This window comes from Rosa chinensis, chromosome 7 (genome assembly GCF_002994745.2).
Source record: "Rosa chinensis cultivar Old Blush chromosome 7, RchiOBHm-V2, whole genome shotgun sequence".
NCBI lineage: Eukaryota > Viridiplantae > Streptophyta > Magnoliopsida > Rosales > Rosaceae > Rosa > Rosa chinensis.
In genome coordinates, this window is record NC_037094.1 from 18,381,035 (window position 1) to 18,525,213 (window position 144,179).

General features: G+C 37.6%; 3 protein-coding genes, 5 long non-coding RNA genes and 3 pseudogenes across 21 annotated transcripts; 9 read left to right on the forward strand and 2 right to left on the reverse strand.

Annotated features, from left to right (window-relative positions):
- Positions 1–25,239: 25,239 nt before the first annotated feature.
- On the forward strand, positions 25,240–27,243 carry LOC112176727 (annotated as a pseudogene).
- Positions 27,244–27,751: 508 nt separating this feature from the next.
- Positions 27,752–32,885, forward strand: LOC112176731. Its single transcript, XR_002927075.2, has 6 exons — positions 27,752–28,320; positions 29,008–29,078; positions 30,982–31,107; positions 31,196–31,363; positions 31,599–31,737; positions 32,660–32,885. It is a non-coding gene; the product is annotated as an uncharacterized LOC112176731 (long non-coding RNA).
- A 3,920-nt stretch (positions 32,886–36,805) lies between these two features.
- On the forward strand, positions 36,806–39,868 carry LOC112177528. Its single transcript, XM_040510423.1, has 6 exons — positions 36,806–36,835; positions 38,015–38,103; positions 38,261–38,338; positions 38,428–38,468; positions 38,873–38,953; positions 39,383–39,868. The coding sequence occupies exons 3-6, from the start codon at positions 38,306–38,308 to the stop codon at positions 39,621–39,623; spliced, it is 396 nt and encodes a 131-aa protein (XP_040366357.1). The 5' UTR covers positions 36,806–36,835; positions 38,015–38,103; positions 38,261–38,305; the 3' UTR covers positions 39,624–39,868.
- On the reverse strand, positions 39,859–43,594 carry LOC112176728. Of its 14 annotated transcripts, none has more exons than XR_005803003.1 (6): positions 43,430–43,594; positions 43,193–43,261; positions 43,008–43,098; positions 41,971–42,038; positions 40,458–40,552; positions 39,859–40,183 (listed from the first exon to the last, which is right to left on the reverse strand). XR_005803003.1 is itself a non-coding variant. In XM_024314787.2 (6 exons), exons 1-5 carry the CDS (start codon positions 43,570–43,572, stop codon positions 40,544–40,546), a joined length of 432 nt encoding a protein of 143 aa, XP_024170555.1. In that variant the 5' UTR covers positions 43,573–43,594; the 3' UTR covers positions 39,859–40,183; positions 40,523–40,543. The 14 variants fall into 14 exon arrangements, 4 of the variants coding, with proteins under 4 accessions (XP_024170555.1, XP_024170556.1, XP_040366354.1 ...); XR_002927073.2 differs by having other exon boundaries at positions 40,458–40,604; XM_024314787.2 differs by having other exon boundaries at positions 40,523–40,604.
- A 344-nt stretch (positions 43,595–43,938) lies between these two features.
- On the forward strand, positions 43,939–45,565 carry LOC112176730. The gene is made up of 4 exons (XR_002927074.2): positions 43,939–44,284; positions 44,375–44,430; positions 44,518–44,553; positions 45,272–45,565. It is a non-coding gene; the product is annotated as an uncharacterized LOC112176730 (long non-coding RNA).
- Positions 45,566–49,878: 4,313 nt separating this feature from the next.
- LOC121050761 lies at positions 49,879–51,230 on the forward strand. The gene is made up of 4 exons (XR_005803799.1): positions 49,879–50,199; positions 50,711–50,847; positions 50,936–51,036; positions 51,132–51,230. It is a non-coding gene; the product is annotated as an uncharacterized LOC121050761 (long non-coding RNA).
- Positions 51,231–52,769: 1,539 nt separating this feature from the next.
- LOC112177529 (DNAJ protein JJJ1 homolog) lies at positions 52,770–73,339 on the forward strand. Its single transcript, XM_024315818.1, has 3 exons — positions 52,770–53,557; positions 53,669–54,372; positions 72,885–73,339. Exons 1-3 carry the CDS (start codon positions 52,770–52,772, stop codon positions 73,337–73,339), a joined length of 1,947 nt encoding a protein of 648 aa, XP_024171586.1.
- A 620-nt stretch (positions 73,340–73,959) lies between these two features.
- LOC112176726 lies at positions 73,960–76,015 on the forward strand (annotated as a pseudogene).
- Positions 76,016–88,015: 12,000 nt separating this feature from the next.
- LOC121050327 lies at positions 88,016–95,629 on the forward strand. Its single transcript, XR_005802679.1, has 2 exons — positions 88,016–88,150; positions 95,585–95,629. It is a non-coding gene; the product is annotated as an uncharacterized LOC121050327 (long non-coding RNA).
- A 29,250-nt stretch (positions 95,630–124,879) lies between these two features.
- Positions 124,880–127,625, forward strand: LOC121050782 (annotated as a pseudogene).
- A 6,196-nt stretch (positions 127,626–133,821) lies between these two features.
- LOC112176734 lies at positions 133,822–135,648 on the reverse strand. Its single transcript, XR_002927079.2, has 2 exons — positions 135,216–135,648; positions 133,822–135,131 (listed from the first exon to the last, which is right to left on the reverse strand). It is a non-coding gene; the product is annotated as an uncharacterized LOC112176734 (long non-coding RNA).
- Between the last annotated feature and the right edge of the window lie 8,531 nt (positions 135,649–144,179).

Consider the following 144,179-nt stretch of genomic DNA (forward strand, 5'->3'; position numbering starts at 1 on the left):
TTAAAGCATTCATGTGTATAAACACAAGTCATTTGGTCTGCCATCTCAAAGGGTGAGTGAAAATTTGGCTTCTCATTGATGTCAACATGGTCCTCCATTAATTCCAGATGTCGCTGACGTGTGATAGCCTGATTAAACTGAACCATAAAATCTAACAATGTATTTTCTTTAGAAACAAACCTCTTGTAAAAAGCATGCCCACTTTCTGCTCGCTGACTACTTGACATCCCAACTGAAAAGATATGATTTACATATGCAGGCACCCATGTTGACCGAATATCATACAGTCTTTAACCATCCATTATCACTTAAACCACTACTCACAACAATTGATGTCCACCTTGCATCAAACTCATCTCTATTTTCTGAATTCCATATGCAATCTTGAAATTCATCATAATAACGAGTATATTTTCCTGGGTCTATTTTTTCAGAGAATTTATTTAGAATATGCCAACTACAATATCTGTGAAAGGTCTATGGGAGTACTTCAGAGATAGCTTTTGTCATTGCTGGATCTTGATCAGTAATAATCATTCTTAGAGCATCACCTGGCATTGCATCTAAAAATTCTTTAAAGAACCAAACAAAAGAATCAGTTGTCTCATTGCTTAAGAATGCACAAGCCAAAATTATTGTCTGCCCATGATTATTTACTCCCACCAAAGGTGCAAAGATCAACGAATACATATTGGTATTGTAAGTTGTGTCAAATATTACAACATCACCATAAAACTTGTAAGATCGTCTAGAAATTGCATCAGCCCAAAAGATATGTGTGATCCTGTTCTAGTTATCAGCCTCTATTTTGAAAATTAATGAAGGATCTTTTTCTTTCTCCAACAGGAAGTACTCATGCAACATATCTCCATCATGCCCTTTCACCTCTTTGCGACAATCCCTTTTGTAGTTATAAATATCTTGTTGCAAGCACCCAATGTTTTCTACTCCTCCTGAATGCACTCCAAGAAAGTCAAATTGTGTACATGTTGGCACATTGACTGCAGTCAGTTGTTTTGTTAATGATTTATGAATCGATGAAATCTCACGATGGATCTTTGTCAGATGTTTTCTTCGTGGGGTAGTTAAAGGATGGCTGTGACCTTATCAAAAATAGTGACAACATATTTGCCGATCGTAGCACGTCTTACAACTACTATTTTTGACTTGCAATTTACTCTTGTTTGATTCCTATTTCTTTTCTTTCCTGTTACCTTTGATGTTCCTTGTTTAGAGCACACATACGCCTTTCTTACAATCACACCATTCTTCTTCTCGCTAGTAAAACTTTTGACATCAAACCCTGATTCTTTTGCATAGCTTTTGTAAAACATCTCAACGTCTTCTAGTGTATGAAATTCTTGGTTCTTTACAGGAATCAGATCAACCTTCATTTGAGGACAAAAGATAGCAGTGTCATCGAAACTTTGTTGTGACTCCATTCCTGCATTAAGGCATAGACAGAGGGGGAAAAAGAAGATAAATAAAATAAAAAACTAAACATAAGAGCAGACGATATGCTTATGCAAGAATGTGGGGCATAGAATATCTTTACAAGAAGAAATATGGGTCATAGAAGTCATAGAATATAGACTTTCATATCTGTTGGGATCATAAATTTACCAAAATATATTTAAAAAATCCCCCGACATTAGTTACTAATGCATTTAACTAACCTTTTCTCAGCTATGGAATGAATTACTCAAGTGGCAGGCAACTAAACAAATAACTTGCCAATATTTAATGGAACAATGTTAACATACAACGAGCTAGTTCTTAATTATATGATAAAGAAAACACAAATCAATTCCTTGAGCAGTAAAGAAACATACTCTCAAGAAATTTTATTCCAACGAATGTCGGACTTGGACTGAGAATTTTTCTAATACATTTTGCATCAAAACATCCATTGAATGTAATGATCATAAGTCCCTGATAGTTAAAAGGGGTTTAGAATATCTTCACAAAAAGAAATATGGGTCTCCCAGCCCTGGACCTATATCAACCCACCCTTCACCCTTTCATGAAGTCTAAGAACTGTATATCAATAATGGGTAAGTAGCGAGGGAAAAAAGAGAACACACATATACGTACCAGTTATTGAGACGTCTTGAATGAGAAGAGCACAGTAGTGGAGAAGATCGAGCACGATAGAGGAGAAGATGATGAGACGTCTTGAGCGTGGAAAACCTAGATTGTGCGTTTGTTTTTTTTTTTTTCTTTCTTTTTCTCATTTGTTAACCCATGGGTTTTAACCTTGGTTAAGAGAGATGAGTTATGGTCCTTTAGATTGAAGTAAATTGATCCAAGGATGCGTTTTTTTTTTCTTTTTCTTTTTCTTATTTGTTAACCCGTGGGTTTTAACCTTGGTTAAGATAGATGAGTTATGGTCCATTAGATTTAAGTAAATTGATCCAAGGGCTAAGAAAGGAGCCTCGCACTTTAATTTCATAGCGAGGCATCGTTCTGGATAGGATCTTTATATATTTATACCATATTAATTCTACATCAAATTTATATATATAATTTTTTTGTACGAATTATATATATACATATATATATATATATATATTTTTTTTTTTGACTAATTATATATATATAGAAATATACATATTTATATATAATTTTTTTTATAAATTATATATATACATATATATATATATATATATATGGCAAAAATGTTCCCATGGTCAGCTGCTGACCAGGGGAACGGGATTGATATTCATAAACACACACACACACACACCCACATATATATGTATATATACCAAGGTTCTAAAAAATGCTAGGCGCTAGTCCGGCGGTGGTCTGGGGCCTAGCAGCTAGCGCCTAGAGGCCTAGGCGGGGACTAGATGGTTTTTTTTTTTTTAAATTTTATTTCTATAATATATAATTATATAATAAAATATCATAGTTTATTAATTATTTATTAGCAATCAATTTTATTTCATTGATTAATATTGAGCTAATAAAAGAACAATATTGATTATTAATAAATAATAACCAATTCATTGATAATTCATTAACAATCAATTCTAAATCGTCATTCTGCTTCTCTCCTTCTTTTTCTCTCTCGTCTCTCTCTCTCTCATCTCTCTCTGGCTTCACTGCAGTTCAAAAGCTCACAAAGCTCAACCCCATTCAATCCCAATTCATTCTTGATTTCTAACCTCTAATTTAGCTTTACCGGATTCAATTCCTCCATAAAGCAAGAGCCTTTTGCTCTTTTGCCTCTTCGCCAAATTTGGCCCCCTTTGTGAAATTAGGGATCAGCTCATCTCAGATGGCTTCCATGGACGCCTCCTATTGGTGATACACATGCAGCAGAACAATTTGGGTCAGGTATCTGGCTAAGACACGATCTTTTTCTCCGATTGCAGCGCCGGATTCATCGAGGAGATTCAAACCCCGACCCGATCTCTTCTTAACCCATCCATTTTCTGGCCATGTTTCACGACAACATGTCGATATTGCAGAGCTTGTGGAGCAGCGCCTAGCGCCTAGCGCTCGTCCTAGACCGCCAAGAAGCCCCGCGCCTAACACAATTGCCTAGGCCAAAGTCGGAACTGTGACCCAATGCCTAGCCCTAGGCCGTTTTTTAGAACTATGATACACACGCACGCGCGCGCACACACACACACACACTCTTTTCTTAGACGAATTATATATATATATATATATATATATATAATTATATATACATAACGAAAAAAGACAAAGAAAAAAAACTAAAATTATATATTTGTTGTAGAGAAACGGAAATTGAGAGGAATTTGCTGTGTATTCTCATTGATAATAGGGGCATCTTTATATAGAGGATTACAATGCATAGAATCTCAATCATACAAGGAAAGTAATCGTACATTGAATAGGAATCTAGATCCTTCTAATTTAACCCTATTACCACTAGAGCAAGTAACCTAGAGTTTGGGCCAAACGCAAATTAGAGTTTACTTGAACACTCCCCCTTGTGTTGCCCAAACGCGGTGCTTCTCTCATTGCCTCGTTAAAAACCTTGCCGAATAACAAAAACCTAGTAGGACAAAAATATCCTCGGTCGAAGAGGAAAAAGAGCACAATACATCCTTCACGGTTCAAGACAAACATGTAGACATGTCCCCCTGATGTCTGCGCCTCCCCCTGATGATTACGATTATGAGAGTTCAGATAATTTCCGCAAGCCAATTCTTGCCACTATTGAAAAAAAATATAATAATAAAAATAGTATTTAAAAAAAATACAACAACCACAAGCCACGGCAATTATTTTCCAGTTGCAATATCAAGGTACAAGATAGCTTCAAATTCAAATAGTGGTCAAAACAAGAGGTTTGTCAAAGTTGGAGGCATTCACGTCCAAATTCAAATCACGCTATACAGATTTTTTTGGGGTTTGTTTCAAACTGAATGCAACGGAATCTATCTGCTTTACATGACCTGCCATAAGATAGGGTGATTTGAAATTCAAATTCAAGGCTCAATCCTATCTCCAAGACTCTCTATAAAAGCAAGCACAATGCCAGGGTTAAAGAGACAAAGAAAACACATCAAGAGGAAAGGCGAAGCCCTGCTGCAAAGGAGAGAAGAAGTTTTCAGCAACTTTGTTCGAAGGAGAAGGCCGAAAGCAGACGCTAAAAGGTTGATACCTCCTTGACCTACCAGTGCTACTTCTTGTTTTTTTTTTTTTGCAGTGTCTCTTTTACCTCTGTCGCCATGGAGCTGTGGAGATCCCCGAGCGGTCGCAATCTCGTATACAATACATGTATATCAACGAGTGTATGACCAATCAGTGGAGTATAATATCATCTACTCTGAAATTCAACGGCAGTTCCCACCAGCAGCTTCCTACCTCTTGCCTTCCTCTCCATCGCAGCATAACAAATGACCTCAAAATAAGCCACACAAAGAACACGCCAACCATAATATCAACCCCACAAAACATAAAATTGGTGTCTGGAGAAAAGAATTTACCCTTGAAGTTCTCTTGGAGTGCTTCCAACAACCTGCAGGCGAGAAGGAAATGAATCAGAAAACTGAGACCAAGCCATGAAGCAGAAGTCTCTTCACTTCTATGTGAATCCAGACTCACTTCCTCCACCAAATCCCAGCAAGGAAATGGCTTTCGTTGTCAAAGATCCTGCCTTCACTTGCACCTGCAGCATGTACATATACAATGCCTCTATCAAAAACTCAAAAAGACTAATGGAGAGAATAATTGATATGAACACTTGATTATTGTTCCCCGTCTAAAAGAAGAAGAAGAAGACATGCATTCATGAAAAAATGACAGAGACGAAGCTTTACACTCCTTGAAACAATAATTATCAGAGTGTGTTGCTGTAAACTTGCTCCCAGATGCTTGAAGGAACACAACATACATATAATGAAGCAGAGCAGCAAATGTTTGCCACATGCTTGCTTTGAATAAAATCCAGGCAACAAGGACCATGAAACAACGAGTTTAATGAAACTTTGATCATGGGGCAGTGGTTTAACAATACAAGAGGCCATGACAAAGTGATGAATTCGTGTTCTTTGGCGGTTAAAAGCTGATGAAGTGATTAATACACATCAAGATAAAATTTATTTGCAATTAAGTATGATATTTGCAAATAAGTATGATTGTCAAACCGTGATGTTACTGTACCTTTGGACTAAAGACAAAACTTTCAAAATATCCAATTAAGCAAATGTGCAGCAAGTTTCTTTTGAAATCAGAGGGTCAAAGTCCAGCTACGTGTCAATCAAAAGAAGAAAAGAAAACAATATTCAAAGGCTACAAGATTCCTTTAGTGCCCTTTGTGTGGCATGAAATGAACTCTGCATGTTGTAATAATCAAATCTTGGCAGAAAGTAAATGAAGACAAGCGGTGGTGTCTCAGACTTGCAACAACAAAGTGATTTCCTCTTGGTCTTATCTTTTGTTGACAGATTTTGGGGGTGGAAAATCATCAAGACATATGAAGACAAAATGCTATGTATAATTAAGGCATAATCTATAAACTATGGCATGCTGCAACTTCATTTTGAAAGGAGAGTTAAATGGCAAAATGACAAAAAATTTTGTCGAAGTCATTGAGAAAGAAACATAAAGCAGGCAATAACTCAATATGCCTCGAAGCGGTGGAGCTGCAGACAAGCATAATGAGTTGAATTTCGACTCACCTTTGGAGGAGCCACGTTTAACTAGATATACCTGCACACAAAGAACAAAAATTGTTAATTTAGCACTCGAGACTCATGTGGTAGCTACGAGACCATAAATCCCAATGAGGTAACAATTGCCTATTATAATGCTCACCAGGTGTTTGGGAGAGAAGCACAAACTGCAATCCCAACTTACCAAGTGTTCAGAAGCACGAAATACGCATGCCCCAGAAATGCCCAGAAATTTTAATGAAGAGTTCTAGCAATTGAAAGCAAATCAAGATACGTTGGAAGACTTTTTTTCGTCTCTTCAAATCAAAGAAGCACAAGAGCAAGAAGTCATTACCCAGTACACAATCCCAATTAAGTGGAGTGCAGATTCAAGAGGGGAATCGCTTTTATCCATACACGGCCATCTCCGAAACAAGCTGACCGAAGTAATCTCCATCTCCAACTCAATCTCTGTCAAAGCTGATGTCCACGCCAAAGAGATTTGATGCTTATCGAATGGAGATGACGTCTTGTTTTGGGGTTCATATTCTTGAAGACATGAGCTAGGTGCAGATATCAGATTTGTGGGTGTCTAGGTCTATGAGTTGCAAGCCTTTGGGCTCATATCTCTTACTAGCTAAATTTCGAGTAGTGCAAGACCTACTCTGGAATGTTGGGGGCACAGCTTGACAAAAGTTTGGGCTCGTTTAAATTTGCTCTTTAGGAAGTAAAGAGAAAGGAGGAGATGGTGGCATAAAGCCCACTGCAGAGTCCATGGCCCATTATGAAGCTCGGCACATTCGGGTGCCCATTTCAAATCAGTGGACACTCTACTAAAATGGGGTGTTCACCAAAATATGTTTGCTCGGCGAGTTCAAAATATATACCCGTTGAGTAAAAATTGGTACAAAACCGAAAAACCTAAATGTTGAACTATAGTGGTTTGATCCTTTCACGGGGTATGTAGGCAGTCTAGATTTAAATCTGGATGCAACCGCGACCTGAACCGAATCCTTGGTTTTCTCTAGACCAAATTTGCCAAATCCTTGTGACCACAAAAGTCATCCAAATTTCCTTATTCAAATGACCTTAAAGTCACCTAAACACTTAACCAAAATTCTTTAGTGGGTCATTTACCCATCGAAGCATCCAAACCTTCCTAAAAATCTAAAGTACGAGTGGCTTGATCCCTTCTGGGGTACGTAGGCAGCCTGATAAACACTCTGGGTGTAGCCGCAAAATCAAACAAATACACTCCTCTCCGTGGAATTTTTGTCTTCGTATTTGGAATCCAAGGGTCTTCCCTTGAAGCAAGGGATTGTAATTAAGGGATGTTCTTTATGTCGAATGGGTCCGAACTTAACATAATAAAACTCTATTTTCGTTAATGAAATAGAGTGAGATTGTGTTGAGTATAATTGTTTACTACTTTTGCTCAACAGCCACATGTTTCTCGAATGTGGATTTGGGCAATGATTTAGTAAACAAGTCTGCCACATTGTCCTCAGATCGAACCTGGTTCACTTTGATCTTGAGAAGCTTCTGTTGTTGCTGATTGTAGAAGAATTTAGGAGATATATGCTTGGTGTTGTCGTCGTTGGTGTAGCCTTGCTTCATTTGTTCAATGCAAGCAGCATTATCCTCATAAATGCTTGTTGGCTCATCTGTGGTAGACTTCAGACCACAATTACGTCGAACATGCGTAACTATGGACCTAAGCCATATACATTCACGAACTGCTTCGTGAAGAGCAATAATCTCTGCATGATTCGAAGAGGTAGCAACTAAGGTCTGCTTTGTAGACCTCCAAGATATCGCGGTCTTTCCCATGGTGAAAACATAACCAGTTTGGGAGCGACCTTTGTGTGGGTCAGAGAGATACCCAGTATCAGCAAACCTTCCAAAACACTTACATCGTTTTGGGATGGGGAGAGGGAACATAGTCCACCATATGTGGCGTCCTTGACACTAGATGGGTCCGAATCCATCTTCTCTCTGTAGGGATAGAACCAGCCCATATCGATCGTACCACTTAGGTATCGAAATATATCTTTAACACTAGTCCAATGGCGTCGTATTGGCGCAGAGCTATATCTAGCTAACAAGTTCACAGCGAATGAGATATCCAGTCTTGTGCATTGTGCTAAGTACAATAGTGCGCCTATTGCACTTAGGTAGGGCAGTTCTGCCTCTAGCACTTCTTCCTCATCATCTTTTAGACGGAATGGATCCTTCTTTGGATCAAGACTACGGACGATCATTCGGGTTCTTAAAGGCTTAATCTTGTCAGTGTTGAAACGCCTAAGCATCTTTTGGGTATAAGCTGATTGATGAATCAGGATACCATCTCTACGGTGCTCAAGTTCTAAACCAAGGCAAAACCGTGTTTTCCCAAGATCTTTCTTCTCAAACTCAGATTTCAAGTGTTTAGCGGTTTCCCTTAACTCTTTAAGGGTGCCAATTATGTTCATGTCATCGACATAAACCGCTACTATTGCAAATCTGGAACTTGTCCTTTTTATGAACACACATGGACATAGTTCATTGTTGACATATACCTTACCAATCAAGTAGTCACTTAGACGGTTATACCACATCCGTCCGAATTGTTTCTGTTTCTGGTGGCTTTCTCCGGGTACCTCACACAGAATGCTATACCGTCTGGGGCACCGATCCAACTCCTAAATCCTGTATCAAGGACACAACGTTAGAGGGATAAACCGTACCGGACGGTTTATACCTCTCCGATGCCTGAGTGAGAAACTAATAGAGGTGTATAAAGTAAATTGTGGATAAAGGAGTTATTACCTGTAAAAGGTGGTTGTGCTAATGTCTTTATACCCAAGCATGGGAAGGGAGTCTCCCCTATCTTCGATGTGGGACACAGGTTCTTCTGATGCCATACCAGCCCTCTTGTGGTGTAAATAGATGGGCCGTGCTGGCCTTGCCCCGGGCCTTGGGTGCCCAGGGTGGCATCCCATGTGAGGCCCGCCATGGTGGGTCGTGAACCCGGCCCATGGTGTAGTACCTGGGAGTACCGATGGGGCTTAAGGGCTAGTGCTAAACTTAGTTGAGACTCCCTAGTATGTACAGTGTCAATCCATATAGTGAGCGTTTCAATCTAATTGCAAACGCGCTCCGTGGTTTGGAGTCACTTGATTTGGGTATTTGAATTCCATATGGAACTTTCATGTATATTTCTGTATCTAGATCCCATATAGATACGCTGTAACCACATCCATAAGCTGCATGTTCAGTTTTTCGGAAACTAATAAACTGACAAGGTAGCGAAACGTTATGACGTCCATTACTGGAGAATAGGTCTCCTCGTAGTCGATTCCAGGGCGTTGTGAGAAGCCTTGCTCCACAATGCGAGCTTTGTACCTTACAATCTCATTTTTCTCATTACGCTTTCTAACGAATACCCATTGGGACCAACTGGTTTGGTGTTGGGCGGTATTGGTACAACATTGCCAAATACCGTTCTTTTCGCTAGAGAATAAAGTTCTGCCTGGATCGCATCTTTCCATTTTGCCCAGTCATCTCTACGTTGGCATTCATCAATGGAGCGTGGTTTGATGTCATCGGTCTCAATAATCTCACGCGCCACTGAATATGCGAATACATCATCAATGATGATGGAGTTTCTTTCCCACGTCCCATGTACACTAGTGTAATTGACAGAGATCTCTACGTTCTCAGGGATAGGTTCTGACATTGAGGCATCCCCCAGTGATGTCTCTTGGACATAACCATAATCCTGAACATTCTCATGGGACGGATTTTGAGTATCGATGATCAAAGGATTTATTTGTGCCACATTCTCTCTCTTTCGAGGGCGAGTATGCTTCGAACCAATCGGTCTACCGTGCTTCTTTGCGGGACCTGCGACCATAGACTCCACATCATTGCTATTCTGGGCAATGGTTCCATCTCCTGGCATCACAGAAGTGGCGTTATGTCCATTATTTGGGACATCAATCCTTGCAGGCACGTTTGCAGCGGGTATGTGTGATCTCGTCACTTTGGCAACATCAGAAAACGCATCAGGCAGAGTGTCTGCTACGTTCTGGAGCTCGATTATTCTTCGCACTTCAAGTTCGAACTGTGCGGTACGGGGATCGAGATAAGACATAGTGGGGACAGACCACGAAAATTCCTGTTGTTCCTGTTGAACATGTTCTTATCTCTCCCTAACGACGGGAAAATTGTCTCATCAAAGTAACAATCCGCAAATCTAGAGATAAAAAGGTCGCCTGTCAAGGGTTCAAGATAGCGGAGGATGGTTGGAGATTCATATCCAACGTAAATGCCCATTCATCGTTGTGGACCCATCTTAGTACGTTGTGGCGGCATAATAGGTACATAAATGGCACACCCAAAAATGCCTAAGTGCAAGATATCAGGCTCGTACCCAGTCACTAGCTGTAACGCAGAGTTAGATTGGGTTACAGTGGGTCGTAGATGAATTAGCGTCGTTGCATGCAGTATTTCATATCCCCAAGCAGAAACAGGGAGATTGGTGCGCATAACCAATGTCCGTACTATCATATGTAGTCGTTTGATAGCAGCTTCTGCGAGACCATTTTGGGTATGAACATGGGGAACTGGATGCTCTACATCTATCCCTAGTGACATGCAATAGTCATCGAACGTTTTCTATGTAAACTCCCCAGCATTATCAAGTCGAATCAACTTAATAGGATAATCAGGGTAGTGAGCCCGTAGACGGATAATCTGGGTGAGGAGTTTAGCATAAGCAGTATTTCTAGTGGACAACAGCGCGACATGTGACCAGCGTGTCAACGCATCGACCAATACCATAAAGTATTTAAAAGGTCCGCATGATGGTTGAATTGGTCCACAGATATCCCCTTGGATTCTCTATCAGAACGGAATGAGTATTTTGGGATCCTTTGCGTAAGACTGTCTCGGTCCTAATTTCCTAAATGAACAGGCTTTGCAAAATGAGCGAGGGCCCTTAGAGGCAACCAATGAGTATTTTGGTTGGGCCTGAGCGTCTGTAGCGCTATTAGAAGCAAAATGTGTGACTACATCTCCCATCATGGCATTAGAGCCATGGAAATTGGTGTGTGTGGCGTCGTGGCCACTAGGAGAGGTAACCATGGCGTCATGCTCATGGTTGGTGCCATTGATGGCGTCATTACATAGGACTTGGGCAGCCGTATGGCGCCCCAAGATGGCTGCAGCGCCAGAAGCTGCAATTGTTGCGGTCTTGCTAAGTCCAGGAATCAATTTTATTCTTGCTTCTTCTCACTCTGAAGAATGGATGTCCGTGTGAAGTCTTTAGTATACAGAGCATCATATCACGACCAGGATGCCCTAGTCGGTCATACCAAAGCCAATATGTGTCTGAATCCAATAGATCTTCTCTTATGACATTATTATATTCAATTGGTCGAATTGTAGTGACATAAAGTCCACTAGATTGACACATAAGCTTCTCTAAGATGCGCTTTCATCCGTAATCATTAAAGGTAATGCAAAGGAACTCTTTTCCGTTCTCATTATGCATTTCAGCATGGAATCTGTTGCCTCTTATATCTTTAAAACTCAATAAGGTTCGATTTGCCTTAGGAGCGTAGAGAGCTTCAGTGACTTTAATCAAGGTGCCATTTGGCAATAGGAATTGGGCCATTCCATATCCTTGAACTAAACCTGATGGCCCAACCATCGTAGTCACTGAGGAATATGTAGGCAACATCTCTAAGAATAATTGCCTATGTCGTAGAATGGTGTGCATAGTCGCACTATCCGCAAGACATTGTAGTTCATCCATTCCTAAAAGAAAAGCTCATAATTAAAAAGGAGTCATAAAGAAAAGCACTCAACTATTATTAATAAGCCAAACAGAACTACATCATCATTTCTTTAACTAAAAAGAATCTAATCCAATAAACTAGCTAATGCAAAACAATGGTAGTCGTCTAACTCCTTTTGGTAATTTCAATGCAAATATGACCAGGTGAGTAGAGAGATGTCGGTGGAGCAAAACTCACTTAAGTACCACTTATCTCAAAACCTTCCTAGACATCACACTTACATTGAGTACGCCTCTATGAAGAAAGACTAGTACCATTGGCATTTATTATAATAATATGGCAATTGCCTACATCTCTTGGAAAATAAAAAGACTTAATCAAAATCGCCAGTTTCTGGGTCTTGATTCTTGTAGTCTTCCACCCTTATATCGAGATCGCCATCTTGATCTTCTTGTTCCATGTAATTTGCCTCCCTTGCTTCACGATACGTCTTGTATGTGTTTGCAACTTGCTGGGGTGCTCTACATCTGAGACAAGCATCATTATGGTCAGGTTCCCTTGATCGAGGCGCTCTGGGAGCGTTTTGAAGACAGTTATTGCCTTTGGTGGCGTTACCACCACAACCGGAGGCTTGGCCTCTCTCTTTCCTCACACGTTTGCCTCCACGGTTTCGTGCATGCCTATCTTGGCGGTTTCCTTCCTCTTTAGAGCGAGAATATGGACCAGGAAGTCCATAAATATCCCTACTCTTAGGGTTTCGCTCCTTGCGTCCTCCCTTGGAGGCGCGACTATAATTAGACTCCAGATTTGACTTGGTTCCAACGGGTCTAGAGTTATAGTTCTTCAGAAGTATGTTGTCATGCTTTTCAGCTATGTTCATGGCACTAATTAGCTCATGAAATCTTGTGATGCATCTAACATTGACATCAATCCGATAATTCTTGGCTATCATCAATGTAGAGACGGGGAAGGTGGAGAGAGTCTTCTCGATCAACATCATATCAGTGATTTTCTATCCACAGAATTCCATCATAGACTTGATACGAAGTGCTTCAGAATTGTAGTTAAGTACAGACTTGAAATCACAGAAGCGGAGACTATGCCATTTCACTTTTAAGTCTGGAAGTAGGGAATCACAGACGTTGCGAAAATGCTGCTCGAGTTCTACCCATAATTTTCTTGGGTCTTCCTCATTGAGGTACTCATTTTGGAGAGCGTCATTCATGTGCCTTGTCATGAGAATGATGGCTTTAGCTTCATTCGCCTATCTCTTAGCTCTATCTGCTTCAAAAGCAGCAGCTTGTTGAGGAGTAAGCACGTCCTGACTTGGCTCTTGGATCATACTCAGGATCCCATCAGCCTTAAGATGCTAGCGCATATCACGGACCCACTTGTGGTATCCTGCGCCTGTTGTCTCTAGTGGAGCGAAGCTTAACTTGTTCAAGTTACTCATCCTGAAAAACAACAAGAATATAGGGTTAGTTTAGGAGCGAAGAGGGCTACAACAAAAAACTATAAAAAAATTTAGCGTAGTTGCTTCCAAGAAATTAGGGATTTTCTTAGTGTAGTCGCTTAAAAAAAAAATCCGATTCTAAGAGGGGTTTTGGATTAGATCGAAACAACGATGTATGTGGTCGATCGTTTTCTTCTCAACAAACTTTAAGTTTGGAGGACTCTACAAGCTCCAAGCTTGGATTGAGCACGAACCCCCACAGTTCAATTTTTTGATCTCCCCTATGAAGAAGAAAGGGGGGTAGAAGAAGGGATGTTGGAAGTCCCCGATAAAAAGAAGAGAAAAGTAATAAAAACTTCAAAAACCGGAACTTTTAGAAAAGTTTACCTTGAAAATTTGGTAGGAATCTTGACTGGAAAAGTTGGCCGGAAAAGTCGTCGAAAAAAGGTTGACTTGTCGTTGACCAGAGTGTTGACCGGCCTTGACCGCAGGTGCAGACGTGGCGCTCTGATGCTGGCGTGGCAAGCTGACGTGGCTGATGACGCAAGGCTGACGTCAGTGGGCTTCAGGCTGCTGGGCTTCTGACTTTTGGCCGAGTCGCTTCTGTGCTTCTGGGCTTAGGGCTTCGTCTGACTCTGGGCTGGGCTTCACAGGGCTTAAGGTAGTGGCTGGAGAGGCAAACGGCCGTTCAGAGGTGCGGAGGATTCAGGCGGGCGATTCAGCTGTTTCCAGGCCAGTTCCTGTGATGATTTTTCCGGTTCCCGGAGTCTGGGGACGAGGTTCAGCTACTGACAAAAGATGGCAGTGCAAGGTGGACTGGAAGATGGCAAACCAGGCAAGAGATCTCGGATTCCTCTTGGGAGGCCAGTTTGGTCTCTTTCGGTGGCCGGTTCAGAGCTTGTGGAGCAGTGCCTAGCGCCTAGCGCTCGTCCTAGACCTCCTAGGCGACCGCCAAGAAGCCCCGCGCCTAACACAATTGCCTAGGCCAAAGTCGGAACTGTGACCCAATGCCTAGCCCTAGGCCGTTTTTTAGAACCATGATACACACGCGTGCGCGCGCACACACACACACACACTCTTTTCTTAGACGAATTATATATATATATATATAATTATATATACATAACGAAAAAAGACAAAGAAAAAAAACTAAAATTATATATTTGTTGTAGAGAAACGGAAATTGAGAGGAATTTGCTGTGTATTCTCATTGATAATAGGGGCATCTTTATATAGAGGATTACAATGCATAGAATCTTAATCATACAAGGAAAGTAATCGTACATTGAATAGGAATCTAGATCCTTCTAATTTAACCCTATTACCACTAGAGCAAGTAATCTAGAGTTTGGGCCAAACACAAATTAGGGTTTACTTGAACAATACTTTATTTTTAGATGAAAACCAAAATAATTTAGAGCAATTAGATTTTAGAAGGATAATATAGTCTTTTTATTCAAGACTTACATGGCATGATTTGGCAAATAGATGTTGTGTGTAAGAGATATGGCATGATACCTAGAATTGAGGCCACAGATCATTTTCCTATTGATAATAATGCAATAGACTTGGCTTTGTAACCAGAGCAGGTGCGATGTTTGATATTTGTTATTAAGAAATATCACTTTTCTCCTGTGGAAAAAGTGAACGATCGATTTGCAAGTGTGGTAACACCTCGGATATAAATTTGTACTAGGATCACTCATCTTTTTTTTTTTTTTCTAGATCTTAGACCAGCTAAGGTCCTTCCATGTTTTGTTTAATGTATATTGTGCACGGATGCAAATTGTTTGGTTTGAATGCCCCAATGTCCATTACGTACATTTGCAAACTCTAAATAAATGTCTTTCACTACTTGGATGCCTATGTGCTGAAATTAATTTGTTGATCGAGTTAGGCATATGCTAGATTTGCCACACATGCATATGTATATATGTTGAAGAAAGAAAATCAAAAAGCTTGAAATATTTTGCAATCCCACATTACCTGGGGTGCGGGTACTGCTGATATAGGTTGTAGAAATAACCTCCATGTCAATTGCTTTTAATTAACATTGATCTAATTCGTCTCGATGAGTATTTATGTTTAGTTTGGTTTTAATCTTCTACGTGCATGAATGAATTAAAAGTTTCATTCTTTTTAGTAAATAATACTGCTGAGCATGTAAATCTAAGACATTACAATACGTGTTGCATAAAAGTTATATATGTTCGAACCAGAAAAGTGAAAATACAATTTGCTCAATATGAGTGGCTATGGAATTTGATAATGATATGTATAATCTTCAATCATATTTACGTTGTACAGAAATTCGATGAGTTTATCATTAAAATTTGGCTAGTCAATATATAAGAACTATTCTAATAGAAGAAATTATCTGTTTTTATCTATACTATTATTAAGAGAAGAGAGTTTGTCAGCTAAAATAAATTTTTTTTTTACCAAAATATCCCTCAAATATTAAAAAATTTTAAACTGAAATATTTGAGAAAGATAAAATGGTCAATTCACAAATAAAAGAAAAATAAAAGAAATTTAACAAAAAAAATCAAAAATAAAAAACAAAATATGTTCAGTAATTTTCTCCACATTTTGTGGAATAACTTCCTAAGTAGGGTGTGTTTGGAGTAATTATCCACACCCATAGGGTGCATTTGGAGTCTAGTACTATTATTAAGAGAACCCCTTTGTTAGCCAAAGTGGGTGTGGATTTACGTGAATATCCTTAGACTACAGGTTAATTTAAAATACTTTTTAATATATAGGAGGTGTTATGGTAAATAGCAAAATATAAATATAAATAAAAATTCAGAAAAAAAATAAAAATTCATCCCACTTTCTATAGATATAACTTCTCGCATCTTACAGTTGTAACTTCTTTTTTTTTTCCTCCAAAAAGTAAAAATAAAATTAAAAATAAAAACAAAATTAAAAATAAAACTATTTAGCACATGCATCGATCGCATGTGTCAATAAAGACTAGTTTTATTTTATGAAATCTCAACCAAGCAAGAGAAAATATTAAAAAAAAAGAAGAAAGAAAGTTACAAAATGAATAAATGTAGGGATCGAAGGGATAAAGAGTAACGTAACCATACTCCCAACAATAAACACCCAAATTAACAAAACTAAAAATTAAGAAGACCCAACATATTCCGATTATAATGACTCATAATAAAACCTAGAGCTGAGTTGAAGAGTTTTGTATCACCCAAATTTCTCAGAGCTCCTATGGTTTTCTCATATACCTTGAGTTTTCTCGTATTTGGCTATGCGGTCTGGTCTGGCGGCACCCTAGTGCTGGTGTGGGCCTCTGGCTTCATTGGTACTTGGTGGTTGTTGTTGGACGGGTATTTGGATTCTTTGTGGGGATGGAGGCGAAGTCGCTGATAACAACTCTTCTTTGCCTTGGATGATGTCGCGCGGCTCATCTTATGGCTGTTTCGATCTGGTCAAGGGTGCACGACAAGGGCAACGATTCCAATGTCAGGTTATGCAAATTTTTGTCCAGAACATGAGTGTTCGATGTCAGGTGGGAAGGCAGGGTTGGTCTTCATCACATTTGATTCTGTCTTTCTGTGATAGAGTCGGCGGGAGGCGGCTGGGCATATGGGTTTTTGGAGGAGGATTTTCAGGATCGGTCGGGTCTGTTAACATGAAGGATGGATATGGCAGCTGTTGGGTTTTGTTGGTTGGGGCTCATCACAAAATAGAATTGCAGCGGGGTGGAGCGATGGTGCCTGTACCAATCCAGCGACGACGACAGTCATTGGCGATCCTGTGACTGTTGTTTGGCAGCGGATTGTTCGTAGCAATGATTTCATTTTAGTTTTTGTTAAGGTTTTGTTTTTTCAATTAGTTTGTTGGTTAGGGTTAACAAGTCCCTACTCCTTTGAGTCAGGGTTGTGTTCCTACTCTTTTGAGCTAGAATTAGGTTTAGATGTTATGCCATGTAAATGGTGTACTCGAGGACGATTTGTTTCAACTTCAGTTTATTATTATGGGCGATTTGCTAACGAGCGATCCTTTACACGGGGTCTGGTACTTTTTGGCTACGGTGTTGAAGAGGACGCAGTCTTTTTGCTATCGACTACTAGGTATGACTGGGTCATTCGGGATACTATGATCAAAGCAGCCTAGCTTGGAAAGGGGTGTATTGTGGTTAGAGTTTATACCCATTGATCTAATAGTACCTGTAACCGCGGTTTATTGAGGTTCTGGTTTATGTCCCCCAATGTATGCTTTCCGATTGATTGAATGAATTTTCTATCTTTCTCTCAAAAAAAACAAAAAAAAAAAACTGGTGCTGGATTTCTCTGAGTAAAGCTATTTGAAGAAGCAATATAGTTAGATTAGTGTATTAAACATGATCCCGGTTGCAAAGAAAAAACCCTAAAATCCTAAGCGCCACCTGTCTTCCTGTGTGCTCCACCAACCCTACCAATATGTGGCAGGGCAATATTCTTGTCTGGAACTGTCATGGTATCACAAACAAAGAAACTCAAAGAGTGTTGATTGACATGGTTCAAGCAAAACGACCTCATCTTATCTTCCTGTCAGAAAATCTAGCACAGCAAAAACTGATTGCTACTATCACAGCTCGGATTGGTTTTGCTGGAAACAGTTATATTGATAAGCAGCCTGACTGTCAGGGGCTTGCAGTACTATGGAGTTCTGATCTCCATGTTGATGTATCATGTATGTATGTTGTCATTCCATCATATCAATGTCAAGGTCTCTGAAATAGGGGAAATTGTCTCTTGGAGTTTTACGGGAATCTATGGCTTTGCAGCTAGGGGTGTTTGAAACCAAACTTGGTCCATAATTGAATAGCTCGTGAAGTTTGCTCATTGCTGTGGCTCATGGCTGGGGACTTCAATGAGGTTTGGTGTAGGGAAGATAAATCGGGTGGTTTACCACACTCTACTGCTGCAATGAACCTGTTCCAGGGAACGATGATGAATGCACGCATAATAGAGATGGGTTTTACTGGCTGTTGCTATACCTGGTCGAGTAAATTTACTAAAGAAAGATTGGATAGAGGGTTCCAGTCGTTGCAATGGAGGGATCGTCACCCTTTTAGTCAGGTAGTTACACTGCCTCCGTCGAATTCTGATCATAACCCTATACTTATGGAAGCCAAAACTAACCGGTATCCACCAAAGCGAAACTACAACACACATTTTTTGTAAGTGCCCAATTGTCTTTCAGTTACTTTCAGATCAACCTTTTTCTTTGAAACACACTATTCTGCCAAACTTAGACTTTGGAGAGTGGATGCTAGAGCAATCTCTTAATCTAAAAGCTGACATTTTGGCAAAACTACTTATGATTATCTAGGGTGTGTGGAAGAGTACGTTGAAATACCAAATTGTTTGGAAGACAAGATGTAGTCATCAAATAACATTCTGCTGGGATGCTTTACATGGCTTGAAGAATCTCACAAGGCTAGAATGAGTACTACTCTACCAGTCCAAAAAAACTACAAAGAAATGGTAAGCTGCTACAGTTCCTAAGATAAATGTTGATGGAGCGTTTATCTCGTAAGAGTCATATGGGGGAATTGGAGGAGTTTTTAGAGGCCCAAGTTGAGCCTTTCAAGCTGCTATCTCGGAGTCAGTTTTTCATGTAAACTCGACACAACAAGTTGAACTGTTGGCGATCAAGGAAGGCCTGCAGTTCATCAAGAATCTGTAGATACAGAATGTCATAGTGGAAACAGACTGCCTAGTGGCAGTTCAAGAGTTCACAAGTACTGCTTTAAATCTCTGAGTTACGAGCAGCGTTGTGCTTGACATTCAACCTGAATTATGTGCCATGCCGGATATATTGATCAAATTTGTACCCCGGTCTTGTAATAGGGTTGCACATAAACTTGCTAATCTTGCTTTTGAAACTTTATGACAAGCAACATGGCTACTCCACCTTGTATTGTTGACCTTGTCTCACAAGATTGTAATCCTACTTCATAATCTCTTAATAAAATTTTCAGTACTTTACTTCAAAAAAGAAGCACTATAGTTAGCAACAACACATCAAAAGTTTGATTAGAATAAAGGGCCGTGACCACTTATCCAATTTCAACTACACAATTGTCCGCGTACTCCACTAAGAGTTTTTTAACCCTACTTACCCAATCTAACATCTATTGACATTATTACCCTCATTTTAATTAATAAATTACACATCTCTCTCTCTCTCTCTCTCTCTCTCTCTCTCTCTCTCTCTCTCTCTCTCTCTCTCTCTCTCTCTCTCTCCCCCCATCCCTCTCACCGATTTCTCTCTCCAAACTGGGGTCTCTCTTCCATCCCCCTCACCGATTTCTCTCTCCTCATCCACTCGGGTCTCTCCTCCATCCCCCTCACTGATTACCCGACCCGACGCCTAACCAATCCCCACCATCGACCTCTCCGATCGCCGCTCTGCCATCGTCGAACATCTTTATCCACCCACTTGAAGGCTGTCGACGAAGTTCCCATAGCAATTTCATCTTCGATAGATCTGATCTGGTGCCTAGAGAAAATTCTGGGGCTGCAGCGAAGGAGGAGGAGTCTGCTGCGCCTCGAATCCTCCCCAATCGAAGCCCAACCCCATTTCCACCTCAAAGTCCTCATCAACTTCCAAGCCTTCACCTCAAAGAACCCAGAGCCTCGATCAGAAGAGACCCGAATTGCAGGCCTCACACTCCGGTGGGTGCCCAGAGCAATTTCTGGGTACCCATAGAAATTTTTTTTTGTTTTGGTATATTGTTATTTGTGTTTTTACTTCTTTTTTTTGGGTATATTGTGAGCTCCGAGAATGGGGAAGGAAAAAAAAGAAAAAAAAAAGTAACGTGTGCAATTGAACATATAAATTGATCAAATGCGTTTGTAGCGTGTTCATTTTGGTTCATTACTGGGAGGCAATAATAATATTAGTGGGAGGCAATAAAATGTTTATTAGGGCAATAATAAGATTATTAGGGGGCAATAATAAGATTATTTATTTGGATAAACCTACTAAAACATTCAAAATTAAAAACATCTTCATTTTTCAGTAATTATTGATCCCCAATGAACTTGTTACTGGGGGGCAATAATATGATTATTGGGGGGTAATAAAATCAGACGTCGAAATCCGGTCACCAGTTCGGCAGTCAGATTAGAGATTCCGGTGACCGGTCGCCGGATTCCAGTCATCGGTTGCCAGAATCCGGTCACCGGTCGCCGGATTCCTGTCACCGGTCGCCTGAGACCGCGGCCGGCCACTAGTCACCAGAGCACAGCAAGGTGGAGGATGACTTCTCTCTCTATGTGAGAAAGAAGGAGAGGACAAAAAAGTCCCAAAAAAAAAGAAAAAAAAAAGAATTAATTGGGTATTAGGGAAATAATCCCTTAGAGTGTTTTGGGGAAATAGGGTTAAAACACTGTTGGTGGAGCAAGTGGACAATTTTGTTGTTGAAATTGGGTAAATGATCATTTCCCCTAGAATAAATTCTCTACTTTTTTGGTAACGGTTCTCTTGCCATGACTAGAAATGTAAAGGGTTATTTTGCGCTAGAGTACGTTCAATTTTGGTGCTAGATCTTTGGGTTTAATTGGATTTTTGATTTTTTTGATTTTTTGATTATTAATTTTTTATGATGTACTTTAGCTAGTTGTCAAAATAATTCATTTGTTATTGTCAGCTAACATGGTTCCACGTAAACCTCTATTTAGTGTGGTGGAATAAGCCTCTACCTTTTATAGTATCGTACTGTACGTAATAACGACATTATAAACCTTCCTCAATTTTATTTTAATTAGCGGTCTGTTGTTTATTTTATGATGTATTGGTTTTAGTTCTAGACTACAAGAGAAAACTCTTTAAGTGACAAAACCGTTTTGTCGCCAATTAGTACACTTTTGTCACTAACTGGCATGAGAGACGAAATGATTTTGTCACTAATTTTCTCTGAAACAGCGTGACAGATTCTCATGAGAGACAAAGGGTAAATTTTGTCACCCGATCACAAGGGTGACACATGGTGCATGGGAGACGAAATGATTTTGTCACTAATTTTCTTTGAAACAGCGTGACAGATTCTCGTTAGAGACAAATGGTAAATTTTGTCACCCGATCATAAGGGTGACAAATAGTGGTAATCGAGCATGTAAATCTGAGATATTACGGTTGCACAAAAATTATATATGTTTGACCAAAATAGTGAAAATACAATCCGAACAGTATGAGCGGCTTTGGAATAAAATTCCAGACATGTATTGTAATACCCCGAAAAATCCAAATTATTTTCCGAGGACATTTTAGAATGATTTCGTGGTCATGGGAGAAAGTACGAAGCTTGGAGGAGTGGTGAAATTAGTTCGAACGATTTTATTCGAAAACGTACGTTATTTAGGAGCGTGCGAGAGTTGACTTTTTATACGTATGGAATTTGGGAAAACTTCCTTCATGAAAGTTGTAGAGCTCGTCGATACGATCTCGTGCATATGCGGAACACAAAAATTGGAGTTCGTATGAATTAATTATGATTTTTTGAAAAAGTTTCCAGTTTAATATAAAAGCTTCCATTTTTGGCAATTTTCCAAAAATACCATTCAGTTTCCAATTTTGGAAACTGACATTTCTCTCTCCCTCTCACGCATCCGAGCCGACCGGAAAATCGCCTCATTTTCTTCTGGCGATTTCTCCCTCCTCAGGCGAGCTTTTGACGTGAAACAAAGCCCAGATCAGCTCGCCTCCTTCCCGTGAGTGGAGCTCGAAACCGATTTTAGCTCGATTTTAGTCAACGCCGGTTTTCTCCTAGCTCCGGCCATCAAAACTTCTGATCCTTAGCTCTATGAACTCGCCTCAACCTGCTGATCATCATACCAGAAGGATCGCACCTGGAGTGACCGGTTTCACGTTCGTCGGAGCTCGGCCGGTTTTCGATCGAAAACCAAAACCTTTCGATCGTGATATCTCGAGCTGTAGTGCATCGTTTTGATTGATTCTCGAACCTCTGAGTTCGCCTTGATTTTCTTAACAACTCTCCAGAAGGAATCGAGGCCTGAAATTGAAGTTTTTACTTCGAAATCAAGCTCGTCGGTTTCTGCGTTTTTCGCCGGACTCTGGAAAATTTCCGGCCACCCCGACTGTTTTAGGTAATTTCGACCCCTTCTGGTCATTTTCAGACTTCATGCTAGTTAGGAAAATTGTTGGGCTTGATGAGATGAAGAGGAGCAGCCTGGCCCCGACACCATTGGCGGTGGTCGGCGGCGGCTCTGACCCTAACTCCGGCGGCCCTTTCCGGCTACCTCCGGGGATCAAAAATGTGATTTCTTTACATTTTTAGATTCTACATTTCAATACGATCGTTTGCATATATAATTCATAATTTTTGGATATCGTATGATTTAGTTATGAATTTTACGGTTTTGATTAATTTCGATTGTTCTATTAATGATCTGTGAAGATCGGACCGTCCGATGGACTTGTAGTTTTGATATGTTGATCGTATGACTGTCCCAGTGACTATGTGTGGTCATGGGCGAAGATCCGACCGTTGGATCTTCGTATAATTGTGAAATAGTGATTCGGAGTGCGATTCGTGAGAATCCGACAGTCCGATTTTCATAAAATTTTATGGAGATGTTTATAAGGACGATTCAGGAAGATCCGACCGTTGGATCTTCGTGATAATTTTGGAGGATGATCCTAAGGTGATTCGTGAGGATCCGACCGTTGGATCATCATATAATTTCGATCTGACCGTTGGATCGTCGTTTAATTTTGTTTATGAGTTGTTGGCTAAGTTAAGATCATATTGGATTAGGTGATCGCGGGATGATTTGGCGAACGATTCGTATAATCGTGGTTGTGCTGCTAAGAAGACACAGCTGGATTATAGGTGAGTAAACCTCACGTGGTTCATATTACGAACCGAGTACCTTTAATTATTTTATTTTCTGTGGCAATTGTGTGAAAATATTTATGGAATAAATATTTGTTTTAAAGCATATGGACTTGATCAACTACGGTCCATAGGTAAGTAAAATGATTTTAATTATACAAATGAATTTCACGATTTTTATGCTTGAACTATAGTTGGTATTAGTGATTAGTGATTTATTAGTGATTATCCCTGAGTGGATAATTACGTATATATATATATATATATATATATATATGTATATATTTACGTGATTTTATATGGAATGGTGTGTAATTGAGGAGTGTGGAATTGTGATGATTTTATATATAATATGGACTGAAATGTATTGTGCCATATTTATATATGATGATTTTGGATGGATTAATTCATGTTCGAAAAATCATAGTTGACTTGATGGGTTGTATAGAAGTCAAGGATGTGGGGTCCTGAAGACCAAATGGTCTAAGGTCCTTCGGTTTAACAATAAACCAAAGTGCATGTGTTTGAGGTTGTAGGAAAGATCATATGCGATGGGAACAACTGTAGGTTGTGGGAATGACCACATGCAGTGGGGATAACTGTAGGTTGTGGGAATGACCACATGCAGTGAGGATAATTGCAGGTTGTGGGAAAGACCACATGCAAGGAGAATAATTGTAGAAAAGACCACATAGTGATGATGAGATTAGGGGATTGTGGGGATGTATTCCTCGTTGTTTTCTGTAAGTTGGTTTGACGTTTTCTTGTGAATGTTGAGATTGTAGGTTGTTGCTTGAGTTAAAAGTATTGTGATATAATAAATCAACCGTTCATTCGTGTTTACTCATACGAGCTTTGCAAAAAGCTTACCGGGTTTTGTGTTGTTGTAATCCCGGTACACTATTCAAATTGTGTAGCGGGTAATCCTACAGGTCAGGAGAATCAGGGCGGTGATCGTGCGGGTTAGAGTATTTGTTACAGATTTACATAAATTGTAATAGTGAGGTGAGTTTAGCTCATTGAGCCTTACAATTTGATTGGTGAGAGTGTGTTGTAATAAATAACTTGAGGATTTGGCTTATTGTATTTTGAGAGGTGTGTTGTGCGGTTGTTTGTGAGAAAAAAATTCAGGACGAAATTTATAATTGTTATTATTCACTTTTCGGATTTGAATTGTTTATTCAAAATCCGGGGCATGACATGTACATTCTTCAGTCATGTTTAAGTTTTACAGAAGGCTTCAGCTATCTAGGTACTAATCTCTAAGAAACATTTTAACAGATGAATTTTTTTTTTAATTATATTTTATGAAATCTCAGGCGAGAGGAGTTTATATATAAAAAAAATAGTTAAAAAGTGAATGGAGGGTAGGGAAGGCATGTAAAGAGTAACGCACCCATCTTTCTAACAAAAAGAACTCAAATTAACAAAATCAAAAATTAGAAAGACCCAACATATCCCTATTACAATGACTAACAATAAAATCAGGAGTTGAATCCGGCCTATCAAGTAAGCCTATCTGAAGAAGCACCATAATTAACAAGAGCATCAGTAGCTTTATTAAACAAAATTCTCTGATTGTTTTGTAAGTGTTCTCAAAAGGCTAGGGTTATTTTGCGGTAGAGTTCCTTCAATTTTGGTGCGGTGTTTGGATTTAATCTTGTTATGGATGTACTTTAACTAGTTGTGGAAGCAACTAGATAGTTTGTTATTGTCAGCTGCAATGGTTCCATGACTCAAATAATTGTTTGTACGTTGACCAATGACATTAGGATTCCTAATGTCAATTAGAATAGTTTATTTCAGTTAAAAAAAAAAAGGAATAGATTTGCTTCTATCCCAAACGTTTTAGGATTACATGCTTAAATCATACACACTGCATCCATCACTCAAATCTCTATATATAGACATCCATCGCACACAATAACACACACGTTTTCTCTTTTTTAAGCTTTCTTCATATATTCAAGAAGAAATCATATACGTGCAATGGCTATGGCTACAAAATGTGAGGGTCCAACGATTGGCATCGACCTCGGAACAACTTACTCGTGTGTGGGAGTTTGGCAACACGGTCGTGTTGAGATTATAGCTAATGATCAGGGCAATAGAACAACACCGTCTTACGTTGCTTTTACGAACAGTGGGCGTTTAATTGGTGACGCAGCCAAGAATCAAGTATCCAAGAACCCCACCAACACTGTATTTGGTGAGTTTATTCTTAGTCTCCATGAAAACTTTATTTTATTTTATTTTTATTTTTAAAGCTTTTGCAGCCATGCATGTTAAATTACTTATGTTTTTATCTAAATTATAATTTAGATGCAAAGCGCTTGATCGGTAGGAAATTCAGCGATGCCTCTGTTAGGAGTGACATGAAGTTGTGGCCTTTCAAGGTTCGTGGTGTCGGGGATAAACCCATGATTGTAGTTAACTACAAGAATGTTGAGAAAAAATTTGCTGCTGAAGAGATATCTTCCATGATTCTCGTTAAGATGCGTGAAATAGCAGAAGCCTACATCGGATCGACAGTAAATAATGTTGTTGTAACTGTTCCAGCATACTTCAATGATTTTCAACGTCAGGCCACAAAGGATGCCGGTGTAATTGCAGGGATGAATATTATCCGTATCATCAATGAGCCAACCGCTGCCGCCATTGCCTATGGTCTTGACAGAAAGGGAAATACTGTTGGTGGAAAGAACGTTCTTATATTTGATCTTGGTGGTGGTACATTCGACGTTTCCCTTCTCAAGATTGAAGAGGGAATTTTTGAGGTGAAAGCTACAGCTGGAGATACTCATCTTGGAGGTGAAGATTTTGACAATAGAATGGTGAATCATTTCGTACAAGAGTTCAAGAGAAAACATGAAAAAGATATCAGTAAGAACCCCAAAGCACTAAGGAGATTGAAAACATCTTGTGAAAGAGCAAAGAGAACTCTTTCTTCTACCGCTCAAACTACCATTGAGATTGATTCTTTATTTGAAGATATTGACTTTTACACGACAATAACAAGAGCAAAATTTGAGGATATCAACATGGATCTCTTTGTAAAATGTATGGAGCCTGTGGACAAGTGTTTGAGAGATGCTAAAATGGACAAAAGCATTGTTCATGATGTTGTTCTCGTTGGGGATCTACTAGAATCCCAAAAATACGACAACTATTACAAGATCTTTTTAATGGTAAGGAGCTTTGCAAGAGCATCAATCCTGATGAAGCGGTTGCATATGGTGCGACCGTACAAGCTGCAATTTTGAGCATTGAGGGATATAATGAGAAAGTTCAAGACTTGCTATTGTTGGATGTCACTCCACTTACTCTTGGTTGCGAGGATTATAAAGGACATATGACTATTGTTGTCCCAAGAAACACTACCATCCCTACCAAGAAACAACGATCTGTCACAACCGTCGTAACTGCACAATCATGTATCCAGTTTGATGTGTATGAGGGGGAAAGCCCAATAGCCAAACAGAACAGATTGTTGGGTACATTTGAGCTTTCACACATCCGTCCTGCTTCAAAGCGTGTTCCTGATATCAGCATTTGCTTTGAGATTGATGCCAATGGAATCTTGATTGTCTCCGCCGAGGAAAAATCGACAAATAATAAGAGCAAGATCACAATCACCAATAACATCAAAGGCAGTTTATGCAAGGAGGAAATTGAGAAGATGGTCGATAAGGCAAAGAAGTACATGTCCGATGACGATGATTATAAGAAGAAAACGGAGGCTATGGTTGCATTAGAAAACTATGCAACCAACAAGATGGACACAGTTCATAATCGCTCAAACCTCAACCAAGAAGACAAGAAAAGAATCGTGGATGCGGTTGAAAAAGTCATTGAGTGGCTTGATGAGAATGAGAATCATCTTGCTGAATGTGAAGAATATGAGGATAAGCTGAGAAAGCTCGATAACTTGTGCAGTCCCATACTGAATGACAAGAATGAATAAGAAGTCGCGACGGTCTATTAGTATTTGTTTAATTAGTTGCCGAAGAAGATGGAAATCTGGTCATAATTAGTCTTGTTTGAGAGATGCTAAAATGGACAAAGGGACACCTTGGAATTTATGTAGCTAATATTGATTACGATTGACTACACGATGATTGCAACATTTGCTACGTTAATGAATGATTACGTTTCTTTTTTTATATTGTAATACCCTGAAAAATCTAAATTATTTTCCGAGGACATTGTAGAATGATTTCGTGGTCATGGGAGATTGTACGAAGTTTGGAGGAGTGGTGAAATTAGTTCGATCGATTTTATTTCGAAATCGTACGTATTTAGAGGCGTCTCAAAAACCGACTTTTTATACGTACCGAATTTGGGAAAACTTCCTTCACGAAAGTTGTAGAGCTCGTCGATACGATCGCGTGCATATGCAGAACAAAAAAATCGGAGTTCGTATGAATTAGTTATGATTTTTCGAAATAATTTCCAGTTTAATATAAAAGCTTCTATTTAGGGAAATTTCCAAAAATATCAGCCGGCTTCCACTTTTGGAAACCGGGTTCTCTCTCTTCCGCTCGAGGCCGAGGACGACACGAAAACAGAGCAGGAAAGCTCCGGCCGAGTTCTCCTAGCTCCGGCCACCGTTTGACTCCAAACCACCTCCTTTGCCTTCGCCTCGACGCCTCCTCTCCACCGGACTCGATTGTTTCCACCGGGAAAGCCTCAAACTCCGGCACACTGGAGTTGCTAACTTTGAAGCAAAAACGGTCAACGCCGGTTTTCTCCTAGCTCCGGCCACCAAAACTTCCGATCCTTGGTTCCATGAACTCCCCTCAACCTGCTGATCATCATACTAGGAGGATTGCACCTAGAGTGACCGGTTTCACGTTCGTCGGAGCTCGGTCGGTTTTCGATCCGAAACGAAAATCTTTCGATCGGTATATCTCGATCTGTAGTGCATCGTTTTGATTGATTCTTTTTCCAGTGGGTTCACCTTTATGTTCTTAACAACTCTCTCGAAGGAATCGAGGCCTTAAATTGAAGTTTTTACGTCGAAAATCGAGCTCGCCGGTTTCTGGAAATTTTCCGGCCACCTTCATACTGTTCAAGGTAATTTTCGACCCCTTCCGGTCATTTTCAGACTTCGTGCTAGTTATGAAAATTATTGGGGTTGATGAGAGGAAGAGGAGCAGCCAGGCCCCGACACCATTGGCGGTGGTCGGCGGAGGCTCTGCCTCTTTTCCGGCGACCTTTTTCCGGCGACCTTTTTCCGGCCACCTCCGGGGGTCAAAAATGTGATTTCTTTACAGTTTTAGATTCTACGTTTCGATACGATCGTTTGCATATATAATTCATAATTTTTGGATATCGTATGATTTAGTTATGAATTTTTACGTTTTCGATCGATTTCGATAATCCAATTATTGTTTTTCGAAGATCGGACCGTCCGATGGACTTGTAGTTTTGATATGTTGATCGTATGACTGTCCCGGTGACCTTGTGAGGTCACGGGCGAAGATCCGACCGTGGATCTTCGTATAATTATGAATTAGGGTTTTGGAAGGCGATTCGTGAGAATCCGACCGTCGGATTTTCGTGAAAATTTGTAGAGATGTTTATAAGGACGATTCAGGAAGATCCAACCGCTGGATCTTCGTGATAATTTTGGGAGATGATCCTATGGGTGATCCGTGAGGATCCGACCGTTGGATCATCATATAATTTCGATCCGACCGTTGGATCGTCTTTATTTTTATTTATGAGTTGTTGGCTAAGTTATGATCATATTGGATTTAGGTGATTGACGGTCTTCCTTGGTGAGCGGTTTTGGCGTGTTGTGTGAGATTGAAGACGCAGCGGGATTAGTGGTGAGTAAATCTCACGCGGTTGATATTACGAACCGAGTAACTTTAATTAATTAATTTTCGTAATTGTGTGAAAAATATTTATGGAATAAATATTTGTTTTTAATCACATGGACTTGATCAACTACGGTCCATAGGTAAGTAAAATGATTTTAAATTATACAAAATGAATTTCCTGTTTTTCTTGCGTGAACTATAGTTGGTATTAGTAATTATCCCTGAGCGGATGATTATGTATATATATACTTACGTGGATATATATATGGATTGGTGTGACATTGAAGAGTGTGGAATTGTGATGATTTATTTATTATGGTTTGAGATGTGACTTACCATATTTATATGTGCTTTATACGTGACTTATCATATTTATACGTGAATTTTCATATTTATACGTGATGATTATGATCACTGAGTCATGTAGATTTTATGATGGACATTGGGGGATGTATAGAGGGTAGAATTGTAGTGCTCTGAAGACTGGGAGTCCGAAGACCGCCGGTTAGATAAGAACCGAGAGGGTAGAATTGTAGTGCTCTGAGGACTGGGAGTCCGAAGACCGCCGGTTAGATAAGAACCGAGATGTAGTTGTAGTTGGATCCAAACAGTTGGGATGGACCAAAGTAGTGATATTGTGGATTTGAGGATTGTGGAAATGTATTCGTTGTGGATGTTCCGTGTTTTGGTTTGATGTTTCCTTACAGATGATGTGATTGTTGATTTTTACTTGAGTTAAAATAAATGTGTTATAAAATCAACATTCCCTTCTTATTTACTCACGAGCTGTCAAAAGCTTACGGGGTTTGGTGTTGTTGCAATCCCGGTACACTATTCAAATTGTGTAGCGGGAAATCTTGCAGGTTAGGAGATTCAGGGCGGTGATCGTACGGGTTAGAGTAATAGTTATAGCTAGTTTTACAGTGATTGTAATAGCGAGGTGAGTGATGCTCAATTTGAGCTTTACATATTTACTTTGTTTAAGTGAGTTGTAATAATTAATTTGAGATTCGAAATTTGAGTGATTTGTGTTTTTAGTTGATTTTTCATGTTTCGGATTTTGAATTAGTTATTCAAAATTCGGGGTGTGACATATATATATTAAAAATAGATAAATAAATTCGAGAGTAGCTCTTTATGATTCATTCTGAATTCTTTAAATATATACTGGTCGCTTCGTTGAACGTAAGGTTTAAGGCTTTTTCGAGTTTGGATTCGATTTTTTGAAATTTCCGTTTTTGTTTTGGTGGCTGAGAAAAAATGAAGAAATGAGCAGGAAATTGAGTGGCTTTTTTATTTTGGTTTTGATTTTTTGGAGCCTAAATAACTAGGCAAGTTTAGCTCGACTGTGTTGAATAAATGTGATTGATTGGGATTTAGGTGGAGAAATTGAAGCTTGGAGAAGGAACGAGGAGTTTTGTTCATCAATTGGATTTTAGTTTCGTTTGCAGCTTTTGTGTATGGTGTTGGGGTTGCTGGAAAGAGTTTAGGCCGGAAAATCATGGTTTTTGAGCTGGGAATTTGAACTGTGGAATGCAATGCTTTTCATATGTGATTTGCTTGAATTGAGATTTCACTTTTGTGTTGAGAATGTAAGACTGTGATGGGAATCTGAAGGGTAAGGCAATGCTTGAAATGCAGGCTACTGAAGGAGAACCATCACTGCCCTGGGATGTATGATGTATCTAGTCATGTTTTTGATCTTGGATTGAATACCTTGCTGAAATTCATTTTAATCAACCTGTACAGATGTGGGTGAATATGAGATGTGGTAATTTTAATTACATGCTTCATGGAGTTATAGACATGTGGGTTAATCACCTTGATACTTATGCTGAATCGATTATTTCTCTTCCATGTTGGATTAGTGTATTGGTCATTGATTATTTTATGGTGGTTGACATATCAGATTAATCAGTTGGAGAAGGACAAAGATGTTGTTGCTCAGGCACAAGCAATTGCAATGCTTGAGTCCTTACCTCAGCTTCCATTTTGTGTTGTTAATGCTCTGCATAACTTTCTTACTGACTCCAAGGTATTATCAATTTCATAGTTATATTAGCTTGTGGAATCATGTATCATGAGGAGTGTAGTTTTATGAAGTTTTGTTCTTTGATCCCAAGGCCTTCTCAAGAGTTCGAATTGAGGCAGCCTTTGGATTGGCTAATACATCATCTGAGGTACCACAATTCGGTTATTGGAGCTTTGCAGAGCGTCAATGCTGTGTTTAGGGCATCTGTGGCACTGCTTCAGAACCTGGCTGATGTGTTTTTGATCCCAGATTGGTCATGGTTAGTCAATTTTAGCTTTTGGGGTTTCTTCTGATCCTTTTTTTTTTTTGGTCATTGTTGCTGATTTTTGTTTTGGTAAAAAAAATTTAGAATAATTATGGTAGGAAAGTAGGTTTATTTGAGTGTTGATTTTGAAGCATAGTGCTTCTTAAATGTGTTTTTTGTCTTCGGGTTTTGTTATGCTGTTGTGGACGCTGTTTGATGACTCGATTTGTATACGTTATTTTGTTTTCAGGAAGCGGATAAGGAGAATCAGAAGAGGGCCGGGAGTCTGAAAAAATGGGAGACGCCATGTAATCTTTGGAGAGCAGAACCTTGGATTTGAAAGGGAGATTGATATCCTTGTTGCTTTGGATGAGATGAAGTCCATGAAGGTAGATGCCTCAGTAGTTGTTAACAAGTGTCGAGGTCATGAACTTTGATGCTTTATGACTTGAATAATTGTGTAGTTTCATAGTGAATTTGTTTGTGTTTCACATGAGTTTCTGGCTTGTAGTTGAAATTTCTTATCTTCTATGGATTGTGAATTGATTAATCAGGTTGAGCGAGACCTATCATATTTATACTTCTCGTTCTTACTGTTATTTATCTGTTTAAATGAGAAAAGTGGGTAAATCAATTGGTAGATCTGTTTTGAATGCCGCCGGTTCGCTTTGCAATGATTTTTGATTTTCAATGATCAATCCATATGGATTTGCAGAATTCTGGGAAGAAAAACTGCAGTAGAAAAAATAATCAACTTGGTGCTTTATATATGTATGTACATGCATATCAGTGAAAAAGGTATAAACAGTTCAAATTAAAAGAAGGTAAACAGGTTACCTGGTAGGTTGGGTACAGGTACTACCCGCAACACCTTCTGTGGATAATACTTGCTACACCTTCCGCTAATATGGAAAAGTTGTCACTGGGAGGGTGTGGGTATTGTTGATACTCGCTCACATGAATTTCTTCTGTTGGTGGCTCTAAAGATGTTCCTGCAGCCTTTATCTATTGCATGCGGGGAAGTAACATATCATCATGCATTTTATCCGGGCCAAAAGTTAAATGCTATGGACAATTGGTGATTGGAATACGTTGTGTGTCTTGTGAAGATTGCTTGCTGCTTCTTTTTTGTCATTTTAAGCACAAAGTTATTTTGGTTTCCAGCTGCCTTTCACATTAAGTTTTTCCCACCGATCAAGTAGTGGTCCCTTGATCTATATTTTCTTATTACCTACCAATTCGGTTTTTTAGCTCTTGTTTTCTGTTATATGTTGTGTTGAGGAGTATTCCTAACAAGTTTATTATACATAGATTTGCAGGTAGCATGTTGAGGAAATTGATAACTTAAGAAAGTTGCTCCAGGGAGAGACAAGTCTTAGGAAGGCTGCTGAAGAGGAAGCCAGTAATCTTTAGAGTCAACTGACTCTATTGAAGAGGTTAGAGGTGCATTTTATCACCAGTTTAATAATTCTGATATCATATCATTGAACCTATCTTTGAAATCTTGCGGATGTTACATAGAGAAATTCTTTTGATGCGGTAGGCAGCTGGAAATTCAAAGATATTAAAAGTTCGTAAGATGCTGAAAGATGCGGCACATCAGAAGGAGAAACTTGAAGGAGAAATGGCAACACTTCACTGTCAGTTGTTGCAATGAAGCTTTGATGCTGATGAGGTATGCTATATGTAAAGTTTAAAACTCTTGTTGGAAATCATCTATTTCCTTGTTCTAACTTTCATTGAAATTTTTTCTCTGCTATAGGAGTTGTAAATTTTTATGGATGAAATTAGGACTAAAAACACCAATAATTGACTTAAATATCACCAGTTGGTATTTAAAAATGAAATTTATTACCTCTTCAAAAAGTAATGGTCCAACTCCCCTTTTCTTCCAAGGAAGTTTTTAATTAGAGTATCATCCCCTGGTCAGAAATAAAGATTATAGTTATTAGTATCCTTGTTTCTTGTTGGTGCTGGTGAGAAAAATATGGTCTTGTTTGGTGACTGGTGTGGTCTGGCTAAGATGCTTCAAGTCAAAACCTAGTATCATTTATCACTTTCTAACCATGAGGGATGCTTGCCATCAGCAAGCACACTAGCTCAAAATGGGGTGACATCTTTTAGAGAGACATGCCTTAGTGTAACTAGTGCAACAAGCCTTGCCTTGAATTTCGGCAGTGCTGACCAGGCAGGCTTAAGGGATGTAATATCTTTGTAAGGAAATTAGAAAGGTAATGAGGCCATATCTGTGGACAATCTGACTAGTGTTGCAATGGTTTAGGTATAAAAGGAAATTTTTGTAGCCTTTGGTCTACTTTTTGAATAGTTCGAACAACCAAACTCTTTTCGTACTGTTAGATACAAAAAGCAAACTGAAGGAAATACAAAAAGATCTGGTTTTTAATCTAATTTATGTTTGTTATTATTTACTAAGGGATGATTTTTTTTTCTAATGCAGGTTTGGTCAAAGCAGGTTTGGGATAAGCAAATTATAATTTGAAAACAGGTAAGAACATTGCTTGATTTGTGATTTTTCTAGATCAATTCTGGTTTGCAGTTTTCAATTGAATTAATGGTTAACTAATTTTGGATGCGATTTTGATGTTTTTCTAAGTTTTTTTTATTTCTTTTGATTGACTGATAGTAGTATGTAAGAACATGATTTGCAGGGTCTCCGAAATCTGTTACCACAAATTGATCTTTAGCTTTCTGTCAGTTTTTCAGTTCAAGTTAGAATTTATAACTATATGATATAATGCTTTGGGTTTCATAACGAAATTGTTTCAGTTGTCTTTATTGAATTTTACCCTTTGATAATATATTAAGAATGCAGCAACAATCATAGCAGTAATCGAATTGAGATTCAACTTTCAAATCTTCTTATTATTTGTCTGAATCATTCGTTCTTTTCTTCTTTGTTATATATTCTTTGCAAAAATAGTTACATGATGTTTTTAAATAGACAGATTGTTGCATTTAGATTCGTTAAGTGTAGATTATGTTGGAGTAAAACACAGGCAGCTAAGCCCTTAACACAGTTAATAGAACTTTGTTCTAAAGTTGGGGAAAGCTTCAGGAAGCTTGAAGTTGACAGTGGTGTAATCAATGTTATTAAACTAACTGAGAATCATAATTGGGATCTAAGACAACAAGGTCCAATCTTTGATGACATCTGATTAACAGCAACCAAAAAGGCCATACATAGTAAAGACTCGGTATTTTATAAAGAGACACCTAGCATAGCTTGAAAATTTTAAACCAAAAAATAGGTAGTTACCAGTCGTAAAAGTTATTGAACACTTTTTGTCAGTAATTGATCTAATCATATTGAATTTTGAGACACGCCTTCCGATCTCAGCAAAAATTTCAGTTCTACTTCAACAATTTTCAAGAAATTTAACTTATAGGATAAAGCTTTCATTTAGAGTGATATGGGTACGTATTTGAAATTTGGATTGCAGTTCTTTTTTTTTTTTTCCTCCAGATTCATAGCTGTTAATCTTTTGAGTATCTTACAATTTGTGACTTTTTAATCTTTTGTTGGCATGCATTCTGATTTCATATGTCTTTTTTTTGGATTGAAGTTGGTAACGGTTGCTATTGTTTTGATTAAGGTTTGAGTTCTTGGCTTTGGTTGCATCTGCTGAGAGGGTTAAAGCTTTTGTGTTTGTGTAATTGAACAGACTTTCTTGGTGGATAGTTCATATATATCTCTATTTGATTACTTGGAAACACTGCAAAAGGCTTGGATTTCATGATTTTTCTTTATTTGATTGATGAAAAAACTGTGTAGAAGATAAAATTCTTTGGGTTTTCTGTGTTTTTGACAAATTATGACCTGTGCTCACATAATTGCGTGTTCATCAGATAAAATTTTATTTCCTTTTATATTATGGAGGACAGGCATTACTCCTCCAACTGTGTTTATCATTTTCGCTGGAAGCTTCAAAGGTATGAGAATTATTTTTTTGAAGTATATAAATTGCAGCAAAAGGATTAAGGGCAGTGTGTTTGTTTGTCTCTCTTTAGTGTAAGTTTTCTATTCCGTTATGACAAAAACAAAAGAAGAAAACATGAGAGGCTTTATATACTGAAAAGAAATTATGATAATTAGACATGTCAGGATCACATTACCATATATGTAAACTTGACTGTAAGCTCCAACTCAAGTGTTTTTCTGCAATTTTGAGTTCTCCCATACACAATTACTCTTCTGCAATTTACAAATTCTCAAGGTTTTTCTAATTTTCAAAATTTTACTGCTAGGGATATGGCGTTGTTCTTATTAATACTGAAGAGGCAGGTACCTTGATAGTCACCAATTTTCAGCTTCTTTTTCTGGAAAGTGAGGCGATTTTACCATCTATCTTCAACGTGCATTATTCTTTTTCTGGTATGGAATACAGATTATGTAATTCACACACACATATTATTTAATAAACCTTGAATATAATGACACTGGCGGTTGTGTGACTTCCCAATTATTGCCATTTTCAATTTTGTCACCTTAGCTTCCTTCTTTTTTCTTTTTTTTTTAAATTTCAGATTGAGGGAACTAGGAATGTTATTCCGCTTGGCACGATACCTTTGGCAACAATTGAGAAGTTCAACAAAATTGTAAGTTATACTGTCTTTATAAATCTATGTACACTAAATTATGTTCTGGAGGATATATCATCTTCAGTCTCAAATGTATTTTCATCTATAAGTTCTGCTTGGAGAGGTACAGACAACAGTGAAATTAAATTGAGGTAGTTTGCAGAGATTTTTCACATGTTAATCGTTGATGAAAAGTTTCCCCTCTCAGCGATTTCTGTTCAGTTTTCATCCTGAGCTGAGGTCATCATCAACGTGGTGCTTCAATCGATTTCCCAAGTTTGAGACTTTGTGCATGTGTAAGTTTTTGTCCTTTTTTTTTTTTTTTTTTTTTTTTTTTTTTTTTTCTAATTTCAATTGAATCAGGTTTCAATCTTCTTCGAGTGAGTTGTTGATAGGTAGAATTTGACTCAGTCTTAAATGGTGTTTGGATATGGTTGGAGGCTAGCCAAGGATTCTTTTGTCCGTCAAGGTGCGCATGTTACCAATTTGTTCTTATTTTGCCTCTCTCTTTGCTAAAACGAAATGCTGATGGACATTGTTTTATTGAAACAGTAGGTCTACTGCTTGCCTTCTCAATTAGTCTCTTCTTTTTTACTCAAGACCTGTTTTCATTTATTTGTATGCAGCCTCAGCTCTATTTCAAAAATGTAAATCACTTAGCAAGGACAGAGAAGTAAACAATAACTTTATCTGCTGTGTGTCAAAGCTAAGTGAAGTTTCAGGTAAAAGCTTCTATCTGTAGGATAAAGATTGGTTCTTATCTCAAATTTATTGAGTGTTTTGAGTTTTTTATGTTTAGCAACTTTTTGAAGAATCTTGATATTGTTAACTTTTATTTTTTTATGTGCAGCAGTGCAATCAAGTTTAGTTGGATTTGGATAATATCTGGAAATACACCATGTTCCTTTTTTTTTTTTTCCTTTTTTCTTTCCGGAGATAGAGCAATCTTGCACTTTTGATATATAGAACAATATCTGTATCATATCTGGTATGTATCGGACTTTTGAAGTTTATATACACCTGTTTTCATTTATCTGTGCACAGCCTCACCTCTATTTGAACACCATGTTCTTTGTTATTTTTTATTTTAATAATAATAATTATTATTCTTCTAATTTTTTTCAATCTTATTATTATTATTATTATTATTGCTCATACTATTCTGATTTTAGTTTTTGCAATCTGTGTTTCAATGAATCTGAATTCATCATAACATATAGAAAGTATGAGTCAGTTTAACTTTATTTCTGTTTCTTATTTTCATATCTCCTTATATTACAAATTGATTAATTAAAAGATCATGTTAAAACCACAAAAAAAATAGATACAAATTCTTTCAAAATTTAGCTTTTCATCCATCATAATGAAAAAAATCATGAGACACATTAATCCAATTGATGACTATACGTTGCAAGTTTTACGAGTTAATAATTCATTTTGTTGCTGCAATACTTGCACCATCCAAATTTACAATTTACTTCATATAAATTTCAATCATGAGTAGTATTGGAGTGTGCTTTGTTTCGTCTGTGTTTATTTTGCCGCACATGTTCTCTAATACAACTCTGAATTCATATGTAAAGTTGCCTTTTATCTGCATATGGGATTCATCACCTCCATGTATTTATCTTTGTGCTAGCAGTTTTTCATGTGCTCTACTGCATCACAACCTTCGCTTTGGGAAGGCACAAGGTACTCTCTCTCTCTCTCTACAATTCATTGTTTTTGTTTTTCTAGACTACACATAAGAATATGGATGTATTGGGAGAAAGAGACAAAAATAGTTGGATACCAGTTTAGTAATGGTAAATTCGTTCAATCTCTTCACTTTAAAGCTAAATGCATCCATTCTTCAACATGATATTCATTTGACTATGCAAATTAATTAGTTAGTCTGCAGGCTGACTTTCTTTACATATCAAGAGTTCGTACAAATTAAGCTTCTGTGGCCTGTACTTTTTTCCTTTTTGCAATCTATAATTTCATCTCAGACACCGGTTGACAAAATTTAAGCTTTCTTAGTCGCAAGAACTTCTTGGATTATACCTTATAGTGTTTGTATTGCAGATTCAGAAAGGTTTAGGTATGCTAGGGATACATCATTCGGAAAGAGTCATTTGAACTTCTGGAGCCAGTCAACAGTTCTGCTTTGGATTGTACGTAAAGCACTACTTTGAAGTTGAGCTTTATTGCATTGTTAATAGGAATTTCTATTTGCAAATGTTGGATTTTACAAAGAATTAACTCAGTAATGCATGGAGTATGTAAAAGCTATGACAACAAGGTTTAAGGGTATTCTCCTTTTCTTATCAGGTGTGCACCGTGTGCTTCGTCAAACAGTTTTTCTGGTTAGATATTATGTACCTGACTCTGAGGCATGGTTTTATCTCGGTAAGTAAAACAGTTTCAAAACTCATTCTCTTACCTTTACGAGGCCTTAGGTCAGACTAAATCTCAAATTCTATGGTTTGTGATTTCAGGCACATCTTGCACCTGAGATCATTTATTCTCATGCTAACGGGTGAGAAAAGAGGATTTGGCAAAGGACAGGAAACTGCGTTCGAAGCATTTTAATTGTATTTGCGATTTTGTTGAACTAGGTTGTTTTCTTTGCTGCTTTTTTGTTTCTGATTGGTTCAAGACATCTGCTGTTGCTGAATATATAATTCTATTTCAGTCTATTTGAAAACTAGAGAAATCAGGTTAGGAAAGTTTTTTTTTTTTTTTTCCTTGAAATAGGTCAGGAAGGTTATGTGCAGGGAGTTGGATCGAGAGATATTTTGTTTAATATATGATTTGTGTCCTTGATAATTGATTGTTGGAAATAGTATAATCTTGGGTCAATTTGAAAAGTTTTGTGAATCCACACACAACTGTCGGAAGAAAGACAAGGACAATGATGGTTGAAAATTTGGCTATTGGCAGTGAGCATCCCATAAGGATTCAAACAATGACAACAAGTGACATAGATGATGCTTCTGCCACGATTGAAAGGGGTAACTGGAGGTAATTAGTTTTGAGCAAACTCTGTATCTCTATTATGTGTGGCATAAAGCCTTTGCTTTCTGTTAGTTTTGTTTCTGTTGCACCAGTTTTCCTATCTGTTGTGGAAATCACAATTCAACTGTTCTCATTCTTCAAACTGCGTTGATTCTGGTTCTCTGCTATCACTTCTTTCTCTATAGTAGTGTTTTAAAAATTTCTTCTATGTGCTCACTTTTAATAATTTGACGCACATTTATGTTTTCTATTTTGTATTTCTCAATCTCTCTACCTTGGTGTGTTTTTTTTTTGTTCTGGAAAAAATGACGAAAATAATGTCCACTTTTGGTAATATAAAAGTATATACATGAAATCACAGACAAACTATGCTCTATATTTGGCATGATTCTGATTATGGAAGTTGACCGCAGGTTAACTCTCTTCTATGCTCAGATTCTTGAAGCATCAAATGATGAAGAGGTTGCCTTACTGTCACAGATGTTCAGGTGAAAAGCAAGCACTACTGAATTGTGTTGGCGTTAGCATGAATACGATGAATTGTGTTGGCGTTAGCATGAATACGACGACTTTGTCTTCAGATCGGCTAACACCTTTTGTGCATACATACCCAGAGCAACTAAACAACTATTTTCTGGAAAATGCTCTAGCAGCAACTGTAATTAAGTTAAACTAAGATAGCCTATTTGTTACCAGCTGCTATCCATATTGGAAAGAAGTGATATTGTACTATTTTGTCCTCTCAAGTTTAGTTCTATACTAACAATTGGAGGTGATGAACAAGAGGGAGTAGGAAAAGGAACAATGGATTAAAGGGAAGCCTTCAGTTCAGAGTGAAAGTTGCCTAAATTTAAGTACACTAGAAATAGCAGCCCGCGCGTTGCTGCGGGTTTTATAGTAATGCATTGACATTATCAGACAGACCAGTGGGATTATAAGAATATTGTGTATTGTTATTGACAATCACTCTTGGAACAAATATAAATGGTAACTAAAAACCTTTTACATATTAATAGTTCCTTTTTTCATAAGTCATTGGTGCCATGCTCTAAAATATTTAAAACATAATCCCTTTTTCTTTTCTGCGACATGGGAAGAAATCACGCTGAGCAAATCAACTTTGGTCGCCAAAATGTTAGTAGCTTGGATGACTTGCCAGTAAATAAGGGCTTCAATTTTGCTTATCTCAATACCAAGTTTAGCTTCCAATTCAGCCACTTTCATTTCATTATTCGTCTACATGGCATAACCAAACAAAATGTCAAATAATTAGCAAATGATTTAGCAAGTGTATTTCACAGGACTCAAAAGGAATAACATGACCAAATGGATAAATATGCAACTCTTTATAACTGAAACAGCTTGGTGAATTTGTTAAACAAACACAAATTGTAATTCACAAAATCATATGATACTTATACACAGAGCTGGCTATACATTACTATGCGAAGTTCAGTAAATGATGTTCCTAAACAATCCAACGTATTACTATGCGAAGTTCAGTAATTACTTTTATAGGGTGTGGCTATACATTATTGCTGCTGTAAGGGATTTTACAGCCTTTGCATCACTCACCAAGGACATAAGTCTTTGCAGTTACATTATCTGAATGATACAACTCCAGCCATTCAAACATAAAAACAACCTTTTCTCAATCCTGAAATATGCAAAAGAGGAGACAGATACTCACTTTAACCATATTTCATGGAACATCATTTACCCAAAGTCGGAGGAAAAAACACGTAAAATGTTATGCATTTAGTGTAAATAAGAATCTGACTATAGAGAAGTTGAACAAAGGCCATGACCAAAAAGGAAAAAAAAAAAAAAGCTGAAAACAAATCAACAGCAGCAAAAAACAGAAGCTTTTTTATTTGAAGGTCAGATCTGAAAAAGCCAAAGAAAACAACAATGAAATTCACACACAAACCATAGAGGTAAATGCAGAGATATAACTAAATTGACAACAAAAACTAAATAGAAAGTAAAAAATGATTTCCAGAGTTTTAATAATCTGCGGACTGTAAAAGAAACCAATGTAATAGTGATTGGACCCTAAATAGATTGCATGATATCTAAAAATAGAAAAGTTAGGCTCAGAGTTTCAGTTCCTGTATAATGACCCTAAATCCTAAGTCTCAAATTCGTTCCTGAATTAAAGTTTCTCATTACTGTACATTGTACAAAAACATGCAAAGTATTGAGAGAGCCTCAATTGAGAAAACCAGTAAAGAAGTGAATACTCTATAACCCAAGCTATAAAAAGGAGCCATGTAATGACAGTTCATTCAATAGCTACAATATATCTTTCAGTACATTACTACCCTATATAATATGTATGAGTGAAAAAAAAAAAATAAACATAAACACAAAACAGAATGAAAAGAGAAAAAAGGGTGATAAGTGAATATATGTAGATAGAAAAAAATCTTATCATAAATGAAAAACAGGACAAAAAAAGAGAGCAGTGAATTGAGTATATACACTGAGAAAAGAATGAAGCTCGAAAGGAATAAACTAAATTAATCAACTCAAGAACATCAGATTGTTCAGTAGAATGTAGCAGACAAATAGCATTGCAAAATATAAAAACATAGCTTATGATTACAGCCTAATTAGATTTTCAACTCAAGAACATCAGATTGTTCAGTAGAATGTAGCAAACAAATAGCACTGAGACAAATGGCTGCTAACAATAATAAAAATAAATTTGTCTTGTCTTGTGTTGTCCCTTTAATTCCCAGACCACCAAACATCTTATCTATAAAACAAATCCCAGCTGCAGACGCTGATTTGATTTATTTACTTTTTTGGTAGATAGAGAGAATTAGAGATTCATTTGATTTGGTATTAAGACTCAATACAGTTTGGTTTAGGCACTTTCACTATCATTAGTTTTTATATTCAATTTTAATGCAGACTTGCATGTTTCCTCAGTAACGGCCTACAGCAGAATCTAATCTCTTCTAGTTATATCTATACTAACGGAAGATGGTATCCTGTGAAATTTTAGACATGCTTACTTTCCTTGACACTTGATTATCAGATAGTGAGCAGCTTGTTCCACCTCAAATCTGGTCTGCACCACAGCCTAAAGATAAGCAGAACATTATTGTGTGAGAAAATACATCAAATAACATAATTCCAAGGATAAGTTACATAATAATATGTGTGGAGGAAGAAGCACACATCAAAAATTAATCTTTATCAACCAGATAAAAATCCAACAATCTAATCCTTCTCCTCTGTTACTTCATTCAGTAAATACTAAATATTTGTTGAAGTAAGAGGTTCTATCCCAAAGCAATCAGTCTAGTTTCTCAATTTAGGATTATCGATCAATGTGTGGAAACATAGATTCTCTAGCTGATGCTTTATCAATTGCATGCTCAACATCATGATGCAGTTACATGTTCCTTTTTTTATTAGTGAGCATATAGAGTATTTAGTATTTATAATTTGGTGGAGAAAGATTTTTGACATCAAGTAATATATTTGGTCAGTGATGTACTAAGTTTCCATGTATTTGTTACAAAACAATGGAAAGCATTTTCTCTGACAACATAGCTTTACTCTCATTGATCGATATATATTCTTCAGATTTTCATATTTCTGCACTATGTTTGCAAAGTCAAAAACTATACAGTTGAGCTTGAAGTGCTATCAGTTAATATCTGTCTGTCTATCTGGTAAACAAAAAGATGCGGGTCTTTCTCTATTTCAATTCTACATAAATCAATAGCCAAATACAGAGTGTTTACCACAAAAGAAATTACTCCGTGATCACAATCGGCCATCAGTTAATAACTTAATATTCACAGTCAAAAACTAAACATGGGTCTGTGACTTTCTGCAAGAAATTACAAACCTTTACATCAAATATCAATGAAAAAGTGCAAGCCACAGAAACACAATTTGAGATCAACCCATTTTCAAAGAGAGAGTAAGTAAATTTGGGCAAAAGGGAACAAAGAGTCACAGTTTGAATGCATTATAACAGCAATAAATACCCAAAAATTACTGGAATGAAATAAACGAAGATGGTTCAGAGCCCACTTACAGTCACAGTCTGTCTTCTACTCCTACGTACCCTGAGTCGCTTAGAGCTGCTTCTTCCTCCGTCAGAATTGAGACCGGCAATACTTATTTCTCTGGTTGGAATTGATATTAATCAGAAATTCAGAAGCAGAAATGAAGTCAAGAAATAGGGTCTAGGGTCTTCGGTGAAAAGTAGAAAGAACTAACAGCTCAGAAATTAAAAGGCAAATAGGCTCAGAATCAAGGTCTTCTTCAAGATCAATAGCCTTCAAAATACTGCAAATGCTGCCAATTTAAATTCCAACTCTTAAATCGTAGATTATTATCTTCAGAGTGATAAATGAAAGAACCCATAAAATAGAAGATACCCAACATCACTTACCGCGCCTTGGCGTTACTCTTCAAGAGTGCTATACACTGATTTTGAAGAAATCAAGCCAATACCTTTGATAATGAAGAAGATCGTGATGTCCAAAAAGGAGGGCTTCAGGTTTCTCTTTCTGTATTTCTCTCTGTTTGTTTTTGCTTTTGGTTGTTGTTCTTTTGCAGATTGGTGAGTGGAGAACTGGAGAAGAAGCTAAAATCATTTACACAGCAATAGCCGACTGTAGAAGATTAGATCGACGCACAGAAGAACCAAAATAAAATATCAAAGGAGGGCAAAACAGCCAATTTACTGTCCTATGAACAGTAACCGAGTGAACAGTCTACAGGAAAAGGAGGGTATTACCGTCACTTTACTGTCCTATGAACAGTACTCTAATAAACAGTGAACTCATCTTTGATATATAGTAAATTTCATGATTGCTATTCACACCCCGCAGCAAAGCGAGAGTACTGTTGCTCGTAATATTATACATACATCTAAAGCAGAAAGCCAGAAAGCCCTGTTCATTTTAGTGAACAGTAAACTGACGCTTTTGACCTTTGTTTTGTTCTGAATTACCGTTACAGTGCCGGAGGGTTACGTGTCATGCCTGCCATTCAGTCTGAGTTAAAAAGCCACCTCTACAGCTCTAGATATTTTCTCTCTCGCTCTCTACCGGTCTACCCCGACAGCTGTACGGCTTCTGTGAGAGTTCAAGAACGATCCAGAGAACCATGAAGAGAATTAGTGAGAGAGTGAGAGAGAGGTGAAATTCAGGAAAGATAAAGAATTCATCTCATCTTCTCAGCACGACTTTAGTTGCTCTTCATCCCGAGACTGATTGGAGAGGCACACAGGGAAAGAAGTGGGAGAGGGATCTGGGTTTTAACTCCAGCCCCAAATTTCTAATCAGAGAGGCACACAGACTGACGGTATTTTTTTATTGATTTCTATGTTTTTGGGTTTTCATTGGGTTTTTGGTTGTGGTTGCCTTTGAATTGATATGGGTGTTGATGTTTTAGCGGTACTATTTGTGCTCGAGTTTGGGATTTGAGTGATCGATTCGAAAAGGTTCAAGGTGAGGCTCTGATTTTGGGTGATTTCAATACTTTGGCTTTTGACTGATATGGGTTTTGATGTTTTGGGTGTTTTGTTTGTCCTGCAGTTTCGATTCTGGACGGTTGATTGAAAAAATTACAAGGTAGAGTTGTGATTTTTTGTTGTTTGAGAATTCGGATTTGAGGTTGTGATAACTTGATCACTTGATCAATATAAGATGTCTCCAGCCAATTCGGATTTGGATTTGAGGTTCTCTATTAATCCTGGAAATTTCTCTTCTCAATCCTGGAAATTCCAATACTATTCATACAAACTGAACAAAATAAGCTTAATGTAGAGAAAGAGAGGTCATATATGAAGGGACAGTGTGCACTAATTTTTAGTTTGAGATTGTTTTGTTGATTTACTCACACAATGTACAGCTGCATAAATTATTTCAAGCCTACCATGCTCATCTATTTTTAACCTAGCCTTCTTTATTGTGATTGGAGATCAAAATTTGCAGAATCAGTGATTATTTACTATGAAACACAAACATACAAATTTGACTTAGTTTGGTTAAAAACAAGTTATGAAATAGATTGCTCATTTCATAAGAAGTAAACTCAGCTTTAGTAGAAGTTTAAAGCCTCAGATGCCGTATTCATTTTTCAACTTCCCCGATTTCTGGTTTAGTTTATGTCGAATATGATTGGTTTTGTTTATTACCTGTTTGTTTGTATTTCATTTTTTGTTCCTTTCTGAGTTGAGTGTATTTCTGTGGCTATCTCTTGATGGTTTTTGTGTGTGTGTGTTTTTTTTATCAAGTAAAATCTGTCGCTGTGCTTTTTACAAGCTCTAATGTATTTCTTTTCTCTTAGGTTGCTGATAACTTGCTTCATGAAGCCACTAGGAATCTAGAAAGTTTGATATTTTTCTCCCAGACCCTTAGAACCAAGGTAATTCTCTTTCCCTATTAATGATCACTTCTTTCTTATGTTTCTAGAGAGCTGTTTAAGATTCAATGTTCAAGCTTTGAGAACCTGTTTTTATTTATTTATTTATTTTTAATGATGATTGCTATGGTTTAGATTGTAGTTTATTTTTTAGTTATCTCATAATTTTCTTAATATGTGTGTTCCAATTTTTAGTTTCAAATGATGCGTTCTATAGTGCCATAGGTTCAGGAAGAATCATCACAAACCTGTTTGTTGCAATATAAGGTCTGTAACTTTAGTGAGGATATGGTTATGTAAAGTTTTATAAACCCGCAGCATCGCGCGGGAGAATTTTCTAGTTATTACTAATATACGAAAGTTCAGATTACTATTCACACATGTTCATTGGGTGTGGAAAAGGTGGTTTTGCCCTTGGCTTTGCTTTACAATTTCAAGCTGCCAATGCCTTCGGTTTTTTGACCTCCACTGACCTTTCCAGAAGTTCCAAGAGAGATAGAGAGATCGGGTCTGAGAGAGACCAATCCAGAGAGATATCAAGGGCGATCCACAGAGAGAGAGATCGGGTGCGTGTTTTTTGCTTTGTATAGATAGAGAGAGAGAGAGAGAGAGAGAGAGAGAGAGAGAGAGAGAGAGAGAGAGAGAGAGAGAGAGAGAGAGAGAGAGAGAGAGAGAGAGAGAGCTGAAACAAAGACCTTTCTTTCTGTTCTTATCAATTGATGCCCGAGTATATAAAGCAAGACGTGTAATCTGCTGTGTTCGGGAAGCCTTTATCAACATCCGGAATCACTGTTAGTAACCTCAGAGTCGGCAATCATGCAGAATCACCAATAGTGAGGACTCGGTAAGAGTTCGACTTTGTAAGATCAACATCAATATCGTCGTTATCCATCTTTTCTTCACATACCCAAACTGATTTTGTTTGATTTTCATGATATAATCGTCTTTCCGAAAACGATTGATGTTAGATTGGTTTTCTGTCATTTGCAGTCTCTGTAAAAGTTCAAGCCCAAAAAAAAAAAAAAAAAAAAAAAAAAAACAGGTTTGTGGTGTTTGAAGAGAAAGAGAGAGAAGAGGATTTGGTTTGAACAGTACCGAATTTGTGGCTTTAGCGAGTTTGCCAAGAGTTTGTGTGTAAGTTTTCTGCTTCTGCAGCTATTGCTTTTGTCAGTTTTTGTGTGATTTGATTTTTCAGTGGGTCTTTTGTTGTTGGTGGTTTTGAATTGGTATAGGTATCTGCGTTTTGAGGGGGGGTTTGTTTGTCTGCGGTTCTGGGTTGTTGATTATTGATTCGAGAGGTTTCAAGTTATGATTTTACTGTATGTTATATCGATGGGGAACTTATTAATAGAATCTAACATGTAAATGCATATGCGTATTCTTTAAATTCCAAGTTCTGATATCCATATTGAGTTGATAAAACCATTTCTATTATCTACATTAGCCCAAAGCAGTCTCTTATATCATAACAAACATATAAAAATGCAATCCAATTTAAGAAAAGTGGTTATTGAGTCAGCCTGTTGCTTTGTTTTGGTTTGTTTCTTATTTTCAGTCATCTTTTTTTTTTTCCCTATGTCATTGTAAATTGTTTTTAACCAGCAAATTGATATATGTGTGTTGTCTTAGAAGTTCATCTCTTTCTGAAGAAAGGAAAACGAGAGGAGGTCTTGCGTTGTTGGGATCGGAAGAAGAGGAGAAGAGATTTTTCATCGGAGCCTCAGAGGTGATGTTTTATTGATGTCTGCAGTTTTGTGGTTTTGAATCGGTGGATTTTGTTGTGATTGGGTTTCAATTGATCTTAACATTTCCCATAGGTAAATTTATATCTGTATGATTTAACTTCCTTTGTTTTTTTATGATTTCAGCATAATTCAATTGATAGTATTGTATTTGTTTTTACTGCTGCTATCTCCACAATGTTGTCTAAAGTTGATGAATATTGTTTTGATTACGGTTTTTAAGTTTTAGTATTGACATAGAGAGTAATTAAAGTACATCTTTAACAAAAAGTCAGTACAGATCGAGTAATCGATATTAGTCTTCATAGGTGGCTTAGAATTGAGAGCTTGAAATGTTATCTTCCATTTTTTGAAGGTAGATAGGAAATGACAGTGCCTCATAACAAACTAATTTTGGATCACTAATTAAAGTTTTATTTTTTATTTTTTTTTATTCTGATTATCTATACACAACCTCATTTATGTATCCGAAATAGTTTCACTTAGAAATGAAATTTTGGTATGATGATCAGTAATTTTGATTGAAATCATAGTTTCATTTTGATTGAAATGAAATTTTGGTATGTGAGTTAACCTTCTAATCTGTACTGATCTCCAATACCTTAAGTTGTGTAAATGGTATAGTATGTGAGTTACCCTGTCCTCTTTGTTGGCTTAATGGCTTGGTCAATTTTCATCGTGGTCATAGATTGATACTTGCTTATCCTGGATAGTTCATCAAACTATTTTAAGTGTTTTGTTTACACACACACAACCCCCCCCCCCCCCCCCCCCCCAACAAACTAACTAACTGTTTCTCTATGTTAACTGTTTTCCTTAACAAAATGTGGATCTAGCCTAGCCTAGCATTGAGCGGTATTATCTGTTTGGCTGCTTCAGCTCTAGCCTTTTTTTATTTTTATGTTATTTTATTTTTTTGACTTTCGTTTTTGATTAGAATCAGTTTGTTTTCAAGTTAGCTTTTATGCAAAAGGGCGTACACGTGATTCTCCTGCCGCTGTTCCTTTGCATATTGTTTGGGATTATTTCAGTATTCTATTCTTCTTCAAGTATGTTCATTGTGATATGTAATGTTATCTCAATAACATATAATAGTAATTACTGCAGCAAGATAATTTGATTCCAATTCTTCTGGTTGTTTAGGAATTGTCTATCTAGGAATATAATATATTTGGGTTCAAGTTTGGTCAGATATAGTGATGCCAAATTTGTAAGCACCTCTTTTTGATTTTGCAGATATTTGGAACAGCGTGCTATTGAGTTTTTCAACTGTTGGAAATTCAGGTATAAATTTTGAATTTGAACTAATGTGGATTATACATACGTTCTCTAAAATAAAAATTTTATCAACTATTTCATTGATGGAAATGCTTGAAAGAGAATATGTATATGGTTTCAAATGCTTGGAAGAGAAGGTTCATATATTATTAGGTTATTTGCTTTTTTTTTTCTTTTTTTAATTGCAATTGAAAAACAAAGAGATATCCGAGCAAAACTGTAGCTCTGAAATTTGATTTTGAGTTGTATTCCTACTATGAGCTATTGGTATATGATAATATTGCATGCTTTTTTCTGGTGAGGAAATCATGTTGAATTTAGTATGTTGTTTGTCATGGTTGATACAAGTAGAGGTATATCTGAGAATTCTCTGTTCTGATTAGTGATCAGTTAGCATTGCTGTTTATAACAGCAAAAGTTTGAAAACAACATAAGGGAATGCCATAGTATGGTTGGCTTCTACTGAAATCTGCTTCACTCTCTTAATATCAACTATACTAAAGGCAGAAGCTAAACACCCTAAACTCTTTCGATGATCTAGCTGCTGTTGCACCAGTGAACAATGAGAATATAGAAGATCAGTAATTCTATTTTTGCAAAATTCTATTTTTGCAAAAATAGAATTAATGATGTATTTATGTTGCGTTTTCAGATGCCTTGGTTATGTCAGCATATATCTATAGCAGAGGAAAACAAAAAGTTTTGGAAGTAGACAGCTGCTTACTAAAACTGGCTGCTTGCCTGAACCATTTCAAAATTGGAAAACTCTGACATACTGTTTGCTACCCGGAAAAATATATCACATACTTTGCAACTCACTGTACTCTCTAAATGCAAAATTTCTCAGCAACCAAAACACAAATTCAGAGTTTTTACTTGAAAATTCCAAGCTGTTGCCAATTTCTTTATTGTTGCTTAAATTGATCTGATGTTAGGACTTTACATATTGATTTACAAATTACAAAACACAATTATTTGAAGTTAAAACTAATGGATATTTTTTTAATGTAGTTATGGCTCCAAAGATGAGGTGGACAAGAACAAAAAGATTTTTACAGGACTGTCATGATGAAAATCATAGTAGTCAGAGAGAAGTGCAAGAAATATCAGATCATCAGAATTTGGCTGGTAGTATATCTGAAGCTGAAAATGCTATTTCTGGTAGGGATGAAGAGCATCAAATTCATCCAAGATCAAGGCGTGGTGAGCATCAAATGCATTTTAACTGTTTATCTGTTTACAAATTTAGAATAACTTACGTTGTTTATTAAATTGGGTTTCAAAACGAGGGTTAAGATTACTGCCTTACTAAGTCTGCTTTTTGTAGGTGGTAAAAGAGCAATATAGAACTTTTTTGTGATACTCATAGATATTCATTTAATATAGTGTTCTCTTCTCCATTTCCAAAATTGTTAGTGGATTTTCATGTACAATGCTATTTTAATGCTTAATGAAGATTTGGAGGCACTTCATTGATTTTGGAATTTGGTATTTCTGCGATGTATTACTCATACTGGTATTTTTGTTAGTTTATTTACTATATACTAATTCTCAACGCACTGTTCATCGGCTTATGAACAGTGTCGGCTCCAGCCGAGCCGTATTGTCAAAAGTCTATTGTACCCCTGCCTCCTGTCTCTTGCGTCGACACCTGGGTGTTCTCAGTGCTATCGTGTCTTTGCTTCTTCGTTGCAGAGAGGTGGAGAGAGAGAGCGAGGAAAGTGGTGATTTCTTGGACAGTTGGGTTGTTGCTCAGCAGTGTGTGTATTTCTTGCTTCGACACCTGGGTGTTCTCAGTGCTATCGTGTCTATGATACCTCGCTACACCGAGAGGTAAATAGTGTTGAGGATTGTGCAATCAGTCTTTTATTTGCATTTGAGGATTTTTGGCAAGATTACTTGCAACCGATTTGCGGGTAATTTCAGTTCTGATGTTGCATGCCATGGTTGCATCTGTGTTTCTTCAATATAGGGTTTCTTCGTTGGCTGTTTTTTCGATTTACAGTTCGTCAAATTTGATTTATGTTCAAAGAGTGGGTTTTGGTGATGAGTTAAATTTTGGGTTTCATGTAGTCTATTTTCTCAAGCTGATAAACACGATGTTTTCTTCTTCTTTTTTCTCTTTGTTCTTGGCTGAGCTTTGTGTTTCTGTTGTTGATAGAGTGAAAGAGAGGGAGAGAATTCCAGAGAATATGTTCTGCATGTTCTCCGTGTGTGTGTTTTTGTGTTCTCTGATAATAGTAATAATCAAGAAACACGGAGAATGAAAGAATTTGTGGTTCTTTTTGAAAGAATTTGTGGTTCTTTTTGAAAGAATTTTGATTTGGGGTTTTGGTGATGTCAGGGGTTTCTGGGTTATGGCTTAACCTTGAGGTGGAGGTGTGTTGAGAACGGCAGCAAAGCTGCTGAGGTGTGGCTTCAAACATCCAATTCCAGAGTTATTGTTCATGCTTGGAGACATAGATTGCTTCTACATTCAAGGTTCCTTAATTCTTCTCTCTCAATTTTGTCCATTGTAATTGTAAACTATTCCTATTTAATGTTAAACTGTGATTGGTTTTGTATGCAGGTTTCATATGCTACTATTGTAAAAAATTGGTCTGCAAGGTCTGAAGAGAAGGAGAAAGTTTGGGTACAGCAAGAAGGAAACTGGGAAAAGAGATTAAATAGGTAATGAATAGGACATAACTAAAATGTTCCACCTGTTCTTATTTTTCTGTTTTCCTTTTGATAATGTGTGTTGATGATTTCTTCTGGATATGTAGGCATGCAATTGTTTTGAGCAGCAGATGAATGGCAACCAAAAAGATGAAGTGATTTGCGAAGCAAGCGAAAAGATGAAGTGGTCTGCCAGTGATATGGTCTGGTCATTATTTTGTTTCTCTCCTTTTTAATTTTTCATTGTCGTTTATAGTATTTAGATTTGATTCAGGTATATAGTTTAAAATTTTATTAGATGATTGTTATATTGAATTTCTTATTTGCATGATTGTACTAATATTGAATTGTCTAATTGTTATCATTTCATTTTGTAAATTCTGCGAACAGTGTGCAGTTGAATCTTTCAAGTGGTTTGAACTCAGGTATCCATTGTAAAAAAACCTGTGAATGCTACTAATCCTCTAAAGTGATTGTTGGAGGTAGAAATAAGTTTTTTCCCCCTTCGTACCGACCTGAAAATAGATATAGAAGTGATCATACTGGTATTTGTTTTTGACAATAGCATGTCTTTTTCATTCATGAATTGAGTTTAGATATAGTGTAATGATGCAGTTTAAATTTTTTGGACTGGAGGTGTTTAAAAATTCTTCTTGATACGTGAAACATGCACTAGAATCTGTAGCAGTTCTAAAAACTGCAGTTGGTAACTAAGTTTTTGATCTCAGTATGTATCCTTTGTTTATTGTTTGGAATGATTCTGTTGCCTCAATGCCGAGTCAGTTTTGTATGTAAAAGCGCATTCACCAGATGAGGCACGTCTCAACACCAAATGAACCAACTGAGGGAATTTAATGTTTTTTCTCATGTCCAACCATTTTGGTAACCAATATCAAAAGCAACTTTGGTTAGAATGTTGATTTTTGGAAAATCGTCAATAGCCAAGCTTAGTCTGTTTGGAACTTTGATTTTTGAAACATGTAAATATATGAATATGGTTAGAACACCAGATTTTGAGATACGTAAACATATATACACATACCCGCGGCATCACACGGGATGTCTACCTAGCCTATATGGCAGTTTGTTAGTTTAGTTTATCTTCACCCTCACAGATAGAGTGAGTGTGAAGCTCTTGAGGAAGTTTCAGGCTTTGGAAGGTGAAAAGCTTGCAATGGAAAAACAGATTAGGGCATTGAAGAGAGGAATTGATGAAATTAGGAACAGAGAATCAAGTCATACTCCCGCAGCAACGCGCGGGCAACTGTTGCTAGTAAAAACAACTGAGCATTATATATAGATTAGCATTGATCATCAACAGTGCAAACATGAGGATATACGGTTGCTGCGGGACAACTGTTGCTAGTAAAAACAACTGAGCATTATATATAGATTAGCATTGATCATCAACAGTGCAAACATGAGGATATACGAGAACTCAGCGAAAAGTGTACCATAGTTCAAAGGTTTTAGGACCTCCTAAAAACGTTTTGACTTTGAAGGTTTTAGGAAAGTTAAGTTTAAATAAAATTTAGGAAAGTTCGTCTTTTCCTTTATTATTTTCCTTTAATGGTTTGAGTAGGTTACCCATGTTAAGTAGAAATCACGTTTGCTTCTCCAATTAGAATTAGGGTATTGATTCATTGTTTTTTTTTTTTTTATTAATTGAAACAGGGTTTCATTGCTCTATATAAACCATACTACTCTTAGGTCTATTCATAATATATTCAAGCGACCAAACTACAATGGTGAAGAGCACAGAGCGCGTCTGCCACTACGAGACCTTAGGCCTCGAACCAAATTGCTCAGAAAAAGAAATCAAGGCTGCTCACAGGAAACTAATCCTCACGTACCATTGGGACAAATGTAGATCATCCCAATGCGGCTTGTCCCAAGAAGAAGCCACTGCCAAATTTTTAGAGGTCCAACAAGCCTACGAAATCCTTATGGATCCCATAAAGCGAGAAACCTATAACGCCTACCGCCAGACCTACGCTGTCCCTGAAGTTTTCAACCCCGACCTCGAAGTACCCTTTGACAACATCGTCTTCAACGGCTACTCCAGCTCCAGCCGCAACTTCTACAATGCCTACTCTGACATTTTTCAAAGGATTTACGCCAACGAGCGCGCTTTTCAAAAGAAGAACGACCTGCCGTGGAATTCGGTTCACAAGCCTCCAGACATGGGCAATCTCGACACCCCTTATCCTGAGGTTGTTCAATTTTACAACTACTGGCTCAACTTTAGTTCCATAATGGATTTCTGCTGGGAGGATCCACATGATGAGTATGATCTAAGTCAGATCTCCCGCAAAGGGGTGAAGGAATGGTCCCGCATAAACATGAAGGCGAGGAAGAAAGCAAAGAAGGAATACAACAATAAGGTGAGGAGTTTGGCACAAACTGCGAAAAGGCTCGACAGGAGGGTCATGCAGATGGTAGCGAAGAGGGAGGTGGAGAGAAAGAGGGAGATAGAGGAGGAGAGGGAGAGGAGGAAGCGGTTGAAGAAACAGAAGTTGGTGAAGGCTATAGAGTATGAGGAGCAGGAGTGGACGAAACCAGTTGAGAGGAAGAGAAAATATAGTAACAAGGAGGAGGAGGAGGAGGAAAAAGAGAGAGACGAATGGGAGTGTGTAGTTTGCAGGAAGGTGTATAGGAGTGAGCGGCAGTGCAGGAATCATGAGCAATCAAAAAAGCATCTCCGCATGGTTGCAAAGTTAATGGAGTTGTTGGAGGAAAAACCAGATGAAGAAGAGGTTTTGGAGGAAGCAAAAAGGAATGAGGTGGTTGGAGGGAGTGATGGCGAAGAGGAGTTTGTTGATGGTGTTAATGATAATCAGAGGGAAAAGCTTAGTGAAACAGGTGAAGTTGATGATGAGGAAGTGGAGGAGGATGAGATGGGTGTTCTTGAAGCAATGGTGGCAAGGCGAAAGACGATGGAAGAGGTTGGTGAAGATATTCTTGAATCAATATTGGTTGAACCCATGGCGAGTAGTAGTCAAGAGGTGAAGAATGCAGACGAGGTGGCTATGGAGCATGACAAGCTAAAGAACGCCAATAAGAATGAAGGAGAAAGGAAACCAAGGAGAAGAAGAGCCAAGAGTACTAGAACTGACGAACGTGATGGTTCAAATAATATGAAGGAATCCAAACCTGATTTTAGTGCAGAAAAAGGATATGATGAGGATCAGATCAATAAAAGGAAGGGTGGAGAGAGGAAAGAGAGGAGCGGTAAGAAGAGTAACGGTAAAGGAGATATTGAGCAGAAGAAAATGAGGAGTGGAGGAAGGAGTGAAGAGAAGAAGGGTAAGAAGAGAAATGGTGGAGAAAGAAGAATTAATGAACATGGTACATCCTATTTTTCTGCTGTGAATGAGAGTTATCTGAACATGTTACATCTGATATTCATATAAGGTAAAGGAGATGAAAATTATACGGAGGGGAATATGAAGAAAGAGGCCGCCAAAAGATAAATCAAATAACTTATACATGCAATGTAGTATTGATCACGACAGAAAATATCTTACTTTTTTTAGGTCTGCAGATTACACCGGAGGCTAGCTAGATGCCTAGATATTTTAAACTTCTTGTTTAAATTAACCTATGCTATCCTTATATTGATTGTGTGCGCTTTGTATAATGAATCACTCAGTTAGTCAGTTTTATCTTCCAATATTGATAATAATGCAATAGACTTGGTTTTTGCTTTATATTTGAATTCTTCTTTTCTCTGTGTGCGGTGTTTGGTATTTTTTACTAAGAAATATCACTTTTCTCCTATGGCAAAAGTGAATTATTTGCAAGTGTGGTAACACCTCGTGTATAAATTTGTACTAAATTTGTACTAGGATCACTCCCTCTCTCTCTCTCTCTCTCTCTCTCTCTCTCTCTCTCTCTCTGATCTTAAACCAGCTACGGTCTTTGTTTAGTTTAATGCATACTGTGCATGGACGCAAATTATTTGGTTTGAATGCCCCATTGTTCAATACACATTTGCAAACTCTAATTTATCCGTACATTGTCTTTCACTACTTGGATCCCTATGTGCTGAAATTAATCTGTTTATCCAGTTAGACTTATACTAGATTTGCCACACATACATATGTAAAAATAGTAGACAGTTTAGTCCTAATTCAATCTTCAATCTCTGCTCACCAGTTGAGCTAGCTGAAATCACTTAATAATCTTCTAAGTTTATATATTGTCGCATAACTTTTCACTCAAACCTATGTCACATCCATCACCCAAGTATGTTGAAGAAAGAAAACATTATAGAAAATTTCTCAGAAAGCTTGAAATCTTTTGCAATTCCATATTGCCTGGCCTGGGGTCCCGGTACTCCCCGATATAGGTAGTAGCAATAGCTTCCATGTCAACTGCTTTTAATTAACATTGATCTAGACTAGTTCGTCTCGATGAGTATGCATGCTGAGTTCTGTTTTAATCTTCTAAGTGCATGATTGAATTCAAAGTTGCATTCTTTTTAGTAAATAATACTGCTGAGCATGTAAATCTAAGACATTACAGTACGTTCCACAAAAGTTATATATGTTCGAACCAGAAAAGTGAAAATACAATTTGCTCAATATGAGTGGCTATGGATTTTGATAATGATATGTACATTCTTCAATCATATTTACATTGTACAGAAATTCGGTCAGTCAATCTTTAAAATTTGGCTAGTCAATATATAAGAATCATTATAATAGAACAAAGCAAACAAAAATTATAAAAAATATATTAAAAAAAAGAGTTAGAAGTGAATAGCGGTAGGGAAGGGATAAAGAGTAACGTAGCCATTCTCATAACACCATTCTCCTAACAAAAAGCACCCAAATTAATGAAACAAAAAAATAGGAAGACCCAACAAATCCCTATTACAATGACTCACAATAAAACCTGGAGCTAAATCCCTCTTAGTAAAGCTATTTGAAGAAGCACTATGATTATCAACACCATCAACAGCTTGATTAGAAGAAATTCTCTGCTTTTTTTTTTGTAACAGTTCTCTTGCTATGACTAGAAATGAAAAGGGTTATCTTGCGCTAGGGTACCTTCAATTTTGGTGCTAGATGTTTGGGTTTAATCTTGTTATTTGTTTTTTTTTTTGGGATGTACATTAACTAGTTGTCGAAACTAATCAGCTGACATGGTTCCACGTACGACCTTTATTTGGTGTGGTATTTTATAGTATCGTATTGTAATAGTGACATACTGACATTATAAGGTTTCTCAATTTCGTTTTAATTGGTCGATCTGTTAGTTATTTTAGGAGGTATTGGTTTTGGTTCTCCTCCTTTTGTTCTTCTTCTTTGATTAATAAAATGAAGTGATAGGTTTATTCCTCTCCAGTTCTTGATCATTCAGCAAAAATAAATAAATAAATAAAATTAAAATTAAAATAGCTAACATGGTTCCACAAATTATTTGATTCTATGTTGACCAATTACCTTAGGACTCCTAGTGTCAATTAGGATCGTTTCTTCCAGCAAAAAGAAGGAATAGATTTGCTACTATCCTAATTAATGTTTTAGGATTATGTATTATTTCCACATTATCCATCACTCAAATCACTATAAATAGTCTTGTATCACATCCATCATAAACACTTTTCTCTTTGTTTAAGGTTTCTTCATATTTTGGATCAAGAAAAAAGAATATCCATACCTACAACGGCTATGGCCGCAAAAGATGTGTGTCCAGCGATTGGTATTGATCTCGGAACAACTTACTCATGTGTTGGAATTTGGCAACATGGTCGCGTTGAGATCATAGCTAATGACCAGGGCAATAGAACGACACCATCTTATATTGCTTTTACCAACAATGGTCGTTTGATTGGCGATGCCGCTAAGAATCGATCAAGTCTCTACGAACCCTACTAACACTGTATTTGGTGAGTTTATTTTTAGTCTCCATAAACTGATTTTTTTTTAATGCTTTTGTAGCACTGTATAATTACTTATGCTCTATTGACATTACAATTCAGATGAAAAGCGGTTGATTGGTAGAAGATTCAGCGATGCCTCTGTTAGGAGTGACATGAAGTTGTGGCCTTTCAAAATTCAAACTTCCAAAATTCATATTAAAGAGCTGGCCGAAAAATGTCACGAAATTTACTACAGGACTTGGTGCAACGCATACTTGATTATCAAGTTTTTAAATTGGACATTCTCATTTAACAAAGTTCTGAAAAATATGTTCCGAGTTCTATTGCCTTTTTAATTTTTTAAAAATGAATTTCTATAATTCAAAACTTCATACATTAATTATAAATAGGTCAGGCATCCGAAAAGTTTTCTGAAAATTTTCACGAACTCATCACATCACGTAATGTAATTTCAAATATTTAAATTTCAGATTTCTCATAGCATCACTTATTGTTTTGATTTCAATTCATTTAGTCAACAGTTTGTAGACGTAAACTTCCCTAAGAGGAGCTATAGCACGAGGAGGTAAAAATCGATAAATTTTGACATAGGTTACTAGACCCCCTACCAACGAGAGTGTGAGGGCTAACAGATCGAAAAAATAAATTGCGAATGATCAGTTATGAGCATATTAGTGTTATGCGTTATTTGGAGTTTAGGGTTGACATAGTAGATCGAGACCCAAACGATGATGATAAAAGCTGAAAGAGAGCTTCTATTGGGACCTCCAAATCTGCTCACTTGACCTCACTCCATTATGAATTATTAAATGACATATATAACCTACTATAAAATGACTATTAAGGACAATAATTATATAAAAAAAATATTACATTTATTTTATGTACACTTTTCAATTCAATAATATTAGATTGTATTCATTATTTTTTTCCTTATCTATTTTCATTTTCCAATTTCACTACATACTCATTATAGCATTCGTATATATTTAATAAGAATTAAATATATATAAAAATGTATTAAGATCATGTGACATAAAAATGTATGATATATATTTTGAACGCATATTGGTGAGGGAAAACAAAATTATTCCTCTTATGATTTATTACCTAAATCTAAGTCAATCCATTATATTTGAAAAAAATGAAAATAAAAAATATTTAAATAATTAATCATGTGGTACAAAAAATACAGAAAAAATAAAAATAAAAATTAAAAAAATGAATTTTTTTTTTAGAATAAAAACAAATAATTTCTTCATTTTTTTTTTGCACATCTAAAATAGAATTTTTTTTTTAAATAATAGTTCATGGGATTTTCTTATTGATTAGACATTAATTTTTGAAACTCATGTTTGATTAAGAAATGTATATTTAGTTAAGATTTATAGAGTGATTAAATCATTGAAATGACTAAATTTTTTTATTTTAAAGATAATAATTTGTTTGCAAATTATATGAGTGAGGTTATTTGAGGAAGTTTAGTAAGTAAATTTAGTATTTGAAAATTTGATAAGAGGTGTAAAAAGCATAGATATCAAGTGAGTAAATTTAGAGGTTCCAATAGAAAAACTCAAGCTGAAATTTTGACCATAACCATATTTTGTTATGGTAATAACATCCAACGGTGGATTTTCATAAATTCAATTTCCTCCATCATGATGGTGTTGGAGGGTTTAAGTTTTTAATACCCATAATAAACAAGTTATACTACATTACTAGACATATAAGGAATTGGTGCGAACCAAAAATTATGAAATGGAAATCGATAAATTTGACATTATTCATCTATTTATAGCATATAAGTATGTACTGTGTCAAAAAAATGAGGCTGATCTAACGTCAATTCGACAGTGGTCAAAGCGGTCAACCCTTTGTAGACGTAAACTTCTCAAAGGGGAGCTATAGCATGAGGAGATAAAAATCTAAAAATTTTGACATAGGTTACTAGACCCTCTACCCATGAGAGTGTGAGGGATGATCAATTATGAGCATATTAGTGTTATGCGGTATTTAGGGTTTAGGGTTGACCTAATAGATCGAGACCCAAATGACGACGATAAAAGCTAAAATTTTGACCAACATCCAACAGTGGATTTTCATAAATTCCATTTCCTCAACCATGATGGTGTTGGAGGGTTTAAGTTTTTAATACCCCTAATAAACAAGTTATGCGATCTAAAAATTCTAAAATAGAAATCGATAAATTTGATATTACCCATCTATTTATAACATATAAGTATGTACTGTGTAAAAAAAGAAAGGCCGATCCGACGTCAATTTGACAGTGGTCAAAGAGGTCAACCCTTTATAGACGTAAACTTCCCTAAGGGGAGCAATAGCACGAGAAGATAAAAATTTAGAAATTTTGACATAGGTTACTAGACCCCCTACCCACGAGAGTGTGAGGGCTGACTAATGTGCCTACTAATGTGGTCTATTAGTTGTAACAAATATTATACCTTCCATGAGAATCAATGTGGAGAAAATAGACTTTATCAAAATCGGCCGTTGGATGTCATCATGATAAGAATATATAATTATGATCAAAATTTCAGCTATGTTGTTTGGGTCTCAATCTTCTAGGTCAACCCTAAACCCTAAATACCACATAGAACTAATATGCTCATAACCGCTTACTCACAACTTTTTATTTTATCTGTCGGCTCTCACACTCTCGTGAGTATGACCTATATCAACTAATGTAAAAATTTCAGGAATTTTATCTCCTCGTGGTTCAGCTCTCCTTAGGGACGTGTAAGTATGTTAAGGGTTGACCCCTTTTTTTGGTGTAGAAACGACGATGGATTAGGTTAATTTTTTTGCACAGTACCTATTAATACGCTATAAATAGATGAGTAATGTCAAATTTATAGATTTCAAGTTTCCATTTTTTTATCGCACAAAATCTTTCTGTCTATTAATGTGGTCTAACTTGTTTATTACATGTATTAAAAAGTATACTTCCATAAGCAATAAGGTGGAGGAAATATAATTTATCAAAATCGACTGTAGAATGTTATCATGATAAGAAGAAATGGTTATGGTCAAAATTTCAACTATTTTGATCGTCATTTGGGTCTCGATCTAGTAGGTCAACTCTAAACCTTAAATACCACATAAAGTTAATATGCTCATAACCACTCACTCGTAACTTATTTTTTCGATCTGTCAGCTCTCACGCTCTCATATGTATGACTTATATCAACTAATGTACAAATTTCAGGAATTTTATCTCCTCGTGGTTCAGCTCCCCTTAGGGACGTGTAAGTATGTTGAGGGTTGACCATTTTATTTGATGTAGAAATGACGACGAATTGGGTTAATTTTTTTTGCACAATACCTATTAATACACTATAAATAGATGAGTAATATCAAATTTATCGATTTCAAGTTTTCATTTTTTTTTTAGCACAAAATCCATATATGCCTACAAATGTGGTCTAACAAGTATACCTTCCATGAGTGATGAAAAGTCTACTAATGTGGTATAACTAATTAGTTGCATGTAATGAAAAATATACCTTCCATGAGCAACAATGTGTAGGAAATAAACTTTATCAAAATCGACCGTAGGATGTTATCATGATAAGAAAAAATTGTTATGGTCAAAATTTCAACTATTTTCGTCGTCATTTGGGTCTCGATCTAGTAGGTCAACCCTAGACCTTAAATACCGCATAAAACTAATATGCTCATAACCGCTCACTCGTAACTTATTTTTTCTATCTGTCAGCTCTCATGCTCTGGTGTGTAGGAGCTATATCAAATAATGTAAAAATTTTAGAAATTTTATCTCCTCAATGATCGGCTCCCCTTGGGGAAGTAAAAGTTCTTAAAGGGTTGACCGGTTTATTTTATGTCAAAATGACAGCATATTGGGTTAATTTTTTTACACAATACCTACTAATACATTATAAATAGATGGGTAATATTAAATTTATCTATTTTTAATTTCAATTTTTTTGGATCGCACAAAATTCTTATATCTCCACTAATGTGGTCTAACTAGCTTGTTAGTTGTAATGAAAAGTATACCTTCCATGAGCAACAATGTGTAAGAAATAGACTTTATCAAAATCGACCGTAGGATCTTACAAATGGTTATGTGATGTCGCTTTTGGGAAGCGCACAATTTAACCCTGAAATATCGTTAGTAGTATAAGCAAATAGGGATCGTTCTATCCGGGGATTGAGGGTACACTTGTAATTGTGAAACAAATAAAGAAAAGTATTATTTACAAAAATAAAATAAAGAATATAAATATATACAATTGTATAAACAAATAAAGAATTAAAATAATAAAGTATTATTTACAAAAATAAAATAAAGAATAAATATATACAAGTAAACACAAATAAGGGATGGGGGTTTAAGAATTATAGAATTGAAAATTAAGATAAATAAAATAAAGAAAATGTAAAAACATATATACAAGGGTGGATCGCAAGGAACAAATATCAAAACCACATCCATATGTAAGAAATCCAATTACAATTCCTATAGTTGATTTTAAATGTCATGAGAGAGGAGTTGATCATGTGAAACATTCGAAAGCAAATGATTTCCCATATTTTACTTTTCAATGCTAATTAACCTAAGCGAAAGCACCTAGATTAATCCTATCAAACATGCAATCAAGCCCTAGAAAGCTAGTCAATCATGTCATGTTCAAAGCATTAGACATAGAGAAAGGCTATCAACTCAAGTGTACAACTTAGTATGGAAAAGTCCACCTAATTGCAATCCTCTTTAATTAAATTCGGTCTTTGCACAAAACCTTTACTACTTTGATTCAAGTTTACACAAAACGAAAAGTCGATTTCATGTTCTTAAACCTAGCACCAATTATATCAAAACCCTAAGTGTTTGCAACCACATAAGATTAAAATACAAAAGTTTTCTATCATGCAAATTTAATTAAACAAACTCACATAAGCAACATAGAAATCAACACAAAGAAATTACAACTTTATTTCAAAACATATAAACGGGCTTTAAACTTTGCCCTTAACATTATTTGTTAACTAGAATTCATAGTTCTACAAATCTAAACAAAGAAAACCAAAAGAAATTACAAGGAAAAAGATAGAATTACACCATGAAGGGAGTGGATGATGAAGAGCTTGAGACGTTGATCTTGAATCTTTAAAGCAAGACTTCACTATCACGGCACAAGGTGGATGATGACGGCTAGGAGGCTTCATGGCTTCTTCTTCTCTTCTTCTCTTTGCTTAAAAATGCAGAAACTTAAAACTAGAGTATGAAGAGAAAAATGGAAAGGAAATGGAGAGACAAAGAAGATGGAATGGATGAAGGAATGTATGTTAGAATGAGAGGAGAAGGTGTTTATATAGGGAAGAAAAAGAAGAGTGAAATGATGAGTGGAAGAAAATAATGAAAGTGGAGTATGAAAGTGATTTGTAGAATATGGAAAAGAAAGAGAAATGATGATTACACCCTAAAACATGGAATGTTTTTGGGTGATGATGATGGTGGATTAGTGTGAGAAATGATGGAGAAAACATGATGATTACACCCTAAAACATGGAATGTTTTTGGGTGATGATGATGGTGGATTAGTGTGAGAAATGATGGAGAAAACATGATGATTACACTCTAAAACATGGAATGTTTTTGGGTGATGATGATGGTGGATTTCCTACTCATTTACTTCAATTTTATCTCCACCATTTGTAGGTAAGTGTGGACATAATGCTCATTTCACCATCATTTACTCCAATGTACCTAAGAAAATAGAAATTGAGTTAAAAATCGATTCGTTAAGGAATTAACTAAGCAAAATGTGAGGAATTAACTATTAAAATATCACATTAAAATGCTCATATCAAATTCCCCCACACTTAGCTTTTGCTAGTCCCATAGCAAAACAAAACAAAAAAAAATCCAAAACAAAACAAAGACTTGACAAAAAGCAAGTAAATGACTCTATTGCTCCTAACTGTTGTCTCAGAGACTCCAAATCATGGCTTTCACGTTAAACACTTAATCAAAATCACAAAGATAATTCCATGGTTAATAAACCTGTGACATTCATATGACTAAGCAAGATAAGGAGAACTTAAGTTATACAGTGAATGATAGCATGTTTCGAACAAGTCCAATCCAAACTCACAGGGCATACTCTCGATTTTTCTCTCAGAAATGGCTATGCTTAAAAGCTTCACACTCAAGTATATGCAAGAGAACAAATTGTAAGGCAACAAACAACTTGCATATTTCATCAATAAACACATTTTGTGAAGAATTTTTAAAGACCTCATGAAATGACTAAGTGCACAAATGGACCTAAACCATAAGCTCGACTGCGTAACTGAATCCACTAACCAAAGACTGCCCATCTCAAGGATCAAGTCAGCACTTAAAACAGGTTGTAATGGGGCTAAGCTAGGGTTTTCGAAATGAAGATTAAGGATACAAAAATCCTAAGGACCTAGCAGAGCATATATGAACCACCTTATGTCACCATTTTTATGGGCCAATTATCATTGTTTTGGGCCCAGTTTCACTCTAACAAACATGGGAATGGACAAAGGCTAAATTTTTCAACTTTGAGCCTTCTACAAATTTGAAAGTCCAAAACCACACTTCAACAATTTCCCAAGAGTTTTCATTTCAATTTTTCTTTTCTTTTGCCGCTTTTTCTTTTCAAGGCAAAATTTTTTTTTCTTTTTTTTTTTTTCTTGGATTTTCCCCACCCCACACTTGTCTTTCATCGTCACCCCTACATACTATGTCATGCTCTACTAAGTCCTTAAGACAAGGGTAGAGATATCCTGTACTAAGCTCATGGTAGGGTAGTGAGGGTGATGAAACAAATGTTTTCAACGTAGGCTCAAAGGGGTTCATTCTAAGGAGTCCCACGACGGGCACAATTGGGGACACATGCTTGTTTGGCTATGGTGGTTACCCTAATGCCTTCTATCCTATCCAGGATCAGTGCATATTATGGCATACAAGTTTTGACAGTCACAACAGCCGAGTTCTAGTACTCTCTAGTCCATTAAAATCTATGGCACATGATCATTGGATTTCCAAAGAATGATGAGGTTTTGCAAATACAGCCATGAAATTATGAAATTATCAGTAAGCACTCAAAAAGAAAGTATTTTAGCTCAACAGCTCACTTGGGTCAAATGAATCAGACTTAATCCTAGCATGCTTAATGAACCAAGTTACAATCCTATCTCAAATCTTCATACAAGCATCACAATGTCGATTAACCACAGAATTCAATTAAGTCCTATTTTGATTGTGAAAACCTTCAGCCATGAATTCGGAGACATGTTCATCCTAGACGTTAGGAGCATCCTAAGACTCAAACAAACAAAAACACTCTAAAACCAACTTTTTTTTTTTTTTTTTTTTTAAATTTAATTCAATTTCAACACTTAGGTACGGGAACAGGGAGTCTCGATGTGCAATGGGACTGAAACAGCTACCCTTTTTCAAGACTATGTTTAATCCAATATACCTTAGTGTATCACAACATCAACTAAAAACACAATCCAACATCAACTATTTTTCATTTTTTTTTTTATATACTAACTACTAAAAACACAATAAAGCAATAATCCTTCCCCCATAATTAATTCATGCATTGTCCTCAATGTATAAACAAATATAAATCATGCAAAGCATAAATCAAGCATAGAAGAGAAAATGAACACAACGAAACCTAAAACAACTTAAAATTTAAGAAAATAAAATAGAAGGAAGAGTTCAAGAAAGCAAATCTGCGTTTGATGGCTCCTCCACAGCTACAGTTGAAATGGGTTGCCTCCCATGCAGCGCTTAATGTTTAAAGTCTTTCAGCCTAGACTTGTACCTCCATTTACTCCTTTGGAGGAGCGGTATGCCGGCGAGTGGCAGCCCTCTTGCTGGTTTCAGCTTCCTGAGGAGGGTCCTCATGGTGTGATGCAGTAGCGTCCTTGCGAGGAAACCCAGGAGGATAACTCTGCAAGTTATTGACTTCCTGAGCAAGCTTGTTTATTGCAGTGTGACAGCGGATCAAAGAGCAGTTCATCTCAGAGATGTAATCGATCATGCAATTGACTCTCCAATCTGTCACCATAATACCATCGCGGAGAGAGGAACGCAAATCATCAATCGAATCCGATAAGCTTTCCAGGGTGGCCATAGGCCGAGGAGCACGAGTAGCTGGTGAGGAAGAAGACTCTCCGGGATGCAGTCTGGGAGAGCGAAGAGGCAGAGGAGGGGGACTGCGGGTACGCTCACGGATAGGACGATGGTCCCATGGACGAGTAAGCCCAGCTCTAGTGGCCGCTTGACGACCTTCTTCTTCCAAAGAGAGAACTCGGCGTTGATTGACGCCCCTGCGAGGGGCTACCTTGGTTCGAGCCATGAGGAAGTAGAAGGAATTTGAAACTGCACGCTTAGACAAACCTTAGTAAAATCTGGAGGAGACAAAAAAGGATGTATATGTAAAGCACAAAATAGGGTAGAAATCTCAACAGGCACACGCTTTTAACAAAGCTTCTCCGGGAAGGAGAAGAGTTATGATAGTTCACGGCCCAAGAAACTCCCCCACGTGTAAATATTCCTTTCTTTTCCTGGATTTATGGCATGCTTTCGGCTATAGCTTGTCTGTCACGGATCCTCGAGATTCGTTTGATTCCCCCACGCGTCCTTTATTTTCCTTGATTCACGGAAATTAAACCTGCTTTCTGCTGTAGCTTGTCTGTCACAGCTCCTCGAGATTCGTTTGGTTCCCCCACGTGTCATCCACGCACCAACAGCTTTTCCGTGTTTTCGGGTGACTTTAATCCAACGCGTAGATTTAATCTCAGAGATCGTCGATCCAACGGTGGAGATCTGCTCACTCATTCTATAAATAGGTGCATTCTGAGCGACTGTTCACTTCAAAAGAAAATTCTTCCGTGTTCCAGCCTTTCTCTCTGAACCCTTCAGCCTTTCTTTCGAAACTCCAATCCTTTCTTCATCAACATGGAACCACGAACTCTGCAACTAATGGAGTTACAAACCCAGCAACAAATGGAATTACAAGCCCAGCAACCAACCGAGGAGGGAGGAAGCATCCAAGCAGCCGGGAGTAGTAACCGGTGGGCTCCCACACCGCCTCAACTAAGAATCCTCAAGGGCCTTTACTATGACAAGGGTTTTAAGTACCCAACTCCAGAGCAGATTCAAGAGATCTGCCTTCATCTGAAACAGTATGGGCAGATCGAGGACAAAAACGTCTTCTTTTGGTTCCAGAACCTCAAGGCTCGTGAGAGGCAGAAGTTGAAGGAATTTCGGAACGTTCCGGTTGGTGAATCTCTCGATCTCAATTTTGGTTCCACTGGTTCTACTAGTAATGACAGATCTACTGACAGATCCATTGATCTAAACTTTGGGTCACGTGTCGGCTATGGTGCTGATGGATCGATCATGGAACAACGAGGAGAATATCACCAGGAGATTGAAACCCTTCCACTATTCCCCATGCATGGTGAGGACATCTTGGGCAACATGAAGACTACTTCCGAGGGAGGTGGCGGTTATGGCGGTGGCTCTCACATTTCCCTTGAGCTCAGTCTCAACTCCTACAGAGATGCAGACATGGCTTAGTATTATTATTATATATATATATATAATTTTTTTTTTTTTTTTGTAAATAGCTGAATTTAATAAGACTGAATGAATGCAAATTTTTTATTTATTTATTTATTTTTTTTATATAAAGGACTCAAAAATAAAAGACAAATATATATATATAGGACTCAAAATGAAAGACAAAAATATAAATCTCTTCCCCCACACTTAAATATTGCATTATCCTCAATGTAATCAATTAAAAGCATGCAATGTAATAAGTAAGCATAGATAGAAGACATTTACGAAAACAAATCCTAAAATAAAAACTAAAGAGAAAAATTGAAAAATAAAAAGAAATAGGGAAAGAGAAAGCAAATCTGATTTGCATGGGTTGCCTCCCAAGTAGCGCTTGTATTTTACGTCTTGCAGCCAGACGGTACCTACATTAAATAAAGTTAGTAACTATAATTAACAAAGAAATACAAAATAAAAACAAGTATAACTATTAATTACAAACTACAAGTATAATTAACAAGTATATTGTACATAAGACACAAGTTAAGTATACAAGTGAGTATAAAACGTGAAAAGTATTTTTACAAGTTTAAAGTGTGAAACAACAAAATAATTTACATGTATAGAGTATTCACAAGTATTTCTTTTATTATAAACATTATTGATATCGAATCAAATTCCAAGAGGTAAATCAAGTGGACGTGCGGCCCAAGTATAGTCGCCTAGACACAAACTCCCTTTCAAATCGTTTGGGCAACCTTACTGAAATGGCCAGGTGGGGGAGGACGAACACGAGAGGAAAAATCCATTTTGGCATGAGCTACTCCCACATTGTGGTTTAGGCCCATTTGCAAGCACTTCTGGATTCAAAAACCCGTCATGAACGTTGTCCCCTTCCTAGACACCATTTCACATAGGCTTTCTTACTAAGATGAGAAAGTTCATAAGTGTGAAGACAGTTCAACAAGTGTTAATAAAGGCCGCCCTCAACCTCAAGGGACCTGAGCTAGGTACCAATAAGGGGTTTAGGCCAATATTAACAAAAGAGACTTCACCTATTCCTCTCAATTTACAACCTACAATTAAAATTCGTGTTCAATAATATAAATAATATCCTAGTTAATTTAAACTAAGTTTTAAACAATTTATATACAACAAATATATACAATAAATGATACAATTTAGCAAGTGATTTTTCAATCCCCGGCAACGGCGCCAAAAATTGACGTCGCTTTAAAATGCTCCTATCAAATTCCCCCACACTTAGCTTTTGCTAGTCCCTTAGCAAAATCACACTAAGACACACACTAAGACTCAACGAAAATTAAAGACTCTTAGCAAGTGATTTTTCAATCCCCGGCAACGGCGCCAAAAATTGATGTCGCTTTTGGGAAGCGCACAATTTAACCCTGAAATATCGTTAGTAGTATAAGCAAATAGGGATCGTTCTATCCGGGGATTGAGGGTACACTTGTAATTGTGAAACAAATAAAGAAAAGTATTATTTACAAAAATAAAATAAAGAATATAAATATATACAATTGTATAAACAAATAAAGAATTAAAATAATAAAGTATTATTTACAAAAATAAAATAAAGAATAAATATATACAAGTAAACACAAATAAGGGATGGGGGTTTAAGAATTATAGAATTGAAAATTAAGATAAATAAAATAAAGAAAATGTAAAAACATATATACAAGGGTGGATCGCAAGGAACAAATATCAAAACCACATCCATATGTAAGAAATCCAATTACAATTCCTATAGTTGATTTTAAATGTCATGAGAGAGGAGTTGATCATGTGAAACATTCGAAAGCAAATGATTTCCCATATTTTACTTTTCAATGCTAATTAACCTAAGCGAAAGCACCTAGATTAATCCTATCAAACATGCAATCAAGCCCTAGAAAGCTAGTCAATCATGTCATGTTCAAAGCATTAGACATAGAGAAAGGCTATCAACTCAAGTGTACAACTTAGTATGGAAAAGTCCACCTAATTGCAATCCTCTTTAATTAAATTCGGTCTTTGCACAAAACCTTTACTACTTTGATTCAAGTTTACACAAAACGAAAAGTCGATTTCATGTTCTTAAACCTAGCACCAATTATATCAAAACCCTAAGTGTTTGCAACCACATAAGATTAAAATACAAAAGTTTTCTATCATGCAAATTTAATTAAACAAACTCACATAAGCAACATAGAAATCAACACAAAGAAATTACAACTTTATTTCAAAACATATAAACGGGCTTTAAACTTTGCCCTTAACATTATTTGTTAACTAGAATTCATAGTTCTACAAATCTAAACAAAGAAAACCAAAAGAAATTACAAGGAAAAAGATAGAATTACACCATGAAGGGAGTGGATGATGAAGAGCTTGAGACGTTGATCTTGAATCTTTAAAGCAAGACTTCACTATCACGGCACAAGGTGGATGATGACGGCTAGGAGGCTTCATGGCTTCTTCTTCTCTTCTTCTCTTTGCTTAAAAATGCAGAAACTTAAAACTAGAGTATGAAGAGAAAAATGGAAAGGAAATGGAGAGACAAAGAAGATGGAATGGATGAAGGAATGTATGTTAGAATGAGAGGAGAAGGTGTTTATATAGGGAAGAAAAAGAAGAGTGAAATGATGAGTGGAAGAAAAATAATGAAAGTGGAGTATGAAAGTGATTTGTAGAATATGGAAAAGAAAGAGAAATGATGATTACACCCTAAAACATGGAATGTTTTTGGGTGATGATGATGGTGGATTAGTGTGAGAAATGATGGAGAAAACATGATGATTACACCCTAAAACATGGAATGTTTTTGGGTGATGATGATGGTGGATTAGTGTGAGAAATGATGGAGAAAACATGATGATTACACTCTAAAACATGGAATGTTTTTGGGTGATGATGATGGTGGATTTCCTACTCATTTACTTCAATTTTATCTCCACCATTTGTAGGTAAGTGTGGACATAATGCTCATTTCACCATCATTTACTCCAATGTACCTAAGAAAATAGAAATTGAGTTAAAAATCGATTCGTTAAGGAATTAACTAAGCAAAATGTGAGGAATTAACTATTAAAATATCACATTAAAATGCTCATATCATTATGGTTAAAATTTTAGCTATTTTCGTCGTCGTTTGGGTCTCGATCTAGTAGGTCAACCCTAAACCTTAAATACCACATAAAACTAATATGGTCATAACTTATTTTTTCGATCTGCAGCTCTCACACTCTCGTGGGTAGGAGCTATATCAATAATGTAAAAATTTCAGGAATTTTATCTCATCAAGAGTCGGCTCCCCTTAGGGAAGTAGAAGTTTTTAAAGGGTTGACTGGTTTATTTGATGTCGAAATGACGGCGGATGGGGTTAAATTTTTTTAGTTTTTTTTACATATTATGCTATAAATAGACGGGTAATTTAAAATTTATCAATTTCCAATTTCGATTGTTTAGATCGCACAAAATCCTTATATGTCTACTAATGTAATATAACTTGTTTATTAGTTGTATCAAATACCAAACCTTCCATGAGGAACAATGTGGAGGAAATAGACTTTATTAAAATAAACCGTAGAATGTTATCATGATAAGAAGATATAATTATGGTCAAAATTTCAGCTATTTTCGTCGTCGTTTGGGTCTCGATCTAGTAGGTCAACCCTAAACCTTAAATACCATATAAAACTAATATGCTCATAACCGCTCACTCACAACTTATTTTTTTTCGATCTGTCAGCTCTCACGCTCTCGTGGGTTGGAGATATATCAACCAATGTGAAAATTTCAGAAATTTTATCTCCTTAAGGGTCGGCTCCCCTTAGGAAAGTAGAAGCTTTTAAAGGGTTGACCAGTTTATTTCATGTCGATATGACGGCGGATATGAGCTCCGGAAAAACGTATCGAGCTTAGTGTAGATCGTATGTGAAAATTTAACGATCTCGATAAATGTCAAAGTACTTGAGAATATTTTCAGAAATTTTCATAAAGTGAAGTCCTTGATTTAAGGATTGAATAATAAAGTATACGACACGACAAGTTCGTGAAATTTTTGGAGAATTTTTAGGATACCCGAGCTATTTATCGTGATTTTTTGAAGTTATGAGGTTTTAGAAAATAATAGAAAATCAACGGTGTGATCGTGGCCTTCAATTCCACCACCGCTTCATCCTAGCCATTGAAATAGATTGAACTTGGGGATATAAATACGCATGATCAGATCAAGGATCGAGATCACGTCCAGAGGCTTCGAGGTCTCTGATACGCCCAAACTAGACGCTCAACTTAACCCTGCAATGATGTAGTCGTTAGCAATATAGAGTAAGCAGGGATCGTTAAAGCCGGGGATTGAGGGTAACTATATTAATCACACAAAAGAAAAGAAAACAAAACAAAACAAAACTAACACTAAAAGAAACATCACACAACAAAAAGAAAAGAGAGAAAGATGGAGGGACAGAGAGGAGGATTGCAGAGGTGTTGCAATCCCAGAAACACACTAAACTGGGGGTTTTTGGGTTTTCACGAAAATAAACAGAAAACAAAGTAAAGAAAAACGATTTTGAGTTTAAGGTTTTGAAAAGATATGGATGAAGATGTTAGGAACTCGGAAATCCACCACCAAAATATGCTTGAGACAAATTTATCATCCTAGTTTCAGTTACTAAGTCGTGAAAAAGGTTTCAATCAAGAACAAACCATGAACGCATGCATAAGTTCTTATTACTTCCCTAGATTACTTAAGCAAGATGAACGCACCATTACTAAGCCTTTAGAATAAACAATCAAGGTATAGAACGCTATCCTATCAACAATTTATTCTAAGCATTAATCACATGTGGAAGTTTGATCGAAACAAGTATGCAAAACTAGTGTGGAACGCCTACCTAGCATGCAATCCTTTTTATTTGGTTTCACCTATTGTCCTATAGGTTTTACTACCATTGAAACAAGCATTATTAACCATTTAGGAGATTAAAATACCTATTTCTAGCCCCACTCACATGATCATAATATTTTATGTGCGCATTCATAAAACATAAACATGCAAGAGTTATCTGTAAACCAAAACCAAATAAACAATTTCACCACAAAGCAATCACGAAACTAGGAATTAAAATATTGTCGAAAACATATCTTAGGGGCTTCAAACATCGCCCCTAACAAAAGTAGATTAGCCACACATTGTCTCAAAATTCACAACTAGAAACATATAAGTTTGAATTACAAGAAAATAAAAACCGTAAAGGGCAGAAGATGAGAGCCACGAATTCACTTTTAGGCAGCCTTGAACGCAATAACTCCCCTCAAGATGATACACGGCAAGGCTTGATGAAGATGGATGATGGTGTGCACGGTTTTTGCTCTTGGAGGACTTCGGAATTTTAAGACTTTGTGTAGGGTTTATGGCAGAAGATGGCGCTGTAGGGTGGTGTTTTCCAACGTGTTTAGAGCCTTTATATATATAGAATACACAGCCCAAGTTTCCTTTTCCAATTCTGCTTTGAAAGCCTCTCTTAGTCGCTTGAGGATTACTCTACTTGGTGCATAATTAAATGATTTTTCAAGCCTTAATAATCTTTCCAAAATCTTGAGGGATCATTCTAGGACTCTCCTTCATATTTGCAGCAGCAATAACCTCCCAAAAATGCCCTGGAAATCCGTCCAAAGAAGAATTCTGCAAAACCGTCCTGTTTTGACTAGGATTCAATTTCTGACTCTGAAGCTTCTTTCTTGGACAAGGAACGACTTCGTCTTGACAAGTTTCTGGATGGTTCTTGACTCCCACGTAATATATGACATCATATCTTCTAGATTGATCAACAAAATTCTGGAAAAACTCCAAGAAGATAGCCGGAAAAGATCTCCCAAAAAGCTTCGTGAAAAGCTGACAGTTTCTGCCTTATCGGGAAGCCTACTTCGACTTTGATTTCCTACTGCCTCGTTGATGGTTCTGACCAGTTCTTTAGCTATTGTTGAAGTATAACATCATGTATTCAAGGATCGCTGGCCCATTATTCAAATTTGCAGCTTGAATGATGCAAGAATTGCTCCTCAAAACTGTTCCCAGAAAGCTGATTCTGAAACTGCAGTTTTCTGCTTTGCAGCAACTGTTTTGCACAATGAATTCCATGGACTTCCCTAGTAATTTATGGCCAAATGGTTGATCAAAATTGGTCCTCTGCATCAGTACTTCATGATCTATGGCTCCATTGGTCCCTTTCAGCTCTTATTTCTCTTGAGCTACTTCATGAACTACCAAAAAGAAAAACAAAGTTAAAACTGACTTTTTAAAGGAAATAGCTAAGAAAAGTGTAAGGGATTGCACTTTATATTTATCGCATTTTATGCTCCTATCAGTCTCCGACTCGAAACCGAGAGCAGCGACCCGATCCCCTAACCCGACCGGCGCTCCACCGTCAGGCCACCTCCGGCCGGCGAATGAGCACCACCCTCTTCGTCTCGCTGTCGCCTACGCTCCTGTGGCCTCGGATCATACATGCAGCGACTGTGAACGGAGAATCAATGATCCAAAGCTTGAAGAACCTCCGGCGACTCCGGCCACCGTTTGGGGTGCATGTGGTATGAAAATCACTCCTCTCATCATGTTCTACACGTTGGTGTACTATGTTTTCGAATTAGATGAAGTTCTGATGATTTTCGGCTCCGGCACGGTTCTCCGACATTGGTGGTTTTCCGGCACTTCTTGGCTAGGTTTCTGGTTAGACTGCATCTATAGGCGAGGACTGACCTTGACTGAAGTTGAAGTCTGGAAATTTCGAGTTGGTGACTGTCAGATCGTACTTGATCACTAGTTGAGCTTGGTCGAGTTTCCGGAAAACGTTGAGGATCAAAATAAGGTTAGTTGAGTTGTGATTGTTGTTGACGGGTTGTTATTTTGGTGGAGTTATAAATTCAGAAACTTTGAGCTGTGGACGTTGAGGCTTGGATTGCCAGTTCATCACTGGGTTCTTAGAGAGCTGCTGCAGATTGTCAATCAAATTCAAGATTGGATTGCAGCTTCTTCGGACTCGAAATGAGTTTCTGTCAATTTCTTCTTTGGTGTTTTGGGTTTGCATGAAGATGGAAAATAATAAAAGTTGGAGTTGTTACTGGGTTTCGGTAGCAAAGGAAAGGAAAAAGGACTAAAGGAGATGACTTTTTTTCAGGTGGCTTTTTTCTGTGAGCTGGGCAAATGCTAGCTGTGGAGAAGTGTTTCATTAATTCAGCTAGCTACGTTTACCAATTACCTTAGGACTCCTAGTATCAATTAGGATAGTTTCTTCCGGTAAACAGAAGGAATAGATTTGCTACTATCCTAAATGTTTTAGGATTTTGTATTATTACCACACTATCTATCACTCAAATCTCTATAAATAATCCATCACACATTCACACAAAACAACATTAACGCTTTTCTCTTTGTTTAAGGTTTATCAAGAAAAAAAATAATATTCATACCTACAACGGCTATGGCTGCAAAAGATGTGGGTCCAGCGATTGGTATTGATCTCGGAACAACTTACTCATGTGTTGGAATATGGCAACACGGTCACGTTGAGATCATAGCTAATGACCAAGGCAACAGAACGACACCGTCTTATGTTGCTTTTACCAACAATGGTCGTTTGATTGGTGATGCCGCTAAGAATCAAGTCTCTACGAACCCTACTAACACTGTATTTGGTGAGTTTATTCTTAGCCTCCATAAACAACTTTTTTTTTTTTTAATGCTTTTGTAGCACTATATAATTACTTATGCTTTATCTATATTATAATTCAGATGCAAAGCGGTTGATTGGTAGGAGATTTAGCGATCCCTCTGTTAGGAGTGACATGAAGTTGTGGCCTTTCAAGGTTCGTGGTGTCAGGGACAAACCCGTAATTGTGGTTAACTACAATAATATGGAGAAGAAGTTTGCTGCTGAGGAAATATCTTCCATGATTCTCTTTAAAATGCGTGAAATAGCAGAGGTCTACATCGGATCAACAGTAAAAGATGTTGTTATAACTGTGCCAGCATATTTTAATGGCTTTCAGCGACAGGCTACAAAAGATGCTGGTTTGATTGCCGGTATGAATGTCATACGTATTATCAATGAGCCAACGGCAGCTGCCATTGCCTATGGTCTTAACAAAAAGGCACAATTGTTCGTGGAAAAAATGTTCTTATATTTGATCTTGGTGGTGGTACTTTTGATGTTTCTCTTCTCAAGATTGATGAAGGAATTTTTGAGGTGAAAGCTACTGCAGGAGATACTCATCTTGGGGGTGAAGATTTTGACAATAGAATGGTGACCTATTTCATACAAGAGTTTAAGAGGAAGCACGGAAAGGACATCAGTAACAATCCTAAAACACTAAGAAGGCTGAGAACATCTTGTGAGAGAGCAAAGAGAACTCTTTCTTCCACCACCGAAACTATCATTGAAATTGATTCTTTATTTGAAGGTATTGACTTTTACTCCAAAATAACCAGGGCAAAATTTGAGGAGCTCAACATGGATTTTTTTTACAAAATGCATGGAGCCGATCGAAAAGTGTTTGAGAGATGCTAAAATGGACAAGAACATCGTTCATGATGTTGTACTTGTTGGTGGATCTACTAGAATTCCCAAAGTACAACAATTGTTGGAGGATTTTTTCAATGGAAGGATCGGAGCTTTGCAAAAGCATTAATCCTGATGAGGCAGTTGCATATGGTGCAGCTGTACAAGCTGCAATTATGAGCGGTGAAGGTAATATTGAGAAGGTTCAGGATTTACTGCTATTGGATGTCACTCCATTTTCTCTTGGTATAAGAAATTATACAGGAGTTATGGATGTTTTTATCCCAAGAAACACTGCCATCCCCGCCAAGAAAGAAGGATTTTACACAACTTCTTATAGTGTACAAACATATATGACGATTTCTGTGTACGAGGGTGAAAGACCAACACCCAGAGATAACACATTGTTGGGTACATTTAAGCTCTCAGGCATCCGTCCTGCATTAAAGGGAGTGCCGGATATCAGCATTTGTTTTGAGATTGATAATAATGGAATTTTGGTTGTCTCTGCCGAGGAAAAGCTAACGGGAAATAAGAGCAAGATCATAATCACGACAAACTACAGAAACAGGTTATCTAAGGAGGAAATCGAGAGGATGGTCAAGGAGGCAGAGAAGTACAAATTAGAAGACAATGAGTATAAGAAGAAAATAGAGGCTAAGACTGCGTTGGAAAACTATGCATATGACCAGAGGCGAAGAATTTATAATCACTCAAATATCGAACGAGAAGTCATGAAGAAAATTGCGGATGAGGTTGGAAAAGTAATTCACTGGCTTGAGAATGATAACCAACCTTGGACTCTTGAAGAAATTGAGAATAAGATGAAAAAGCTACAAAACGTCTGCAATCCTATATTTGGCGAAGATGTATCAGGGAGTTGATACCTTGTATTCACTTACTTGGAGCCAAAGATTTAGAGATTATGAGTTCTCCTCTTAATAACTTTTCGTTGCTGTGTTTTGTTCTTGTAAACCCTTGTCACGTGTTCAAAGCTAGTTCTTTAATTTAAATATACCTCCAAACTATTTTAAGTGTAGGTTTGTTGTTGCCTAGCCCCAAGTGAACATACTGTGTTCATATTTCTATAGTCATCTGACTATTTTTGTTGTGCAGGAGGAAAAACTAAATCACAGCTCACTCATCTTTAGTCTTTACTAACTAGGTGGCCGAAGCAGAAGATATGTTGACAAAATTCTCGTTGCTGGTTCAACTAAAATGATATATACCGACCTCTCTGAAATTATTTATGAGTTAGGTTATGTTGTGTCTACTCAGTTCTAGGAGCTGCATTCCATATACAATATATGTATATCTTATCACAAAATGGTAGATGAGATTTCAGTACAAAAGATTGCCATATAGGTGGAGGCAATCTCCCCACTTTGAGTATCCGACAACTTCATATGCTTTGTTCTTTCCATATCTTCGTTGCTTTTTCTTGCTTGTAGGAAGAAGAAAAATATCTTGCTGCAAATCTTGATGTGCAAATTCATGCCTTCTAAGTTGTAGCAAATCTTGCTGCTGAAGGTGATTTCAATTCTTTACCTCGTTCATCTTCCTTGCCTTGCTACTGCCATATTACATGCTTATATTCTGAATTCTCAAAATCAATGCACCAGCATGTTACTGATATTACCTGTGGCATAATGCTTAATTTCTTTTAAGAACATCTCTTCAGATGTGGAGACTATGTAGAATCGCTGTAAATCTGTATGTAATTAGGATTTTATTTAATTAGGATATCCTGTAATTATGGAAAGATTGTTTCCTATTAGAGTTAGACTACCCCTTTGTACTTGTATATATACCATCATTGTGGGATGAATAGAATCATTGAATTAACCCTGAATTGAAGTATTCTTTTCTACTTGGTATCAGAGCAGGTTCAATCCTTTGAACTTGCCTGCATCCTTTGAATCCTAAATCCTAAATCCTGAATCCTGAATCCTGAATCCTGAATCCTGAATCCCAAAGCACACCACAAACCGCTGCGTACCACCACCATTAAAATCAAGCCATCCCTGAATTTTTTGAAACCCTAAAAAAAACCAAACCTGAAAAAAATAAACAAACCCCAAATCCCTCAATGGCCGTTCAACGCCGACCAGGTCCTCCTCCAGGCTTCTCAGGTCCTTCTCCACACCGTCCTCTAGGTAAACTAAATCCATATGCAAACAAAAGGTGCATTATCTGTGGGGAATTAGGTCATAGCAAGGAGCGGTGCTATGAAGTGATTGGTTACCCTGATTGGTGGGACTTCACCAAGAAACCGCGAAAGAATCTGGGCAAGGCCGCTATTGCTACTACAGAGGAAGAGCATCTCGACAATGCCTCCGCTAATGTAGCGCAGTCAGGTATGAAGGGTAAGACTACTTTGAATAATACATGGATAATTGATACAGGTGCATCTGATCATATGACCAATGACCCAAGTCTTGTGAAAAACTTTAGACGTTCCCCTCAAGACATTGTCTCTACTGCTGATGGTACTCCAACTCAGGTCACCGGAGAAGGTTCTATTGCTTTATCTGATACCTTAAGTCTTGAATCTGTCTTAGTTGTTCCATCACTAGCTTATAATCTCCTGTCTGTTGGTCAAGTTATTTTAGCTCTTGCATGTATTGTGACCTTCTATCCGTCTTTCTGTGTGTTTCAAGACATTCTGACTCGACGGATTCTTGGTTATGGTGTTAGAAGGGGGAAATTATACTATCTGGATCTGACAGAGACTGGAAAGAAACAGAAGCATCTTTTGGGACAGGCTAATCATATCAACGGGGTAGAGAATGCGAAGGAAGCTGTATGGTTATGGCATCGCCGTTTAGGTCATCTATCATTTCGTTATCTCAAGAAGCTGCAACCTCAATTGTTTTCAGTTGTTAGTGATTTGGATTTCCACTGTGACATCTGCGAATTGGCCAAGAGTCACCGTATTTCATATTCACCAAGTCTTAATAAAAGTCTTGTTCCTTTTATGAAGATTCACTCCGATGTCTGGGGTCCTGCGAAAATTCCTTCTCTTTCTGGAGCTCGGTATTTTGTAACGTTTATTGATGATTGCACTCGCATGACATGGGTGTCAATACTGAAGAATAAGAGTGATGTATTTGGAATGTTTACAGAATTTCACAAAATGGTGGCAACTCAGTATCAACAATCCATCAGAGTGTTTCAGTCTGACAATGGTGGAGAGTTTGTGAATGGCCCAATGATTGAGTTTTGCCGGTCACATGGAATTCGTCATCAAACCTCCAATTCTTATACTCCTCAACAGAATGGTTTAGCAGAACGGAAGAACAGGCAGTTGATGGAAGTTGTTCGTGCTTCCTTGTTTGGTATGAATGTACCTCGATCCTATTGGGGAGAAGCAGTAAAATCAGCAGCATATCTTATCAACCGTACTCCTTCACGGGTGATTGAGTTTCAGAATCCTCATCAGAAGCTTCATACACTTTTGACCATCCCTTCTATGCCTAATTTGGAGCCCCGGGTGTTTGGGTGCACAGCCTATGTTCATATTCCCAAGCCTCAACGCAGCAAGCTTGATCCCCGTGCCCGTAAGTGTATCTTTGTTGGTTATGCTGACTTCCAGAAGGGTTATCGATGTTATGATCCTCTTACTGGCACTATACATGTCTCTCTTGATGTTGCTTTTCGTGAATCCGAGCCTTACTACTCATGGGGAGCTTCTCAGTCTTCCCTTCAGGGGGAGAGAGGTTGTGAAGGGAATCCTCGTTCTTGTTCTATTATTGATTTTGATGTCTTTGAAGACTTGGAAAATTTGGAGGATAGATTTGAAGGTAGAAATTCTGAAACAGAAAACGTGACTGCCGAACAGAATGACGTAACTGCCGAACAGAATGACGTGACTGCCGAACAGAATGACGTAACTGCCGAACAGAATGACGTGACTGCCGAACAGAATGCAACTGCCGAACAGAATGACGTGACTGCCGAACAGAATGACGTGACTGCCGAACAGAGTGTTGTGAATTCAGAGACAGAAGAGACAACTTTTTTGGATAGTTTGAATCAAAATCAAGACATATCTGAAGCTTACACACAAGATATTTCCCCTTCTGCATCACCAACTGAAGATCCCGGTCAGAATGATCCACCTCAGGTACCCCTAAATTGTAATGAGTCTTCTGGGTTAGAAAGTGTCGAACCTAGGAAATCACAAAGGGTTACCAAGGGAATTCCTAAGAAACAATATGAACCAGATATCAAAGCCAAAGCTAAATACCCTATAGCTAATTTTATGTCTAACCATAGGATTTCTGGGTCACATGCACTTGTTGTTGATCAATTATCTACTGTATCTATTCCTAGTAACGTGCAGGATGCATTGGCGGATCCAAAATGGACGAAGGCGATGAATGAAGAATTGGAAGCTCTTCAAAAGAATGCAACATGGGAGCTAGTACCTATGCCGGTTGGAAAGAAGACTGTAGGATGTCGTTGGGTATTTACTGTGAAGCTTAATGCAGATGGAACTATTAATAGATACAAGGCGAGGTTGGTTGCCAAAGGATATACACAACGCTATGGGATTGATTATGAGGAGACTTTTGCACCTGTGGCAAAGATCAATACTGTCCGGATTCTAATCTCACTTGCAGCAAACAAAGATTGGCCCTTGCACCAGTTTGATGTGAAGAATGCGTTTCTTAATGGGAATTTGGAGGAAGAAGTGTACATGGATATGCCCCCAGGTGTTAAGAATTACCCAAGTGATGTTGGCAAGGTGTGTAAATTGAAGAAGTCTTTGTATGGCCTAAAGCAGTCTCCAAGAGCTTGGTTTGGAAGATTTTCAAAGTCCATGAAAGCCTTTGGATATAGACAGAGCAATTCTGACCATACCTTGTTCATCAAGCGCAAGAATGGTAAGATTACAGCTCTTATTGTGTATGTTGATGACATGATTGTTACAGGAGATGATCCGAAGGAGATAAATGAATTGCAAAAGTATTTGTCAAAGGAGTTTGAAATGAAGGATCTGGGACAACTAAAGTATTTTTTGGGTATTGAAGTTGCAAGGTCTAAGAAGGGGATTTCACTTTCACAGAGGAAATATGTTCTTGATTTACTTGCTGAAACGGGGATGCTGGACTGCCGACCCATCGAGACACCCATTGAGATGAATCACGGACTTGCTATCTATCCTAATCAAGTGCCAACTGATAAAGGGAGGTATCAACGTCTTGTAGGAAGGTTGATTTATCTTTCACATACTAGACCTGATATTGCTTATGCTGTGAGTGTTGTTAGTCAATTTATGCATTGTCCTAGTGAAGAGCATATGGATGCAGTCTTTCGTATTTTGAGGTACTTGAAGAGGGCGCCAGGTAAAGGGTTACTGTTTCAGAAAAAAGATGAATTGGAAGTTGTTGGGTACACAGATGCAGATTGGGCTGGTGATAAAACTGACAGACGTTCTACATCTGGATACTTCACTTTTGTTGGAGGGAACCTTGTCACTTGGCGTAGCAAAAAGCAGAAAGTTGTTGCCAGATCAAGTGCAGAAGCTGAGTTCCGAGGTATGGCACACGGAGTCTGTGAAATGTTGTGGATTCGTAATGTCTTGAAAGACCTGGGATACAAGCTTAAAAAGCCTATGGATTTGCATTGTGATAATACAGCTGCCATTGAGATTGCACATAATCCAGTTCAGCATGATAGAACAAAGCATGTGGAGGTTGACCGTCATTTTATTAAAGAAAATCTTGACAGAAAGGTTATTCGCTTTCCATTTGTAAACTCAGAGGAGCAATTAGCTGATGTTCTTACTAAAGGAGTGTCCAGGAAGGTATTTGACAGCTCAGTTGACAAGTTGGGCATGATAGATATCTATGCACCAACTTGAGGGGGAGTGTAGAATCGCTGTAAATCTGTATGTAATTAGGATTTTATTTAATTAGGATATCCTGTAATTATGGAAAGATTGTTTCCTATTAGAGTTAGACTACCCCTTTGTACTTGTATATATACCATCATTGTGGGATGAATAGAATCATTGAATTAACCCTGAATTGAAGTATTCTTTTCTACTGACTACAGAGTAATTGCATAAGCAGAAGTATGTGTTTTATGCTTGAAGTAGAATAGCATTTAGTTTTAAAGGACCACTCAATACCAGAAGATCTGTGCGAGTTATCTGGGAGAAAAGAAGATAAAAAAAACTAGCACAATTGATTCCTTAAGATCTTTTTCCTTTTCCAAATATGTTGTTAAACAGAGCGACTATTGAAGATGCTAGAGGGAATTTGGCTTCAAGTAATGATCAATTGGCCTGAGAATGATTGATGCTAATTGTTTTGGAATAAAAAGATTCATGTAGCGAACATCAATAGCTTGGCTATGTGAAAGTTAAAGATGTGTGTTCTGTTTCGTTGTCCAACTAGCAGTTACTACTCCTTGGTAAAAGGGCAAGTATGGTTAGATGAAAAGATAGGTAAAGATTGATAAATTATTTTGTGTGGTGAAACTGAGTTCATCTGTTATCTATATTAGCTTCTAATGCTGTGTACAAAAATTGGGTCCCTCTTCCCTTGTAATACATTTTGGGTCATAATATTTTGCTGTTGAACCGGTTCTATATGTAGGTTTCTTATTAGTTTCCATGTTGAATAAAGCTCGATCTCCAGATCTGATATGATCACTTCATTGCATCACTATAATAAATGCTACTGCATAGCCAAGCAATAATAACTGCTCCCCCATAATTTGCAGAAACAAATCAGGAGAAATTGTAGAAGCTGGCGTTCTCACATCTTTGTTGACTCAAAACCTCTGAGAAACCATACATAGAGTTGCGGCAGGTGCCATTGCAAATTTAGCAATGAATGGTAAAAATATTGGTCCCTAGTTCATGATTCTTCGTAGATATTGCAAATATTGGCTAATAAAATCTGGTCTTTAATTTGGCTTTGAACTCTGAAACCAACCAGGAGCTGATAATAAATCAAGGGGTAATTAGTTTGTTATCTATCACAGCAGCTAATGGTGAAGATCCAGAAACCCATCGAATAGTTGCTGGAGCCATTGCTAATCTTTGCAGAAACAGTAAACTTTCTGACCTCTTTGTAGTTCAGGTCTTCAACATTTTTAATTCTAGATTACACCAAGTTGCAACTTGCAAGAAGTTCTAAATGAGTTCAAGTAAATCTTATGAAACCTTACTCCTACTTAGAATTACATGAGAATGTAGCAAGCAGACTTTTAGCAACAGAGAAGTTACAGTACAGGCTGCACCAGAATTAGATTTGTTATTCATATTTCTATTGTGAGAAACTGTCTTCGCGCTTGTGTCTATTGTCGTTTTGCTCTATACTGTGTCTGGTTCACTAAAACCAAAGAACTATTTCTCTAGAGATAATAGAAGAGGGAGAAAAGAAGAGAAAGAGGGAACGGATAGTGAAGAACTAGAGAGAAGCTGGAGTTTCATTTTAAACTTCTATGCCCCAGTCTGAAGAAAATTACATCATGACCTAATTATGAGGTCTGTCAAACAATCAAATATAATAAAATCCTTGCTAGTTCAATTACAAGTACTTTCGTGAATTTCTGTAATTCTCTTTATCAAATGGTTCAAATCCGTAATCAATTCCTTAATGATATTCTTAATCACAACAAATGCTAAAAGTAGGATCTACATCATTCTTCAGCAGGGTGTTTCTTTATCTACTTTCCAGATAAAGACTAATTTTATGTCATATATTATGCTGTCACTAACACCAATGAAATTGCATTGTTCAGATAAATTACAGAGCAAGCTAAGGGCAGAAGGTGGCATTAAGGCATTGCTAGGAATGGTCAGATGTGGGCTTCCAGATGTTCTTGCACAAGTTGCCTGTGGGATTGCAAATTTCACAAAATTCGAGTCTAGGGCATCTACAAAAGGTAAAAGCCTATTAAAAAGGTCTTCCTGTGGTTGTCTTCAAGACTTCAATTGTATTCTGTGCTTATCAAATACTATTAAAGAATTATTGCATTGAAACATATACAGTTTAATCATCCTTTGGACTGAGCTAATCTGGTTATTTAATTATAGGGGGACCAAAAATGGAAGGTCTCTTTTGATTGGGGACAGTGCACTTTTATGATTGTACATAATGCTAATAATCCTCACCAATCAAGCACCTCATTGAGTTAGCACTAGGCCACTTAGCGCGACATGGTAAGCTTTCCTTCCTCTTTTTTATTATCCCACCATGAACAAGCTAATTCTCTGTAGAAAGTTTGCTGAAAAATGTAGAGTTCACTATCTTTCAGAAACAAATGCAAAAAACATGAGCAGTGGTGGTGCCTTGTGGGAGCTTGATCGCATTCCCAAGACTGTTCATACCAAGACATAAGAAATCCTGCATATCGAACACTAACTTCTAGCCCCACCTTCCGAGGTGAACTAAGGCAGCTGCGGATAGATAATTGAAGAGTTGTGGAATAACAGAACTGATGTGAAGGTGTGGAAGATGCAAAGAAAGTATTAGCCTAGAGTAATTTCAAGCATGAGGTATGATTCTTGTAACACAAACAAAAAGAAATGCTTGCAACTGGAATTATATTCTACCATCTTGTTCTTGAGGAAGTCACCATACTGTTGGAATCTGAACCAAAAAAGGAATTGGAACAAGTGAATTATAGGAAACTAAAAGGAAATAAGTTAAGCAAGGTTATATTCATCGATAGATTCTTACAATGGAGGCAGATTGCCTTATATAGCTTTATCTGCTAACCAACCCTAAATACTCGTTTTCAAGATAACCCAACCCAAGTCCACATACCAAATAATTTTAGAGCCCAAAATCATTATAACACTAGTTCTAACATTCTTCCCCCCATAGATAAAGACATGTCCGGAGGGCTTAAACATGTAATAGGGAAATGAGTCCCGAAGATTTCTGCAGAAACCATTCCACTCTCTTTGATTGCTTTAATCATCCCGTCTACTATATCCTCTATTGGTTTCTTTGATAAGCTGATGAGCAACTCTTTGAATGATTGATAAGACATGGAAGGTTTATAAATTTGATGAGATTCATAGATCATATTGACTTTGATGACATGCTTGCAAATGTGTCCTTGCATCAATTACACCCAGTCACAAGGGGAAATTTTGATCCAGGATTCCACACTAGATGTACAATGATACTGTCCTGGTTTGGAACCTTGTCAAAGAGACGAGTTTTGTCATCCAAGGTAACAGCAGAATCAGGAATTATGAAGGTGGATGCCTAAGTAGTTGTTACCGGGTGTCGAGATCATGAACTTTGATACCTTAATGACTTGGATAATTGTGTAGTTAATGTGGTGGTTGTAATTGAGTTTTTTCTGCTAATATTTGTGAGGTTTGTTTGTTTTTTTTTTTTTGGATGAAGACGAAGTTGAGGTTTTTGTTTGAAATTGAGAGGATTAGAATCTGAGTGGAGTCTGCAGGTGGAAACAGAGTCCTACTTTCATGTTGATCATCTGCGTTTTGAGTCATATAGTTCTAATCAATTTCCCAAGTCAGAGACCTTGAACAGCTGACTTGCTAAGACACTTTTTTTTTTTTCCAATCCTGGCTGAATCATACTTGAAGGTTATTCAAATGAGTTGGTCTTCTCATACATTGCTATTGTCCTTAAAAAAAGACACGGAAGTTGAAATTTATGGGGTTGTACTGTTTTTGGCAATTTGCTGCTTGTAGATTTCAACAGTACAAAATGGTTGAAATGAAACTTCAAGCTCAACAAAAGGAATTTCTGGTATTTTTCAGCTAAGCCAGTTCTTTGGATCATGCACCGGGTTTTCTGAGGACTTTTTATTCTCTGATGTTGTGATTTAGGTAGACACTTGAGACCTTGATTTATATATTTTCCTTTATAAGAAACCTGAAAATTGAAAGAAAGCTGTTGCATCAGTTTGGTTGGATTAACTAAATGTGTATTAGAACTTTAGAAGGTTGGGCCAAATAGGCAAATGTTGTGACTTCATACTCAAAAATGTCTTCTACTACCCTTTTGTTCTCTAATTTTTATACTACTAGAGTTTAACTGAGTTTCTACTTTCATCCTGTATTTCTGTCAGAGTCTAAGCTCTTTCATTGAAGAATTCGATCATTTTCTGCTATGGTCTGGGAGAATATTTGTGTTGGTTTTGTATGTCTTTGTGTATCAGTGGCTGTGGATTTCATTGATAGTGATATTAGGATTGGAGGAAATTTAAGGATTGAGAGTAATGGTGTCTGCTAATGAGCCAATATTTTTGTGTACAAGGATGAATAGTTGTGTATAGTGTGATTCTTCTTTTTATTTCATAGAGCTAATATTATGATCATTTTACTTGGTTTTGTTTCAGGTGCAAAGAAAGATGCAAGCAGCTTCCATTTATTCCATAAAACATGTAATGCATATTCTACAGGTCAGCAGAAGCATAGCAGGATAGACAAAAGGCATGGCTCGAAGCACAGACTGTTCGTTGGCATAAGAGTGATAAGACCGGCAAGATCAAGGCTATAATTTACACAACTTCTAGTGGACAAACATGCATGATGATTTCTGTGTACGAGGGTGAAAGACCAACAGCCAAACGTAACACATTGTTGGGTACATTTGAGCTCTCAGGCATCCGTCCTGCATTAAGGGGAGTGCCGGATATCAGCATTTGTTTTGAGATTGATAATAATGGAATTTTGGTTGTCTCTGCCGAGGAAAAGCTGACGGGAAATAAGAGCAAGATCATAATCACGACAAACTACAGAAACAGGTTATCTAAGGAGGAAATCGAGAGGATGGTCAAGGAGGCAGAGAAGTACAAATTAGAAGATAATGAGTATAAGAAGAAAATGGAGGCTAAGACTGCGTTGGAAAACTATGCATATGACCAGAGGCGAAGAATTTATAAGCACTCAAATATTGAACCAGAAGTCATGAAGAAAATTGCGGATGAGGTTGGAAAAGTAATTCACTGGCTTGAGAATGATAACCAACCTTTGAGTCTTGAAGAAATTGAGAATAAGATGAAAAAGCTACAAAACGTCTGCAATCCTATATTTGGCGAAGATGTATCAGGGAGTTGATACCTTGTATTCACTTACTTGATGCCAAAGATTTAAAGATTATGAGTTCTCCTCTTAATCACTTTTCGTTGCTGTGTTTTGTTCTTGCAAACCCTTATCACGTGTTCAAACTTCAAAGCTAGTTCTTTAATTTATATATACCTCCAAACTATTTTAAGTGTTGGTTTGTTGTTGCCTAGCCCCAAGTGAACATACTGTGTTCATATTTCTATAGTCAGCTGACTATTTTTGTTGTGCAGGAGGAAAAACTAAATCACAGCTCACTCATCTTTATTAACTAGGTGGCCGAAGCAGAAGATATGTTGACAAAATTCCCGTTGCTGGTTCAACTAAAATGATATATACCGACCTATCTTAAATTATATATTGCAAGTAGAGTTGGAAGGCTCGTTAGTAATAGATAATCCATGACTTGGATTGGTCAATGGGACTGGAAACATTCATAATGAATAATTTGCACTGTTTTTCTCTTTGCCTCCATCCATATATAGTTTTTAATTAGAAAAAGAACCCGCGCACTACACCAATTTCGGAATCAGACAACACATATCAGACGACAGCAAACATTTTAACTGTCGTCTGATTTAATCAAACGACAGCAAGAAATATTGTGTCGTCTGAGTTTTCGAATTAGACAACAGTTTTTTCTTGGCTCTTGTGCAATAGCATTTCAGACAATGGTTTATTTTTTTGATGTTGTCTGAATGAATTAATTCAGACAACAGTTATTATGTGATGTTGTCCAAGGTTCATTTATACAATGGTTGATTTTTGCTGTTGTTTGATTATTTTCAGTCACACAACTGTTATTAGGTGTCTGTTGTCTGATATCTTGTAAGTCAATGGCTACTGAAAGATGTTGTTTGATTTAAGTGGTTCAGACAATGGTTTTTAATTTGTCTGTTGTTACATGAGTTTCAGACAATGCACTTTATTTGATGTCATCTGAGTTTTAGATTTTTTTTTTTGGATACAATGAATAGCTGACTTTAGTTAGGGTTTGACTTATACTTTTAACACTTAAACTCTTTCAACTCGTTCCCTCTCCATTCCATCGAGCAAAACACCCAGTCCGCCTCCAGCTGAAAATCACTCTCTCTCACTCTCATCCCTCAGTCCCGCTCTCAGCCCAGCCCATAGCCCCGCCGTCAGCCCGCTCTCAGACCACGAACCCGTCTCTCTCAGCCCCGTCCTCAGCCCGCTCTCAGACCACGAACCCGTCTCTCTCGATCAGCCCCGCCCCCATTCCATCGAGCAAAACACCCAGTCCGCCTCAAGCTGAAAATCACTCTCTCTCACTCTCATCCCTCAGTCCCGCTCTCAGTCCCGCCCTCAGCCCGCTCTCAGACCACGAACCCGACTCTACTAAGCAGTTTGAAGGCAGATCCTCTCAAACTTAACCTCCATCAACAACAGCTTCATGGTTTGGAACCCGTCGGAGTTCGTCAGGGATTGTATGGATGATGGGGAAACCATGAGAAAAGAGAAGAAAAATTAGTGTGAATCCTGAAATCCTGTTCGATATCATGTCCCAGTAGGTTGTTAAGAGATTTCAGGCAAATAGGCTTGAAGTGCGAAGTGTTGGATGTGTTTTTTTTTTTGGGTTGCCCAAGCTCGATCTGCTCCGACTCATTCACCCTGCTCCCTCTGAACTTTAGGTACTCAACTTTGTTTGATTTTACTCTCTGGGTATTGCTGAATAGCCATTTGTGTGATTAAAGTCTGAAGCTTTTGATCAACTTTAGAAGAAAGATTGAAACTTTGGTTGCTGTCATTCAAATTTTGCATATTTTTTAGTTATATGCTTAGCTTTTGATAAACCCATTTGATATATTAAAGAAAGAATGAAATTTCTGAAGGCTTGGGGAAAATTTGGGTTTGTCTTCGAAGAGGTTGCTGGGTTTTCGAAGAGTTGTGTGTTTAATTTGGGTATATCTTTGGTAACATGAAAGAAGATGTCAAAATTGTTTGAACTTTAAACATTTAGTATTGAAAAAGATAAAATTTGAAAGGTGTTGTAAAACAGAAAAGTTTTTGAGAGAGAGAGAGAGTTTGGACACATAGAATCAGATTGTGTGTCTTATTCATCTCACCATGAGGAGCCTTATATAGGACTACATGGTGTGCACAAAAGGGTAATGCTTAATTACAATCCAATCACTCCTACAATTACAACCTATCAATCACCAATCTATAGGGATAGGCACCTATTACTCATCATCTATTTACATGATTATCCACAAATATTTACAACACTCCCCTTGGATATTCCATGTCAATAGTGTTGCATAGGCTGAGCGCTTCTAAGTTGCCTCGTCAAAAACCTTGCCAAGTAATAAAAACCCTGTGGGAAAAAAACAATCTTGGTCGAAGGAGAAAAAGAGCACAACGCGCTTGAGTGTGGAGTGGCAGTATCACAGCTTTAGAGATAGGTGAAGTCTTCTTATCAGCACCATAAGTAGGTAGTATGTCTACGAGAGGGATGCATTAGAGTTGCTACACCAAAACCTTGCCCGGTAAACCCAGTGGGAGAAACCCGTGGTCGAAGGGAAAAGATGAGCAAATGCATATATGTCAAATCAAAGCATCTTCAGGATGTACTATAATTGGGGTGACCATGCTAAAGATGTGCCTCGTTAAAACCTTGCCAGGTAACAAAACCCAGTGGGACAAAATAACCCTGGACGAAGGACAAAAAGAGTACACGATGGTCAAGTGGGTATGCTTCAGGATACTCCCCCTGATTTCGACTCCCCCTGAAAATTACATGTTAGGTAATTCAGATAGTTTACGTAGACCAATACCTTGAACATGCTTCTGGAATGTAGACTTTCGTAGTGACATGGTAAAGAGGTCTGCATGACTGTCTTCAGATCAAATCTGCTTAACTTCAATCTTCTGATGCTCTTGTTGTTGCTGATTGAAGGAGAACTTCGGTACAATATGTTTGGTGTTGTCTCCTTTGATGAAACTCATCTTTATCTGCTCTATGTAAGCAGCATTATCCTCGTAGATAATGGTTGGTTCATCAGTGGTGGAATGCAGTCCACATGTGCTTCGAACATGCTTTGTAACGGCTTTCAGCCATGTACATTCACATACTGTTTCGTGAAGAGCTAGTATCTCAGCATGATTCGAAGAGGTAGCAACAAGTGTCTCTTTCGTAGACCTCCAAGAAATTGCAGTATTCCCAATGGTAAAGACATAACCAATCTGGGAACATGCCTTGTGTGGGTCTGATAGATAGTCTATATCAGCATATCCAACAAGGAGAGAATCATTCTGAGGATCAAGGGGGTTTGATCCATTCCTTGATGCATAGGGATAGAATAAGCCCATATCCGCTGTACCTCTAAGGTGGCGAAAAATGTCTTTTATGCCATTCCGGTGGCTGCGTGTTGGCGCAGAGCTATATCTAGCTAACAAGTTCACATCGAATGAGATGTCTTGTCTAGGGAATTAAACCAAGTACAATAATACGCCTATTGCACTTAGATATGGGACTTCTGGCACCAATATCTCTTCGTTATCATCTGCAGGACGATACGGTTCTCTCTAGACTTTAGACGACCATGGGTGTGCTTGCTTTTATCCTCATTAAAGCATCTTAACATCTTCTGGATGTAATTTGGTTGATGGACCAAAATTTCATCTGCACTGTGCTCGGGCTCCAGGTCGAGACAATAATTTGTTCTCCCAAGGCCTTTCATCTCAAATTCCAACTTCAGGTGCTTTGCGGTTTCCTTGATCTCTTCAGGAGTATCGATCAAATTCATGTCATTGACATAGACCGCCACAATTCCAAACTAGGAACTTGTTTCCTTAATAAACACGCATGGGCATAGTTTATTATTCACATATCCCATCCCGATTAAATATTCACTTAGACGGTTATACCACCTCCGTCTGGATTGTTTCAATCCATAAAGTGAACGCCTCAAAACTAATGAAGAGCGTGTTCCGTGGTCTAGAACTATTTGCATCGGGTATATTAAGTCCTTCTGGAACTTTTATGTATATCTCTGTGTCGTGATTCCCATAGAGATAAGCTGTGACCACATTCATAAGCTGCATATTCAGTTTTTCGGAAACTACCAAACTGAAAAGGTAGTGGAACGTTATGACGTCCATTACGGGAGAATACGTCTCCTCGTAATCAACCACAGGGCGTTGAGAAAATTATTGCGCCACTAGACGAGTCTTGTGTATCACAATCTCGTTTTTCTCATTACACTTCCTTACAAATACCCATTTAAATTCTACGGGTTTAACATGGGGAGGTGTAGGAACAACAGGTCCAAACACCTTTCTCTTTGTCAAGGAATCTATTTTGACCTGTATTGCTTATTTCCTTGTTAGCCAGTCGTCTTTTCATTGATATTGATCAACAAAGCAAGGTTCGAGGTCATCGCTTATTATATTTTCGGTGGCCACCGCAAATACTAATATATCATCGATGATGATCTCATTCCAATTCCAAATCTCACTAAATTTACCGAGATTTCTCTATTCTCGGGAGTGGGTTCAAATGTTGGAGCGTCCCCCAACATAGTCTCTTCTAGGACATACCCATAATCCGGATTTATCTCGTGAGATGAATCGGTTTGAGATTGCGATGTCAAGAGGATTCGTTTGTGCCAAGTTTACCCTCTTCTGGGGATAAGAATCATTCGAACCTAATGGTCTACCTCACTTCTGGGCAGGGACATATGACTGGTTAGCCGCCATGGTCGTACCTCGTCCATCTGGGACGACACATCCTACAGGGACGTCTATCCTTGCAGGCACATTTGCAGCAGGTATATATGATCTCGTCACTTTAGCTAGATCAGAGAAAACGTCTGGCATATTTTGGGCTACACTCTGTAGATCTAGAATTCTCCGCACTTCATTATCACATTGTACGGTTTGGGGATCAAGATGAGACATAGTGGGGACATTCCACGTCAATTCACGTCGTTCATCAGGAACGGTAACGTTCTTATCTCCCCCTAACGGCGGGAAGACTGTCTCATCAAAGTGACAATCCGCAAATCTAGCGGTAAAGAGATCGCCTGTCAAGGGCTCTAAAGAGCACATAATGGATGGGATTCATAATCGACATGTATGCCCATCCTTTGTTGAGGACCCAATTTTGTACGTTGTGACGGCACAATTGGCACGAGGACTGCATACCAAAATGCGCGTAAGTGCGAAACATCAGATTCGTACCCAATCACCAACTGTAACGCGGAGTAAGGTTAGGTAGCAGTGGGCCTCAACGGGACCAACATAGCTGCATGCAAGATTGCATAGCCCCACACAAAAACTAGGAGCTTGGTGCGCATTACCAAGATTCTATTTGCGAGACCATCTTGGGTGTGAACATAGGGAACGATATGTTCAGCATCAATCCCAAGGGATATGCAATAATCATCGAAAGACTTCGATGTAAACTCTCCGGTATTATCAAGTCTTATAGACTTTATGGGATAATCCGAGTGGTGAGCCCTCAATTTCATGATTTGGGCAAGAGTTTAGCAAAAGCAGCGTTTTCTTGTGGACAATAGTGTAACATGTGATCACTTTGTCGATATATCAACCAAAACCATTAATATTTAACTGGTCCACATGGTGGTTGGATATGTCCACAAATTTCCCTTGCATTCTGTGCAGAAAAATGGTGGTGTATGTACTAGTCTTTGCATATGATGGTCTAGTATTAAATATTCTTAACGAGTATGGCATAGTGTGTCATTATGTACAGGACCCTTATTCAGAAGGGGTTGCACCTACGATGAGTTGAGGATACAGTGCATCATACTTTGACCTGGGTGTCCCAAAAGGTCATGCCATAGCAAGTAGTTGCTTGAATTAGTTAGCTTCTAACTAACAGATTTCAATTTCTCCAATGTACGCTTCTGGCCGCACACTCGGAGGTTATGCAAAGATATTCCACGCATTTTTCTCAGTGGTTTCTGCGTGATAACCGTTGGTTCGAATATCCTTAATACTCAATAACGTTCTTCTGGAACGTGGAGATTATAAGGCCTCATTAATGGTAGGTTCAGTACCATTGGACAACATATAGTGGGTTTTGCCATAACCCTCTATCAGGTTGGATTGGCTTGATACGGTTGTCACAGAGGTATGAATAGACAATAAGTTTGAAAAATATCTCCGATCTGGGAGTATGGTGTGCATAATAGCACTTTTAACCAGACAACAAACTTCCCCACAGAATATGCCTATTCATTTATTTAATTCAATGGATCACATGTATGAATAAGTTTATTGAATTAAATATATTCGAACATAACCACATTTCTATAATCCAAAATAATTGAAAACATAAATCACCAAAATCCGAAGATGTTTCATTCATTAAGATGAAATAGATATGGCACAAGGGGCCAATTATACCCATGTCTTCGAGTTCTAATCCTCGGTATGTTCAGTAACTGCCTGAAAATCTGTGATCTCTAGTGTGGAATCAATAGAAAATGACCCTTTAATAAAGTTGGTATTTCGAGTTCCGCGACCGGCGTAATACTCATCTATTGCTTCGGCTATCGCACAACAGGTGCGGGACCAGCAGTCTATTCCTCCACATCGATAACAAAGATCATGCTGATTCTGGTGGCGACCGACCTGACCAGTGTTCCTTTCAACTCAGGCTTGTTGAGTTAGGGCATCACGGTTCCCACAACGTGGGCCTTGGCCACGTGGATGACGGTCATATGGGTTTTTTTTTTGTTTTGCCAATCATGTCTTGCTTCAAGCAAGAAAATGGTCATCTGATAGTGAAAGTGCTCTTCCAGAGCAACCCAAAGAGTCTGTGTATCCTCTTAATCAGGTACTTAACTTAGAGTGCTCTCTCCATATGTTTCTTTATGAACATTGTGGCACTTGCCTTAAAAGCCTCAGTGACGACATTGTCAATATCGATTGTTGATCTCATCTTCTTTGCAGTCAGATGAATTTTCACATCTTGATTTCACTTTAGATAGTTTCTTCTGGAGACCTCCAATGCAACAAAGTCAAACATGTTGAGATTTGACATTTCTTACAGGAAAGGAACAAATAATATTAGTGCTTTGGGTAATATCATCCATAAGCAAGTAATCAGAACTTCAGGTTCTATAACATGGTATGAAAAATCGGATTAGACATGTAAAATCTACTGGTTTTATCATGTGTGGTGAATTTATGAAAGGAAACTTCAAGTTTCTTAAACGGCATTATCGAAACTACAAGTTCGATTTATATATGAACTACGGGTTCATTTAGAACTTCTAGTTCATTAGGTACCTGCTTTTTCTACACATATATTCTAGTGCGAAAATTCAGACAAGTAACACAATAATATTGAAAAAGGTAAATTGTAATAATATCTCACAAATTGGATAAATGGAAATCATAAATCAATTGAGATATTAATTGCATGCTAGTAAAATAACATATTAATTATCACACAATTATGTGAATAAATGCTTCTGGCAATTAATTACACATATTAGATATGGTGAATTTATTTACAATATGAAATCATTTTTATTTTGATTATGCTGGACCAAAGAAGGAGTGGGCTTGATAGTGAAGCCTATCGGGCTTAGTCTGCAGGCTTGTGACCCGGGCTTTCATGCGTAAGTCAAATGGTGTGTGAGGCATGCTGGCCTGCTTGGTCCCACGGAGGGAGAGTGGGCCTGCTGGGCTCAGGCTGGTCTGCCAAGGAATGAAAAATTATTACTCAACCGTTTCGGTAACTCCAATTGAATACGACCAGGTAAGGAAGGATGAGGTTTAGGTGGAGCGAGGCTCACTTAAGTACACAGCCTCATTTGAACCTTACCTAGACATCGCATCCAACTGGATGAGCCTACTTTGAGAAGATTCATAACTTTTGTCATGGTAACATGTAGTGAGCTGTTATTCTGGCCTTGCAACTTGGGCCTGAGCTTCTGGCTCGAATTTGTTGTTATGACTTTGGGCTTGATTTGAGCTTCTGACTCAGCCTCTATTAATATTCACAATTATAACATAACCAAATTCAATATACGTTATTAAATCGTAACATAAATAAATTAATGCAGCGGTTATATACCTAAGGAAATGGGTTCAAATCCCATTAATGCTTCTGGCATTATGTACAGGTAATTAATTTGGCAAATGCTTCTGGCATAATGTTTATGTAATAATCACGTAATAATTTAGCCAATAATGCTTCTAGCATAAGGAATTATAATGGCATAATTCAAATTAGTGTAACAAAAAATTAAGCCCATAATTATTCTATCATAATTCACGTAATAATTCAGAATTGTCTCAATGTGATAATGAAGTGATTGTGGTAATGAGCATAAATTACAATGGTAATTGCTTTGGATAAAATCAATCAAAATCAAATCACAGGTTGAATCAATTGATCAATCACCAATTATATGGAGTTGAATCTGCTTATGGCAGTATTAATATTAAATGGTGTTGATAAATTCTAGCTAGCCATAGTGGCATAGTGGACTATGTGCTAGGCTAATGCATGATGTGGCTGGGTTCGAATCCCAGGAGCAGCAAAATCCCTTTTCTTTTTGCTTGTTTTTTAATTGGTATGCACTATATGGTACTACTGGACCAAATGCTTCAAATCCAAGAATCCTAACCTTTTTTTTTCTTTTCCAACCAAACAATCCAAAGCCAAATAAACCAAGACACATAAACGAATATATATAAATATGTATATACCAAATATTAGGGTTCATGCATCATGGTGATTGTTCATATTCAATCATTAGGCTCAATAAACATGAATATGAAATTAGATTTTGGAAAACATTACTTGATGAAGAACGGATGAATCTTCAGCTTATGTGTGCAGAACTGAGAAGGTTGTCTTCTCAGCCAATCCAAGAACTATTCACCTCTTTTGGTAGGAAATCCCGAATCTCAAAGCTATTCGATCCAAATCTTAGAGCTAGTCGTGAACACGGAGCAGATTCTCTTCTGAACAGCTGCCACTTCAAATGGTGTACAGGTCTCCAAACGACTCAAATATGGCTGAAATTTGGAGGTCAAAGAGAAGAGACAGAGACGAACAACTTTGATGAAGGAAAGATTTTGATCTGACGTCCCGATCAAGAGGTTTCGGGGCGTGCAAACAGGCTGCAGCAGGGGGGTTTTTTTTTCTTGGCTAGAGCTTTGGTTAGAGCTTCGTGCTGATAACGTGTTGTAAAACAGAAAAGTTTTTGAGAGAGAGAGAGAGTTTGGACACATAGAATCAGATTGTGTGTCTTATTCATCTCACCATGAGGAGCCTTATATAGGACTACATGGTGTGCACAAAAGGGTAATGCTTAATTACAATCCAATCACTCCTACAATTACAACCTATCAATCACCAATCTATAGGGATAGGCACCTATTACTCATCATCTATTTACATGATTATCCACAAATATTTACAACAAAAGGAAGCTATTTCTGCAATTTTGGTTTTAGTTTTGAGTTTAGGATCATTTTCTGGACTTTGCCCTCAAACTAAACCTGTGAATTTCAACTGGTGAGTTTTCTCTCCAAACTATTTTGCCAGTTTGGATGCCGTGGTGTTTATGCGCATTTTCATCTTCAGGTTAGTGATGGATGGACTAGTAGTGTTAAAGGGTATATTGGATTTGAGTTTGATTTTTGAAGTTGGGTTTTTTTGTTTGTGCAGTTTGAAGGTGTTTGGGTTTGGTGGGATTATTGGGGTTTTTGTTCTTCTGCCAATAAATTTTCTGGGGACCCAGCTGGAGGTGGATTTTTCGGATTTGCCGAACAAGTCTTTGGACTCGTTTAGTATTTCGAATGTGGATGATGGCTCAAACTGGTATGTATGTGGTTCTTATGGGAGGGTGGTTGAAAATTGTGGGAAATACTGAGATGAAATTGTAATGTTAAACACTAGGTGTTGTAGTTTTTGATAGTTGCATTAGCTGCACTGGGTTGAGGGTCATTTATAACATCTATCATATTTCCACACGTTGTTTCCCAGTTTCCATTCTATTGCTTTCAATTTTATCAAATTTATGGCATTTATAAGCCGTATAAGTCGGTGTGTCCTTCGGTTAAGTTAGAGTTGGTTGATTAATGAGAGGTGAGGGCAGCTTGATCTTAGGTTGAGATTTGGGTTTAGGTCTGTGGTGAATATTCTAATTCCCCCTGGCAGATTATGATAGCTAATATAAATAGGATATGTTCCTCCGTGTTTGGCACCTGACTTAGAGTTTTCACTTACCTATTGTGTCTGAACATTCATAGACTCGGAGGATATTGAATTACCTGCTTGCAGATTAGTTTAATCTTTACTTCAGCGTGTTCCTCTTAATGGAGTTGTGGCCAGATATTTCCAAGTTCATTTATGTTTATCATATTTATGGTAGGCATATGGTAAAACCTATTATGAGGAGACCCTGACTGTTAATTTTGGTTTCAAAGGTTATGGGTTCATTTTTGTGCAGAGGTTATGGGTTCATTTTTGTGCAGCATATATTTTCAGTGCAGTCGTCTGCTATCTTCTTTACAATGTAAGTTAGATTTTGTTTCTTTTCTATGGCTTTGTTTCATCAGATTTTGGTGGTTCATTTAGAACAATAGAATCAACAGTATTCAACTTAATCACTATGCAGGAGTACAGTTATATCTCATCAAGAAGAATTGCTCACTTCTATTCATCCAAACCTCAGCCTAATCAGTTCACAGTATTGGTTCGTGCAGCTGCAGTGAAACCGTTGAAAAATTCTTTACAGAATATTACTCTTATACTTATCTTTCACACTCGTTGGTTCGTCGAACTAGCAAACTCCAACGTCTCACTGTAAGCCTCAGCATGATAATTTCATAGTTATTTTTGAAGGCTTGGGGATTTTTGTAATTTCTGTGTTTGTTGTTAGTTTCTCTCTTATATTATCACCTCAATTTGGTGCTTGCCTACCTAAATTTACTTTTAATGTGCCGACAGAGGAGAAAAAGCTAGTTCTTGTTTCAGATGCTTTGGTCTCCTATTCTTCTCAATACCCATTATTGATTCTTGAATTCTCGACCTGTTGCTGTTCTGGGTTCTTGATCGGATTCGGTTCCAAATAGAAATCGCTTTCTGGGTATTAAAGATTTATGCTTTATAGTTTGTTAACCTCTAAATTTGGGCTAATCTTATGATTGCTTGTGTGCTCTTTGTTAGGTGTCATTTCTATATGATTGTTCTTGTTCTGGGTTTATGTCTGTCGTTATCTTGTGTTGTTTTTGGGTTCAGATTTCATTTTTTGATTTGTTTTCTGTTGCTTAGTATAGTTGGATTACCAAGTTTTGACTGTTTATGATATGGGTTGATCGCTAAGGATTTTATCATGATTTGCTTAGATTTCTTGCGTTTACACTAACATATACGATTGATTTTGACGTCTACAGAGGCCATGAGTTCAAAAACGAGGGTTTTGGTCCTGGCACAGTTATTTTATGTGATCAGGTACTATGATTGCCTACTGATCTTGACCTTCCTAAATATTAACTTTGAAATTTTTGCTTCTTAAAATGCTCTCTTTTTGGCTGGTCAGTTTATCTATTTGTAAATGTACGTGTTTAATAGCTGTAGGTTTACATTTGTTGGTATGTTCTGTTCTACCATTGTTGGTCTGTGGCATTTCACATTTGTATGATTGGTCCGGTTAAATACTGTGCTCTATATAGAAACAATGAACTATAAAGTAGTAAGAAGATTTAAAAGTGTACATAAGAAGATTTAAATTCCATAAACTTATGCTTTGCTAGTTGATGTTGTAAATAGGACTATCTTAGCAGGTACAATGGAGTAAATTCTTGTAAGAACTGTAATTTGCATTTGATTAATTGAACGCCTTTATCTCTAATATTTCTACAATCTCTTTACAGCTTTTTAAGATATATAATACTAATATATAATGTATTCACTCATCTCTACATTATTATATGCAGGTTCTTACTGAGGGTAAACAAAAAGATGTACTTAAAGCTGCCTGTGCATTGTTTTCACATATTTGTGAGGTTTAGGCAAGGTTCATGTGCATCACATTTATGGACAAGCTAGTATCGTGGGGGTTAATGCTGGGATAGAATGACTTTGTTGGATATATGGATGAATGTATCGAATCTTTACATAAATAAATGTGTTTTGGGTTGTCATTTGGATCCCATATATGCAGAATGTAGGTCTTTTGAATGTCTCTCGGTCCATTCTATTCCAGCTAAAAACTATTGTCCAATAATTGATCATCATAAAATGCCTAACAAACACTGTTGTATGAGTCATCTAACTATAATACTTTAAGGACTAAAAGAACGAGAAAGCCATTGTCCAGCAAAACAACAGACAATGGTTTTTTTTAGAAATCTATAGTATCAATAATAGATAGACAATGGGATTTGCAAGTACATATTGTCTGATCAAGCCTTCAGACAACAGCAAGCATATAAGCCCCTGTTGTCTGCCACAGCCTTCAGACAACAGTAAGTATATAAGCTGATGTTGTTCTTCGTGGTATTCAGACAACAGACATGATAGTAGCTGCTGTTGTACTAAAATTTATTAGACAACAGTAAGTATATAAGCTGCTGTTGTTCTTCGTGGTATTCAGACAACAGACATGATAGTAGTTGCTGTTGTACTAAACTTTATCAGACGACAGTTTTCTGGTATTGTCTGATTATGTATCAGACGGCATTGAGATAGACAACAGCAATGCCTATAATCAGACGACAGTGAAAAACTGTCGTCTGATTGAAAAATTGGTGTAGTGGCGCGATGCTGCGGGGTAAGATTTTTGTTATTTTTTAATAACTTTGTAGTTGAGTGTGGTTTGAATAATAAAAATAAATTAGCTATGTTAAAACAAAATGAAAGATAGATGTAATAAAATGAAGCAAAATTATTTATGAGTTAGGTTATGTTGTGTCTACTCAGTTCTAGGAGCTGCATTCCATATACAATATATGTATATCTTATCACAAAATGGTAGATGCGATTTCAGTACAAAAGATTGCCATATAGGTGGAGGCAATCTCCCCACTTTGAGTATCCGACAACTTCATATGCTTTGTTCTTTCCATATCTTCGTTGCTTTTTCTTGCTTGTAGGAAGAAGAAAAATATCAAGACCTTCTAAAATGATAGTTCTATGCTTTGTATACATTTCAATTTCTCTGCAAGTAGAGATGGTAGCTAATCAAAATTTATTCCCTCATACAGAAATGTCAAGACATTGTCCCTACAATCTAAGCCTAAGCACTTCACCAAAGTGTAGATACCTGTGTAATTACACCAAAAGTGATTAAAGTTCCTTTGTATCTTCAACACTCTCACTATGCTGCTCCACCCTTCCAACAAATCACAACTCGAAATTATAGATTTGCTGCTAACTAAACTATTAAAAAATTAACTGGCCTTCAACCCCATGTTCTGTGTTCGGAAGGAGCAATGAGCACTGGGTTAAAAAAGAGCAATGAGAAATGAGCACTGCAAAGACCTCACATTCCATTCGCAACTCAAACTCGTAAACCAATTGAGCCACACAATTCGTAATGCAGAAGTTGAGAATCACTTACCACACTTTCCTCAACCTCTTTTGGCTGAGATTCTGCTCCAAACTCGTTTCTGTACGTCATTGCCTGGAAAAAAAAAATTCAAGAAAAGCCTCTCAAGGACCTATACAAATCAATAAAATCTCTATCAATATCAAAATTAAAACCAATTTCCTACTTGATAACTTAATAATTTCAAACCAAGGATCCAATTTTTCTAACTTAATTCTCTAAAGCACACAGAGTATTCCCCAGAAACAAAGTTGCAACTTTCAAAATGAAGACATTCTAAACCATTTGCCACTTCTGTTTGCAGCATTTCTTAAATACTTTAATTTAAGCAAGTTCTAACTCATATGCAAATTGAACGAATTTCAGAAACCAAAACAGAAGCAAAAAACTGACCTGCAGCTCTCCTGCTCTCCTCAACGCAATTCCAAAAATCACCTTCCTTGTCCCTGTTGATGACACACACAATATGACAATTGTAAACCAAATCAGTCATATATATACAAAGAACTGAATAATCGAATTTGACGAACCCTAAATCGAAGGAAAACTCACACAATCACAACATGCAAAACCTATTATTTGCAACTCTCTCCCCTTCTCACACTCTCTGCGGGTAAAACAGTGGTTGTGCAATGCTCAGCCAGCGGCTAATCAGAGGAACACAGCTGAGAACATGGAGGACCAAAAGAACAGCGTAGCAGGGAAGGTGGAATCGGAGTTGTAGATGCTAACGAATAGCACCACTTCCTTCACGCTCTTTCTCTCTCTCTCTGCCGCTCTGTGGAGTGAAGAAGTAAAGACACAGTAACACTGAGCGGGTATGTCAGGTGTCGGCAAGAGACAGGAGGCAGGGGCAAAATCGTATTTTCATCATGTCGGCTCGGCTCACTGTTACTAAGATGAACAGTAACCCCACAAATAATATATAGTAAACTTCCTACTGAGTACTGACCATATATATCTTTTGGGGGAAATGCTAGATACAGATACACACGCAGTGCGTCTGAGTGAAACACCACACCACCACGTGTCCATTGACAGCAAAAAGGAAGTACTTTATAATATTATTATTTTTTGGTCACTTTTGCCCTATGCTGCTCTAATCTCTTTCTTCCTCCTCTCTAGGCTTCTGCAAAGGCAATCTGTTTCTTCACTATCCTCCAGAGTCCAGACCCACCAAAAGCATCTCTTGGCCAAATTTGAATGAATACACATCTTCACGAACCTCTTATCCAAAAACCAAACTTTATGAAGCTAACAATCAAACATGACATTACAAATTGAAAACTATGAACTGGGTCAGATCCGATATTGAATAACTGGGTTCAAACGACAAGGAGAGATGAGTAGCAGGTGGTGATCGAAGAGCTTGATGAATTGGGCGACAACGAAAGCTATTAGAGCAGAGAGAAGAGGATAGTTGGTGAAGCTTCAAGACGACGAAAATGACTTAGTTGCCGTCACTTCATCTATCTCCTTATTCTCGTTGGTTCAATTCAAGCTGCTGAATTTCTGAGGTAAAATTCCAATCCAATAGAAACCCAGAATCTGAAATCTCAATTGGACTATAAACTGGAATACAAATCGACTATTCAAATTTCACAAAATTGATATGAGGCTTATGATAACCCTTGCATTTCTTCATGCTTTCCATTTCTAGCTTCAATTCTATGTCTATCTCATTTATCCAGAAAACATGAGACCGATGAGAGAGAAGAGAAGAAAACAAAACTATTTTTTACAGAGAGCGAGGGAAGGGGAAGAAGAAAGAGAATATAACAGGGGCAAAATGACAAAAAAGAAGAAGAAAAACTTGCATTGAATAAGAGAATGGTGTGGGAAGCATCTCATGTTGCCTCATCTTCTTAAAGTAAGTAACAGCTTCCTTATCTTGAAAATTGAGAGAAAGACCACACTTTGAATACATGCCAATAAGTGCAGTTGCAACATATATATATATATATATATATATATATATATATACAGGCCCGCTCACCTGCGGAACTACTTTTCAGGGACAAAAAGGGACAGATGGTCTATAGCCATTAGATTTAAATGAACCAGATCCGAGGGGTGAAAGAAACTGTACAAACCTTCATGGACTCCACCCAATCCGTTACCCATCGTCATTCGCTGCTCTCTCTCTCTCTCCCCCTCTCTCCTCTCTGTCTCTCTCTCTCTCTCTCTCTCTCTCTCTCTCTCTATTCTATTCTATCTGGCTCATTCAATCACTGGGGTTGGTCTCGTTTGAGACTCATGAATAATTAAACATTTATTAATAGTAAAATTCATTGGAATTTGGGTTTGAATCAAGGGTGCGAACTATTACAAATTCAAGATTGATTTCTATTATTTTTTGTATTCTGGAATGAACCAAAATCCAGCACCACTTAGCATGTAAAGGATGAAGTTGATCTTTCTTCTGTTTTGTTTCAGCATAATCACAAGTTTTTTTTATATGTAATGGATTGTAATATGCATTAGTTGGGTTGTCATTCAATGAATGTTTTTTCATTCATCCACTGCCCAGAACTTGTGTATATTCTTTTGCATTATGATTATAACTTGTGATTGTGAATTGGGATGTCTGTTACATGTCACTGACCAAGTAACTATAACTGGTCACGTAACTGACCATGTCACTGACCAAGTAACTGTAACTGGCCATGTAACTAGTCATGTAACTGACCATGTCACTGACCAAGTAACTGCCCATGTCACTGACCAAGTAACTGCCCATGTCACTGACCAAGTAACTGCCCATGTCACTGACCAAGTAACTGCTCATGTCACTGACCAAGTAACTGGTCACCTGCCCATGTCACTGACCAAGTAACTGCCCATGTCACTGACTAAGTAACTGGTCACGTAACTGACCATGTAACTGACCATGTAACTGACCAAGTAACTGCCCATGTCACTGACCAAGTAACTGGTCACGTAACTGACCATGTAACTGACCATGTCACTGACCAAGTAACTGACCATGAGACTAAACGGGATTGGATAATAGGTTAAAAAAAAATTTGTTTTAATGATTTGTCGTTTTATCCGTTTGATCAACTGAATTAAGATCCAACGGCTGGGATGGTTTTGTCCCGTTTTGTCCCTTTATTTTCGTCCCGCAGGTGAGCGGGCCTGTATATATATATATATATATATATATATATATATGTATGTATGTATGTATGTATGTATGTATGTATCTATCAAAGGTAGCCTTACGTGAGCTGAGCTGAATACACACTGCAACACTTTGAATACACACTGCAGAACTAGAGTTGAGTGCAATTGCCACAGTAGTAGCTTCATTTTCGTCATCTGTAACTTGCCATGTATTAGTGCACATAGATGAACACTCAGGTGAGAATCAGAATTTGACTGCCGACAATTCGAATTTTGCATATTAGAAAAGACCCTCAAGGCTTCTCTAATGGGACTCTGCAGTAAATGGCTTGAAATCACGAATTCCATTATCTGGGAGTGCATAATTGCAGACAACAAGAGAGGCAGATAAGCTTCATTTGACCACATGGGTATTGGAAAATGTTTTGAAGGAACCAAGGCAAGATCTCCAAAGTCAATTGTAACGAAGCAAAATTGAATAAGACATGCATTCATGAATTCAGGGAGGAAAAGAGAACAGCTCATAGGAGAACAATGATTCCCATTATAAACATTACCATACCTAGGTTCAAGGTCTTGTTTCTTAGACTTCAAAGACACCAGCTCGACTCATTAGTAGAGGACCACCACAATTCCAATGATATAGTATGCATCTTCTCTCAATATGATAGCAAAAAGTGGTTGTATCAAACGGATAGCAGCAATAGGTGATAAAGGAAAAAACTTCCTCACAAGTTCATGGAATGGTGAATAAAAAATTGAAGAGCTAGTTCCCAAGAAAAAATCGTCCTGATGAACATGTCCCACCACATATTGAAAAAACTTGAGCCTATAAGCCACAAAGCCTACATAATTATCTTTTGAAAGAAGTGGATCAAAAGAGTACCTGAGGAACGATAATGTTGAATTGCTTTTGAGAAAGTCAATAGCTTCATCAACACAAAACCTCCTTGGGTGGCAGATATGTTTAGTTTGGCAAGGGAGATGAAGTATAGCCACTTCAAATAGAAAAAGATTATCACCAGTAACAACTTTCATAAACATTGTAGCCACAGGGAGAGAGAGTGCATGGACAGTATAGGTCATGAATAAGGCAGACCCAAAGCATTGCAGACCTGAAATCAACACTATCCAATGAAAAATGTACAAGAAAAAAATACCACAGTATTATAGAAGCTTCCACAACCATAGAACAATGCTGATAAAAGGTGTAAGCCATAATTATATGTAGTCCAGTGCACAAAGCTTGGGCTACTGCCGTGACAGATTCCGTAATCACATCAAGAGAGAGTCGAGTGGCTTTTGTAGCTAATTTGTGCAAGACCAATGAACCATCATGTTGCTGCTTCAGGCTTTTAGACTGAAGAAGTCCCAACAGCAGCTTCATTCCTTTATGTTCAATGAAAATGACACGACGATCACCAGGCCTACTGAGATGAGCAAGAGCCAAAGCTATTCGACTTTGAACATCCTCATCAGTAACCCACATAAGATATAATAGATTGTTCGATACTCGTCCACAAATCTTCCCCTCTACACAATCCTTAGTTCGTTGAACAAAGAATTCCCCATCTTCAAATTTCTAAACAATTTCAAATTTTATAAGAGCTACAAGGTTGCCCTCCTTATACAGAGCAAATGCAGCATTGTGTCGCAGAGATTCTTTTTTTGAATTAAGTAGCTTGAATAGAGGCACTATAGGACCATTATGAGCAATGCCATCTTGGTTATGTATGGGACTATTATGAGCAATGCCATCTTGGTTATGTATGGGACTATCCCCCCCCCCCCCCAATTGCAAAAGCTGACATCTCCCTGACCTGTGAATCAGGTGACTGGAGCATCTTAATTAATGGTTGTACCGCATGCCTTTGAACAATGTGTGCCTTGCAATCTAAATCAGCAGTAATTAACTGACCAAGTAATAGAGCAGCTGCTCTTTGGATTTCCAAACAAGGTGAACTCAGTGAATCAATAACAGGTTTTAAAGCACCAGCCAGGAGAACAAGTTTCTTGATGCTCAGGAAAAACTGAGGCAGCTTAAGCTGAGCCACTTGAGGTAAAAGCAAAATTGCATCCCTTTGAATTTTCTCAAGCCCAACAGCAAGAGGCAAACTCATTTGCCAGTAAGCCAAATTTGTTAGCCCACCATCTAAATTGAAAAAAAGATTATAGCCAAGTATATTGAATGCACTATTACCCATTTGAACAGCAGCATACTTCACAAATCCATAACCTTTACTCAATCCAGTAGCTACTAAGAAATTATCAAATTTAATTCCTCTAGTTGACCTATTGTCAAACCAATGATCAGCATCCCATTCATTTTCTCAATCCACTCATCAGAAGGCCAATTTTTATCTCCAACTTTACCATTCAAGCAATTATGATAGAGCTTAAGCATACCAGATAATATACTCTCAAAAGCACTTCCGACATCTTGAAAATTTAAATTCAATGTAGTGCATACCTGAAACAATGAGGTTTAACTCTGATTGGTAGTCATCTCCAACAAAAACTGGCTCTTCACTTTCTCCAATTGGGACTCCGACTTCACCATTTTTGCATAGTAGTCCTCAGGTCTCATAAATGGAAGCCCCATTAACTGAAGCTTCTCAAAGTCCATCCTCATTCCATTTAGAGCCTGTGCATAAAATGCAAGCTCCCTTGGCAGGTCATCATGCACATCCACTGTTTGCTCTTGCTCAGTATCCGACATAAGCTTGTCCACCCATTTAGCTTTCTTGGGCCAACTCGTACCTCCAAGCTTCTCTAACAGACCTTCTTTGTTATATGTGGAATTGTGGGAGGATTCAGTCAACCTCACATCTCCTTTCTCTTCCGATTCTTGTTCCAATTCGGAATCAGACACATGGGCTCCCATATCACTATTGTCTTCCAGTTCCTTGTCGTTACCCAGAATCGAATTTCCTGACGAGGGAACAGTAGGCGCACTGTAGAGCCTGTCGCGCATCACGGTGCCGGAAACATGGGCAACTTGGATATGCTCCAAGCTCTGTTTTCTTTCTCTATTTTCCTCATCTACTTGTGCGATTTCATCTTCTTCCTCATCTCTCATCAAGTCATCCTGTCCCTCAACTATTACAGCCTGCTTCCCTTGGTGGTAGTCAGATGTGGCGGATTCGCCGGCGAGGCTGACCTCCTCTGCGACGATGATGGAGAGGGGCTGGTGAAACTTCTCGAGCTTGTCGATGAGGGCGGAGATAGCGACCTCGTAGCAGAGGACCTCCTTTTGCACGAAAACATCAGAAATTGGCGGCAAAGAAGATGGGTTTGTTGTATCTTCGTGGGTTTGTGGCCCAGATGATGAAGAAGAGGAAGAGGGTATGGTTCGAATCCATTCCGTGATTAGAGCTAGGGGCTCACAGTTACCCATTGAACAAATAGAAGATGGAGGTATGGGATCTGTAAATTGGGGTTGAGGCACAAATGTGGGGACTGAAGGTGACCGAAAGGTTGGAATTGAAGGATTTATGGCGTACTGTGGTTGAAACGAGGGAAGCTCTGGTTCGACCATGACTTGAGAGTGTGGGTAACTGAGTTGGTTGGTGGACGTATGAGTTTGATTTGGGTAAGGGAAGTGTAGTGGAAACGTGTAGCCATTAATGATGGTTTGGGAAGGTGGCGGTGGTGGTGGGTAAATTGGTTGGAATGGAAATTGAGAAGGAGGTGCTGGGTAGCTAGGGCTACCATGAGGGTGAGAAGCATGTGTGCTGCAATAAACGCCGGAGATCCCACCGCCGGACTCACCGGAAATAGGCCCAGGTGCGGGCTCTGATACCAGTTGTTACGATCCCCTGGATCATAACCGTGAAGCGACATCAGTTGCAAAAGGAAGGAAAGGAATACAAGAGAAATAGAGCAGATGTAAATTTCAATATACTTCAATGATCCTCTGTTACAAGTGCTAGTGGTTATTTAAGCAAAGAAAATATCTAGAAGTAGTGGACTCTCAAAACATAAAGCCCAAATGAGCCCATACAAGAATAATGGCCCATATAAAAGTATAGAATCATAACAAATGACGTCGGCGATGGGGAGGCAAGTCAGATCTGACCGGTGCAACAGGGCTTGGCGGCGGAGATACTCACTGTCGTCGCTTTGCGGGTCGATAGGCACGATGCCTGTGGCCCCTTCGATCTGAATTGGGTATTTATACCCTTGAATTAAATTTTGATTAACAACAGAGATCAAGCGGTGGGATAACATTGCACCTTGTTAATTTTCTTTTTTTAATTTCTAATTCTGAAACTTTGAAAAATCGTTAATAAATAGTTCCGGTGTTCGAAATGTTTTAAAAAAATTCTCACGTACTCATCTTGTCCTGTAATTTATTATCAAATCATAAATTGAAAATTCCACATCAAGAAAAATTTAGAAAATATTCCCGACTTCTCTAAATAACCACCGAGACCATAGACTCAATTCATAATAATTCCACTTTAACTCCTTCAATTTTTTCTAGTAGTAATATGTATCCTTGTATTTGAAATTACCTTAGTAGTAATATTTGATATTACCTTACACATGTATTCCACTTCAATTCCTTTAAAACCCTACATTTATATATCAAATTTCTCAAAGAGCAACCCCATCAATACATGCGAAACTGTGGAAACCGACCGTAGAATTGGAATATTTTATGCATGTTGTAAAAAATTCAGCCAATTTCGTTATTGTTTCAATTTCGATCCATTTGGTCAACTGATTATACGCTTATACTTCCCTAAGAGAAGCCGAACCACAAGGGGATAAAATTTCTAAATTTTTATATTGGTTGATTTAGCTCAAACCCATGAGAATGTGAAAGCTAACAAATCGAGAAAAAAAAAATTTGCAAATGAGCAGTTATTTGCATATTAGTTTATGTGGTATTTAGAGTTTAAAGTGGACCATGTAAATCGAGACCCAAACGACGACGAAAATAGTTGAAATTTTGACCATAACCATTTCTTCTTGTCATGATAACATCCAACGGTTGATTTTGTTAAATTATATTTCCACCACCTTGTTGCTACTTGTTCATATAACTAATAAACAAGTTCGACCACATTAGTAGAGATATACGGATTTTGTGTGATCCAAAAAATAAAAACTGAAAATCGATGAATTTGACATTACCCATCTATATTTTATAGCATATTAATACGTACTATGTAAAAAATTAACCCTATCCCCCGTCATTTCGACATGAAATAAACCGGTCAACCATTTGTACACTTATACTTCCCTAAAGGGAGTTGAACCACAAGGAGATAAACTTTCAGAAATTTTTATATTAGTTGATAGAGCTCATACTCACGAGAGTGTAAGAGCTGACATATCCAAAAAAGAAGTTACGAATGAGCGGTTATGTGCATATTAGTTTTATGTGGTATTTAAGGTTTAGGGTTGACCTAGTAGATCGAGACCCAAACAACGACGAAAATAACTTAAATTTTGACCATAACCATTTATTCTTGTTATGATAACATCCTACGGTCGATTTTGATAAAGTCGATCTATTTCTTACTCATTGTTGCTCATGGAAAGTATACATTTCATTACAACTAATAAGCTAGTTATACCACATTAGTAGACATATAAGAATTTTGTGCAATCCAAAAATCAAAATTGAAAATCGATAAATTTGATATTACCCATCTATTTATAGCGTAGTAGTAGGCATTGTGTAAAAAAATAAACCAAATTCGCCGTCATTTTGACATGAAATAAACCAGTCAACCCTTTAAAAGCTTCTACTTCCCTAAGGGGAGCCGACCCTTTATGAGATAAAATTCCCTAAATTTTTACATTATTTGATATAGCTCCTACTCACGAGAGCGTGAGAGCTGACATATCGAAAAAATAAGTTACGAGTGAGCGGTTATGAGCATATTAGTTTTATGTTGTATTTAAGGTTTAAGGTTGACCTACTAGATCGAGACCCAAACGACTACAAAAATAGCTGAAATTTTAACCATAACAATTTCTTCTTGTTATGATAACATCCTACGGTCGATTTTGATAAAGTCTATTTCCTACACATTGTTGCTCATGGAAGGTATATTTTTCATTACAACTAATTAGTTATACCACATTAGTAGACATATAAGAATTTTGTGCAATCCAAAATATCGAAATTGAAAATCGATAAATTTGATATTACCCATCTATTTATAGCGTATTAGTAGGCATTGTGTAAAAAAAATTAACCCAATCCGCCGCCATATCTGGTCAACCCTTTAAAAGCTTTTACTTCCCTAAGGGGAGCCGACCCTTGATGAGAAAAAATTCTCTAATTTTTTATATTATTTGATATTGCTCCTACCCAAGAGAGCGTGAGAGCTGACGGATAGAAAAAATAAGTTACGGGTGAGTGGTTATGAGCATATTAGTTTTATGTGGTATTTAAGGTTTAGGGTTAACCTACTACTCTACTAAATCGAGACCCAAACGACGACAAAAATAGCTGAAATTTTGACCATAACTACTTCTTCTTGTTATGATAACATCCTATGGTCGATTTGATAAAATCTATTTCCTACACATTGTTGCTCTTGGAATGTATACGTTTCATTACAACTAATGAGCTAGTTATACCACATTAGTAGACATATAAGAATTTTGTGAATCCAAAAAATCGAAATTGAAAATTGATAAATTTGATATTATCCATATATTTATAGCGTATTAGTAGTCATTGTGTAAAAAAACTAACCCAATCTGCCATCATTTTGACATGAAATAAACCGGTCAACCCTTTAAAAGCTTCTACTTCCCTAAGGGGAGCCGACCATTGAGGAGATAAAATTCCCAAAATTTTTACATTATTTGATACAGCTCCTGTCCACGAGAGTGTGATAGCTGACAGATCAAAAAAATAAGTTACAACTGAGCGGTTATGAGCATATTAGCTATATGTGATATTTAGTGTTTAGGGTTGACCTACTAGATCAAGACTCAAAAGATGACAAAAATAGCTGAAATTTTGACCATAACCATTTCTTCTTATCATGATACCATCCTATGGTCGGTTTTGATAAAGTCTATTTCCTACACATAGTTTCTCATGGAATGTATACTTTTCATTAGAGTAACTCCAACAGCTTCCCCATATTTTGATTTTTCTCTACTTTAGGGAAAAATGAACCTCTTATGCTCCAACAGATTCCCTATATCTATTCTTATATTAGGGAAAGTGAGGAAAGAGAAAACCAAACTCCCTATATTTACAGCAATCTCTAAAATTTTAAGGAAGAATATGGAGATTTTAGAAATTGCTATAAAATAGGGAATCTGTTGGAGTTGGAGAAGAAAAAGATGCTAAATCTTTTACTTTTGTTTTCCTATTATACAGAAATTATAGGGAGGGAAACTGTTGGAGTTGCTCTTACAACTAATAAACCTGTTATACCACATTAGTAGGCATATAAGAATATTGTGCGATTCAAAAAATCGAAATTGAAATTCGATAAATTTGACATTACCTGTGAGCCCTGGAAGAGTTTATTATGCCTAATTGAGATAGTTTGATAATTTACTTATCGATCTCGGGTTTTAGAAAAGGTGCTCGAGAATATTTTCTGAAATTTTTCACAAGTGAAATCCTCGATTTAAGGATTGGATAATAAAGTACGAGACACAACGAGTTCGTTTGAATTTTCAGAAATTTTCAGGACTTTCAAGCTATTTTTGGTGATTTTTGGAAGTTTCAGATTAAAGGAATATATTTTGGAAAAGCAGAGATCAACCTGGCGCGATCCTAGCCATCCATAAATCCACCGACTGATCACAGCCATCGAATATTAATTGAAAAAGCCTATAAGTGGGCATGTAATCAGATGATCCATCCAGAAGGATCGACAGAGAGAACCAGAGTTCTCTGACCTGACTCGACCCGGAGACCCACAAAGAGGATCCAACTAGCGCTACTCCATCCAGCCACAAAACAACAGCGGACCACCGGCATTCTCTCTGCCTCGCCATCATCGTCACACCCGTGGTCTCTAATTGTCCATGCAAAACGAAGAAGGAGAATAGAAGACCCGAAGTTCCGAGTCTCCTCCGGTGAGTTTCAACTAATTCCGTCGACTCCAGTCACCGATTAAGCTGCATGTGGTAGGAAAACTCATCCTCTCATCAATCTCTATACGTTAGACCAATTATTTTTCAATTCGAACGATTTTGACTGATTGGGTTTCTGGGTTACCTTCTGCTCCGCCGTGTTCTTCAACGCCGGCAACTTCTCCAGACTTTCTGGGCTTCGTTTCTTGCTCGGCTGCACTCATAGGCTAACAATCAAAAAGCTTTCTGGTTGTTGGAATCACACTCACCAGTTCATCTTCGGCAGTGACACTGGGAAATTGGGTTTTCGTCATCAGGCTTGTCCTGGGAACTGAGTTAGGTTGATTAAAGTTGATTTCCAATTTTGAAGGTATAATCTCGAACTAGAATCACGTTTTGTTCTTGTGTTAATGATCGGAAGCTATGGAACTGAGTTTGGTTTGATATGGTGAAATTGAAGACTCTGTTATCGAATTGGTTATGTTGTCTTGTACTCTTGTTTATGGTGTTTTAAGTTGTTGCCAGTAAATCTGGGAATTGATATTTGAATTGAGATTGTGGACTGAAATTGGCTGCATATGTTGCTTGTGCTTACGGTGAATCTGCGTTTATGAGAACGGTGAATTGGATTGAAATGGGTTGCTCGTATGAAGTTGTTGATATGTAATCGGGTTATGTAGACTTGAAATTTTGTCATGATAATGGTTGTGAAGTTGTTGATATGCTCGAATGAAGTTTTTGATATGTAATCGGGTTCTGTAAACTCGAAATTGTGTTTTTGGGTGACGTCGGATTTCATTGTGATTCCGGTTTTCGGTAGCGGTTCCTAAGTTTTTGATTCGTCTCCGATAGCTATTGTTGGGTATTGTTGCTTGAGTTCCTTCTGAGTCCTATCTGATCCTTCTGTACCAAACGAAGTCGATCACTTGACTGCGCTAGTAGCTAATCGATTGCCACAGGTCGGAGTGTCGGACCTCAAAACCAGAATTCCTAATCTTCCTCGGGCCATGTCCTTCCTCTCATAGGGAAAAGGAGATGAACGCAAGTATGGGTCCTCAGACTTCAAAGGAACCCAGCAGTCTCGGCTTAAGAGAATGGGGCTGTCCCTTCTTCGTAGAAATCTTTTCACCCAACGTCAACCGGGAACAGGCTAAGCCTTTCCCATTAACATTTCCTCTTTATATGTTTGACATGTGAGCTGCACGCAACTCAGAGTTATGGAGTTTGTATTCCGGTGTCCGAAAGGGCGTCTTTCTTCTCCAACTTGTCATCCGCTCAGTTTCTTTCTTTCATTTCATTTTTTGATCATGCCATGAAAGCTTTGGAGGAAGAGGAGCTTCAGTTGCTTGTTTTCCTACTGTGGTGGAAACTTTTTTTTTTGGAGAGATTAAAGCAGGTCCTTTATGAAATAATGAATTACGTTCATGCCAATTCTGTAAGATCAAATATGGACATAACACATATCATCATTAAGTAATTGATGATTAGCTTAATGTCAATCCTAGTTTAACATGGATACAAACTGTAAATCAATACTTGTAACTTAATGAAGCAGTGTATCTATTCATTAAGGTAAGTAATCTTATTCTTAGTCTGCAAGAAAGACTACAATGAAGTGTTACTTTAGGAATCTAACTAGGAAACCTAAACCGATATGGATAGCTTTAATGGGAAGCTTCTTGAGGTTTAAGTCACCTATATATACAGATGAATTGGTCCCTGATTACTACCGACGTTTTGCATATTGTTCTGTCCATTGAGAAGCAAGTTGGTAAGTAACAGAAGGCCATATTCAGTGTTCGTGTTTGCAGCATAAGATGGAATCCACGCCAGTGATTGCTGAAGGTAAGCCTTAATCCCTTTTATGATTGTGTGCATATGTTGTGAGCATGTATATGGTTATTTAACAATTGGTATCAGAGCATAGGCTCACAAATATCAAAAATCGTTTTAGGGTTTTGCAAAACAAACACACACAAAAAAAAAGGGGGGGTTTTGCTTTACGGATCAAGTAACTGGTCAGGTAACTGACCATGTCACTGATCAGGTAACTGACCATGTAACTGGTCATGTAACTGATCAAAGTAAGTTACTTAAGTCGATTGCTGCATCTGGTTAAATATCAAATTCATGTTTCCGCTGTGATTTTTAGCAGCAAATTGGGGAAAAAGCAAAAACAGGTTTTTCTGTGAAATTGATTTCGATTCATAGCATGATAACTGAGTTTTTGATTGTGCTCAAGAACACTAGTTGCATTCCCGGCGTGCGTTAGGTTAGAGTAGATGGTGACCGGATGAAATTTACAATTTCTTGATTGTTCTGTGGTTTCTTGGAATCAAATCAATTTTGGTTATGCTTGATTATGCATGTTGAATTGATTGATGATATGGTATTGTATCTGTGATTATGTAAAATTGCATGAAGAACAAAAATCTCCCAGATTTTGTTTACACATTATTAAAATTGACAGATACGAGAGCTTAATTTTCTTACAAGGATGAATCTGGGTAGAATATAAAGTTAAAAGCTCATGGGTTTTGTGGTTTTCTGTTGGCATAAGTGATTATGATGCACAAAGCATTCTTCATTGATGTTGGCAGAAAACAATGATCAGGTAACTGACCATGTAACTGGTCAGGTAACTGACCATGTAACTGGACAGGTCACTGACCATATAACTGGACAGGTCACTGACCATGTAACTGGTCAGGTAACTAATCAAGTACCTGATCGAGTGACAAAACTGAAATTGTGTTTTGTGTTTTAAAACTATACTTCAGTTTTATCTTCCAAAGAAGTGGTCAAGTATAGTTTTAGAATACAAAACAGCAATATGCATGCTTGATGAAAATAAATACGGATACTTAGAAATTTTTCTTCTGTCTAAAGATGTGGATAAATTTCTTTGGATAACTTGTTTTCATTGAATATGGTATATTGATAAAGAACTCCAGGATGTTATGCTTCTGCTCAAAAGTGTTGCTTAACATTGTTTTTGGTTATGGACTGATATGAATGCAAGTATGGATTGTTTAGGTTTTCTGTATGTTCTTGTTTTGGTTGCTTAAAGCTAAATAAAACGCAGAAAACTTAATATTATTTTCTTTACAAATTAAGAACTCACATGAATTTTTGTTTTGCTCCTTAGGTAACTCCTACATGAACTTGAACAGTGTCTTGATGTTAACTGGAACCAACTATAGAGCTTGGCTAGATTCTGTAGAGAACTATATGGGAATGCATGAGAATATAGACTATTGCTTTACTGAGGATAAGCCTATAGAGTTGAATGAAAAGAGCACCAAGAAAGAAACAGACCTTTACAAGAAGTGGCATAGATCCAATAGAATGGCTAAGAACCTCATTCGTACCTCTATGTCGAAGACTGTCAGGGGAAGTATAGAAGAACCTGAGCTAGCATCAGATTTTCTGGAACTCATACGTGCTAAGTTTAAAGAAAGTGAAAAGGCAGAAGCAGCTAGACTAACCAAGGAGTTTCATGATTTGAAGTACATGGGTTCAGGGGGAGTTAGAGAACATATTATGAAGATGATCAATATAAATGGCAGACTCAGGGAGCTCTTGATTGGGGTTAGGGATGAGCAGGTAGTGCATTATGCACTTCATTCCTTGCCTAACAGTTTTAGTCATCTTAGGACCAGTTACAACTCTCAAAAGGAAAACTGGACTTTAGATGAACTTATATCCATCTGTGTTGATGAGGAAGCTAGGATCAAGGAAGAAAAAGAACCTGCTACAGCCATAAATCTCATAGAGAAGCCTAAGAAGAAAAAGCCCCAGAATAAGCTCAAGCCTACCAAAGCCATAACTAAGAGTTCAACAACTGCAGTGGCCAAGGAAAACAGGCCATTTAGGTTCAAGTGCTACTTTTGCAAAAGAGTAGGACACATGAAAAAGGACTGCACTGGCTATAAAAATTGGTTAGCCAGAAAGGGTAAGATTTTTTCTAATACAGTTTTTTCTTTAGAAATTAATCTTATAAATGTTGAACCACAGTCTTGGTGGATAGATTCAGGCTCACCTATTCATATTACTAATTCTTTGCAGGGATTCATAAGGAGCAGAATCCCAAAAAGTGATGAAGTGAACCTGTGTGTAGGCAATGGCATGAGAGTGGCAGTCAAGGCTATTGGAACCTTAAAGCTTGATCTAGGATTAGGAAAATTATTAGTTTTGGACAATGTTTTTTATGTACCTTCCATGAGAAGGAATTTGGTTTCAGTTTCTCTTTTAGTAAAATCTGGTTGTAGACTTGTTATTGATAGTAATGGAATTCTTATTTCTAAAAATTCTGTTCAAATTGGTTCTGGTGTTATCTCGAATGATTATTTACAGTTAAGTTGTTCAATGGCTCAACAAGAAATTTTACTTGTTGAAGATAACACAAACAGTACTAGCACTTTAACAGGTGTTAAAAGAACCAAATTAAATGAAAAGTCTGCATTTTTATGGCATAGAAGACTCGGCCATGTTTCAAAAGAGAGACTGAAAATATTGGTGAAAAACAAAATCCTAAATGAACTTGATTTTTCTGATCTAACTGATTGTGTGGAATGTTTTAAGGGAAAAATAACCAACACAAGAAAGAAAACTGCACATAGAAGCCAAAATTTATTAGAACTCATACACACTGATATATGTGGACCATTTAGGCATCAAACTATCTGTGGGAATGTGTATTTTATCACATTCATTGATGACTTTTCTAGATACAGTTATATTTATCTACTTTCAGAAAAGGCACAAGCATTGAAAGCCTTTCAAATCTTTAAGTCTGAGGTAGAAAATCAACTAGAAAAGAAAATCAAAACAGTAAGGTCAGATAGAGGGGGAGAGTTCTATGGAAAGTACACTGAATCCGGCCAACAAAAGGGTCCACTTGCCTTGTTTTTGCAAGACAATGGAATTAAAGCTCAATACACAACACCCTATAATCCACAACAGAATGGTGTTGCAGAGAGAAAGAATCGGACTCTTTTGAACATGGTTAGATGTATGATGTGTACAACTGGTTTGCCTAAATTTCTGTGGGGTGAGGCTTTAAAAACTGCAAATTATATTTGCAACAGGACACCTAGCAAAGCCATAGAAAATACTGCTTTTGAGCTTTGGTGTGGCAGGAAACCTAGTCTTCATCACTGTCATGTTTAGGGATGTCATGCAGAAGCTAGGATTTATAATCCAAACTTGAATAAACTTGACCCCAAAACTGTTAGTTGCTATTTTATAGGTTATCCAGATAAATCTAAAGGCTATAAATTATATTCTGCTCATCATTCACCTAGAATTTTTGAAACACATCAAGTAAAGTTTCTAAGTGAAAAAGTTCACAATACAAATCTTGAGGATTTAACCTCAGTTTTTGAGGAAATTGTGTCAGATGAGAATTTAAGTGTAGCATTGCCTTTAGAACAAGATGTAACTGATCATGTCACTGGTCACGTAACTGACTATGTCACTGACCAAGTAACTGTCCCTGGTCGAGTAACTGGTCAAGTGACTGACCATGTCACTGACCAAGTAACTGTCCCTGGTCGAGTAACTGGCCAAGTAACTGACCAAGTCACTGACCATGTAACTGTACCTGATCAAGTCACTGCTCATGTCACTGCCCATGTCACTGACCATGTAACTACCCAAGTAACTGTACCTGGTCAAGTTACTGCCCATGTCACTGACCATGTAACTGCCCATGTCACTGACCAAGTAACTGACCACGTAACTGGTCAAGTCACTGAACCTCAAAATCATCCAGTGGCTCAACCTAGAAGATCACAGAGAGCAAGAAAACCAACTTATGGGGGGGGGGAGAGAGTGACTACATTGTTTATCTACAAGAAGCAGAAATTGAAATGGATTGTGCAGAGGACAATGATCCAACTACATTTAATCAGGCCATTGAAAGTAGTGAATCTCATCAATGGCAGCTAGCAATGGAAGCAGAAATTAATTCCATGAGTCAAAATGCAGTTTGGGAATTAGTTGAACCTGACCCCAACCAGAAGCCTATAGGTTGTAAATGGGTTTTCAAAACCAAAAGAGATGCAAATGGCAATGTAGAGAGACATAAAGCAAGATTAGTTGCCAAAGGTTTTACACAGAAGGAGGGCATTGATTTTACTGAGACTTTTTCTCCAGTTTCTACAAAAGACTCGTTTAGGATAATCATGGCTTTAGTGGCTCATTTTGATATGGAGCTGCACCAGATGAATGTTAAAACAGCTTTCTTGAATGGTGAACTAGATGAAGTGATTTATATGAGGCAGCCAGAAGGTTTTGTGCAAGCTGGAAGTGAAAACTTAGTATGCAAGTTAAGAAAATCAATTTATGGCCTACAACAAGCTTCTAGACAGTGGTACAAGAAATTTGATTCTGTGATTTCTACTTTTGGATTTACAGAAAATCTTGTTGATGAATGTGTTTATTTGAAGACAGTTGGGAACAATTTTATTTTTCTGGTACTCTATGTGGATGATATACTTTTGGCTAGCAGTAACATTAAATTGCTTAAAGATACCAAGAGTTTTCTGTCAAGTAATTTTGACATGAAAGACTTAGGAGAAGCATCCTATGTACTAGGTATTAAGATTAAAAGAGATAGGGCACTGAGACTACTTGGTTTGTCTCAACAGAATTATATTACCAAAGTTTTAAAGAGGTTTGGTATGGAGAAGTGTGCAGCTGGAGAAGTTCCCATGTCCAAAGGAGATAAGTTAACTAAGAAGCAAAGTCCCAATAGTGATGTTGAAAAGGAAAATATGGAGTCAAAGCCTTATGCCAGACTTGTAGGAAGTCTCATGTATGCACAAGTCTGCACTAGGCCAGACTTGTCTTTTGCAGTAGGGATTTTGTCAAGATTTCAATCCAATCCAGACCATGAGCATTGGGTAGCTGGGAAGAAAGTGTTGAGATACCTGCAGAGAACTAAAAGCCACATGCTAGTTTATAGGCAAGTGGAGGATCTGAAACTCATTGGATTCTCAGACTCGGATTTTGCAGGGAATTATCCAGACTCCAAGAAATCGACTTGTGGATATGTGTTCATGCTTGCAGGAGGTGCTATTGCTTGGAAAACCATAAAACAAACACTTGTTTCAACTTTTACTATGCAAGCTGAATTTATTGCAGTATATGAAACTGTGTGTGAAGGACTTTGGATTAGGAATTTTCTCATGCAGACCAAAGTATTGAGTCACATTGTGACTGGAACACTTGTGATTTATTGTGACAATGAGGCTGCAGTTTTCTTTAGCAAGAACAGTAAAAGGTCAAATAATTCTAAACACATTGATCTAAAGTATTACAGTGTTAGAGAAAGAGTAAAGCATGGTGAAATAGCTGTTTTGAGTATTGACACAAATTCACAGCTAGCAGATCCCTTCACCAAGGCCTTGTCAGTAGCAGCATTCCAGAAGCATACAACAAGCATTGGAGTTTTAGCTAATCTAGATGCTTAGGTTCAGTAGAGAGTTAGTGCAGTTGGAGCAATTTAAAATTTTAAGGTTCTTGAGTTCTTGTATTTTAGTTGTGATCTTTTATTGTTTGTTTATCACAACTTATTTGTAATGATAGTTTTGATTATCAATAAAATTTTGAGGTATTTCCAGTTATGATTTTGCTGCAGCTTTATTATTTTGTTTTGGAAATTATCATCTTGTTTTGAATATCATACTTGCTATCAGATGGCTTAAATCATGTATAGCATGATGTTGAGGTTCAAGCAATAATTTTAAGCCATCAGTGTTCAGTAAATTTGCTTGAGTTTCTGGTTTTAGAAACATAAAGTAGGACCTAATATATGTTTACTTGTTGATACACATTAACATATATTGTATCACTTCTGGTTTGACATATGTGGATTGCAGGAGCTTATGTTTGTGGTTTTGAAACTCTGCATTTTTGTTAAAATGTATACTGTTTCTTGCTCTGCATAAGTAACTGTGATCTGACCATGTTGGAATGGATTTTCGATTTGAGTTTGTTATCTGGCGCGCACTTTAGTAAGTTAAGTAGGTTTTGATGTTCTCTGGTGCAAATCATCGAGCATGATATGTGTGAGTCCAAGGGGGAGATTGTAAGATCAAATATGGACATAACACATATCATCATTAAGTAATTGATGATTAGCTTAATGTCAATCCTAGTTTAACATGGATACAAACTGTAAATCAATACTTGTAACTTAATGAAGCAGTGTATCTATTCATTAAGGTAAGTAATCTTATTCTTAGTCTGCAAGAAAGACTACAATGAAGTGTTACTTTAGGAATCTAACTAGGAAACCTAAACCGATATGGATAGCTTTAATGGGAAGCTTCTTGAGGTTTAAGTCACCTATATATACAGATGAATTGGTCCCTGATTACTACGGACGTTTTGCATATTGTTCTGTCCATTGAGAAGCAAGTTGGTAAGTAACAGAAGGCCATATTCAGTGTTCGTGTTTGCAGCATAAGATGGAATCCACGCCAGTGATTGCTGAAGGTAAGCCTTAATCCCTTTTATAATTGTGTGCATATGTTGTGAGTATATATATGGTTATTTAACAAATTCCACCACAGTTACCATCTCAGAAGACAAAGCAGGTCCTTTATGAAATAACGAATTACGTTCACACTTACTGTGGTGGAATTGACATGAACGTAATTCGTTATTTCATAAAGGACCTACTTTGTCTTCTGAGATAGTGTTTGAGAATGGTGTCTGGCAATTGGCGGAAGGGCGTGCAACTTTGGATAGGCAGAATGTGAATGAGAGGGAATTTGTGCATGGGAGGATGAACGTGTATGATAATCAAGACTTGCAGGGGCAGAATATGCACGGTCAAAATGTGCCTAGACTGAATGTGCATGGTCAAGATATGAATGGTTTGAACGTGCATGGGTGGGGTTGGAATTGCATGGGGTGGGTTTGAATGTGAATGGGAGGGAAAGTGTGCATGCTACTATGCTAGGGGAAACATAGAAAGTGGAGTGGGTGGGGGTGGTAGGTGGGCTGAAATTAAATTGTGATGGTGCAGCCTCGGATTGCTCGGGTCGATATGGATTAGGCTTTGTTGTACGAAGTGAAATGGGAGCTATTGTGTTGGCTGCCGGGAAAGAAGAGTCTTTCCAGTTTCAAGAGTCTTTCCAGTTCCTGTTTCAGTTAGCTATTAAAGTTGGGTTGGAGATGGTAGAGGGAAGTTTAGGTGGTGTTGAGGTGGAGACTGATTGTCTGGGTGCAGCCGTGCAGTGCAGCTTATTTATCAGAAAGAGAAATGCTCTGCGGCGGTAAGGTACGTATTATAGTGGAAGAGATTCAGAGTTTCAGACTCTGTTAACCAAGGTTTCAAATTTCGGTTTCGGTTTAGATTTCGGTACTTTAAATTTAAAGAAATTTCGGAGAAAGTTTCGATTTCGGTGGAAATTTCGGTTAAAAATAAAGAAATCACATTAATTGCATGTATAAAATGATATTTATGAATGAAAATTTTACATAAACTAAACTAACCTATAATAAACCTATTTACAATGTAAACTCTCTAAAATTATACATAAATAATAGAGTTGTGATATTTAATATGGACGAGACGACGAGTAATTAACTAAAACTGTAGTAAGTTGCTAAACACTATCTATAATTCTATATGTAATTATAAATGTTATGTATATTGATAATGTGAATGTGATTTACTTTTTTTTTTATGGCTGGAACCCAGTGGGACGCTTGGCCATCACGCCTTTTTCACTAATAATTAGAAAAATTCAAAGTGTGTTGTGAGAAAACTGAACTCCAAGCCTACGAAAAAGTTAAAAGACATCATTATGGTCATGGTGGTCAAAAAGCCACGCACTAAGAAAATACTAGTAAAAACTAAAAAGAACAGTAAAGCCTTCAACATACCTTCTTAATTAATAATTATATGGTGGATGATACACATGATAGAAAGAGAGTTTCTGTGTTATGAAGGAGGATTGAAAAAAAAAAAAATCAAAATTTCATATTTTGTCAGCGAAAAGTCGAAAACTGTGAAATACGAATTTAACAGAAATTTCAGAGAAATTTCGGACAAAATTTCGGTTTGAATATTTAAATATATTTTGTGTGTGTAGATATTTCGGAAATTTAGAATTTCGCGGAAATGTACGGAAAATTTGGGTAAATTTCAGAAAACTCCTGACGGAAATGATATAGCATATGAATTTCGTTTCGGTACTTCAAATTTACGGAAATTTCGACGGAAATTTCGGCAGTTTCGGAGAAACTTAAAACCTTGCTGTTAACAGATCTGGTCTCCAGATCTCTATGGTCAAGCATACGTCGCGAAATAACAGTAAGGCAGCTCATGCAATTACAAATTTTGTAGCCTCACTAGCCTGAGAGGATGGGGCGAGTATTATGGCCAGAGGATGTGCCTTCTATTTGTTTAGTAAATTTCTTTGTTAATACTTTCTACACACATTCTCAGGTTTCAAATGAAACCAGACCCACTCGTGTTGGAGTTCGTATGAAAGTTTTACGCCACTCCCAAGTTGGCTCGAATCCAACTCCAATTGACCATGTTACATATTTCTTAGCTGAGCCTGCATCATAGCATAGGGTTTGTGACTAAAGGTCATACGTACGTTCCAAAATTAAGTCCTAGAGTGTCCTAGCTTTTCGGTTACAGTAATATTCTGATAATTATTCTGACCATTTGCGAAGTAGCTAGTTCTGATAATTATAAAATGGGACTATGAACTTGCTAGAGACGCTGCTAGACGCATACATGGAGTGATAATTCTCCTTAGTGGTTAGCTATTTTGGCTCAAACTGATGTGATTGACATGTAAACGGTGTTTTTACCCTCATGTATTTGCTCATTCTACCCAATAATTTTGGATATTCATGGTTGCTTTGAGAAAAACAAAATGCATCTTTAGAGTATCGTTACTTACCCTTTTCAATTCCTTAGATGTTTCTACTTTGTATCCGATTTTATTTAACTTTATATATAGAGGTTTTTATGTTTGAATAAGGATAGGTTAATTGTTATTTTAAACTGGTTGTTAAGTAGTAAATAAACACAAATCCAACTAGAGAGAGCGAAACCTAGGGTTTCGAGTCTAGCAGCGGCGCCGCATTTCGGCCGGATCCGTTGTGCTTAGCGACGCCAGCGTCGGGAGGATTTCGCAAAGGAATAGATCTGCTTCTGCTCTGGTTTTTCTTTTGGGAAAGGCGTGTTCGGTGGTGGGTGGAATCTGATCCGGGTGCTTGACGATCAGCGTCAGGCGTGGCGTTTGAGGTGATCGGATCTCTATCTCTGGTTTTTGTTTGGGCTTGGAACAGGCTGCGATAGTGCTCTATGCTCTTCGGTGTTCTCTGATCAAAGTTTCAAGCTCAGTTCAGTCGTTGTCAGGCTGTGCAAGTGCTTGGAGACGGTGTTTGTTTGTTGGATTGAGTCCATCATGGTCAGGCTTAGTTGCGGTCGACCGCCGAAAAGGACAGCATTAGCGGCAGCTTGGCTACTGAGGGCTAGGGACTGTCTGGTTAGCTTGGGATTTTAGGCCTGGGCTCAAACTTGGGATGCTGGGCTCTAAACCTAGGCCTAAACTAGGGGCTGCCAAGGAGGGTACCCTCCTTCATTACTTAGCGCGTCGAGCGGGTCTGACCTAAGAAATTGACCTACTTGGGTTATTTGTGCTTTATTAAGGTTTGTAAAGTGTCAGTCGTACTTTAGATCATGGTTCTACGGAATTGATAATTATCTTGGGTTGGACTGGAGGAAGAGGCTTATAAATTATAAATTATGCACTAAGTGCTGTTATTCAAATACTTGATACGGACTCAATGCGAAATCCGGACTACTAATCAAAGGCCATTATATCTGTTAACTAGTGCAATAGTGAGTTTTCATCGTAATCAAATTGTTCCTTAAACTTTCATCTTTACAAAACCCAATCATTCACATTAATCTCAATTTTTCCTTATCAAGCTCCAGCTACTTAAGTCCCAAACCAATTACAGCATCCAACAAACTCCGACACATAAGAGTATCTTCCATTGTGGTACTATATATATATATATATATATATATATAGGCCCGATCACAGGCGGACATCCGCACTTTCGCTAAAGTGTGGACGTCGACGCATCAGTAGGTTTCAGGCGGCGACAGCGGCGTGGGGCTGGATGGAGGGAGGCCTGAGGCGTCCTAGACCTCTTTGAAGGAATTGTGTCCTAAAACAATCATTTTGATGTAATTATTATTGTAATTATTATTAATTAAAAGGGCAAGTTTATTGTTCATTGCTTATATTTGATATTTGATTGAACAAGGTCCAAGGAATATGAGTTAAAGAGAAAGTAATCTAAAGAGTTAGATGTGTGAGACCTTTACTCTTTCACACTCTTATCCTAAAAGGTTCCTAGTCATAGGATTATCACTTGGACATTGATAATCCGGAAAGACTAGCACATACTATGTATGCTCAAAATGGAGGATGATATGTCTCTTGTCATTTGTGTGGAGACACTAATACAAGTATGTGGGTGCTCTTAATTTAAAGAGTACACTGAACGCGATCATTAGAGTTCTTGTATGGAGTCTTACTTACATGTCAAACTTGAACTCTAAATTGCAATAATACAAATTAGTCCTTTGACCTGAGACACCATAGTTGTCTTATGAGTGAATTGATTATTTCTTGATGATGCAATAATATTGTGTCCCTTAATGGATATAATAGATGCATTCATTGGTATAATCAATTCGGTCATGGAGACATGTGAGTGTACAATAAGGAATCTCTATCCTTAAGTAAATAAGGTGTATGTTCAAAAATGTGATTCAATAAGTCTTTGGCCAAAGCATTGAATGAGATTAAAAAGGAGTTTCTAATCACATTCTAAGAATCACATAAGAATGAAAATCACATTAGGGGATTGACATATCAATTCCATACCCCGATGATGTGATTTAGAACATAGTGTTAGAGAAGGACCGTATTGTATTGTAATTCCAATTGAATAGGTTCTTTGTCATTCTACATTAACTAGGGTAGTCATGATATGTTGCAAGACGTCACTCATGACTTGTGAAGTCCCCGAGGATTAATAAACATTTATAATCCTAATAACAAGGGAGAATCAAAAATGGAGTTTTTGATTCGTAAACAAAATAGAATGGCTTCTATAAACTTCACGGCCTTGTTAATTAGAACCTAAGAGATCGCACACCATATAAGTGGATCATTGAGATTGTATATGAAGAAGATTAAACAAGAGTTGGTTATGACCAAATAATTAATTAGATTTATTATTTGGACATAATTAGGATTTTCGGGTAAAACCGAACCTATTGGGCCTAAACGATTGTCGGGTTTTTGGTGTGGACTTGGGCTTCACTAAATGAGATTTAAATGAAAGCCCAAGACACATTTTTAGTGCCCAATAACAAGTACGGACCAGCCAAAAATATTGGCTTTATGAAAGTCAATATTTTCTTTTAGTAATTGGAGTTATTTCCTATTATATAAAAGTGAAAGCATGGACAAAGAGAATAAGTGTGTCTCCACACTATTATTTTCAGATTTGAGAGAGAGAGAGAGAAAGAGTTCTTTCTTGGTCCATTACAAAATTAAAGGAAAGAAGAACACTTGCATAATTTCTTCTTTTCTTTCATCTTTCTTCATCTCTTGATTCACTTGGTGAAGATCCTTAGAGGCCATATCCTTTTGTGGCTTTACTTGTTACATCAAAGAGAAGATTACAAGCACAAGAAGGAGTACAAGAAGGAGTTCTTAATCCAAGGTGCTTCAAGGTGGAGGAAACACACACAAGGAGAGATCAAGGAGAGGAACTTTGGTGGTTCACTTGGATCGGATTGAGATCACGCTCCAAGGGTGAGTAGAACATAAACTCCCTCTTTGTTCTTCCTTACTATGCATGCTATGTTTATATACATATCACAATAAGCCAAGATCATGGGTTAAAGGAATGGATTTTATGTTTAGTTAGTAGTTTAATGGTTAAACTAATTCCGCACTAATTAAAAAGTTTTGAAATCCATCCATTCCTTCACTCTTCTGGGCAACGATTGAGGTCGGAGGAGGTTGGGGTTGCTAGTTTCTAGGAAGCTACCTCACCTGCAACTGCAGGTTCTGTGCAGCCCTGCAGAACGGTCGCAGACGACTCCACCCGACCGCAGACGGGCTTCGCAGACCCCTGGAGTCCATTCGGCAAGCCACGTCGCGCCATCGACTCTTGATCGAGGCCGGAGGAGCGACGTTCACACTTTTTCTGAGTTGCGGACGTCCGCTCTCGAACGGCTCCGCGCGCGCGCGTGTGTGTGTCTATATATATAGGGTTTACGGTACTATTGGCTAATTGAAACCGGAGCCATTTTCTTCACAAGAACCCACATCTTCAGAGGTCCCCATATCTTTATCACCTCATTAAAATCCCCATATAATCAATTTACACAAGCATTGATTGTATACAAATTGGTGCTGGCAAATTAAGGCAAGGAAAGTATGGTGGTCCTCTTACTGACTTTGGATTGAAAACTGACCAAACAGAAGTACAGAACCACATGGCCATGAGTTCTATGAACATTATTGGGTTCTTCCGGCCAAAAAAAAGTTGGTGCATTTTCGGAACTTGGATTGGAAATTGTGGGAAAAGCTTACACTCTTTGAGATTGCAAGTGGTATTGGCATTCATATCAGAGTGGATAATAACACTTTGGAAATTAATGTGAAATTTGGTGTCCTTTTCTCAACATTTTGATGAATGGGAATTGATCGAACCAACTAAGTTTCTCAAATTAAGCTTAATTGTATTATATTCAGGATGATTCGGAGATTAAAAAAATTAACGATTAAAAATTCTGCACATAATGTTTTGGTGATTTAGTTGCAATGAACTTTTATCTAAATGAAGTCGAAATCTTCATTCAATTCTAATAAAGCAATACCACATTTACCTTTAAGACTTTCTGATGACGATAAAAAACCCAAAAAGAAAATAAATCAGAGACCTAACCAACTGTGATAGTGTGATACCATGCACATGCAAATATATGAAAGTTTATGCATAATCCATTCATAGTTATATGGTTGAAGACTTGAAGTGTCCGGAAAAGGGTTTGATGCATGGTTGGTCTGTTACCTTGGGAGAATTGATATCAAGTCCAGAAATCATGTGCTTTCTGTGTTGAAAATAACAAGTCTAGAAATTCTGTGTTGAAAATAAGGGAAAAAATCATGAACAGTACCCGAAGTAAGGCCCACTACGAATTTCAATACATAAATTTCTGAAACATAAACTTTGGTACATCAAATATGAAGCCCGACCCAATATACGTACACGTCGTCAATGACTCCGTCAGACGTCGTGCCATTACGCACATAATGAAGGGCAAAATTGGTTTTTTAGTTTGAAACCCTTATCCCTTCGACTTGGTCAGCTGTCGTATATAAGGACATGTAGTCCACCACAGACCACAGTCAACTCGTTTCTCTCTCTCTTTTATCCCTTTGACAGCCACACACACACAACCGTCTCTCTCCTCTCAAACCCTACCTCACGCGCACACACACAGAGCTCCACCGCAGCTCCTCCGCCATGGGACTCGTCCGCACCAAGACCGTGAAGAAGTCCTCCTGGCAGGTGATCGAGCGGTACTACTCGCGCATGACCCTCGACTTCCACACCAACAAGAAGGTCCTGGAGGATCTGTAAAAATCCCGTCGAAGCGCCTCCGCAACAAGATCGCCGGATTTTGGACCCATCTCATGAAGCGCATCCAGAAGGGCCCCGTCCGCGTCATCTCCCTCAAGCTCCAGGAGGAGGAGCGAGAGCGCCGCATGGACTTTGTCCCCGACGAGTCCGCCATGAAGACCGAAGAGATCGCCGTCGACAAGGTGACCCTCGACATGCTCACTGCTCTCGGCATGGCGGATATTCCCGGAGTCAAGAAGGTGGATCCCTCTGATCTCCAGACTGCGCCGATCGGGTACGGCCCCAGGAGGTACTAGGAAATGGTTGCCAGTTTTTCGCCGCCGCAACGGTTTTGATGTTATAGTACATTGGGTTTTTTTTTGGATTAGGAACCATGTCTAATTTGCTATGCTTTTTTTTGAGTTTGTTGTGAACTAGTGCTTGGTCCTTTATGGGAATTTCTGTTCTGGATTAAGAATTTAAAGCATGTCTCTTTATTTAGATTTGCTGCATAAGTTGTTTTGATATCGTGGTTAATTGGTTCAAATGTTGTTTCTGTGTTAATTTGGTTGATATTTTGGCTGATTGAACGAACCATTGCTATTCAACTATCTATTTCATCATTTCCTAGGCTGAACCAGTGAATGAGACATCATCAGCAAGTGCTGGAGGGTCAAGGAAGAGGTACAAATTGCCTGCAAGGAGAATTAAGCCAAGAAAGTCACCCAGACTTGCTGCTGCATCTGTTCAACCTCAAAAACCGAAACTGCAGAGGGTTTTGTGGAAACCCTGAATTCTGTGTTTTAGGAACCAAGCTTGGTAGTTATGGCAAGAAACACCACCTGTTAATGTGGCATTTGTTTTCTTTTGTTATAGGACAAATGTCATCAGCTTTTGTGTAACAGGTAGTTTTTGGAAAATCTGTAGTAGGGGGCAGTATGAACAATTGCTTTCCATTATTTGGAATTTCTATGTCATGCACAGTTGAACCATTAACTAAGTAATTTCATTCCTATCATTGCCATTTTTTTTTCATTTTCACCACTACTAATAGTCCATTTTTAAACAAGAGTATGGTTAGTTGCAGACTTTATCAGAATTATGGCGGGAAAAATATATGCAAGGAGTGTAGGTTGTAGGTTGGAGGGAAAAGGCCGTACAGACCATTTTACCCCTTCAAATACGGCCATCTGGCACTAAACTAACGGCGTCATTGACGTCGTGTATGCTAACTAGTCAGTTTTTAAACCTCATGTACCAAAAATTATGTTTTGGAAATTTATGTACTGAAATTCGTAGTGATCCATAGTTCAGGTCCACTTACCAAATTTTTCCCTTGAAAATAACAAGTCCAGAAATCATGTGCTTCCCAGCAAACTCTACATCTACATGAAAAATTGAAAAATGAAAATAAATTGTCTTCCCAAGGAAAGCTTTATCATTGCAGTCAAACAACCAAGGCTGGTAACTCGGACCCTACCCTGCATACTTCGGCTAACTTTATGACTTTATCATTGCAGTCAAACAACCAAGGTTGGTAACTCGGAACCTACTCTGCATACTTCGGCTAAATATATATATGCACATGTGTGTCCGTCTTGCTTGTGCTTTTTTCATTTTGTTTGGCCATCTTGCTTGTGCTTTGCATATATGGCGCTTTTGTACTTGTGTTAACTGTGATTACGAAGTGGAAACATAAACTCCCTTTCAGTTTTTTTCAATCTATACCAATTAAGTTCCTTGAAAATTGCAGTTTCACTTTTATCCCTAAAACAAGTTCAGAAAAGGAAAATCACTCGTACTTTTAGTTTAGAGGTTCTACATGTGCCAGAGATTTTCTTTTTTTGCTTTCTTTACTTTTATTATTATTATTATTATTATTATTATTTTTACACGGTCATTCCTATGTTGGTTATACAAGAAGGAATAATTTGACGTACTTCAATTGCAAAATGTTGATAGATAGAGCACATAGCTAGCTAGCTATGACTTCGTTCTAATAAGCTTAAGTTTATCTACTTCTCACACTTCATTTTAGGTTTTCACTTACAACCAAATATACGTGTGTTTTTCTTTTCTGCATACTATATGTGCGTGTGTTTAGAGTTTCAAGCTCAATGGAGCATTACTCTTTGCGGCAATATTGTTTTTCATAGGTTTAGAACTACTGTTACTTTGTAAATGCTTGGAACCATTTTTCTTCTTCTCGGTTTTCTTTGTTGTTATTCTTTCATATATAGTGGAATGCGGCTGGTTAGTCTTTTTCGCGCACCTCTTATTCAAGTTGGCGCGCCTTTTTTTCAAGCTCGCACGCTTCATTTTAAATCGCAAGCACCTCTTTTGAGACTACCCCCAATTTTTATTTTTTATTTTTAGTTTCATTATCATTTTTGTTCATGGAAAATTTATCATTCAAGTTTTCTGATTGTCTAATTAGTAACTGCAAAATTTTAAAGTTTGAATCATATCGTGTTAATTTTATTTTTTGGATAAAAACTCATTTATAACCCGGGTATACCAGCTCTGACTGATTACCTATTCCACTATTCCATTAATTTCCAGATTTGATGGTGATGATTGAAGCTATATACATCAGGGCCCTGTACGATACTGGTTGATAAAGCATAAAAAAAAAATTTAAAAAAAACCTAAGTCCTAAGAAATCCACAAAAGGGAAATCCACTAATGGAGATCGACCACATTTTGGATGATGGGTCCACATTCACACCTTCACAAATCATTTAATTCAATGTCTTTTGGATGAATTAATGTAATCTCCTTTTTTTTTCTTTAATTAAAGTTATATTTGTGTAATTTTAGAAAAATTAGTTCTCATTTCTGTAATCGAAACGTCTATTGCCCCCAATAGACGTTTTAAAATTGATATAATTTCTTCGTTTTTTTCTTTAATCAAAGTTTTATCTGCCTAATTTTAAGAAAATTAGTTCTTGCACTCTAAAGTTAAAAAAAAAAAATCAAAATTTTAATAAAGATAAAAAATTAAAATAATATTACGAACAATTTTTTTTTAATTACATATTTTATTAATTAAACTTATAGTTTTTAGATTTGAGACAATTTTTCATAATGGAACTATAATTTATCTATGAATTTTAAATCATAATAAAGAATAGTTTTAATGGTCAGTAGAAAGAATAATATTATTGTTTGAAGAAAAAAAGAAGAAAGAATGATACTAATAATGTTGATAGGATACTCGAACCTAAGACCACATCCACATACAAAAAGACTTCTACCACTACAGCAAACCAGCTATCAATGATAGTATCAAACTAGAAAGATTTTATATTAAATCTTACTGGAGCACCGGACCCATCGTGCCCCAACGTGGCTCCACCCCTGATATGTTTACTTTGTATGCGAATGACGTTGATGTGTTCATAGATCAACTACATTATTTCCAAGTCATCGAAAAAAAAAAACTACATTATTTCCAACACCATTACTAATTTTGACATGGTATCACATAGCTTTGGTCAAAGTAAAAGCATGGATTTTATCGGCCATGTGAATGGCGTCATGAGTGTCGGCCTTTATTATTACACTATATCCCCACTACTGGGGTATGGGCATGGTGTCATGACTGCTGTCAGCCTAGCTCCCATAATCAAACTCCATACTCCATACTCAAAGAATGGTACTTCCGCCACAGCCACACAACCACCAAGAAGAAGATGTTTGACAACCGGGTAACCATAAAAAAATAAAAAAAAATAAAGTAGAGATCGAGAGAGGCAGCAACGCAAGCGAAGATGTGCCCCCATTGAAAATTTGAAATAGTGAGATATCGATTAGTTTGATGTAGGCTGGGAAGAGGTACTAGGTTGGGTAAATTGGGGAAAAACAGAGGAGAGATATGAGGAAAAAAAAATGTTTAGGGTTGAGTCAAGCAGTGAGGGGATTGACGCTAGACTCTTCAATCTCAAAACGAGGGTTGGTCTTTTTTTAACAAACATAGTTGTTTATTATAATATATGGATATAATGGAGACCAGTCATAACACCGCAAATACTCATCTATACTCATATAATTGTTTAGGGTTAGGGTTACATCTAAGCACACAATTTATGCACAACGTGCTACTATGAGTATCAATGTCCAACTCCTCCTGTACCTACCTAGCTACCCAACAACTAATCCCTTCCATCAATTATACTTTGATTTTCAAATTTAAAATTTCAAATGTCAAGTTTATTTCAAAATCAACATCATCCATTCATTCCCCTTTCCTTTTATGTTGATCAATTATTGTCTTTGTTTGTCACCTACACGACAACCTCTTGATGTTCCAATTATCATGTGTTTTTTTTTTTCTTTTACCCCTCTTCAAAACTTTTACCATCACTACCATGAAATTAAGTGGTATTGTAAAACAATTTACATGTTACATGGGTTAGAAAAATGCTGGAAACTTTTATTTTCAAACTTATATGATTGCGATTAATTTACAGTTATCTTTTGAATATTGTTGCTTGAGTATATAATAGGGAACAGTGTTGATTGATTTGGAGTGATATTCTATTGTGTAGTATCATCATTTCAACTACAAAATTATTTTCATTTATGTAAATTTGTAATGTTTTAATGTTTTCTTCATGAATCGATTAAGTATTAATTTTCGAGTATGTATCTTTTGAATCTTGTCCCTTAATTATTGCTATAAAATTATTTTTATACTGAAATATTTTCTTGATCAATCAACTGTTATCTTTATTTCTTTTAGTCCCGTAATTGATGACCAATTTAATCTAGCAAATTAAATGTTTTATTGATCGATCAACTATTATCTACATGAAAAATTGAAAATAAATTGTCTTCCCAAGGAAAGCTTTGTAGCAGAGCTGTCAAGGAAATGCATTTTTGGTAGATCAAAAGAGGAAGGCCAATCCCTCATGGCAGTTTATTTTATTTTGGGTTTTTATCATAGGTGGGGTCTGAATTATATCTGACCGGACTGAATAGTACCTGGACTTTTAAAATGATCAAATAGGTACCTGAACTTCCAAAACCACATCATTAAGGTACTTCCGTCTATATTCCGTTAATCCTCCGTTAATTGCAGAGATAAATCAGACATTTCACCCAAATTGACCACTAAAATGACTGTTATAACCTCATCTGACATTTTGTCTATTTCCCTCATTTCTATCTTAATTTCCCTCCAAAAAAAATTGACTCTTCCCCCAACACTATTCATGTAAAACTTTTCATCAAATTTTACCTCCAATTATTGTCTTTCGATAAATAATAATCAACATCTCAACATCAAGTTTTCTTGAATAATTTTTATTGTTCTTCAAAAATTAGCCTAACATAATGAAATACCAAATTATTCAAGTTTTACCTCCAATTATTGTATTTCGATAATAAAATTAGCCTAACATAATGAAATACCAAAATTAGCCTAACATAATAAAACTTTTCATCAAATTTTACCTCCAATTATTGTCTTTGGATAAATAATAATCAACATCTCAACATCAAGTTTTCTTAAATAATTTTTATTGTTCTTCAAAAATTAGCCTAACATAATGAAATACCAAAATAATTTTTATGTTAGGCTAATTTTTGAAGAGCAATAAAAATTATTCAAGAAAACTTGATGTTGAGATGTTGATTATTATTTATCGAAAGACAATAAAATTATTTTGGTATTTCATTATGGTAGGCTAATTTTATTATCGAAAGACAATAATTGGAGGTAAAACTTGAATAATTTGGTATTTCATTATGTTACGCTAATTTTTGAAGAACAATAAAAATTATTCAAGAAAACTTGATGTTGAGATGTTGATTATTATTTATCGAAAGACAATAATTGGAGGTAAAATTTGATGAAAAGTTTTACATGAATAGTGTTGGGGAAGAGTCAATTTTTTGGAGGGAAATTAAGATAGAAAGGAGGGAAATGAACAAAATGTCAGATGAGGTTATAACAGTCATTTTAGTGGTCAATTTGGGTGAAATGTCTGATTTGTCCCTGCAATTAACGGAGGATTAACGGAATATAGACGGAAGTACCTTAATGATGTGGTTTTGGAAGTTCAGGTACCTATTTGATCATTTTAAAAGTCCAGGTACCATTCAGTCCGGTCAGACATAGTTCAGACCCCACCTATGATAAAAACCATTTTATTTTTGTTTCTACTCTTTTTTTTTTAAATTTTGTTTATTTTTTTGGTGAAATTTTGTTTACTACTTTTAAAAACTAACAGTGGGCTGTTCAGGGAGTAGTGGAGTACGAAGCGTCGGTTTAAAGCGACAAGGAGGGCCCACGTTACGGGGAAAGAAAATCTCCATCGATGGTAAAAGAGGTCGCGTGGTAATTTCCATTGCTTCAAAAAATCTAACTTCCATTCAAAACTGTAAAGTGGGATAATAATTAGGAGAGCATGTGCTCTGCACAGAGCCATCAATCAGTAGTGGGGTTCTGAAAGAGACCATCCACAATAAAGAGAACAGTGGGAAATGAGAGACCATCCCACAATAAGGAATGCATGCTTAAATGTCGCTGTGGAAGACGTATTTGGCAGGGCGGTTGGCGACAAAAGTAGCAGTAATGTAGTAGTAATCATAATGACCTAATTAAGGCCAAGAACGCGTCCTCCCTCCCCACAACTCAACTCCTCTACCTCTTGATGCTTGCTTGTTTCCTTCTCTTATATGGGTTATATGTATGTTGTTTCCTTCTCTTATATGGGTTATATGTATGCGCCTTAAAGCGAAAATTATGAAGTTGGTGCTTTACCCTCAAGGCCTCATGTATATAAAGGACCCACTGTTTGATATGGCAGTTTCAGCTTGAGATTTGAGAGTGTTGAATTGGCAATGGAGCAGGATTGTGATTGGAGACCTATCCTACAAAATTTATCTGATCTATCGCTGATCTCAGTGACTCACGTGTTGCTTACTTGCCAGTTCCCCAATTGAACATAGATGTTTTCAACTTCGTAGACCACAAGTTAACAATTATGATATTCTTTTTTTTGTTAATATCCTCGTATCCATTGATAGAGGTAATGCAACATACAGGAACAAGTGAGATTTCCGAGTCTTCTAGTTCTTCTGCTCAGATGGGTTTGCATTAAGATAAAGCAATAGTAGTTATCTTACTTTCTAATCATTTTTTACCTGGTCGTGACTCGTGAGTGATAATTTTGTACTGAATAAACATAACAATGAACAAAAAAAAATTACAACAACATGAAATTTTATTATATAGATCCCACATTTCCAACAATACATTACAACAAAATACACAACAACAGAAATTAAGAACGATTAAAAGACACCACCAAGAGATTAAAACAGACACCACCACGGGATCTAAACCGCCACCACCCGGCCACTCCACAAGCCCAACATGAAATTTTATTATATAGATCCCACATTCCCAACAATACATTACAACAAAATACACAACAGAAATTAAGAACGATTAAAAGACACCACCAAGAGATTAAAACAGACACCACCATGGGATCTAAACCGCCACCACCCGGCCACTCCACAAGCCCCCCAGCCACACCAGAACCGTAACCACCACCCTCCAAGGCATCTCGACACCTCATCTATAACGAGGATCCGAGCGCTTCCTCCACTCATCATCAGAGCACTTTCCGCTTCCCCGAGGGGTGTTTCTGGGCTTGTTAGGGGCTTCGAAACACGATTTGCCCCCCTTCATCGGTTCCCTTCCCATGAGCCTCCTCTCTCTCTCACGGGGCTCAAAGTGTGCAGGCTGAATCTGCTCGGGATTAGCATTGTAATATGGGTTTTCAATTACCCGGGGAAAATTACCATTGGGATTCAGTATGACAGGTGGGTTCGGATCTTTGGGTCAACGATATAGTTTTGATTTGGAACATAGGGAGGATAATCTCCGTATGGGTTGGGAATGAAGGGGGGATTGTTGTTCGCCATGGATGAGGATAGGAAATGAAGGTATGCAAAGATTACAAGCAGTAAGATAAAAGATGGGAGTGCCGAGAGTGCCTCCGCTCGTCGGGTTTTAAAGGAAGAAGAATGGTGAAGTTAGTAAAAAACTGTAAGAAACAAGGGTAAATTTATAAACAAATCGGAATCGGGCATTGTAATAAGGGTTTTCAATTACCCGGGAAAAATTACCATTGGAATTCAGTATGACAGGTGGGTTCGGATCGTTTGGGTCAACATAGTTCTGATTTGGAACATATGGAGGATTATCTCCGTATGGGTTGGGAATGAAAGGGGTTGTTGTTGGCCATGGATGAGGATAGGAGATGAGGGTATGCAAAGATTACAAGCAGTAAGATAAAAATGGGAGTGCCGAGAGTGCCTCCGCTCGTCGGGTTTTAAAGGAAGAAGAATGGTGAAGTTCGTAACAAACTGTAAGAAACAAGGGTAAATTTATGAACAAATCGGAATCGGGCCAGGCCGAGCCCAGCCCAGGATATACCAATACGGCATTCGGCCCAGTCAGCCAGGATATGAATCACTGTGAAATTGGGCCGGGTCGAATGCTAACCTAGAAATACAAAAATATCAATAGGCCCGTGCTAAAAAAATATTCAAAATCTGAAGAAATTAAATTTAAAAAAAAAATAATTACTTGGAGGCGCCGGAGGATGTGAAGGAAGGAGGAGATCCATCTTCCTTGGCTTCACTTGATCTCTGTTATCCATTCCATCTGAATTCGGGTCTCAGTAAAACCTTCAGGTATTTGTGGCTACATAATGACCCAGATACCCTAAGGCCTTAAGGATCTAACCGATAAAAATACAGAATGAGATCTGCTTTTCTTCTCTCCTCCATTGAACCCAATAAGTATCGAGAAAACCAAGTGAACAATCTGCTATGGCTATGGTTGTGACTATGTATAAGGATTGGCATATTTTTGGGCGTGAAGCTAAATCCCCAGGAACTAAATCGGAATCTGAAGGTGAGGGGAGGAGGTTTTTAGGGTTCACACAGAGAGACGAGAGAGAGAGAGAGAGGGAGAGAGAGTGGGTTTGGATTATCAACTTTACCCAATATAGCAGCGTCGTACACCATTCACTTGTCTACCAAGTATGGTATATATAGCAAAATACCAAGCTGACGTGTTTAACTCATGTTTTTATATTTATTATCTTCACGGGGGCCCAAATATATGGCAAAACAAAAACAATGGTTCACTTTGGAGTTCGGACGGCGTAGCTAACCAAATTTTTGCTCAACCTTTTGTGCCTCGATTAAATGGTCGAGTCGGATATTCGGAGTGTACTCAGCATTTAAATTCATCATGAGTGTATGTCATGAAATGCCAAATTGAAATTACCGCAATATATAATTGACTGTACAAATAAGCTGCATACATATTCACATATTTTCATCTTCTATCTTCAATTTCAATTTTCTACCAAATAATTTAATTTGCAAAAAAAAACATAATAAGTGAAAAGTTGCAACTAGCATTGGAGCCGGAATATACTCATCTAGAAATGAAATCGGATGCACAGCTATTGTTCATTCGATTCAAGAGCTATAAGATAACCTGATGTGCACCTTTCGCTCCCATAGTTCTAAGAGAATGTAATAGCACTAACGCACTATACATGCACTAGCAAATCATGCAAAGAAGCATCGAGAAGTCTGTACTTGGTTTGAGGATTATCCTCCTTGGTTGAATGTCTGCAAACAAGCTGATTTAGAGATTATGTCTTATAGTGTAAGGATGGTTGTTCCATTCCTATGTACTGTATTGATCATTTTCAATAAAGTTTCATTCTCAAAAAAAAAAATTACACTAAATTTGACAAGAACTGGTAATCCTCTACACGTTAATTGTGTACTTCCTACTGCCAAAATTGTCGTCTTTGATCAGTTTGCCCTTATCACTTATTAGCATCGGCTCCATGAACAAATTATTAAATATAATTTTTATAATTTTTCTGTATTTTACACATATTCTCAAATAAAAATGAATATTTTAGATATTAATTTAGGAATTAATTAAAAATAATTTGCAGACTTTTTCAATAAACAATTATACGGACTATTTGAATAGCATCCTTGCCTATTTTTCTCATCGGAATACGAAAAGATAGTAAAATGAAGGAGTGTGTGTGTGTTGGTGGGGTGGTAAGGCTCTAAACTCTCATTTGGGAGGTTAGGAGTTCAAGCCCCATCATGAATGGGGTGGCGATTAAAAAAAAAAAAAGGCTTGGCTCTAGAGGTGATAACAATACTAGCAGGTTTGATTTTATGGGGCTCTCTAAGGTTGTGTTGCTTTCAAAAGTGGGTAAAGATTGAGTTTTTTTTTTCTTTTTCTTTTTGTGAATATGGTAAAGATTCTTTTTTTTTTTTTTTTGGTCAAGGTTTGTATTAGAAGATCCAAAGATCAAGCAAAATACAAGAGGTACATAAGACCCCAGCAAAAGAGGTACATAAGACCCCAGCAAAAGAGGCACTTAGGCCCAGCTAAAGAGGCACACAGGCCCAGCAAATAAGGCACAGAGGCCCAGCGAACATAAAGTAAAGCCGATGGGGCAAACCCAGCTAAAAGCCGAAAGCCCAAGAAAATTTTACAAACCCTAATCCTATCAAACAGCCACCAAACACACTGCCGCAACGAACTACCGCCGCCGAGATCCTGCCGCTCCATGAACAGAAGCCACCACTGCAAAACCAAATCAAGCCACCTCCTCCGCCAGTCGGAACACACATAGGGCTCAAGAACGCCCAAGAGAAACCAAGTTATCTTAGAGGGTTGGATTGCCGAAGCAATCTGAACAGCCTCATCAAAGGGGACAATAAATTCGCCAACGGGCGAAAGTTTGCCTAGAAGTGGTGGAGAAGTTAGCAGATGTGGAAGCAACCATGGAAAATCCCGTCCAAAGCAAGCATGACCAGATTTGGGGGTAGAACTTAGAGAGAGAAATTTGGTGACTTGAGAGGAAGAAAGGTCTGTAGAGAAGGAGAAATCGTGGGATGGGTAGGAAGTGAAGATGGTGGTGAACATGGGGTTTTCCAACGCTGGAAAACCCAGGTGAGGAGAGGGAGGGGGTTTGTAGGTGATGAGGTGGGGAGATCTGGACGTGAAAAGAGGTTAGGTGGGGATGGTGGTGGTGGTGATGGTGGTGGTGGGGGGTGGGTGGTGGGGGGTGGACTCTCAAAATACCAGCAGCTGTAGAGAAGATTTCTAGAGAGAAGGAGGACCCTCTCTCTCTAGAAATATTCTCCAGAAATATGGTAAAGATTCAGCTTGAGTGGAAAGAGAATGCTAAGACTTAGAAGGGCTCCCTTTGTTGATTGTACATGATATTGAGTGTTCTGACACATGAATACCGCTTTAGGAATTAAAGATCGACTTATCCTTCTGGAGGAGTACTGAGCAAGTGCTTGCAGCCGATCTTGATGAAAAAGCCACCCCGCTTCTCGATTACTATAGGCTTAATTGGAATACCTTTGTAGTGTGTTTGGATGAGGGAAAAAATGATGAAATTTAATTGAAAGTGAGGATTTCATAATTCCTAAAAGCCAATTCCCTCGTTTGGTACTATCAGATTGGAAATTTTAAATTTTTCTGTGGAAAAAAACGAAGGAATTCGTTATTTAAATTTGAGGTAATTCCCGCATACCCAAAAATCCTTGGTATTTTTCCCAACTGCCCAACACTTTGGTATTTCACTATTGATGAAAGATAAAGACTAACAGGGATAGTTTTAACAAACAAATGCCTTTTGTATCCTATGTTGACCTTAGATTCCTCTACCGTTCTATTCAACAAAAAGGAGCAGTAAAAAACTTCAAAACAAAAACAAGACTAGCCTTCAACATGCCACATTTCGCCTAACGACTTCCTGTCTAAACGGCTACTCACAGGGCGGAATCACTGCTGCTTGTCCTAATTTTTCTGTTTTAAAACTGATTCTTTTGGCTGAACAGTAAAGCTTTAGAACTTTAGCTTTCCATGAGATGCATACATTCGAATGTTCAAACTTTGACATAGTAAACCATGCATGATAAAGATGATTACGAAATGTAAAGATAATGACATAAACATTTTATAAATTAAAGAAGTGGGTGAACATCCATCTGAATTTATTTATTCAAATATACATATAAAACTTTAAACAATCAGAGCCTCATTCTCAGGTAAACAGCTTTTGCTCTTTAGCTATCCATAAGAATGAGACCAGTTACTTACTTGTACTGAAAGCACACTACTTCACACCTAAACAGGAAAGGAAGCACACTGCTATTCTATTTTTATTTTCAGAGGAGTTTTTCTGATCTAAACTTCGAATGAATTCTAAGAGAAGCTAAAGCTCCTTATATAGGGAGCGGAACTCAAACTAGAATTCAAAACACAAAATGTACAGGACAACTCCGTGACTCTTGCTTTTCGTAGTGCTCCTGCTGGTGGAGGTCGGTCAGGGAAAAGCAAAAGGAAAAAGTGAAATGTTTTTCACTTAACCTTTTCTTTTTGAAAAGGAAAAAGCAAAAGTAGCTTTAGAAAAGTCTAAAGTTCTACAGTTGCTATTTTGGTGCTGATTCTTCACCTGTAGCTTCACATGTTCTCGTCCGTTTCAGAATGGTGGCCAAAGACAAAGGAGTTGTTGTCTGCTTGGGCCATGCGAGTGGTTGTTGCATTATCCTCGACGTTTTGTAGTGGTTGTCATTTTCAAGCTTTTCCACCCAACGCATGCATGCCATTGTCGAGTCTATCTCTTTTCTGGTTAGAGATAGGAATATATCGCTGCTGACTACGTCAGGATGATCGTAAGCAGTGATAATTGTCTTTTCTCCTGCTGCCAGGAATGTGTTGTTGCTGTCTTCAGAGATGATCTTCTTGATGTAGTCAAGAGCCATGGCCTTCATCCAAGGAATGCTAGAATTAGGTTGGCCATTGTATGCTACACAGGCTGGTTGAAGATATCTTCTTTGAATAATTCTCACATAATGATATGGAGGAATATATTCAACTTCACCATCTGTCTTCTGAATCCATTCTGGAGGAGTGGATCTGAACTTCAGACGAAGCATACAGTTGTCTTTTCTGATGTTCTTGACCGTGTTGACAATAATAGGCGGCAAGCCTCTTAGATCATCATTAGTTTTAGTCCACAGATTATGGACAAAACCATTTTCAACAAGCCAAAGCTTGTGTTCTTGAGGATGTTCACTCTGAACATTTACCAGGTATCTTCCAACATACGGTCCTGAGACAATAAAGAGGGTTGGAGGAACTAGGTTTTCAGGATTGTGCCTTCCTATCATATTATGGAATTCATAGCAGTCTGATTCATTGAGTGCCATGATAGGGACCCTAGCACTTTCTGGACTTTCAAGGAAGGATAGTTTTTCTTTCCTTACAGCACTCTGCTGTGTATGAAGCTCTTCACCTTGTGGTCTACCATTCTCGTAGAGTTCTTCAGCTAAAGCAAACAGAGCTGGGAACATTAATCCACTGCTTCTTTCTTGAAAGGCAAATAAGAGATTGTCCAGGATTGCCTTCTGGTGATAAGCTAGTCTCCTGCCAGTTCTGAACACAGGAGTATCAAAAGTTCTTAATTCATAATTAAAAACATTTATAACTCCACTCGGAGTTGGTCTGCTTTTTGGCAAAGCAGCAGCCATCAACGGTCTTGATGTGCCTTTACCGTCTGCCGTTTGAGACGGGCTAGCCAATCCTTTACCCTGGGATTGATCAGTTGAAGCCAAGCCTTTTGAGCTTAGCAGAAACCTTTTAAGGATTTTCTCCTTGGTTTCTTTTGGATCCTCTTCAGGTTCCTGTTCTTTCCCAGTCCTTCTGCTTCTGGGATTACGACCTTCGTCGTCTTCTCTTTGGCTGAACATTGCCAGTTCTCTGGTCAATGCGTCTGGAAGATAGTTCTTGTTACCTGCAATTAATTCAACAGTATAATCATATTGGTTAAGAAATAATTGCCAGTTTGCTAATCTTCCTCTATCAGCAGCTTTGTCAAGTTTAAAATTTTTAAAATTCTTTACTCTGGCACAATCGGTGCGGACAGTAAAGGTTTTTCCCAAATAAGCAGGAGAATTTAAAATCGTTTTCTTGACAGCTAAAATTTCTTTTTCCCCTGTGGGATAATTCAGTTCTGCATGGCTGAACTTGCCGCTACAAAATTTGCAGATCTTTTCAATGTTGGTTCCAGGCGCTCTCGCCAGAACAACACCGGACCAGTAATTATCACTTGCATCTGTCTGGAGGATAATTTCATCATTCTCTTCTGGTTGTTGAAGAGGAGGGAGGTTCTTGCAGAGATTTTTTATCTGCTTCACGATCTTTTCATCATCTTCTGTGAAGTTCCATTTTCTCTTGGAACTTGTCTTGGGCTTGGGAGATAACATTGCTGTTAACCCTGAGATTCTCGGGATGAAATCTCTCCCATAATTTATGACACCAAGGAATCTCTCTAGACTCTTAGCATCAGGGATCCTGTCTGGGAACTTCCAGATTTTTTCAAGGATGTGAGGTTGGAGCTTTATGACTCCATTCTTGATGTTTATTCCTAGGAAATCAACTTCATCAAGGATAAAGAAGATTTTCTTCTCACCTAGGATAATTCCATGCTGAACTATCAGCTTTGTTACCTCATGGAGGTGCTTCATGTGTTCTTCTCTGTTTTTGGAGAAGACCAGGATGTCATCTATGTAGACGACGCAGAACTCCGCTACATGCTTGAAGATGTTGTCCATCTTTCTTTGAAAGATTGAGGGAGCTTGCTTGAGACCAAAAGGCATTACTAGCCACTCGTAATGACCTTGTGGTGTTCCAAATGCAGTGAGAGGTACACTCTCAGGATGCATCTTGACTTGCCAGAAACCCGACTTTGCATCGAATTTCGAAAAGACTTTAGCTCCTCTGAGCTGGTTGATCAGGACTCTGACTTGAGCTATCTGATATCCGTCTTTGACAGTCTTCTTATTGACATCTCTATAGTCAATAACCATTCTAGCTTTTCCTCGTAGATTCTCTGCATGATTTCTCACATAGAATGCTGGAGCATGATGAGGGCTAGTGGAAGGTTGAATCAATCTCTTTTTCAGGAGATCTTCAATATCACTTCTGAATTCTTTTTTATCTTCCTCTTTGTATTGAGGAATAGCTTTGACATGGCAGATAGCGTTCATGTCATGCAGTCTTAATTCACAGACCACTGGGTCTTTTTCCCAAAACTTCTGAGGATTTGTATCCACATTCTGCTCGAGTAGTTTCTTGATTTTGTCAAGAGTGGGAGTTTGTTGAGACTCAAGCTTGTTCTGAAAGTGCTTGAGGTTGTGCTCATGGATGAAACTAGCTTCTTCATCTTCACTAGCTTCTTCTTCTTCTTCTGAAGATTCTTCAACAAGAAGTTCTTCTTGTTGTTTGATTTGGAGTATGGGCTGAAATTTGGGTTTGTAGGGGGTAAGATCACCACTATTCTGGTGCGATCTCTGATAGTGAATAGTAAAACCAGGACCGACGACGCTGAATGCGTGTGTGAGGCGGTTTGCCCAGAACACCCGTTCTCCTTTCCTGAAGCCTATCGCTTCTTCATCCTGAATGAATCGTTGTTGGAGAATAAAATCATTTCCCAACAAGAAATCAGATCCTTGGCCTTCAGATTGCCAAACCTTCTGGATGATAAATGTTCCTCCACCAATGGTGATATGAACATTTTTTGCTACTTTCTTCATGGTGAGATGGCTTCCATCAAACGTAACACCAGTAGCTGACTTTTTCTTGTCTTCGTTCCAGAGTTCATCTGGAATTGCAAATCTCTTTGCAACAGTAAAACCTGATCCATTATCTACAAAAGCATGTAGATGATATTTTCTGTGATCAAGGAACTTGAGTCCGATCTCTATGTAGTTGCTGTACTTACTTGTAGAGACGACTTTCGATTGGTGAAGCTCATTTTTCTGAGCTTGTTCCTTGGGAATGAATGGTTTGCATTCTTCTGGAACATTTTCCTGAGTGGGTGATTCAGCAAAACTAGCCGATTTTGTATCATCCCAGTCTGTAGGAATTATCTTCTTGCTGTCTGGATTACTAAACCAGGAGGGAGGATCATATCTGACTTTGTAATCAAACTTGCCGGAAGGTTGGCCAAGTAGATCCCATGTGCCAATATCCGCAGCTATCTCTTGTCTTTCTAAGAGATGAACAGTTTCTGGTGGTTTCACCAGTTCTTCTTTTTCTGGTATTTCAACCAGTTCAATATCTTCATCGATTGTTTCTTCACCGATGATTTCTTCCTTTATTTCTGAGGAAGATGGTTGTTCCATGGTCGTTTCTTGGAACACAGTTGTTGCAACTCCTTTTGTTTGTTCCATGGTTTCCTGGAACAGAGTTTCAACTTCTTTCGCCTTTTTCTCAGCGAAATATTCTTCATATTCTTGCTCAACCCATTGGCTGACAAGACCATTCTTGGTTTTTCTTCTTGCTTCAGCTATGAAGCACTCTTTGTGATAAGTCTTCTTAGACTCTTCCCAGAACATAGGGAGACCATTCTTCTCGTGACATAAGCAGTAGTCACAGACGAATGAACCAGGGTTGACCTGATAAGAAGACATGAAGGATTCTGTCTTGCTTTCTTCCCAATTTTTGACTTTCAAAACATTCATTTGTCTGGATTCGAAGTACTCTACTTCAGAATCAGTCTCAGACTCTTCTGATGAACTTGCTTCTTCTTCAGACCAGGCAGAGTAGACTGACCTGTCGTCATCTTCATCATCAGAATAGGCTATTTCGTAGCCTTTCATGTTTGCTACCTCTACTATTTGCTCGTATTCTTCAAAGAGAGCTTTAGTAGATCTGTTACCCTTTTCCAGGCATTCATTGGCATAGTGCCCTTCAGCTTTACACAACCAACATCTGCAAGCTTTCTTGCTAGGTTGTTTATGCTGCTGAGTATTCTTCTTTTTCTTGAAGAATTTCTTTTTTGGATCTTCATCTTTTCTTGAATCTCCAATTCTTCTTCTGATTACTCTTTTTGAATTTTTTAGAGTAATATTTTTTCTTCTTTCTGTGGTATTTGGAGTCATGGCATCCCCAGTTTGTGGGCATATCCAGTATTCCGTAACAGAAATTTTCAACTCCTTTGAGTTGCTTCTTGGCCATCTTAGCTCTAAGATTGGTTTTGCATTGCTCCTTCAGTAGTTGCCGGATTCTGTCGGCAATTCCTCCAACTGAAAATCTTTCAATTGGTTTCTCAGCTATGCTTTCTCTCACAGCTGTTCTCCATGGTTCAGGGAGCTTTCTGTGCAACAGATTAACTAGATCAGTATTCTCTAGTTCACCAATTGTACAGTAATATTCCTGAAACTCATTCAGGTATTCTTCGAAATATCTCATGTCACAGATTTTGAGAGCATAGATATTCGACTTTGCCGTTTCTTTGGCTTTCTCACTCAGATTTGAGAGATCTCCACAGAACTGATCGTACAGGGGTACTGCAAAATCATACGGAGACTTTGAATTTTTAATTTCTTCAAGCCAGTCTCTTCCTCTGGCAGTTTCTTTGAAGGATAGGTAGTACTTTTTTGCCACTCCAGTAAGAGTAGTTTCATAGTATACCTGCAA

Excerpts from the sequence above, each read along its gene's own strand:
- LOC112177528 (XM_040510423.1), top strand. The coding sequence starts at position 38,306 with ATGTACCTGACTCTGAGGCATGGTTTTATCTCG. Across the intron at positions 38,339-38,427 it reads TGAGGCATGGTTTTATCTCG|GCACATCTTGCACCTGAGAT; the intron begins GTAAGTAAAACA and ends TTGTGATTTCAG. Across the intron at positions 38,954-39,382 it reads ATTGAAAGGGGTAACTGGAG|ATTCTTGAAGCATCAAATGA; the intron begins GTAATTAGTTTT and ends TTCTATGCTCAG.
- LOC112176728 (XM_024314787.2), bottom strand. The coding sequence starts at position 43,572 with ATGATTTTAGCTTCTTCTCCAGTTCTCCACTCACCAATCTGCAAAAGA. Across the intron at positions 43,262-43,429 it reads GATCTTCTTCATTATCAAAG|TATTTTGAAGGCTATTGATC; the intron begins GTATTGGCTTGA and ends CAGCATTTGCAG. Across the intron at positions 42,039-43,007 it reads GTAGAAGACAGACTGTGACT|GCTGTGGTGCAGACCAGATT; the intron begins GTAAGTGGGCTC and ends GCTTATCTTTAG.
- LOC112177529 (XM_024315818.1), top strand. The coding sequence starts at position 52,770 with ATGGTGAAGAGCACAGAGCGCGTCTGCCACTACGAGACCTTAGGCCTC. Across the intron at positions 53,558-53,668 it reads AAGTTGGTGAAGGCTATAGA|GAAGGTGTATAGGAGTGAGC; the intron begins GTATGAGGAGCA and ends TGTAGTTTGCAG. Across the intron at positions 54,373-72,884 it reads AAGAAGAATTAATGAACATG|TCTCCGACTCGAAACCGAGA; the intron begins GTACATCCTATT and ends TGCTCCTATCAG.